Source organism: Thalia democratica, chromosome 8, assembly GCF_965202585.1.
Source record: "Thalia democratica chromosome 8, ktThaDemo2.hap1.1, whole genome shotgun sequence".
In the NCBI taxonomy this organism is placed as follows: Eukaryota; Metazoa; Chordata; class Thaliacea; order Salpida; family Salpidae; genus Thalia; species Thalia democratica.
In genome coordinates, this window is record NC_139172.1 from 26,791,320 (window position 1) to 26,935,498 (window position 144,179).

Below are 144,179 nucleotides of genomic sequence, written 5' to 3' on the forward strand. Positions count from 1 at the left end.
ATTCCTTAATAATACACGGTTATTTTTATCCTTTTTCGAAAAAAAATATTACGTTACATGTATAAAGCAGAACATAGACTTGACATTGACAATATTAGTTTTACATAGATAGTAACACAAGTTAGCATGTCATCTTTATTTTTATACTGTGCTGAGCAAGGTAAAAAAACGTATGGTATTTTGTTTATTTAGTAGTATAAGTTTATGAAAAACATACATTTTTCAAATTGTCCATTTTTAGTTGAACTTTTTTTTTATCTTCTAATACTTTATTTGTTTGTTTTCCAGTAAATTGAAAATTTTTGAAACAACTATGAGATTTATATACATATCTATAAAATCTTGTATACGAATCTTGTTACTCAATGAATATTTTTTTTAGTATAAGTAAAACAGAAGAATATTTAACATTCAAATATACCATATGAACTATATAATTATACTTACAAAGTGTAAGTAAGGCTCTTAAAAAACGAATGATTGAGTAAAAACAAGAATTTTTTCTTTAAATTCAAGCTAACAAAAAAAAAACAAAATATAACCTTTATTTTAGTATTATTATTTTTATTGTAGTTCATAATAAGTTTTATCTTAAATATAGAAGCAGTCATTATATATCACTTTCATTGTTTTTGCTTATTAAACTAATCTTAGCACACTTGCCAATGTTGCTTATTTGATAGTCAATTGTTTATGCAAACTTTAGTCATTTTTCACTAAGTTGTAAAACATAAAAAATTACAATTAAAGATTTTATTTTGTTTTTTAGTGAAATTAATTCACCTTATTTAAATTTTATTCATTTTTCTTTTTTGGTAAACTCATCGGAGACTAGTTTTTTGCTTTAACAAAAAAAAGTTTTCACATTTAGATATACCTTAAAGGGTGTTGCGTTATGGGATAACTTAAAATTTCGAAGTATTCTTTAAAGTGTGTAAAGCACACTGGGAAGTAGTCTTCCCAGTGTGCTCACTAGTTTGCATAGGATTTGATTTTCTGTGCACAAAGAATCTAGTAAGGTAAAATATAACTTATTAAATGACGTTTGTTACGTATTTTTTTTAGAAAAAGGTAAATCCACATAAGTTAAAGCTTATAATAGGTTTTTTTTTTATATTGACGTTCAAGACATAAAAAATATTTTTTTTTAATAAAAACTAAATTTTTTATAGTCTTTGTACTCTAGTGTGCACATAATTTGTTTTCAATTTGTTTACTGTACAGCTCTTTGAAAGTTGAAGTCCACTGCTTTAAACAGTGTTTTAATATTTAACAATCATCATCTCGATAGTTATAGCTACCTAATAACAGCTTTATAAAACGTTATTTTTTTAATTTTAATAAAAATAAATCAGTTTGAAGGCTGCAACAAGGCGTTTTCGAGGCTGGAGAACCTGAAAATACACATGCGCTCTCACACGGGGGAAAGACCCTACCACTGCCAGTTTCCCGGATGCAACAAGGCGTTCAGCAATTCTTCCGACCGTGCCAAGCATCAGCGCACCCATCTAGACACCGTTTGTTTGAAATTTGTTCCGTATTAGAAAAGTATTTCGTGACAAATTTTTTTTACAGAAAAAAAAACGAGTCTTAAGCGCAGAATTATAAATAAGTTGTTTTCAAAATATTTGTGTGTATATTAAAAGTGATAAGTTAGTAGATGTAGAACCTTTAAAAAAAATCAGTACAAAAATATTTAATTAAATTTTTAACTTTATTTGCTTAAAGAATTTTCTTTAGTTTAAAAATAAAAGTACTTATTTAACTAACATTCTACTTTTTAATAGTTTTATTTGAAAGTATACAAGTTAATTAACTGTTTTTGATTTTTAACTTTGATACAATGTCTTCGTTATTTTGCTCTAAAAAGTGATTTTTTGATTTTTGATAGTAAACTTATCAATTAAAAAAGTTTTACTTGTTAAAGTCTTGAAAGCAATGTACCTTATTTATCGTGTAAAAAATATTTATGATTGAAAAAATTGAACAAAATGGAAAACATTTGCTTGACGTCTAACACTATGCATAGTCTATGGAGAATATCAAAAACAATATTTGAGGCTTAACACGTTTGCCATAATTACTTTAATTGTAAAAGCCATGTATCAATAAACAAATATAGGTCAGAAAGTTTGTAAGTCATGTAAGCTATAAAAAGTACTACATTGTATTACATGAAAAAAAGTTATTTTTCGTAGTAGCACATATACTTTATGATTTTTTAATTTTTGGCAATTGAATACAAAAAAATATATGCCATAGTTTACAACTATGAAATTCGTTTTCTTTAGCTTTAGGTATTTTTAGTAATAATCAGTACTATAGCTCTAAAAGATTGCTTTAAATACAACAAAGTTTAAGTACAGTGAACAAGTACGAATCTTTACAGAAGCCGTACGCATGCCAGTATCCGGGGTGCACAAAACGCTACACAGACCCCTCATCTTTGAGAAAACACGTTAAAAGCGGTCACCATGGAAAGAGTCTGCACACCAGAAAGAAGGTACTAATATATACGTTTATTTTTTAGTACATACTGAATTTTTATACTTGAGGTCCTTGCTAGTTTTAACGTAGGTGTTTTGTGATTTTAAAGTTTAAAAAGCAGATGGAATCATTTATTTTTTTAAATGCTGTTTGACAGTTTCGTATTAAAATGTATATAAACTGTAAGTTACTTTTTTTATAAGCTCGTTCTTTTGAAAACATAAGATTTGATACAACTCGGTGCTGTTAAGCTGTTTAGATGGAAATACTATTATAATTTAATATGCGTTTGAATTATAAGATTTTTGTTTTTTAATTCACTGGTTAATGAACTTATTTTTAGTGACTTTAAATGTTACAAATTTATTTTACATGAAAAAACTAGATTATTTTCCTTTGGCAAAGTTAATTATGTCGTTTAATCGATAATACTAGTAACCATAACACATAGATTTAACGATGAGATAAAACAATTTTCTAACATAAAACTATTGTATGATTATCAAAATATAGCTTTGCTCAAGTTGAAGTTATATCTAAGTGGAAATCGTAACGTTTAAACACTAAATTGTAAAGTTTTAGTAAAATAAAATAAAACTGAACTTGTTTAAAAACACTTATTTTTAAACAAAACTTTAGTTAACTATTAAAGATGTTCATGCTGTGTATACATTAACTTAAGAGCAATTATAAATAGTGTTTAACTATATGAATACTTTCAATTGATATTTATTAAGTCATACTGCTAGACTAAACTGTAATAGAACTAGTTTATTTATTTTTTATAACTTGTTAAAACTCAAAATTATTGTAAGTTTAAAAAAAAGTTTCTATGAATACTGTTTATTCAAATACACATTTACGATAATTGATTTTTTCTTGATATACAAATTTTATATAAGCTCTTTTAAATAAACGTAAAAATTTTTTCAAGTTTAAGGTTATTTGAAAATAACAAAAGTTTAAATGTTTAAGAAGAGTTTTTTCGAGGAAAGAAAATAACATTTAAAAAACAAATTAAGATTAAGCATATATACTATATTTTAAAAAGTAAATTTAATGAGACGTTTTTTTATATTACAATTTAATATCTAATAGTTTTTATGAATTATTTTTATCATTTAAATAACTGCTTCTGTCATCATATTTATAAAATAAAAACAAATACTAAACGCACTACTTAATATATTTTAATTTTATAAGTTGATTCGCGTATAAAAAAATATTATCTTCTAACTAATAGACAATTTATTTACTTAGATGATTTAAGTTTAAATTTACGTTTGTTGTTTTTGAATTGGTATAAATTTTTCAATAGCTGATATTTGTTGCTATATTGTTTAAATTTTGGCTAATAAAACACTTAAATTTGGCAGACACGTCACTATTTTGATGTATTATGTTGAATTTGAAAAGAACAGCGCTTTATTAATTTAAATTGCAGGAAAATACGTTGTATTAGACGAAATATTGGACTTTTTTTCTATAATCGATATGTATTAGATTAATGTAACCGTTGTTAGACAATATAAGACTGTTATAAACGGTTTTGAATCTAGATAAGTTTATTAATTTATGCCAATAAACAAAATAATATAATAAAAACTGTTATTTATCTTACTAATTGTTAAAAACATGACTATTATAAAAATTGTTTATCTAAACGCCAAAGTAATAATGCTTCAAAATTTTTTCTTGCGATAGTCTACTAATTTGGAAAACTAATAAATTGAGTCTAACTAGCTATGAAATGACCTTTGTTTGTTAAAATCAGTAAAATATTATTTTATGAATAATTGTAAAAAAGTAAAAAACATTTGTAAACTTAAAGAGCTAGCATTGTTATTGTTTATAACTTTTGTTTCTCAAAAAAAAATTAAAAAGTTATATCCGTCATAGTCAACGTTATCATTACCTTTAGCTTTTCATGAAACAACTAAATCAATTAAAAAACTATGAAAAAAGCTTGTCTACGCCTGTAAAGACATTTTATTTTGCATCTTTTTGACTTTATGCGATTAAACTTATAAACAGATAATTTAATAAGTTAATTTTAATACAACAAGTATAATTTATTTTTCATTTTTTTAAGATATAAAAAAGTAAATATTTGTCGTTTTAAATGGATATAAGAAATAACTAAGAACTTCAAAAAGTATTATGTTTAATTCATACAAAAAAGCATTAGTACTTTATTGGTTCATAATTAAAAGTTTAAGCTATAAAATATGAAGCTTTTTAGAAAAACATACGAAGGTTGTTGAAAGTTTTGTATGCTTCTATATTTTGCACAACACAAAGGTATAAGCTTTAAAATTATTTAGATATTTAAGATATTTAAAGATTGTTTTAAATGACTCAAATAATGCTTTATGTAAAGTTAGCTAATGAAAACATACATTAAAGTCTTATGCTAGCAATTGTACTTTTTTTGTTATAACCAAACTAAATTGTAAGTACGTTTTATACGAAAACTATGAATCTTTGTCAACAATTAAAAATTACATTTTTCTAAAGTAAAAATCAGCGCTAAATAAAATTTTTACAGTACGACAATATTAGCACACATATACATAAACGTACTTTAAATTATTTAATTTATCTAGTTGAAGGGTAAAGACCATGCGTTGAAAGAAGGTTCCGTCATGAACACGACTCCTTTTGTCAACTGCTTGAAAATTCAGCAGATGACCGTGCAAAATCAGCAAACATTTGTCAGCAGCATCGAACCTCTTAAGAAATTTCAAACCACTAACAGGAGTTAGTTGTAACATTTAACCATTTTTTATTAAAAATAGCTTTTATGAACTTTATGATAAACTATTTTTTTAATAAAAAACCAATATTTTTTTAGCGTACAACTGCCAAATCGATGAGCCAATGATGACTTGCGTGAACTACTCAAGAAATTACAACTACGACAACATTCCCTACCAAGCCAACAATTCCCAACTCCACAATTCCCAAGTTGCGCTTCCAACGTACCAAACCAACACCTACGACAACAGCTACGCTTTCAACCCTCATTACTTTCCGCCTCTCACGAGCAACATGTCGGCTAGCAGGAGCTCGGTAAACCAGGAAAAGAACTTCAGGAGCAGTTCAACAAACATGACCGAACCTCAGAAGCCTCCGCCATCCAGTTTAGTTTCAACGCAAACCGTGCTGCCGCCATTGCATCATCAAAATATCCTCCCGCAGAACAACCAATCTAGTCATTCGATTACGTCCGTGTTCGCCCATCCGTATCCTCCGAACTCGATGTGCCAGTCGGTCCCTCATTTCGATCTGCCGCCTCAAGGGTTCAAAACGAAAGAAGGCCATTTTGTGCGGCCGAAACCCCCTTTGTCGGCGAGGAACGCAGCGGTAACGCCTGACATGAGAAACAGAAAATACTCCACGCCTAACAGTGAGATTTTGTTATAAACAACTAAAAAAAACTTGTGAAAAACAAGCAATTTTTTTTTTGAAAACAATCGATAAAGTTTTTTTATATATTTTAGTAAGTTAAAAAAATAATTTAGATGCTGCAATTAACCGAAATATAAGCAAAGAACAGTTCATCATGCATAACAACATTGATAGCAATCATACGAGAATTCATTCAGCTCATGATAATAGGTTTTTGTTTTACATTTATGCCATAGTGTGATAATAATTATCAGCTGTTAAACTAGCTACCTTAAGATAAACTTTTAATTTAGTGGCTAATTCGTTATCAATATTTTTTTACCGCTAGTTTTTTTTTTTTAGTTACGTGACATTTTAGTTATTTAAAAACTTTAATAAATATTTTTGATATATGCTAAGCATTTTAGTTTAATGTTAGCTGTTTAAATTTCAAACAACGAAAATTAGTGTCTTAACACTTAAAAAAACTATTATGATTTATTTATTTCTTAAATTACTTTTAGATTTTGAAAAATATTAACATAAACAAATTAAACAAAAGTGTATAAGTAATGCTATAGTTAATGTTAATGAAAAACATCAAGAAAAACATATAAACTTAAAATAACTTTGTACTTGAAAAATTTATAACTGATAAATAATAAGATTTTAGTTAAAAGTTTTCACAAAAAACTTAAAAGTAAACCTAAATTGTTTATTAAGTCTTATTTACTATACTTAAATCACTTTGATAAATGTTTACAACACAGTCGTCTTTATGTATATAATGCTATTTAAAAAAAATATTTTTTGATAAGTGTTGTTTAAACATTGTTATTGTGCTTATAAGATAAGTAGTTTAATATACTTTTACAAATATTTTACATACAACTTAAATTATGAAAAAGAAACAAATTTTCATTTTGTTAAAGTTATGTTTAACTTAATTATAGCTACTCTGTGAAGTAAGTTCAAGATCTAAGGTACTTATTTTTGCTCAATTAAATGTAATTTTAATTTTAAATTTTACTTAAACATAATTTGTACTTTTTTACAGTTTTTCAAAAAGCAGCACAGTAAACCCTATTTATTATGAACTGCAACCAAAGTATACTCAATCTAATCACATCTTTTCAGAGTATAATCACACTCAAAGTAACTTTCTTTTTTGATAAACTAACTCGCTTATACTAAACATATTTTTTAGATTTTTATCATAGAATGTAACAAAACTTACAATACTATGTTATATAATAATACAAATGTCAATATTTTTTTAGTTGAAACAAAACTCGGAACCAAAATTAAAAAAGAAACTAAACTAAAAAAAACTAAATTATGTTGTATAGTTTAACCAGGGTTTCCCACACTGGTCCAAATGGCCCTCTTGGGGGCTATAACAAAAATTTAGAGGGTCATGAGTAGTAAAGGGGCTACAAGGTGGTCATGAGGTAATAAATTGAAACGTACACTAAATATTCTGGAGTTGATGATGAAAGGCAAAAAAAGGTCTAAAGCGATTTTAAAGGTAAGTTTGATACTTATACTAGATGTTATGGAAAAAAAGATTAAAAAGTTTGGGGGTTACTAGCCGCAAAAAGGGGAGTCACAAGACCATAATTTAAAACTTTCACTAAATATTCTGGAGTTGATGATGATAAGCAAAAAAAAGGTCTTAGGCAGTTTTAATGGTAGTTTTTTGAGAAAACTTGTTGAAGGGGGCCATAGCTTTTTTAATTGCTTAAAAGGTGCCTTTTGAAAAACATTTTGGGAAACCCTGGTTTAAACAAAAATACTTTAAGTCAGTAACATTAAAACAAATTTGTTTAAACTTACACACTTGTAAATAAAAACCTTAATCATCATTTAAAACTTAGTTTACAAAAACTTTAAACAAGTAATGTTTTTTTACAACTAAAAAAACTACCTTAAACTAACAAACATTGTAACACAGATGCAGAAAACCGTATTAAAAGTAACTCTGTTAACTACGATTGTCAACCAAGAGCCAATAAGAAAGAGGCGTGTGGTCTGCTGCCGATGAGCGGTGTGGACACTAGATGTCCGAGCCAACACTCGCTTGTGTGCGCCGATGGACCACTGTAGAATTATTGTGAATGAATTTTTTTGACTCTCTCGCTTTATTTGGTTAATATGAGTTTTACGAAATTTGTTTGGTTAAGAAAACTCATGAACTTATAAAAAAACGATATATAAATTTCTGTACCAAGTTTTACAAAAAAAAAGTTTTAAAAGTACTTTATAATTTATTTATAGATGATTGATGTTTCACCTGTTAGGTTTATATTATTCTAAATCAGGGTTTCTTGTGGAAAACATCGCCCCTTTGGGCAATTTCGGCTGTTCAGGGGCAGTTTGTTAGTAAGAAGGCGGAAAGTGAATGAGTAACTAAACAGTAAAGGGGCGACATCTAATAAAAGGAGCGATATTTTTTTTTAAGTTCTGTCAAAGAGGAGTTTACGAAAATGAGTATAGGAAACTCTGATTTAAGTTGACTTAACTTACAGTTAATTTAGTGCTTTTTGGTAACTATAAACCAAATTATGTAACAAAAATGCTGAACATTTATCAGGTATATTCAAGAGTGTTCTAAATACAAGTATGTTAGAAAAGTCATTTATTTACGTTTCATCATAGTTGTTTGTGTTGTTTAAAATAAAAAAAATCTAGTAGATTGTTTTACTTGAAAATTTTCATTGCCACACTGTTACACTGTACTAGATACTTTTAAAGTAAAACTTTGAAATTTATAGCTTTATTTTGACTGTGACTAATGGCGCAAAGTTAATAGTAATGCAATTTTAACTTGATTGTTTAACATATTCTCTCTTGTACAAAGTTTGTATTTTTCACACGAATAATTAAGACACTAGTGAATTCAATTTTTTTTGCATAATTTCACAAATTTTTATTCCCGCAAATAAACAAAACTTTCAATACTTATTTAAATAGTTGTATGTTTTTGTACCACAGCGTTTTTGTTAAATAAAATTAAAAAACAATAGTAAAAAGTTTATAAACTTATGATTTTTTCTATTTTTTAAGAAGTGTATGTTCGTGTTTAACGTTTTAAAAATATAAAGCTTCAACAAAATCGTTAGTTTTTTTTGATTAACATATGAAATAATAAACATCCAAATAAGTTCACTAAAGTTAAACTTATATATAAAAATTGACCTACTCAATATAGTAAATTTAATCAAAATGTTATTTTATTACTGCTGTCATTTATGTTACTAAATTAAATTTCATTTATTTTGTGAACTATTAGCTATACTTTTTAGATTTCTAACTTTTATTTTATAACAGTTCATCTTCTAACGAGTATAAAATTTTTAATATAATCTAACAAAATATTAATTGGCTTTTGTGTATGCATTTTTAGTTTTAAGGGACAACAAAAGTTTGTTCCTAAAAACTTATTTATCTATTGTATAGTAATATTTAAAGACATTTAAAAACAGAAAGCAATAAGCAATTTACATTCTTTTTATACTTTAAAAGTCGTTTAAAAAAATTTTTTACACGGTTTATAACTGTTGTTCGATCATTATTTTAGTACTTTTCGGTATGCTGATATTTGTTATCTACTAAACAATTTTTGTGTATACAAATAATAATTAAAGTTGAAATTAGGGTAACAATAATAAAATATTTCCATTTTAAATTGATGTAAATTTGAAACAAAAAAAATGTTTTAGAATACTTTAAACAAATACGCTAAAATAAAAAATTTTAGGACAGTGATTTTTAAATTTGGGTTAAGTTTCCTTGTTTTAGGGGGTAAATTTTTTTATTACAACTTACATAAACTAATGTTTATTAATTGTCTTTTTATTATAGTAATTAACTGTAACTATTTTTAAGCTAAATTAACTCGTTAAATTTCAAGATTTTTTATAGCTCAAAGTTCAAAAAATCTAGTTTTTTTAACTCACAATTAAACAACATTTTGTGTATTATGGGTAAATTTGGTTATTACCTTCCAAAAAGAGGTAAATTAGGTAATCAACTTCCAAAAAGGAATAAAACATGAAAACAAGGTTAAAAACCGCTGGTTTAGGTGGTTTAAGTGTGGGAAAACTAGACTATAGATATTTTTGGTAAAAAATAAGTTTATGTGATTCTAAATTTAAAATTAAAAAAAAAAACGTTTAATTAAATAACTATTGTTTCATTAAGAATAAAAACAACAACAAATTGTTATGTTCTTAAAATTAAAAGTAAATGGCATCAAATGCTTTTATTTTTAATAACTGTAAATTTGTTCATTTATTTTATTTACTCAATTTTATAATTTTATAAACTGAATTTGACATTTAGTTGTACATTTAATTATATTCTAGATATTATATGTTTTGGTTTTAAAAAAACAAATAGAGAGATCTCAACTGCTGGAGGAGAAGTAATATATTTATTCTTTCAAAAATTTATTTTGCAAACTAAGTTTCGGTCAAAGACCTCGTCAGTGCTTAAATAAATCTAAAAAAAGATATGTGACAGTCATGGAAAATAGCATTTAAACAATTAAATTAAAATAAAAACAAATTATTACTGAAAATTTTTTACTTAAGAAACTAAACAAATCAAATTTTAATATTAAGACTGAGTTTTAGTAGAAGTTTAAACTTTTAGCTAAGTTTTAAAATCGATATAACAACAATAATAATAATAATCATCAAAGCTGTATGTAGCTTACTTTTTTTTTTAGATAATTTACAGACTAAACATTGCTTAAGCAAAAGTGTAGTTAATGAAATAAGCTTAAAATTTAATCGAAATTGGTGTAGCTTATTTTAATTGTGACGTAATTATTGAAAATTTGAACAATCTTGTGCTTTTAATCGTTATTAAAATTAAAATTCCCGCTCAAATGATTTATATGAAAGCTTACAGTTAAAACAAATTATTACCTTAAAACAAAACAAATTAAATTATGGTGCTAAGTTTGAATTTTTGGCAAAGTTTAATTCTAGTTAAATTTAAAAATCAAAGAACAACACAAATAAATAAGAATAAGGTTAATAATAATAAGTGGGCTTAAGTTAAGATGCATTTTAATCAAGCTAAATTTTATTGTGACTTGAATATTGTAAATTTAAGTAGTTTTGTGCTTGTAATAGTTACCAAAATTTGAAAATTTTGCTTGGATAATTTAGAAAAAAAAAAATTAACTTTAAGAAAATTATAGTTACAAAAATTAAAAAGCATGCATAAAACCTGTATTACGAGTAATTTAAGTTTTGAAGTAGAGTTTTCGGAAGTGCGGGCAGGAATAAAAGAGTTCGTACCGTTTGTTTAGATTATCCCTTCTGTCTGCTTTAGCGATCGCGACCTTTTCTAATATGCAAGTACTGCAAATGCTTTGTGGGTTTTTTGCTTTGCCAATGTGGTGGATAATTTCCCAATCAGTAATAATTTGTTTTTATTTTAATTTAATTGTTTAAATGCTATTTTCCATGACTGTCACATATCTTTTTTTTAGATTTATTTAAGCACTGACGAGGTCTTTGACCAAAACTTAGTTTGCAAAATAAATTTTTGAAAGAATAAATATGTTATATTCTAAATCATTAAAAAATAAAAAATATAAGGTTTAAACAAAAGTATAAACTGCTTTCTGTATTTTAAATAAAATTTACTATAAGCTAAAACTTAAAGAATATAAACTTATTTTACAAAGCACTAAAGTATGAAATTCTACTAAAAAAAATTATGTAGAATAAAGAAAAATAAATAATTAAACTTACTACAAACATTATTAAAGATAAAAAGAACCCTGTTCACCATCTAAAGTATAAACTAACTGGCATAACCATTTTTTGATAGAAAAGACAAATATACATTACAAGAAAAAAAACTTTACACAAATTAAAAAACAATGAAGATATTAAAATTGTAAAATTTGAATGTATCCAATGGATAATTAAACAATTTATATATAATGAACAAGATGTAGCATATAGTTCTAGACGTAACGATATTTAAAGAAACTAAAAAAGAATGAAAGATGCTAGGCACCCTTTTAAAAAATAGAGTTTCACACTTTAAGAAAAAATTAAACTAAATTTTAGAGCATTTATAGTCACCAAACCATAAAACGTATTTATTCAGCCGATAAATTAAACTTCATTTGTAAAGTTCATAAAGATAATTACCAATTGAGACAAACTTTTTCCGTGTAAAACACACCAACAAATAAACTTGCCAAGCTGCTTAATACAATGGTTGAACCGCATGTTTAAAAAATACATTGTACTGAAAACAATATTCCGAATATGAAAACAAATTTAGGAGACCATTGTAAAATCTCTGACGTAGTTTCGTTTTTCACGAATATAACTTTTAAGGTAACAATACAGATTGTTGTAAACAAGATACTTGACAGTAATATATTCAGAAAGTTTTACTAATATCACCCAAAACAACTACTGAAGATCTATTACAGCATTTGAAGAAGTTCTATACCTAAATTGATAAGATTTGCATGAAGAATTCTTTTACTCAAAGCTAACTAATTTTTTAGGGTCATCGGAAGACAGGTTTTTTAATACAGAAAAAAAAATCTTTTTTTTTGCTTCGTATACGATATTTATTACATCTTTAGAAATAATGTCATGTTTGAGAATTTTCATAGTGAGATCAAAAAAATTAATTAGTCAACTAATGCTGCATATAAACTAAAAGGAAACAGTCTTTTTATTGGTTTTTAGAGTAAACTTAGTGATAAAAAAGGTTTATAAAAAAGAAACGCTTATATATGCCGTTTTGAACTTTAGTTCCGTTGCACAATTATTAGACATCAAAGAGCATATGTTTTATTGTTTCTCAGTGGAGCTTAAATATTTCATTGAGTAATAACGCATACAAATAGTCAGTCTTAAAGTAAAGAGAAAAAATTGCATAATTCTATTTCAGCAAAATTTTTAAATAGTTCATTAAAAAAATTAAAATAGGAAAGGGTAAAGCTCTAAACAAAATAAAATCAATCAGATTTCAGAAACTCTAAGAAATTCACTAACATAGCAAAACTAGTTAAAAAAAATAAAGTAGAACTATTAATTGTAAAACATACGGAAGACTACAAGCTGATAAACTGATTTATTTAGCGAAAAACATCAGTTCATGAGTTGCAATCAAGCGTCGTCTAAAAGTTCAAACGATCAAAAGAAACAACAATCCTGATTAGATAACTATAGATTAACATCAAGAACGTAGAAACAACAAACTGGCATACTTGGGAGAAGGAGCTGTTTAAGACAATATAATGAGTTGTACCAAAAGTTAAATATTTTAAGCATATTTAAAATACATTGAAGCTCAAACTCTTTGGTCAAAGGCTCTAGTTCTAGTGTATAGAAAGAGTTTTAGGATATCAAGCTACACACCAACTGTTTACTTTATCTATTTTGTATATAAAACAAAAAGAACGAAGTTGTATAATTTAGTTTGTAATTAACAAATGAATGGGTTAGTAAACTAAAAACCTCTGTTACTGAAGAAATGATGATTTAAAAAATCATCCTTATTTGTGTAAAGTTGTACTATAAACAGTATATTTTTTAGTTAGTAACGTGTTTACATTCTATTAATTACAATAGCTTGCTGTTTTTATTTTTGATGCTATTTTACCTATATATTGCATTTTATTTTAAAGATTAGTGAATGTCAAACAAGTCAATGAAACTTAGTAAAACACAAAAGTTGGTTTCTATCATTTTAAAGTTGAAAATTAGTGCCTCCACCAGTGCTGTACTATTAATTTAGTTTTTAAATATTCCATAAAAATTCAACTATATCAAACAAGTATAGTTTAGTAAAAAAAAAATATTCTGTTTTTTCATGATTTAGCGCTTTGTACAACTTCTTAAATCAAAAAAACTTTATTAACTTTAAGTAAAGATGCTTTAAAATCGACGTTCTAGTTGAAATTGGTTTTTAAAGTCAAAAGATAACTACTAAGTACACAATTTTTGTGTTTTAAGTTAATCTATTATCCTGCAAAAAAAAATTGTAGCATATATGCTTTATTGTATTTGTAAGTTCTATAGATATTAAAAGAGAGAAACTATCAAAGCAAAAAAAAAATATTAAAAAAACTTACGTTTTTAAAGCTTTTTATTTCCACTTAAATTTAGTGTAGCAGTAGCTTAGCTACCAAAGAAATCTTCGTACTAAAACCTACGTCAGGCCGTTAGAGGCCGGAAAGCTACGGCTCATTGAACAAATCTGACTTGCCAAACAAAGGTGTGTGACTGTGACCCGTGACGTATCTTTTGTCTTTAAAACAACTTGTGTAAAAACAAGCAAGCTTATGAATTGGAGCGAGAACAATTAAATGTTTTCAAAAAAGTTTCAATTTCAATTAAAGTTTATTAAAACATAGTTTCACCTTTAATTTGCGTTTAAAAAACTTTTCTTTTAATATGATTGGTAGTAGTTTTTAGATACTGTTCAACTTCTACTTTTCTATCTCATCAGTACTTTTATGCTTTTATCGTGTGTAAAATAATTTGGGTATGCAACTTGATGACCGAGAGGTCTTTTTGCGTATCCAGGTCCTTGAACCAAAAAACTTCGAGCAATTTTTTGTTTTTGTTCAGTAAACCACAGTATGTTAAGAAAACTTTATTAATTATTAAACTTAAAATCTTTAAAAAAATCATGAGAAAAAAAAACTGAAATCGGTAAAATTATTTTATAAACTAAACTTTATCAAATAAATGTAGACTAGACTGTAAAGATTTAGTTTAAGCCAGTTGAACACAGTAGATTTTATTTTAGATTTTATAACTCTATTAAATTACCTGAACCTTAGAGTTAGGCAATTATTTGTTATATAAGCATACTCAGTTTTAAAATTAATAAGTTTTGAAGTAATGCTAGATTTCTACAACATGGCTTTTATATTAAGATAATAACTTTTTACAAAATTTCCAGTTTAGCTTAGAAAGATACGGGTCCAATTGTAATTTAAAGGGGTTTTCTCTAACATTTGCTGAATCAACAACTTTTAATTTTTCTTTATTTACTTATACCCTTATTCCTAACCCACCTTACCCAAATATATTAAAGATTTATCTAAAAAATTTTTTTAAATAAAAATGAAAATCTACAAAAATACCTTTTTTTTATTTTGCTGACTCTGCAAATGTTAGAGGAATTACCTTTTAATCACAAAAAGACTCGAAAGATACTTTTTTATTTTACAGCTAGTGTCACACTGGCAGTGTAGTTATACAATGTAAACTGTAATCGATAGCCTGACCCTAGCCTTCGTTTGATTAGGCTAGCTCCTACTTAACGTTTAACTTTTAGATGTTTTGAGTTTTTTGAAAAATCACTTTAAATTGATTTAAAAAGAAACTAAATTGTATTGTAGAGAATCTTAACTAGCAGTGTAAGACAGTTATTAAAAACTATTTGATATGCAACACAATTTAAAATATCTTATATCAAAGACCTATTAAAGTACTAATGTCAATATCTACAATTGTTTTAAATATTAAAAAAATAAACAATTTTTAATAAAACTCATCTAGTATTGTTCTCAACTGCTAGAACATTGAAAAAAAGTGATGAATGTACTTTTTAATTTTCGTATGAAATCAGTTCATAAAAATACCTAAAAAAAATGCCTTTAGTTTTTCATTGCAAATTTAGGTCATTATCTCCAGATTTGCATAAAGAATATGTTTTAGATTTCAAAGAAAAGAACGCTGATTATGTTGATATATAGTGCGAAGTGGTAAAACGCTTAGTGTTTGTTTTAGTTTTAAAACAAGCCTTAATTTATGTGATCCATATTTAGTTCAAATAAAAAATTACAATGATTTAAGGGTCATGTGATTTAATAGTTGTAAGTAAAATATAATAAACCTTCAAATTCCTTTTTCTGTAAAATTTTAGTATTTACAAAAGTGGTAAGCTGATCAAAATGAAAACTAATAGCAAATATACTTATCAAAAATATGTTTTTTATAGACATTTTTTCCAGCAAGCTTATTAAAGTAAAAATTATAGCATGAAAATATTGAAATGATAAAATTTATTAATAAACTCACTACATCAATCTTAAAGTTTTAATAAGATAACTTGATGTTGATTTTCTTAGAGAAGATGATAAACCTCATTCTTTCCTAATCCTAGCTGTTTCTTATTTATATTCTGACTCTACTACAATGGGTTACATGACAATTCAAATTTGGACAATTCAAGTTCCGTCAATTTGAATTTTTAAAAAATTATTTAAGAGACTATCTCTCAAAAAGTAATGAGCTTTTGGTAAAATCAAAAAAACGTTTGTAGGTCTATTAACAAGAAGTTAGCAGTATGAAAGTATAAGTATATAAGCGTATTACATAATTTTTTAAAGCAATTTTCTTGCAATCGTTTAAATTGTCAAAAATACATCCTACCACAAGTTTAGACTCTGAAGAAGCCATAAGTAAATTTTTAGATCTTAAAAATAAATATAAAGTACTTGAAAGTTTGCAAGAAAATTGCAAAAACCAAAATTCATTCGATAAGCCTACGCAAATCAGTTGTTTGAGTAGTTTTTTTTAAGTGTTTTTATAATTACTAAAAATCTTTAAATCGTCAAAAATACATCCTACCACAAGTTTAGACTCTGAAGAAGCCATAAGTAAATTTTTAGATCTTAAAAATAAATATAAAGTACTTGAAAGTTTGCAAGAAAATTGCAAAAACCAAAATTCATTCGATAAGCCTACGCAAATCAGTTGTTTGAGTAGTTTTTTTTTAAGTGTTTTTATAATTACTAAAAATCTTTAAATCGTCAAAAATACATCCTACCACAAGTTTAGACTCTGAAGAAGCCATAAGTAAATTTTTAGATCTTAAAAATAAATATAAAGTACTTGAAAATTTTCAAGAAAATTGCAAAAACCAAAATTCATTCGATTAGCCTACGCAAATCAGTTGTATGAGTTGTTTTTTTTTAAGTGTTTTTATAATTACTAAAAATTTTTAAATCGTCAAAAATACATCCTACCACAAGTTTAGACTCTGAAGAAGCCATAAGTAAATTTTTAGATCTTAAAAAAAAATATAAAGTACTTGAAAATTTGCAAGAAAATTGCAAAAACCAAAATTCATTCGATTAGCCTACGCAAATCAGTTGTATGAGTTGTTTTTTTTTTAAGTGTTTTTATAATTACTAAAAATCTTTAAATCGTCAAAAATACATCCTACCACAAGTTTAGACTCTGAAGAAGCCATAAGTAAATTTTTAGATTTTAAAAATAAATATAAAGTACTTGAAAATTTGCAAGAAAATTGCAAAAACCAAAATTCATTCGATTAGCCTACGCAAATCAGTTGTATGAGTTGTTTTTTTTTTAAGTGTTTTTATAATTACTAAAAATATTTAAATCGTCAAAAATACATCCTACCACAAGTTTAGACTCTGAAGAAGCCATAAGTAAATTTTTAGATCTTAAAAATAAATAAAAAGTACTTGAAAATTTGCAAGAAAATTGCAAAAACCAAAATTCATTCGATTAGCCTACGCAAATCAGTTGTATGAGTTGTTTTTTTTTAAGTGTTTTTATAATTACTAAAAATTTTTAAATCGTCAAAAATACATCCTACCACAAGTTTAGACTCTGAAGAAGCCATAAGTAAATTTTTAGATCTTAAAAAAAAATATAAAGTACTTGAAAATTTGCAAGAAAATTGCAAAAACCAAAATTCATTCGATTAGCCTACGCAAATCAGTTGTATGAGTTGTTTTTTTTTTAAGTGTTTTTATAATTACTAAAAATATTTAAATCGTCAAAAATACATCCTACCACAAGTTTAGACTCTGAAGAAGCCATAAGTAAATTTTTAGATTTTAAAAATAAATATAAAGTACTTGAAAATTTGCAAGAAAATTGCAAAAACCAAAATTCATTCGATTAGCCTACGCAAATCAGTTGTATGAGTTGTTTTTTTTTTAAGTGTTTTTATAATTACTAAAAATATTTAAATCGTCAAAAATACATCCTACCACAAGTTTAGACTCTGAAGAAGCCATAAGTAAATTTTTAGATCTTAAAAATAAATAAAAAGTACTTAAACGTTTGCAAGAAAATTGCTCTAAAAAATTATGTAATACGCTTATATACTTATACTTTCATACTGCTAACTTCTTGTTAATTGTAGGTCTTATAAATATCTACCGGCCCTTTTTAATTTTTTGCAAAATTTTAAATACTTCTTAGAATATAATAAAATTTGTAAAATAATTACATTTTCAGCTTATTTTAGTCGTAATTCAATAAACATTTGAAATTTTGCAAAAATAAAAAAAGACTTGTAGATATTAACAAGACATAAAACATATATTTTATTTTTTTAAAGTATAAATGTTGAAACAAATAAGTAGAAAAGTATATTTTAATTTAAATCTAGGTTATGGTTAACTTTAGGTGAGCACCAATATCAAACTGAAACTTATATATAAATAAATATATTCAATGTCTTATTTAACCATAGTTTTAGGCTAAAAAAACGATACTTTGTTTTAAACCAGCTATATAAATACAAAAAAAAGAACTAAATTAATATATTATTAACTAAAACATCTTATTAATTTTATTTTACTTTTTCATAACCAACATAAATTATTTATTGATATAGTTGCTTTATATTGTGAAATAAAAGCAATTAAATATTGAAATTTATTAGTTTATGATTTATAAGTTTAATTTTATTTATGTATTTATTAAAAATAAATTTTTTGTCTAAAATAATGATCAAATAATACATTAAATGTATTTTAATTTCAGCTTGATATTGGTGCACACCTAAAGTTAACCATAACCTAAATCTACAAATACAATAAACTTTTAGGTTGTAATTTATTATTTTCTTTTAACTGTGATATTGTAATGTGACAATTAGTATAAAATACTAAAATATATTTTTATTTTTTTTATTAAAACTTATCTCAAAACTTTATTTATTAACTTTCATTGGTATCAGTTGTTTTTTTTGCAATTAAATATTTATGCTTCTATTATAAATTCAAATTAAACATTTTTTGTTTAAATTGTCTAAAACATTGGTACTTTAGCAACCAGTAAACAAAATTTTAACTTTAAATACCTTTTTTTCTAAGTATTTTATGATTTGTCTGACATTTTGTTTAGTTTCTAATGTTAATTTTATTTTGTTGTTTTTGTTAAATCAAATTTTTGTTTTAAGACCGTTAATTAATGATATTTTTAGCTCCAGTTCAAAAGTACATACATGTTTTAATCCAACTGTTGGTGGTGCCATTTAGTATTGGGGTTGTAATGATGTTTTTTAAAACTTTTAAAGTTGAACTTTGCAAGAATTAAAATCCCAGCGGTCAACACATATTCAAAAATATGTTTATCATCCATGACATTAATACAGTCAGATTGAAACTTATGGTGATTACCTTCCTTGCTGGTACTTCTAGTTGGTTTGTTCAAATGGGCTGGTTAAAAATTTCTTGGCCAAGGGTTTTATTTTCTTGTTCAGAGTAATAAGTAAATTACTTTGTCAATGACGTAATTAATATGTTTGTTTTCTTTTATTTTATTAACTAAACATGTATTTCTATTCAAAAATAAACAATTTTTTTCATATTAAATCATAAAAGTTTTCGTAGTTACCTAGCATGATGTTGCACCAATATCAAGCTGAAATTATGTTATACTTTATATCTTTTTTAAACATAGTTTGGGGTTAGAAATCAATGTTTTATAAATACATAAATACAATTAAACTTACTTATTATAAACTAATATACTTGAAATATTAAATTGATTTTATTTTCAATATAAAGCAATACTTCATATTGATTACGATATTGTAAGATAAAACCGATTAAGTATTTAAGTTTTTCTTAGTTTTTAGTAAATAAACTTAATTCTTATTTTTCTATTTATGTTGCTTGTCTAAAGCAAAGTATCTTTTTAGAACAAGCATATTAGGCTTAAAGTGTTAATTTTTTTAGCCTAAAATTATGGTTAAAAAAGACATTGAATATGATATAATTCAGCTTCATATTTGTGCAACATCATGCTAGGTAATTACCAAAATTTAACTTTTTTAAATGTTGTTATTTTTCACTGCAAACTTTTCTAATAGATGCAGAATATATTTCCCTTACAATTTTTTCCTAATGCTCCATAAATTTTTAGTTAGACATAAAAATATTAATGGTAAACTTTTATAAGTTCTTGAAAAATACATAAGCTTTTAAAAATCATTTAGAAAGCCTATGATATCAATTTTCTTCTAATTTGGCCTTATTTTGCAAAGTTTCAATTGAATTGCTAGTTTTAGTTTACCTATTTCTAAAATTAAAAGTAATTCTTGAGAAATAAAGGGTTGAAGTTGGAGAGTATTATAAATAAGTTCATATGAATAAAAAACTACATTAATTAAATTAAATTATCTATGAATTCATTTTTTCAACAATTTATTTTACAAACTAAGTTTTGGTCAAAGACCTGGTCAGTGCTTAAATAAATAATCTAAAAAAATATGTAACAGTCATAGAAAATACTGTTAAATTCTCTATTAGTTTTAAGTAGTGGATTTAAAATTTTATTGATTTAGTTTCAAAAAAAAAAACAACATTTTAACAGCTTTTTTTCAAGTCTTAGTTATGAGTTTGAATATTTTTTTAAAATTATGTACAAAACACTTTTTCTAAATGTAGAAGTTCCTTCATTCAAAACTTTTTTTTTGAAGTTTTTTTGTTTTAAGAAAATTCAAGTTGACCATTTTTGGCATTTATAATATATTATAAAATACTTAGTAAAACTCAAGTTTTAACTTATATTAAGGCCATATACGGAGGTAAACAATTAAAAAAACAAGTTTTACATTTACATTGTTTAGTTACTTGTATTATTGTCTGAAGTTATTTTTTACTTATTAGCATAGTTTTTAAACCTTAGTTCACTCAAAACTCAAGTTTGCAGTTTGCTCAAATTAGTTTTAAATTTTAGAAAATTCTGAGTAAATTGTACTGCTTTAAAGCTTTTTAAATTCTTAGTTTATTCAAGCTAGTTTGAACATATTTTTTCTAAATTCAAGTTTGTTTCGATTTTTTTGAGGTTGTTATATAAATGAGTTGGAACAAATTCAGGCTAAATAAGGTTAGCTTGAAATTTTTTATGTATGAAAAAACTGCAGCAAGTTCAGAGTTTTTTTTTAAATTTAAGGCTGTTTTTTTTTAAACCTTATTAACTTTCTTATTAATGAAGTGCTTTATTATATTAAAGTTATAGCATTGTGATGTAGTTTGAAGTCTTTTGAATGTTTGAGTACTGTTTTTAAACCCTTTTGAAACTTTAAGTATTACTAAGTAGAATAAGATTATAAAGCATTAACAATGTGAATAAAAATTAGTTTAGTCACTAAAATTATTTTTGCTACAATATTTACTAATTGTATTTATAAGCTTAAAATCAGTTAACCTTACTGTATTTGCATACTTTAATAAATCTAGGATAGATATTACATAAATAAGCATACAATTAAAGTGCGTTTTTAACTTTTTTGTCTTGTACAGATAACGACTACACAAAAAGTCTAGATAAAAAAGTCTAGATAAAAAGTTAAATCACCTTTTACATAATTTAGTCTTATTTAAGTTTTAACTAAGCTACAAGTTGCTTTTTACAGATTTTTAGATCTCAATTTTTTTTTTAATATATAGCCAGTCAAAGTTGGAGACTACAGTAGGTTCCTTATGGGAAGCGCAAACTATCTCAAATTTTTGGAAATGTTCCTTGCAATATTCAGAAAATTCTGTTGGAACAAAATTAAAATAAAAATATTTAAACAAAATAACAAAAAACAAAACTGTTTTTACGTTTTTTTTTTTTAAATTTTTTTTTTTTTATTCTTTGGAACAAAACTTACTAAATATTGCAAGGAACATCTCTTGAAAGTTTGAGGTAGTTATCTCAAAAAACGTAGGAGAAGATACACTTTTTAGTGAAATAGCCTATTTTTGCAGTTTTAGTTAGCGCCTCCCATAAAGAACCTATTGTTGCCTCCCACTTTAACCAGCTATAACTAAAAAATTATTATGAGTTTTTAAATCTGTAAAAAGGATCTTGTAGCTTAGCAAAAACTATATAGATTAAGATCAAATTGTGGAAAAATGATAACCCACCTATGCACTTAAAATTACATATAACAAAAAAAGTTTACTACATTCTATCTCCTTATAAATTTTTTAGCTAGAAATTTTTATTTCTTGACGTATTCTGTAAAAAGTGGAAAGTGCTAAATATTTTGTGAGTACGAAAATTTATTAAGAAAATAAGTAAATAAAGTCTAAAAATAAAACTATAGTTTAAGGCCATAGGGGTCCAACACTTTTTTTTACAAAATTTAAATTTGGCTTTTATATGAAATCTTTAAATACAAACTACAAGCCAGTTTTTATAGAACTTAAAAATATCATTTAACTTTTGAAACATTTAATTTTTTGTAAAAAGTTTCCGATACAAATGTTTATATCACAAATTTTTTGGGGTCAATTTTATCAGAAATTAAAAAATTCACTAAAAATCTATCTCCTCCTTTATTTTTCAAGCAATCTTCTTCAAATTTTCAAGAAATGCTCCTTATACTAAAAGGAGAAACGTTTCTTTAGAAATTTAATAGTTCAAAAAGATAAAAATTAAATTACAAAAAAACACCAAAGTGTTTTTTTTTTCAAAAAAAAATATTAATTTTTTTTTCAAATTCCAAAGTAACGTTTTTTTGTTATTGTATAAAGATTAGACTGTGAAAGTTTAAAGAAGATTGCTTAAAAAATGTAGGAGGAGATAGATTCTAAAATAAAATAGTCTTTTTTTGCTGTTTTAGTTTCCCCTTCTAATAGTGAACCTGTTATGCGGCCCGACTTTGACTAGTCATATCTCAAAAATAATTTGAATGTTCAAAAACGATAAAAAGCATCTTTAAGCTTAGAAAAAACTTTATAGAATAAGATCAACTTGTAAAAAATATGGCTTACCTTCCCCCCCTATGGCCTTAAATAGTATTGAAAAAAAAAACTGAAAAATTTCACTGGAAAACTGTAATGACTTACAGTTATATAATTTTGTTCTTGTTGTATATTCAACTAGACTTTGTTTTTTAAAACTGAGTAAAACTTATTTAAATCATCAAGTTAAAGTACTACTGAAACTCCATTTAATTTTAAAAACAACTATACATTAAGTCTGTTTATGTTGATTTTGATAATAGAGAAAAATATTCAGTAATGTGGTTTATACTCAGATATTAATAACCTTTAGGACAACCATAACATAATAATTACTAGAATTTTTAGATTATTCACAAACTAAACTTTACTAAATCTTAATTCTAGCATTTGTCCTTATGCCATTTAGATTAGATTGTAGTTGTCTAGCAAGTACAGTTAAAGTTAAATTTTTACTTAAGCTTATAAAACATTAAGTAAAAAATCATTTACTTCTTAAAATTACAAAATAATTTTGATGAACTCTAATTTGTTTAGTTTTCAAACTTAGTTAAGTTCTGTAATAAATTAAATACTTTTTAAATTTAAATCCAAGTATGTTGCTTTACTAATAAAAATACATTAATTTAACTTATAATCTTTATATTATAACTCCAGCAACTTATTAAACAAACATAATTTTACTGATTGTATACATTGTATAAACTACTAAAAAAAGTCATAAAGCAAAATCTAACTTTTGTTTTGACATTTTAAATAGTTTTTTCTAAACAGAGTTTTACTGATAACATTCAATACAAAATGGTTGACAACAATGCAGCTGCCGATGACCTCCAAGTGGTCAAATCGGAAGACAGAAGCGACGACACAGACGAGGACGAAAACGACTTCATTGAGGAGAGCCCCTGCAAGAGGTACCAGAAAATCAACAAGGAGGTGTCACAGAGAAACGTGCCTGGAATCGACAGGGCCTTCCTGGCCATGGATTGCGAGGAAGGGGTGGAGGTGGTGTGGAACGAGGTTCAGTTTTCAGAGAGGAAAAGCTACAAGGCGCAGGAAGTGAAATTAAAGGATGTTTTTGACAAGCTGACAAACATAGACCACGCTAACATTGTCAAGTTTCACAAGTACTGGGTTGATCCGTCAAAAAAAGACACTCATAAAACAAGAGTTGTTTTCATAACAGAGTATATGAGCTCAGGGTCGGTGAAAAAGTTTTTGAACAAAACAAAAGAAGTGCAGAAGACAAAAAGAGCAAAGTCTTGGAAAAGGTGGTGCAGGCAAATTTTGAGAGCTCTCGGATACTTGCATGGTTTGGATCCTCCTATAGTTCATGGTAACTTGACCTGTGACACTATTTTTATACAACATAATGGACTGCTTAAAATAGGCTCAGTGGCGCCTGATGCCATCCGCAACCATGTTAAAACTTACAGAGAAATTCAAAAGAACCTGCATTACTTTGCTCCAGAAGTCACTAATAGTGATAACGCATCAATCCCACTTCAAACATCAAGTGACATATACTCTTTTGGCATATGCCTGCTTGAAATGGCAATGTCTAAGGAATACATGGCAAGTGGTGAAAACAAGAGAGTGAACAAAGAAGACATAACCAAGGCCATTGATGAGTTGGACGACCCTTTGCAACAGAACTTTATCAGAAAGTGCTTAAGTGAGAAGGCTTCTGATCGCCCAACAGCAAGGGAATTGGTTATGTTTCCTGTGCTTTTTGAAGTGCCTTCTTTAAAACTAATTGCAGCACATTGTTTCAACAAAAACATTGGCCCTCCAGAAGAGAATCAGCTAGAGTACTACAAGTCTAAAAACAGAAACAAAAGTGATGTGCTCATACAGATCAAGGACAAAGTAAAGAAAAGGGAAGATTTTCCTGCTTTTGATATTGACAAGTATTTGGAGGATGTCAAAGTGGGAATCTATCCCTTGACAGTCTTCAAGCTGCCTCCTCCGCCTAAACGAAGCACAACGGTGGAGTTAAAAAGCAAAACAAATTCAGAAGGTTCCCAAGCTCCTGTTCCAGGAGCCCAGAGGGACGAGAGCAAAGAGAACATTGAGGTGCGTAAAGTAGTGCAAGCCCAGTGCTGTTTTGTGAAGGAAGATGAAAATGAGGAAACCATGCAGATCATACTCCAACTGAGGTTCGAAGACAAGTGGAACAGGCAGCTGCGGTGCCAGTACAACGTCAAAGAAGATTCCCCACAGTCAATTGCTGAAGAACTGCTTGAACTAAACTTTATCAGGGCTGAGGACAAAGAAATCTTGGTGGCAATTGTCAGCAACGCATTGACCAAACCCGACGGTGTGCCATCCAGCTTCACAGTTGAGGACTACTATAAGGTCAACTTACCCAACCGTCAGGTTGCAAATGAAGGCGCCAACGGAGACTTTTGCAGGAAAACTGCTAACCCTCACCAGCAGTTGCAGGAGGAGGAAGCGAAGCAGCTAGGTGACTCCCCAGTTGCCAGCTGCGAGCTAAACTTTAACAACAGCAACTCCTCTTCTCACAACACCAGCTCGTCCAATACCGAGTCGCCTCTTGCGCCTCTGACCAATAAGAACCAAGAGCCGAGCTCGAGTGAAAGCCTTTCAAACTAAAAGTGCTTTCTGTTTTTTGACTGTGTTTTAATGGTCATTTACAAAGTTCTGCCATCAGTTTGATTATTTTGTGATAGCTAAATTAGTGAGAGTTTCTTGTAGTTTTATCAATGACTAAAGTATTTAAGAAATTAACAAGGTCTGATAACAGTTGTTTCTTATTTGTAAATATAATTCAAAATTTTTTCTTAAGTAGTTTTATTAATACTTTGACATAAATAGTTATAATAAATTTGCTTAACTTTATTAAAAAAGTGTAATTATTCTAAAGTAATAAAATCATCTTTTGGCTTGCTAGCCATGACTATACTCTACTGCTAAAAGTTTTAAATAGCGCAGTTTAAAATATATGTACAGCTGCACTAAAGTTTATAGCGCTATCATAGTTTAAAAACAAAAGTGCTACTGTATTTTATAATTAGTTTCACTTGTGTAGCTTAACTGACAAATTTGCATGTTTGTTTCAGTTTGCTAATTATAGTATAAAGGTCTTTTTGTAAATTTTCTTTTACCATTTAAACATAAATATATTAATTTAAAGATCGCTAGTGTTTATTTAGTTTATCTTGTTTAACTGTTTTCTTTTTAAATGCTTTTTTTCTCATACTACAAATAAAATTCCTAAACAAAATATTTTGTTTATAATTTATCAACAAACCATTTAGATAGTTTGCTGAAACAAGTTCAGTTAATGCTTATAAATTATTCTTTGTTAATACTAACAGTTTTAATTTGTTTGGTTACAAGTTTTTATTGATTTTTCCACCATCGCTGCTAATTGTGTAATTTTTAAGTTTTCACACTTGTTCAAAGTTGTGATTTTGAAAGTTTTTACAACTACTCAATGTCGTAATTATTATTTCGAGTTTTGATTTGAAAACAATCTTACAAAAGTTTGATTGATGCTCTCAATATTATTATTTTTTAAATTGATCTGTTCTATATTAAGAAGCATGTATATGCATTCTTTTTTTTTTACGATTCGCCTAAAATTTTTTATTTAATATTTGAAAATCCCACCACTTATCCAGTGTTAAAATTTGTGTGCAGTCGCACTGAGACTTGTTTTTCTCAACCCTCACTTAAAAGTATTAAAAACATAAATATTCGTAGTGCATAATACTTTAAAATGACAAGTAACCAGGAAACTGTTGGAGCGAGAAGACTCAACTCTAAAGGTAGTTTTTTGTAAAAGCTAAATGTTTGTATAAATTTCGGAATAAGTTTGAACCACAAAAATGTTACTTTATATTATATAGGAGAAAAGCTAAGCTGTCCTTATAGTACGTTAAAATTTTAGTACATTAACTAAGTAAAAAAAAGGCAATATAAATATGCATGTTTCAAACAATTGTATAAAAACTTTATTGATTAAAGTTCAATAAAAATCTCAGAAGACCTTGTGTTCAAAGTAGTATAAAAATTAAAAATAAATCTGGTCTGAAATAACCTTTCACATCCTTAATTTCTTCACATAAACTGTACACTGTTCTCAATAAAACCTGCACAGCTCCTCACACTTGTGTACAAAATTTAATTCTCCTTGCAGACAACCAACCGAACCAGGTGAGGTTCCAGGATGGCCAGGACGCGGCGAAGAGCAAGAAGAACTCCAAGGCCAACTGGTCGAAGATACTCAAGCCGTGGAAGTGGAAGCGCAAGAAGAGAAGCGAGAAGCTGGAAACGGCCGCCATCAGTCAGTACTGTTTTTTCATAAGTTTTCAAGTTGCAGCAGGTTTTGTTTTCTGCTACATGACATTAGAACAGTCCGTTGTGATAGTAACAGGGTTGCCAAAAAACCTGGAAAATTCTGGAATTTTTAACAGTTTTCACATGTTAAATAGTGAAATTTTGATTTTAAACAAAAAAATTATCGTATAGATAAAAGTTTTTTGTCGATATCAATTCTTTTTATTAAAACACTTATTAAAGTAGCATTACAGTATCTTTTCAATGTTTTAATACTATTTAACATAGTTTCTTACCTTAACTTAAAACTAAAAATAGACCCAAAAATGTGTACTTATAAAAACCTGGAGAAAATTTGAAAACCTTGAGAACATTTTCTAAAAACATTTATTAATCCTGTAGTAAATTTTTTATGTGCTTTTTAGATATCTGTAGCAAAGAAAACTTTGTTATTAAATATTCTTATTTGTAGTAAAGAGTTTGTATTAAACTATTTTAACTTAAGTTTAATAAACCCAAATGTACATTCTAAATTTGTAAAGTAATTAAAGTTAGTAAACTTTTACATTGTTGATTTTTGTGTTGCTAGTTTACTTCGGTAGCTAAATATCAGTAAAAATTCAATCAGACCTGGAAAGGAAAATCTCAGTACGTAGCACAAAAGAAGATTTAATAAAAAGAGGAGTCTTACCTGGCCCTAATGGCGCTTTTAATAGTAAGTCTTCTTTTAATTTTAATCATTTCCTACATTAATCAAAAAATTCATACATATTTTTTCAGTTAATAAGTTGTATTCATGAAATCTCATTAAAGATGATAGGTATAAGAAATCATCATATACATTGTGTTAAATAAAAACTAACAATTTAAAAAAGATTTAGCATCATTTAATGTCGAGTACTTAAGAAACAACGTTGACTATTTTATTTTTGCTGTTCAAATTATATTTATGGCCTAGTTAAAAACCAAATTTACTTTTGATTGTAAATAATTTTACTTGTTTCAAAATAAGTAAAACAAATTCGCGTTCAATTATCATCATGTCGTTGAATTTAAAAATTTTAGAATTTAAAAGCACATTTTGTTGTTTAATTTATAACTTTCAAATGCTTTCTCATGATTTACAGAAGTTAACCTGACAGTCTCAGAATAATATATTCGTTATCAATTAGAAATTACTAAGTTAAGTGTTGAACAATATATACTGTACATGTTTCTTTTAACAACACAATTGCTTTTATAGGCACTTTACTGATTAAGAATTTTTTATAGTTGCCATACGTTTATTTGGGCCAACATTATAATTTAAAGTTAATGCTAATAAACTTATTAAAATGTAATTTTTTTATAGTTGCCATACGTTTATTTGGGCCAACATTATAATTTAAAGTTAATGCTAATATAGATACAAATAGCCCCATTTTTAACTTACTTAAACAAACTTTGGTTCATATAGTCTAATTTTCAGCTTTGATGTTGACTTAATTTTTTTTTTGTATTTTTATTTTAAAATTAATCAAAACTTTTTGTACAACTATGTTTAACTTTTTTTAAATAAGAGTAGCTTCCGATTCTTTTAATTGTTTAAAATTTTATTACCAAAAGAATAACTTTGTATAAAACACAAGACAGCGTGGCAAAATTATAAATTATCTTTCTGCTGCATTACAAAGTATAAGAAAGTCATAAGATAATAAACAAGCAGAACTTCCTAACCGTTTTAAGTGATACTTTTACATTTTCTTGGTGCTGTTGTAAAAACTAAAGCGAATAAAAAGTATGTTTTGTGTTTTAGGGGAGTAAACGAACGATTTTTGCAAAAGTTTTCATTAATTTCCATTGAATGTCTTAAACAAAACCCGAATTTCACAGAATATAAACGTAGAATCGTAAACTGTTTGTAAAAAAGTTTGCGGTTAAATTGGTTAAATTAAAAAATGATAATTTTTAGTTTTATTTTTTTATCACTTAGTTAAATATGTTTTTCAATTTGTTTTTGAAAAAGATACTTCACATTTTCATGAATTTTTTCTTGCTTTTAATTAATTTTGTTTATTTACAAAGCATTAAAACTATAATTAAAAATGATATTTTTTCACCTGTTTTATAAATATTAATAAACGTTTTTCCAATGTTTTAAGTTCTCATTTAATTGTTTTTAATAAATGGAAAATTTATAACAATCTTGAATTCTTCTATAAATATTAAATTATTATTTACTCATTTCAGTTTAAATTATTTTTTAACTATGACAAAATTGAATGATTATAATAGTTAATCTAAAAAAACATGGTATCGGAATAAATAGAGGCATTTTTAAGTATCATAAAATAAATTAGTGCCATCATGTTTTGGAGCAAGCATTTTAAACTTTAACTATTTGCTTGTAAATAATTGCAGCTGAGAAACTAGCCTATTGGTTATTTATTTTCAAGAATTAAAATCAATACTTTCCATGGACATGGTTTTAAATATTCAAAAGAGTTAAATTGTAAGTTGTAAATAGATATTTCAATGTAAATTTATTAATTGATTTTAGCAGTTATCCATACATTTAAAAATAACAATTGCTTATGGTTTAGCAATCGTTCAGATTTTGCTTATATTTTGCAAATGAGTCTACTTGTTTTTTCAGTAAAAGTTTTTACTGCCTTTTTTTTGGTAAAGTGGCTTTATATATACGGTTAGTTTTATTTTGAATTATTTCATCCTGTAATTTACATACAGAAAATAACAGTTAGTTATTTACTAACAGTTTAAAAGTTAGGTTTAGCTATGATTGGTTTCTTTATTCATTTAAACCCGTTCAATTTTTATTTATTTCTGTGCCAGATTGATTAAAATAACTACGGTCGTTATTTTTGAGAGTTTTTCTTTAGACTCAACTTGATATTTTTTTTTAAAACAAGGAGATTAAAGAAGTTTACAAGAAATTTTTTGGATAAGAGTTGTTGTTTATGAAATGTTTTGCAATCAAAATTGTTTTATATGTTTATAGTATTTTAATTAGTCATAAGTTCAAAATAAATTGATGTATTAAAACTTACCTTTATATATTTAATCTCTTTTTCTCGTTGTTTGGTAAATTATCCATGATAGTCTGTCATCGTTGTTATAGTTTGTTTGGAATTTGATAATGAAATCAATAAGGTTGAATGATTTTTAATAACCAAGTTAACATGATTATGTAAACAGGTCCGTCAAAACAAAAGACAATAGGAGAATCGCCTACGAAGGAGAAAAGTGAAGGTTTCTGTTGGTTTTTTTTTACTGGTTCAAAGCTTTTTGTTTGATTCAGTATTTATAAATAATGTTTAAATTTTTAAAGGTTGTAAAATGTTAATTTAGTTACTTATACCATTGTTCCAGTCATAGAGTCGCTCAAGTAGTTTTTCATGAAAACGTTAAATAGTTAGTTAGTTATTAATGCATTAATTATTTTTATTCATTTATAAACTTTACACATTTAGTAAAACACAACTTAGAACAAGCATTTAAAAATCAATCAAAACATTAGTTAAAACTGATTAATTGTTGTATTTATAAATTCTTGAGGGACTTTGCAACCTCAACAATGCTGTAAGTTTGAAAATTCTAACACAACATAATATAACTTAAAAGTGTGTGTAAAGCAACTTTTAATACTTTAGAAGTTTTTGTGTTCTTTCAAGTATGAAAAAAGATCAAAACTTACACTGAATTTAAAGTTTACACGAGTCGTTGTTGAAACATTTTAACAAATGAAGCAGACGTTTTGATTTATATATTACGGAATAACTTTCATAAACATCGAACAGTGTTTCATTACAATTGTAAAAAAAAGCTTACTGTGTGATTAACAAGCAGCTAATAAAATTACTGCTACAAACACTTTATGTTTTACTGAAATTATTTGAAAAGGTCCATTTTGAGCTTGAAAATTTTTCAACATGAAATTTTCTTACAGACAAAGTCGAATCTAACAACAACTTCGCCCAGCCAGCCGCGCCAGTGCCCAAGAGCAGGAGGCAGAGTCAGGAAAACTCGCTCAAGCGCTCCAAGCCCGTTTTCCTGTGAGTTGAAATGCCAACAGGGTCGTTGTAAAGGCTAAAAAACCTGGAAATTAATAGTTAAGGCAAAAAAAAAACTTAAAAAGCATTGATTTTGAGAAGTTTTGAAAAAAAACCTAGAGTTTTGCAAAATTTTTCTTGTCAATGAAATTTGATTAGATATAATAAATCTATCACATACAATATTTTTTAAAATATTATTTAGAACTTTATTTATTATAAAACACATTTAAAGTAGCATTACAATATCTTTTCAATATTTTTATACTGTTTAAGACAGTTTTTTACCTTATATTTAATTTATAATAAAAAGGTACAAAATACTTGAACTTTCAAAACCTGAAAAAAATTCAAAAGACCTAGGAAAAAATTTTAGAAAACCTATGTATCAATTATTCAGATAAATTGTTTTTGTGTGACCTTTCGCGGTCAAAGCAGGCTAAAGTAACTTTAATGAATTAAAAATTAATGGGTTTGTCTCAGCCTTGTTTTCACTTTACTGTCGTAAACTTGCTTTTAAAAGTTGTAGTAGCTATTTTTTATTGCTCTAACAACAATTGACTTGTTTAGAAATTGACATAAGTTTTTATTTCACTATGTTTCTGGTATAATTATTTTTAAAGAAAATTTTAAATATTTTGCATAACCCCTTTATTTTTTGTGTCTCTTTTTTTCTAAACATTTTCCAATGTAAAAAATATGGTTTCAACGCCAAAATTTTTCAGCCACCAGAAGTTTTCCTCTGACGAGGTCACTCCGATGCCGCGCGACGTAACGATACGGGGGAATCACCCGAACAGACACTCCTACCAGATGGCAACCAACCAAGAGGGCGGCCACCAACCAATCGGGTAAAAGTTTTGTTGGATAAATTATGTTTGTAAAAGAGATAAAAATTTTATTTGACTAAAAAAGTTATATTTTTCTATACACATTTATTACAACTGTGAATAAAGTAACACAAAATTTAAGTACAACTTTTATTGTGAAACTGCCAAACTTTATCTTGTTAGTTTTTTAAATTGTAAAACAGCAATTATTTTATTTAAAAAACATTTTCCACCCAACAGTCTTCAATCGGTGCCACAGTCGGTGTCCAACACGGCCTACTCCATAATTTCTTCCAAACAATCCTCTTCCGCCCCCAGAAAGTCCAAGGTTACCATGGAAACGCAACCCATTCCCGCGGCGAGGTCTTCGTGCGACTTTTCCTCACACCACCACCAACAAAATTCACTGTTAATGGCATTTTTTATTAAAAATGTTTTTTTCCAGTAAATATAGAAATTGTTGCTTCAAGTTTACTCGAAAGAACATGAACAATCTTAAGTGTATACATGTTTGAATTATGTATGAATTTAGATACTTGCTATGATTTTTATTGCTAGTTATTTTTTGATAACTATAAGAAAGTTCTTGAAAAACTTTTATTCAGTTGATTAAAACTTAAATACCACTATCTGTATTTTGGTTTGGTTAAAAATAAAATGTATTCAATTAAAATACAAACCGTAAAAAATTCTGCACATTTCTGATTTGCGGTTATTTACTATTTGATTGTTTGTCCTTTTAGTTTACTTATAGTTGAAGTGGTCTGTTATGTTACAAATCGTGAAAAAAATGATTCATTCCAATGTTGCAGCGAAATATCGAGTGCATCCATGCAGAACTTGCGCATCGACCAATCAAAACAGCCGCCTCAGCCCGCCGCCAGAAAAAACCAACAAATGCAGGTTGGTGTTGCAAAAGTGTAAAAGTTTATTGAAAAAAAAACTTAATTACAAAAGTGTTAATTAGTTTGCAAGATTTTTTTAATTAAAATTTAGCTTTTGTTTTTAAAAAGCAAATTTATTAAAAAACTATCATTAAACTAATCCAATTGAATCTGTTAGCATGTTTTTATATCTTGTTTTACTTAAACTATGTACTTTTTAATAAAAAGTTTTAATTTTGTTAGGTTTGTTAGTAAATTTATTTTTGAAGCTGAAATTAATCGATAAATGAAACTTTCAATCAAGCTGGCTTGTCCAATCAAACAACTTTTAAGCAAATTACAAAGCTAACCGCATTTAAGCTTCGGAAATAGTTTTAAGCTCAGCTCTTAACCTTACATTTTTCACGAGTAGAAAATATTTGTGGAACTTTAAGTGTTGCCGAGGTGAAACGTTGAGAAATAGTGTTCTTACCTCGAGTGATGATCATAACTGTTTTTAATTGAAGTGCTTTAAGTTTTAAGGTCAAGTAGACTTAAAGTGTGGATTAAAGTTTTGTTTTTACTTTGTAACTTTCAATTATTTCTTTTGTTATACTGTCTGGTATTAGTATGTGGAGTTAAATACAGTAGACTACCGCTTAAGTACGTAAATTGAACCCGAACAAAAAGTGCATACTTAGCACGGGTAGTGCGTACTTTTTGACGACATAGTATAAAATGAAATTTAGTTGTTTGTTTTCTTTCTTACAACTAGCCACCAAATAATTCAGCCAAATAAACAAGTCTTTTTGTTTTAAATTTACATTTAATACATAATTCTAATCTGTAAAAATTTTTTAATAGATTTTAAAATGATTAAATTTTTCTATAAAATGTTTCTACATATAATTAATACATACATCTAATATAGAAAGTCAATGTCAGTCAGTAATATAAAAAAGAATATTAAGCCATATTTTCCATATTTTGTTTTGTTAATGGGAAAGTTGTTGTTGTTTCTTTTTATATGTTTATTTTGACTTTATAAAATTTGTAACTAGTTTTTGTGGTTAACTAGTTTTATATTATGTCACATAAAAAAAAAAAATGCACCACCAAAGCCAACATATGTCTCCCGTGATAGTATAAGGGAACTTCTCAGGATTTTCAATGCTGAAATGAGAATGGATTCTCGCAATTTGTGAAAGCAATTATTCAGGCTGTTTGTTTATTTAAATTTGATATAAATACATAAAAAGTTTATAAAAAATTTATAAAAAATTAAGAATTTTTTTTGTCTTTCTGGATAAGTGCGTACTTAAGGCGGGGTGCGTACCAAAAAAAGTGCGTACTTAAGCGGTAGTCTACTGTATATTAAGTTAAGCAAGTACCTTTTTGCGATTGTAATTTGCAAGCTTAAAATTAATTTCTTTACTTCCCTTGTTAAAATAATCTTTTTAATGAAAAAAAAAAACTTTAGATTACTGAGTATATCATTGAAAGTTAATATTTAACAATTGTTAAAAGTATTTGTGGTTTGACCGCATGGTTAAGATATTTAAAAAAGTTAATCAGATTAAAAACTAGAAAAAAACCATTTCGTTGAATATCATAATTTATTGAATTTTCTCTTTAAAACTAGTTTTGTTAATGTTTGTCATTAAGTTTTCTTTGAAGTTGAGAAAAGTTACTGTTCAATTGTTTTCAATAGGCTAATTAACTTTTTTTTTATGTTTTGTTGACTTATGATCAAAACCTATAGTTAAAAGAAAATAACAATACCTCTATTTTTACAGATCATTTTAAATATGTTAATGTAATTATCAACGCTTGCAGGCTAGTGTGGAATTATATAAAAACTCAGGAATGCTTAGTCAATTTTTCACTTTTAGTCCAATTTTTACTTTGCTCTCTTGAAAAACGTATAATGTTTATTAATAACGTGGGAATTTTATAGTCTTAAAACTAATTTATCATTTAAATTTTTACCTTACAGCTTTAATTAATAGTTTTCTTTATTTAATTTAATTTTTCAAAGTAAGATTATTGTTTAACTCAAATATTGTGGTCCTCAATTATGGACGTTGGTTCGAATTCTACTTTTGATACAATTAATAAGCTTAAGTATTAAATTTTCTTAATACTATTAACTCAAATGGTACAAGTTACTATATAATTAATAGAGATATTGTTATTAGTTTTTTATACTCTAAATATTTTTGTTTGAATAAACTTAAGACCTAGTATACTTTTTACAACTAGTTTTAATTCAGTATACTTTTTCAGTATTGGTTTTTCATCCGCTGTCAGGCGCTCTAAGACCTTTTCTTACCTCAACAAGTCAATATTTTTTTATAATAAACTCTTGAATACCGTTGTCATGTAACTCAAGCAGGACAAAATACTACCTTAAATGCAAATAATTATGTTTTGCAAACCATGTTTGTTGCCATCGTAAACTTCATTTAAACTACCATTTTAAAACTTTTTAATGTTACTTATGACTACCATGCAAATCTACTTAAGATTTTGTTTTCTTGTAAAAATCATAACTTTCATTGTCTTCACATGCAAACAGATGCGATTTTATGTAAGGCCGCCATACGTCCGATACCGCTTCAATCATAACAAGGTTTGTAACAAAATGTAGTTTTTCACGGTGGTGGCTTCTAACGCTTGATACTAACCTCTCAGCCTGCGTGCTTTTTGCTTGACGTGATTGCAATTTTTTGTACTGCTGTAAATTTTTTTACAAAATTATTGCCTTAATTTTCGTGTTTCCTGTTTTAATCATTTCCGTCAGTTGATTTAAAATGCCTACAGTTTTTATTAAAGGAAATTTCAGTTTAAAAATAGTTTTCATAGCATCCCAGTTCGCTAATTCTTATGAAATTATGAATTGCTTATTTTTAGCGTTTGCTGTTAGTGTTATTGAAATAAAGTGGAAAGCACCAACATCTTTAGTTATTCATAGATTTGAGAAATTTTTGATCTGCGCATTCAAAACGTATTTTTGTATGTAAAAGGGTGTTTTTCGGGTGCCGGCTTTTACATTTAGCGCTGCAATTTAGCATTGAACGTTTTACTTGAACTTGTTTTTGTTTTGCATTACAAATTTCGTGCAATATCATCTCGATGGCAGCTTAAGAACGTCAGTATGAATTATTGTGAACATAAAATATATTTTTAGCGTGTACTAATACTAATTGAATATTCGTATGCTTTTGTAAATAAACTAAGGAACCTGCGTTTTAAACAAGACATTGTTAGTCATGCTTTTTGTTCTAGCTCTTAAAACAGTCTTGTCATTATTGGTAACGTTCAAAAATGTTAGTCACGTTACAATAATAAATGTAAAGGAGCATGTACCTCTTTTAGTTAGTTATTTAAAAATTTTCCACATTTTTTTCAAAATTTTTTTTATTTTAAAATCTTACTTTTATTAGTGTGTTTAAACAACTAAACGATATATTTTGTTGCCATACCATAAACCTGTTTAAGTTAAAGTTTGTCTAGTGTTTTCAATTTGTTCGATTAAGTTTTACCTATACTTGAATAAATTCGTTTAACTATATTAAGTCCTTCACTAAAGGAGACCCGAATTTTTTTCATGAAAACTAACTTATTAAGCCATACGAGTTTGCAGTAAACAAATTATGTTTTGCATTAAATTAACTTAGGCTCTCTAAAAACTAATTGAACCGATGGTTTTCAATCTACGACTAATTGAGTTTTACCGCAAACTAGATAAGTCAGTAAAAAGTCCATAACACAAACTGGGTACGACAGTTCAATCGAGTTTGACTTACGGAAAGCCTCCGCTTAATTAAACCCCTTATGTGGTTGTTGCATGGATGAAAAACACTTTGCTGGCGTTTAATTAAAAAAGTTGTAAAATCAAGCCGATCGATAATTTTTGCAGATGCGACTCTGTTTCGGGTGAGTAGAAATAAAGCTTAGTAGAACAAGTTAAGTTTTATTTTGGCCTGGTGCACTAGGTTTTAAGTAGAACTTTAACTTCAGTTTTGTATCGCTGTCGGCTTATGTAACTTGAATTTATGTTGCTTTTTTGGTAGACTCTATACAAAATGTACAATTTACTGTTGCATATGATGTATCGTTTAAGTTTATATAAACGATATGACTCAGTTTATTATGTTAATTAACTGTTTTAATTATTAAGGTGTAGCAATTGTTGTAAACTAAAAACACATTGTAAAGTTCCATTAGTGTTAGAGCAGGGGTCGGCAGCCTTATGTAACTCGCGGGCCAATTTTTCTAGAAAAAGTTGCTCGCGGGCCGCACTTTTTAGAAAAAAACCTTTGAGGGCCGCATTTATCTAAAAAAAGTTCTAGTAATCAGCAGAAAATTTAAATATAAATCAAAAGTATGATAAATTAAGACGAAAGTGAAGTTAGCTTGGTAACGTTTTATAAGAACTTTTAAAAAATGATCAAACTTTAGACCCAATTATTTTCCTTATCTTAATAGCTAAATATAAACTTTTTTTATTTATTCTAGAGAACGGTTCTTTGTCTTTAATTAAAAAAATCCATTGGAGTGGGGTTTGACTTTTAGTGTGGGGCCCCTTAGAAAAAATGAGTTTTGTTATCAATTTTTACCAAGCTCGAATTAAAAAAAAATATATATAACTTTTTTTAATATTTATATTTTTTTGTCAATAAATCCCGTACAACATTTTTTTTTCCAACTGTTAATATTTTATACTATTTGGCCTTATTCCAGAATTCCTTATTCCGGAATAAGGCCAAATAAAACGAAATATTAGCAGTTGGAAAAAAGAAATCTGTGTGGCATTTTTCACATATAAATATAAATAAAAAAATTAAATTAATTTTTTTTTTTTAATTCAAGCTAAGTAAAAATTGATAATAAAACTCATATTTTGTACTACTTGGCCTTATTCCGGGATTAGGAATTCTATAATAAGACCAAATAGTACAAAATATTAACAGTCGGCATTTATTGACAAATACATATAAATATTAAAAAAAAAATATTTTTTTTTTGTAATTCAAGCTTGGTAAAAATTGATAACAAAACTCATTCTTTTCTAAGGGGTCCCACACTAAAAGTCAAACCCTAATCCTATGGATTTTTTTTAAATCAAAGACAAAGAACCGTTCTCTAGAATAAAAAAAAAATATTTAGCTATTAAGATAAGGAAAATAATTGGGTCTAAAGTTTGGACATTTTAAAAAAATTCTTGAAAAGCTTTACCAAGCTAACTTCACAATCGTTAAATTAAGCACAAATATAGAGCACCATGAAGAGTATTTATTGAATTAAGAGTCTAACTGTAAGTTTTTATTATAAAACCTTTATTTTTATTGTTTTTTAAATGTATATTTTTGGTTAAAAAGAAGCTTGCGCGCCGCAGATTTTGACTTTGAGGACCGCATTTGGCCCGCGGGCCGCAGTTTGCCGACCCCTGTGTTAAAGTAAGCTGATTAAAATGCTGAAACTTTTAAAAATGCATAAAAAATAAAATGTTTTGAAACTAAAATTGGAAATAATGTTTGATATAATTATACATATATGTTTAAATTTTAATTTTCACATACAGTTTTGTTTTTAACGGTAGAACTAAACAATACTTCATGTTATTGCAAGAATGTAATTAGTCATCAAATACTTGAAACTTGTCTACTAAGGCATATTGTAAAGTTTTTATGCAGTTCGTTGTTTCATCTTAGCATGTAAAAATAAAATTTTACAATGTAGACCAAATATACAAGTTTAAGTAGCAATAAGGTTGATTTTAATGTCGCAACAAGCTGAAAGAAAAAATCCATGTTAACTTAAAAACTTCCTTAAATCGCCTTTAATTTAAATTATTTTGTTCGCTCTTTCTTAAGAACAAATTCTCTGTGTTTATCCTCATATGAACTTTAATTGTCAAGCTATTACATTTAAATCTTAAAAAATCGTTTGTTCAAGTTACAGAGTTTGTACTGAGTAAATCGATCTGTTACATTACAGTTTTAGTTACAACAATTATTAGTTAATTTAAAAGACTCCTAAGACTTTTCACAAAAATTTTAATTCAAAACTTAAAAAATAATAATTTTACTACATCATACTATAATTATTTGTAAGCATAACTAAAACAAAGTTGTAGTGATGGTTTTTAAGTTATTATTTTTCTAAAAGCTTTAGAACTTATTATACGCAGGGTTCGTGCGCGTCAGGCTAAATCAGGCTAAGTCAGGCTAAATCAGTTTTTTTGAAAAAAGTTGAAAAACGTCAGGCTAAATCAGTTTTTTTATTTAAAAATTTGAGAATCTCAGTTTTTCTCAGTTTAAATGCTTAAAAATATTTTATTAAAAAAGTTAAGAAATCTTTTTAAGATCAAATTGAGATGTGTTTTTAATTCTAAATAAAGATATAGTTATTAAAGACAAAATCAGTCAGTATTTGTAAAAACAAATGCTTAAAACCTTAAAAAAATTTTAAGAACCTTCAAATTTTTGTTTTGAGTAGATTAAATACGTCATAATTATAAAAATTCTTAAAAAATACAGTTTAAATATTACAGTATAGTTCAACAACTTATCTGTTTGTTTGAATTTGTTTTTCATCAGCTTTGTTTTTAAGAGCTTAGTTGGTTGAACTGTTTTAATTTCTAGTTTAAAGGCTTTATACCAAAAACTTTTTAGATTTAAAATCTTAGCAGTTTATTCATATATTTTACTGTTTGTTTAAAGTTATTGGAGATATTCACAGCACTAAAACTTAGCTTTAAGGTATAAGTACTAAGTTTTGTGGGGGTACAAATTTTAGGTACAATTAATTTTTTTTTTACATAAACAACATTTTAAACGTTTTTTAAATTAAAGTGTAAGCTTTTTAAACCTGATACGACATCAATCACCTTTTTCACAAATTAGTCTTATTTTATTGAGTTGTAACTAAGCTATCAGTTGTTTTCTGCATATTTTTGGAGCTCAAAATATGTTTGAGATAAAGCTGGTTGAAGTCTGAGACTATAATAGTACTAATAAGGCCCCCCAATACCTAAAATGACTTCTAAAGGGGATTTTCCTTTTTTTGAAAAAATGTCAGGCTAAATTGGTCTCAGTCAGGCTAAATGAAAAAAATTTCGCGCACGAACCCTGTATACGTTTGATTTTATATTTTAATTAAGGTAAGTTTTATACCTCCAGTAATTTACAATGTTTAACATTGGTATTTTTAATAGCTTAAAGCAATTTATAAGTTGATTAAATTTTGCAGTGATGATGTCTTTTCTAAAGTTAATAAAAAATGTCAATATTATTATAACGCTTCAGATTTGTTTATTTTTAAAGATTAAACTAAATTTTGTTATGAACATGAATGTATTAACTTTTTCAAAAAAAAAGTTATTATGGTACACTTTTAAAGTTTTTAATAGTGTTTTGTAAAATAAAAGATTACTTGAATTTATTTGATGTATTTTATTGTCAAATTATTTTAAACACATTTAACTTATAATTTTTCTTAAAACATGTTCTAACATGAATGTTGTTTTTCTTAACTTTGCTATATTTTGAATTGATGATTTCACTGCAACAAGTTATCATTTATTTCTATTTTAAAGTGTATGACATCTGTAAAATAACAAAATTTACTAGAAGTTGTAGGTTGTTATTCCAAATCGGTAATGCCAAGTGGGTTATAGAATCACTTGCTTAAAATAAAAAAAAAATGCATGACACATGAAAAACCACTTTGGCGTTAGAAAGCATTAAGATGTTAAATATAAAACAAAACGTAATGACAAAACGCTACTTAGTTTACGGTAAATAAAAGTCCATTCAGTAACACATTATTACATGATTAATTTGCTTGTTTGTTTCTACTTTATCCTATTTTGTTGCTTATGGGAAACGACGTATGTACGTTTTTTAGTTTGTTTCTATTAAGAGGCTTGGTTTGAAAATTTAATGAAAATAGTTTGTAGTTAGATCAATAGATGAATTATGTTGTTATGCAGTTAATGTAACCTTGTTTGGGTTGTTCATTGAGTTGTAAATTGATTTATTTTATTTTATTAATACAAATTATTTGTTTTTGTTTTTTTCCCTAACATAATTTTTTTTTAACGAAATTTAAGAATTTTACTAGCTTAAAAATTTGCGTTATGCTTTTTTTATAGGTAATTTTTACTTAATACTTGCGTAACTTTAAAACTAGACTCAACTATTTTTTGGCTGGTAATTAAATACAAAGTTAGTTTATAAATTTTTTTTGTAAAGCTTAATATTTTCTGAAATAGACGAATACTTTTTAGATCACTGTTAAAAAATGTAAAAAATAGCCTTGATTTATCTATGTTGTTAATAAAAAAGTGAATTTTTAGGCAACGCAAATTATAATTTTTATTTTCAGAAGTCAATAACCCAAGTGCCTCCGAAACCGCCACCCCAGTCCAACAAGCCTAAAAACACAGGTAATTATTTTCAACTAAAGTTGTCAGTAGCAAAAAAAAAATACTCATACGAAACTCAAAACTGAGTTTGGAGATTGTTTAGTAACTGACTTAAACTGTTATAGCTTTTAAACTTAAGTTCATTTATACTTTCTTAGTTTAGTACACTTTTTGTCTTTAAACTGTATGATGTTGTTCAAGTGATTGAATACGTTCATTGGTTTGTCTCATCAAAATATGTTTTTACAAAGCAAAAAAAAAAAAAAAGTATATATGAGATATATTTTTCTAAGTATTTAAGTATAAAATGTTTCTACTTTATTCTAAAATTAATTGTTATTTCAAATACTAAGCTTTTCAAATTTTGTATCAGTAAGTATGGTGTTACTTAACTAGCATGTAAAATTATATAACTAGGTTGTAACTATCTTAAAGCAAAGTTTTTTTTTTATATTTCATTCCGTGTCAAGAAGGTTTTTAAACTTTATATTATGTATAGTGTCTATGATTAAAGCTATTTAAAACAAATGTTTTTACTACTTTTGTTTTCGTATAAAGTACCAGGTGATCACTTCTGTCGACATTGTTTATTAAAATTTTACTTAGGGAGAAATTTTAATTCAGTTGTTCTAACAAGTGTTTTTCTCTCCCAACTTTTAAATTATTTATTTGAAAGTTAACAAAATCTAAAATAAGCACTTCATAAATGTTTTATGATATACTATTAACTTTGCATAAACATAAAAGTGGTGGTGTAAAAACTTTGCTTTTTAAACAGATGCTTAAAAGACTTTGAAAATAACATTTATAAGCTTAAAATAGTTTTTAGATATTTGATCGTTTTGGTTATTAAGTTTAATTAAAGTTTTACTTTATTCCTAAAATGTTATACTTTAAATAAAATTTATAATTTTATTCCATCATTTCTAGACTTTTTATACTAATAAACTTCTAATCTCTGCATTTTTTTGCAGCTTTCTAATTTAAATAAGATTTTAAAATGTTTTAAGCTGAGTTATTTGTTTTTCAAGGCCAAGCTTTATTTTTATTTCTTAGCTAACAAATTTATCAATCAAAATCAGCTTTGAATTTAAATGCGTGAATCATCTTTTATTTAATAACTTATTTTAGAATCTTTGATTGAAAACCGGCTTGAGCGAGCCGTAAATGTTGTTAGAATGACAAATCAGAATTTATACATTTTTTTTATTTTTTTTTATAAAATATTTTTTTATTTTATAAAATTAATAAAATAAATGTTTAAATTTAATTTAAATTAAATAGTTTAAATAATAAAATATAATTTTATATTTTTTTATAAAATATTTTTTTTTTGCAGCGAGCACTCTGCCTGCCAACGTGCACAAAAGTGGAAATTCCCAGCAGATCATCGAGAGGAACACTCAGATACACCTTCCTCCGTTAGTTTGTTCGTTTCACTTAAAATAAGTTGAAGTTGCAAACGTTTGTCAGCTTCTTTACAATGCTTCAGTTTACTGTCAACCATAATAATTCTTTAGTTAGTCAGTTTGTTTGTTGTTGCGAAAACGTATTGGAGTTTTAAGTTAAGTTGCCATGCACTGTCAGTATTTAAAATTTTCGACAACGGATCTGTGCTTAAAATAAAATTGTTTATATTAAGAATACTCTTTGATTGGTACTTCTAACAACCAGCTATAACAGTTCTTTACAATAAACACTACGGTATAAGTTTATGAGTTGAAAAATTCTTATTAACTTTTTTTTAAATATTTATAAACCTCATGGATGTTTTTTTAAGAAAAGTTTACAATATCTTTCGAAAATTTGTAAAACAGTTTTGTGCTAAAACTGTATAAATATGTTTAGAAAAAATGTCCGTACTTAAGTTCCTATTTTCAAAATAATTTAAGCTAAAGCATTTTATGAAATATGCAAAAAATTGAGATCATCTTAATAGATAATATATAAATTCTCGATATATTATCTATTATGCATTTTATGAACTTGAACTCCTAAAATTTTTTTGACTTTAAGTATTATTCAATTAAGTTGTCTACTTTATAACATTACCGTCCATTAGTTATTTTGGTGACTATGCTTTATTCTCCCTGTTTTGATAATGCTGCTTTTTACTTACTTTTATAAAAGTTTTCATTTTAATTTACTTAAAAACGTAAAAAAAATAATAACGAGTAATTTCAGAATATTGATACACTACTATATATATGTTTAAGTAACAATGACTAAGTTTTTGACAAATAAATAACTACAAATTAATACAGATGTTATTTTATATTTTTATAAGACTGATTTAGTTCAAGTTTTGCTTATATTCCAAAGATGATATGTTTTTAAATTTAAAAATTTGCTGTCCAAGTTTTTAAAACTCCTCATAGTTTATAAAATTGTCTGTAATTGGAAAATATGCAGTAAAACAGATTCGTATTAAAATTTTAAATAAGTTTCTATTATAAAAAAAACACTAATGTGGTTTGTGCATTTTTAAACTTAATTTTATTTTTATGATAAAAATTTTTTTTTGTCCACTCTCCAAAAGAAAAGTAAATTTTTTTTTAAGTAATAATTTTCACAAATAGTGTATACATAAAGCAGTGGTAAACTTAAAAGAATAAACAAAACGCTTTTGTTTTAAATTTATTGTATATAAATAATTGCGCGACAACAACAACTTCTGTATTTTTGTCTGCCAGTTGAAATCCTGGTGTGTTTTTATTTTATTGCTGCCAAAATTAATCTCTTTTGGGCCTTAAACAAAGGTTTTCAAATGAAAATGTTTTTTGAAACTTGAACATTTGTTAATTTTTTGTGAAGCCTGGAATTTGTATGCTGTTAAGTAGTATGTTTCCAATAACTAGAAACTTTCTTTTACTTTAGCAAATTAAATTTTTTTTGAGTGTTTTTAATGTTTGTTAGAATATTCAAACCTATAATACATTGTGTGCGTTGTTGTTGATAATTTTTTATAACTATTCAACTTTGTTAGAAACTAATTAAGACAAAATATTTTGAATTTTCATTATTGAAATCGCATTTATTGTACCAAAGTGTAGCTAAAATCGATATAACCTTGCAGTCATGCTTTTAAATTAATCCCTACGCGTTTCTTTTGATGAATTTAATGCAATATAAGCTGTCTTTATTCTTTCAAAAGTACAATCGGGAAATGTAGAAAACATCTTCAATGCTGTGCAACTAATGCCGTCAGTTCAGTTCAGTTGGTATTTTGCAATGTGAAATGCCGTAAACAAAATGTAACATATACTTGAAACTGCTTATTTGACAAAAATGCATGAAAGGTTGATTGCAACACAACAACAATGCATTTGCTTCAAGCTCAATGTTTATCGAAGTCTTGTAAATGTTTCGTATTTAGCGATTGTATTCAACGTAATCAAATGACTCTTACAAGAACTCAAACACAATCAAAGTTTCTAAAGCTTTATTTTATCTCTTTTATTGTCATTTTTATGAATATACCAACCCAATGTGTGTTGCAATTCTAAAATTCAAATGTTTAAAAGGAACTATATGTGACATATAACTTGAAGTCGGAAGTTAATCCAATAATGTTATGTTTTGTTTAAAAACCAGTTTTATTTTCAAAGTTGTCATATTTTGGTTGTAAGAATTCAAGCTTAATACGGTAAAAGTGCGATTCAGTACGAATCAGTTGTCTACCTCTTTTTTTTTTGGAATATGTCGTTATAAGATTATAAATATACTCTTACAAGTTATTGTATTCCAAGTGTTTTGAGTCGGTCGCGTATTCTCAAATAATTTCCATAATAATAAAGATTTAAAAAGCCTATAGAGCACAAAACATTAATAATACGATCAAGTATAGCCTTAACTTTACTTCGATCAAAGACGTTAATACATATTGTTGATATACCTTAAAATGATTCACTGTTTGCATGAATTAGATTATTATTAGCATTTTATAGCATAAATACAGAAATATTTTTAATAGTAAATACTTTTTGTAAAAAGTTTTTTGTTTAAAAATAATTAGTTAATTTGAGTTTTGTTTAAACCAAACATTAGTAAAACTTTATTGCATACAGTACACTACCGCTTAAGTACGCAAATTGAACCCGACCAAAAAGTGCGTACTTTTTAAGGACATAGTATAATATGAAATTTAGTTGTTTGTTTTCTTTCTTACAACTAGCCACCAAATAATTAAGCCAAATAAACAAGTCTTTTTATTTTAAATAAAATTTAATACATAATTCTAATCTGCAAAACTTTTTATTAGATTTAAAAAAAAATCTATTTTGTCTATAAAAAGTTTCTACATAATTAATACATACTATTAATATAGAAAGTCAATGTCAGTCAATGGTATAAAAAAGAATATTAAGCCATATTTTGTCTTGTTAGAAGTAAAATACCAAACTACATTGTGTTTACCAAACATTTTGAAAACATCAATGTTTGTACATTTTAATTAAGTTATGACTTAAATATGTAGTATTTGTAGGTTTTTTTAGCTTTGTCATCTAGATTTATTAATTTAATAGCATTACAGCTCAAATATCATTATACTTTTGACTTTTCTGCAACCACTACATAAGTATTTAGTTTATTAATATTTAGCAACAGGACTGTCACAATTGGCCACTTAGACTACTCAGGATTACTCACCTTAGTTTAAAATTTGTGAAAGTCTTAGGCTTACCCAGCAGGTTGACCATTCTACCTTTCTTGATAAGTGCGTACTTAAGGCGTGATGCGTACCAAAAAAAGTGCGTACTTAAGCGGTAGTCTACTGTAATTATATTTCGTTTAACTGAATAATTCTCTGAATAAAACTTGTTTTTTAAGCTATAAAACAGTTTTTAATTGTTTTCTTTGATAAAAACAACTGTTAAAAATTGTTTTACTTTAAAACTGAGTGAAACAAGAATTAAAAAATGTTGAAACCACGAACATAAATGTTTCGTAACAAAAACGATTCTATGGATAGAAGTCCTGATTTGCCTTATGTAACAAACTTGCCATTTTTAATTTGAACAGACGTAGAAATTTACATATAATGCGGTTAAGACGATTGTTTTCATTAGTTTTTAGATTTAATTAGATAAAGCATGAGTTACGTGATATTTTATTACATAAATTGAAATAGAAATAAATATTACGAATCAGTGTGTATACTTATATAACAAGCAAAATCAAAAGCTCCTTTTAAGTGCCTTCCTTTAAGATTAGTTTGATAAAGATTCATCTAAAACTTTAATATATATGTATGGGAGTTTTCAAAGAACCTGAATACCCCCGAATTTGACTTTTTAGGAAAAAAAACCTGTAAAACTTAGATTTTGAAAATTAAAAAAAAGAAAGCCTAAAATTTTTAACAAAATCTCTATAAACCTTGAACTTTAAACTGTTTTTACCTGTTAATCAATGAAGTTTTGATACGATTTGAAAAATATATTATTTACAATAAACATTTTTTGTATCATTTAGAATTAATTGTCTTATTACAAAACACATCTAAAGTACCATAACAATATCTTTTCAATTTTTTATACTAATCGAGACAGATTTTTACCTTATGTTTAATTTTATGATAAAAATTAACAAATAAACTTATATTTTTGAAAACATGTAAGAAATTTCTCAAAAACCTTTGGCATCCCTGATAGAATTTAATGTTGTTATTCTGTTATTTTAAACTAATAATGCAATATATAATTATAAGAATAAAATTTGATAAACTATATTTATTCTAAACTAAAACATTAAATTTTCACAAGTTTCCTATAAACTTTTCAATGTATAATATTAAATTTATACACCTTGATAATTTTAATATTCTTTTACTAAAGTTTCAAGTTTTATTTAATTTTGATAAAACTATGCCATAAAATTATTACTCAAAACTTAAATAAAAATATGTTTACATTTTGTTGAAAGTTGTTGAAGTTTAATTAAAATTTTCTAATCAAGCTTGTACATGATACAAATTGAAAAACATTTATAACGGTTTTATGGTGTTATAAGTATAAACAACAAATTTTTTTTTTCCTTATTTACAAAAACAAACAAAAGTTTCAAGAATAAGCTTTTAATTAATTCTTTTAATCAATTAAGTTGTTTTTGACAACAAAACCACAATTTTTTTTTTTTAAATCGACCACTGAACCCCTAAGTTGAGTTTCCCAAGCAATATTCCAAAAACACATTAACCAATCAGCTCAAATTAACTGCAATTTTGAACTTGAATTTCGGTGAAGCGGGCTGAAAGGTCGCTAATTGTTTCAACTTTTAAAAACATTTCTCACCACACACGAGTTTGTTTTAGCTGCCTAGCGACGCGACCCGCTCCGTTGCTAAGCGACGGGTGGCTCATGGGACGCCGCCGTGCATTATTGATGACCCGAGGTGAAAAAAGTCGCAACTGATAAACAAAAAAAAAAGAGAAAGTGCAGAAATTGAAAAATAAAAAAACTAATGCTGAGTAATCTTGCGCGTGATAGCACGAGACTTTATATTTTTTTTATTATTATGACGTCACATTGCAACTGCTGCTGCAGGTACATCATCGAAAAGTTCGGAGGAGGAGGAGGAGCCAAGAACTTGGGCGGGGAAGTTTCGCGAGTGGACGGCGGCGGAGATCGCCATGACAACCGGGACGAGTCGCCCCCCAGCGACGACGGGTCGCTGACCCCCGTGAAATACCGAAGTTCGAGCGAGGAGGAGCCCGACTACGACTCGAGCGACGAAGAAGGTTTGTTGTTAAATGTTTGTTTGTTTAAAAAAAAATGATTTAAAAAAGAAGGTTATATTAATGAGTAAACTACCTTTTTAAAAGTTAAAACCTTACAATTAGGATGTTTTTCGATGGTTTTAATAAGTTATACATTGTCTAAAAAAAGATTTAGTAGAAAATGTAAAGAGCATCTTTTTCGTAAATTGTCAATTACAGTTTTAATGTGAGAGTATTTGTAAGTGTGCTTTGAAAAAATGTTACATATTTTTAACATAAGTTGTAATTTAAAATTGTTGTAATAATAACAAGTTTTTGAAGGCTAATGTTATTTAATATTAAACTAATTTTATTAATTTTTGTTTTTTGTTAGAAATAAAAAGCAGACTTTTGTTTTTATAATCTGGCAAAAATAGTGTTCAGACTAAAAATCTTCAAAAAAAATCAATTCAAATCTTCTCAATTAAGTTTTCTCATGTTTAATGATTAGATGTTCAAAATAATTGATTTTTACATCAAAACTACTATAAATAGTTGAACAAAGTTCAAAAGGCTTTTTCTGATTTTTGCTGCTTTTATATTTCTTTTTTGCAGCTAACTTTCTAGGCTTTCATTTTGCAATCACCTCTAGATATGTGTTTTGTTTTTTAAATTTAAAAAAAGTTTTATTGAGCATAACTTATAAAAGATTAAACGTTTTCAACAATATCTACTTTAACTAACTTTACTTTATAATAGTTTGACTACTTAAAACAAAAATAACTATTTACTTAACCGATTTTAGAAAGTTGAAATTAATTTTGAAGTAAAGCTTCCCGTGGCATTTGAATTCGACCTTTTAAGAAAATTTATTTTACCAAAAAAACACTATACAAGCTTGTTTTTAATAAAAAACTCGAATCTAAAACTAAAATATTATTCAAATCTATTTTTAGTTAAATTGGTGGCAAACTTTAAAAGTTTCGTTGTAAAGTTTACATCGTTTAAAAAATTACTTTTTGCAATGGACATAAATAACCATACATTTCCGACATTTGAGTTAGAAGCTGTTTCGTTTATTTTTGGCGAATTGATCTATGTGCAAGTTTTTTGTGTGTCGAAAAAATTTCCCGACATTTGTATTCCGTCAAAACAAACTATACACATGTTTTTTCGAAAGCGTTACAAATAATAGTTTTTTTTTGTAAACTAAAGGACTTTATACAGGTTTTATTTTTATGGTTATTTATGACTCTGCTTAAAAAAGGTTAAAATATATATTTAGCATATAATTAAATTCTGAGCTAGCTTTTTAAAACCTAAACTACCAACATTTCTTTTTTATTTTGAATGTAAATATATATATATAATTTATTGAAATGACGATTTTAAAAAATGCTGGAATATATGTTTCATAAAGACAAAAAAGATTATTGTCTCTAATCTTCAGCCAGTTCAAATTTAAAATAAAAAGCACTTTGGTAAACAAAGATGCAAAAGTTTACAAAAAAACAAAAACAATATGACGTAAGAATTGAACATTGTACATTACAAATATTCAGTACAAAAATCGATATACCATCTAATTAATCAAACAACTAAAATTAACGAAAACAACAGTTAGTTGACTTTAAAATACTTTAAAATTTGCATCTTTGTTTACCAAAGTGCTTTTTATTTTAAATTTGAACTGGCTGAAGATTAGAGACAATCTTTTTTGTCTTTATGAAACATATGTTCCAGCATTTTTTAAAATCGTCATTTCAATAAGTTATTTTAAAGCCCTTCAAGTGGGCTCAGTAGAAGGTGTTCAAGTTTGAATATTAACCTTATTTTATATATATATATTGTTAGTTGTTATTTTCTTACCACTTGGTTCCCAGCACTCAATATATTTTGCGTCAGTGAAATTTAATTAAGTTTCACCAGATAACGATTTTCCACTTTCTCCCTTTTAAACTGTTTTAATTCACCATCGAGTCTGTGCGGAAAAAATGAATAAAGTTAAGTGCTAGAATCACGTTTACATCATTGATTAGAATCTCTGAAAATTTTACGATCAATATGCTGTTGACTGTCGATATTGATAAGCAGATAAAAAATTAATCGTTAAAAGGAACTCTCAGTTTTTTTTTATTTTAGAATATATGACTGTTATAAAAAATTCCCAATTCTTCTACATGCAAGTGTGTTATTTTTATGAAATTCAAAGTCATGGTCTCGGACTTAAAAAATTTTTTTTTAAAACTACATGTATAAAAATTTAATTTTTTAAACACTCTACTTATAACATTTTAAAGTCGTAATTTTTTTATATCCTGTCAAACTTTCTTGTTCAACTCTTTTAATTTTTTTTGAAAATAATCCTCAGCTAAATGAAAATAAAACAAACTTCGAACGTATTTGATTTGGTTTCGAACAAACAAATCTTCAGAGAAACAGTGAAAAGTTTATTGCAACACAAGAATTCATATAAAATTTACGAGTAATATGATCTAGTTTTTATTTCAAAAATTTGATTAAGTTAGCTAGATAGAACTATAAATATGCTGAACTGTTGTACAAGTTTATGATTTTATTAACTGTAGGAATGTTATTTACTCTGTAATTTTTCTACTGTAGTGCAAATCAATTTTTTTTCTTAAAAAGATTTGGTTATTCAAACCGAATGTTAAGGATTGTAAAACAGTGTTTTATTTTTATGAATAATAAGCTCTATCTTTTTAATGTTGATCACTGTAAACCAAATTTAAGTATTATATTATATTTATTTATATATAGTTTATATATTTAATTACGAAATTAACAGTGTTTAATAAACACTAAATAATATAAATAATTTACAGTTTTAAAAACATGCACAGAGCTTTTTATATACATTTAAAGTGTTTTAGTAAAAATTTCGATTTAAAGTTAGTTGACTGCAAATACAGTCGCAATAATAAGTTTTAGAATACTGCAGTGACACTAATACATATTGTTTATTCGTATCAAAATATAATTTAGCTTTTAGTTGTAAATGATATGTATGTTTGAGAATTTTTTTTAACAAGGTGCAATTAAGGTAGTTTTTGTTTTGAATAACAGTTTAAAAGCTTCCAAGAAATTCCTAAATAACGTATGATAAAAGTACTGGATGATTTTTCTGATATTCTTTTGAAAAAGTATCTATATAAAGAGTATTATTATTTTAAGTTACCTATGTGACTCCTTTATAGAGCTGATGAAAAAAAAATTGAATCAGCATTTGTACTCACACTAATGCACACTTCAGCGTTATGTAAATTTTGCAACCTTTTCAAATAAAATTCGCATTTCTTTGAAAACTTTTCCAAAAACTCATCAAGTTTCCCTAATTTGATTACAAACTGATGAAATTCAATAAACTCATTTGGAAAAAGCCACCAAACATTGGAAATCTCGATCGAACACCGCGACGAACTGTTGCGCCAATCACAGCCCTCCAATTTCACATTGTTCGCAAATCGAGTTAGGCGTATTGATTTGTGTCAGCGACTAGGATGTCACCAAGATGCGCAGCAGCGAAAAAACGCCATCAATTATTCACTACGTTTTCTCTGTGTGCGCGAAAACTGCTACATTTTCTTACCTGCGCTGCCGAGATTCGAGAGAGTGTGAATACGAGAGAATTCGAATGCGAGAGACGCGAGAGAACGGTCTTCTTCGGTTTACCTTTCATCCTTTAAAAGTTTTCGCAGCCGGGCGCCGTTCATTCGTGTTAGAAGTCGATTTGTGTTGAGCAGAGTGAAAGCAAAATGGCAATCTTCAAGCGCTTCGGCAGGCGCTGCGCCAGAGTCGTTCAGCATATTTTACCCAGTAAAGGTTTTTTTTTTTGAAAATGCACTTTAACTAAAGTTTGGATGAAAGTTGTTTTTACAAAAAAAAAACATACACAATTAATATTTTTAATATTAATTTAAAGTTTGTCATGTTACTTAATTACTAATACTAGTAAATTTTTGTGAGGATATTTTAATTTGTTGTCAAGTTTACGCAGTTGTTACGAGTTTTGATTTCTTTTAAAAGTTTCTTTATAAAATGTACTAACATTGTTATTCTTTTAGTACTATCCTTGATAAGTAAATAATTAGTAGTACATTAAAATTTAAAATTAATAGCTTTGTAAAACAAGTATTGGGGTATTATTTATGCTGTTTGTTATTTTTAGTGCGTTATTTAAAAACTTATAACTTGAACTACTTGATTATAAAGGAAATTTGAGGTTGTTTATAAATGTTTTAGTTAACTTTGATGGCTAGTATATACAAAATAGATATACAAACGGGAAAGTGAGTTTTGCTGACAACATGTTTTTCTTTTTGTACAGTTGCGTGGTGGCATTGAATCTAAATTAATCAAAAAAAAAACAACAATTGTTTGATTTATGCTAATAGTAAAACATTGTAAAAAAAAAATCAGTTTAGCCACAATTAGTATTCAAAATTGAAAAGTTCAACTAATTTTTCAGACGTCCCTCCCACCGGAGGTTTGGCGGCCAGGGTGGCGCGAAGAGACACGCTCGCCATGAGATTGGCCAATCAGAAGCCGGCAGTCGAAAGCGGCGACCAATCGGCAGACTCGAACGAGACGACCGGCAAGTCTCAGGCGGAGAAGTCGGCCATCAAAAGCAACCTGACCAGGTTTGAAGATTTTTTTGTTGCAACTCCGCTCATAACAGGTTTTCCCAAATTTTTTTTATAAAGCCCCATAAAAAAAACGCTATGGCCCCTCCGACAAGATTTCTCAAAAATCTACCCTTACACGCGCCTTCAACTCCAGAACATCTAGTGTAAGTTTCAAATTATGACCTCGTGGGTCCCCTTGCTTAGAAGTATGCAAATGAGCCTCTGTGTTACGTCACACAGCCGTGTTTTCGGTGATTACAAAACTAAATCTCGTGCTTTCTCGGCTGACTATTAATTATTTATGCACATTGAGATAGTAGCGTAAGCAAATTTTCTTTTCTTTTTCGTTAGTTTTTCTAATGATTTATATTGCATATCTAATCTATAATGTTAGCCAACTAAAAGTTGTTATCTTTTATGCTTAAATTTTTTGTTAGGATTACATATGTTAGATTACTTTTAAACGTTTTCTAAACTGTTGTTGAAAAAAAAACTTTGTGAATCTTATTTTATTTTATCTCAATTGTAAATTAGGGCACGTTTGATGTAAGTTTCATAAGTTTAAAAAAATATGGTTGCTAGATTTAATTGAAAAAAATGTTGTAACTAAATTATTAAGCATATTTAGCCTTTTCACTTAAAAATACTTAAAAAATTATATATTTTAATTCTTTTTAACTGAAAAAAATGAATGTTGTAAACAAGTTGTTTTATTACAGACGTTTGAGTCAGAGACCCAGTAAATCAGAGTTGGAACAAAGGAATATTTTGCCTCAAGAAATTACATCTGAAGACAGGCACAAAGAAAGAGAAAAAGTTTGTTTAGTTTTGATATAAATTTTCAATTGCATACAAGTTGGTTCTTTGAAGTAGTTTTATAACTTACAATTACTTCTAACCTTAAATGATATTTAAAATTTGTGGGTATATAATGTGCACATTATATAAAAGATGATTTAATTTATAGTAGGTTTTGCAAAACATTTCAAATAAGTTATTAAGAAAACTCGGTCAATTTGACAATAAGTCCCCAAGCAAGTTAATAACTAAATTGTTACACAAACAAGTATTATGAAAAATATATATATAGTACTTACACAAATGCGAGTAAAACTAACTTTCTCTATGAACAAATTTATGGGGTAAAAATTTAATAAAGAAACTTTTTAAATCTTAAGCAGTTAGGCCAGATTGTAATTCCTAACTAAATAGATCAAGGACACTCAATCAAGAATGCTTAACATTTTTCTTACTGCTGGATGAATAAATAATTACGTTGACCTTTCAGTAGAAAAAAAATGTATACTTTGAATTGAAGGCACTTTATGTTGTAATAGCAATTTAACATTTGTTAACAGTAAAAAAATGCAGCATAATATCCACATTATCAAACTTACAGGTCAAGTGTCAGTTGCGCTAAATAGTTCAAAAAAAAAGTTAACTATGCATTCAGTAGCAAGAATTATGTTTGTTTTTTGAATTGAATAGGCCTTAACCTCAATAATAACAACTAATTATGCCTTAACAGCAACAACTAATACAATACCTTGTATACTCATTTGAATTGAATAATTAGTTAAACAAACCTAAACACTAATTAATTAATAATAAGCACAATTAAATTATGTCAAACGTTCTGAAGCAAGAAATATACTTTGAGTTGAAGGCACTTTGTGTATTGTATCAGCAGTTCAGTTTTTTAACAGTTTCTTTTTAATTCACCGCTTTACACATGTTCATCTAAATTAACAAATGAAACTTCTCAGGTGAAGCGTCAGCTGTCGCGCAAGCTGTCGATGCGGCCGACGGTGAAGGAGCTGGTGGAGAGGAAGGTGCTGCTGAACTGGCACGAGTACGTGGAAGTGTACGAGGTGCAGAACTACGACAGGAGGGGAGACAAGCCGTGGACCAGGCTCACACCGCAGGACAAGGTGAAGAATTGATTTGTAGTTTTTAAATGGGGTGATGTGTAAAGTTTTGTTTTTTGGTAAACTTGATTTGATAGAAAGTTTGAAAATTATTTCAATTTAGTTGTTTTGTGAATCTGTTTTTTTATTAAAACTCTCGTGAATTCTGAGATTTTTTTTTGAATTCCTCTGATTAAAAAATATTTTTTTTAAGTTTTCTGGTGTAAAGTTTGATTTGATAGAATTTTTGTAAGAGTGTTATTAAAGTTCAAACTTGATTTTTGCTGTGTATCTGGTGATAGAATTGTTTCAATAGTTGAAAGTTACAAATTTTTATTCAATTTTGCAATTAGTCGTGTGATAGCTTGCAGATATTTTTTTTAACGCGATTAATACCTAATCATCAAGTTGTGTTTTTTTTCAAATTTTATTTAACAAGCAAAGCATCGAAGTGATATTTTGTATAAACTTTATCTTGACTTTCAGGCGTACATCCGGAAGGAACTGAACGAGTTCAAGAAGAACGAGATGCAGGTGCACGAGGAGAGCAAGCACTACACCAGGTACCACAAGCCCTAACGACCCTGGCAACCCGTCTCCATGGCAACCTTGTTCCAAAGCGACCTTGTCGCCTCTGTGGCAACGCCCGCCAAGCAACCAAGCACTTCCCTGAGATCGCAGCGACCCGAAATGGGAAGTTTGGATTTTTCAGAAGATCAGAAAATAAAAGTTGAATTCTGAGATCCACACAAAAGTGTTTTTTATTTAAAAAATGCAAATTTGACCAGCTCGAACGAATTTTTAAGAGTTGCTTGGAAACTTGTTTTCTGACTTTACGTGACTTATTTTTATAAGTTTGTTTTTTTATCATTCTAAGAGTACACAAATGAGTACTAGGCACAAAGTTTTATCCTTATCGCTTTATTTTTTTTAATGTAAGTGGTACTCGAAATATGGAATTATCAATTTGTTTAAGCTGTACAACGTTGAATTTAACAACAAAACGTCAAAACATTTTTAGTCTGTTTTGTTCATTTCAAAGGATTACTAAAATAAATTTTTAGCTGCCTTGACTTAACAATGGAACGTTTAACTTTTATTTCATAAATGATGTCTTTCGCCTTTAGTCGTTTTTCTACGCCATGTCTTTATTCTTATTCCAAAACTTTTTGTCATTGCAATATAATTATATTGTTTTTTCCTAGATTTCATAAATTCAATTGTGATCTAATTGTTTAATTTCTGTTTGATTCGTTTAATTTGTAGTAGGAACAAGCTAAAGCTAACACAAGCTATTTTATAAATAAAATACATTTTTTTTTGTTTTCTCTATGTTAATGAACGTCTATTTTTATTTTATATTTTTTTCTCAATTATCATTATTTATAATATTTGAGCTTCCTAACTTGGTATCTTTTTCAATCATTGCTTAATGATGGTTTGTTTGAAAATTATACATATCCTAAGTTTCTTATATTCAAAATGTTCAAATGTTTTTAAACATTCCTAACACATCAAACTTTAACATTGTTTGACTATGGATTTAGAAATTAACTTTTTCAAAAGTTTAAAAAGCGTAACAATTTTTTGAACCTTATTTTGTTTTACCACTATTTAGTTTGCTAGTTTTTATAAAGTTAACTAAATATTTTTAATAAACAAAAAATTAAAACTTTTCATGATTTTGTATGGATTTTTGATATGTTGTAAAGTTAACCTTTTTTTTAATTTCTCAACAACAATTTTGTTTCAACTTAGTTTAATGTTGTTTATAATAAATTTAAAGTAAATCTATTGAAATTAAAACTTGTAAAAGTTTTCACTAACTGCACAAAGGGTTTAAATTAAGATATTTAGATTCAAATTCGAAGAAAATTAAAGAGCTATAATTTACAGTAATTTAAATAGCCGCTTAAGTTTTAGTTATCAGTTGTTTAAAAAAAAAAGATAATTTTATTCAAGTAACAAAAAATTATCTTACATTTTCATCCAAATAAAACTCGTTTAGTATGTATGGAAATGGTGTTTAATTTTTATCATAGAAAACGAAACTAAAAAAAAAAACTGTAAAGAAAAGTTGAAAACCATAAAATCTAAACTTAACAATAAATCATAAAAAAAACTATTTGAAAATACAAGTAAACGTAATACCTCTTCTGTAACAAATAGTAACAGGTCTTGTTTGCTAAAAATTATTTTGCCAACAAAATTTCTTAAAAAATCTCTATACGTGCCACCGAAACTACTAAAATTGGGTAGGTGTCATTAATGCACGAGGGGCCACTTTTGCACAGGTTGAAACTTGTTTTTTTTTTTATTATTCTTTTTTTACTATCACTGTTACCTCTAACCATTGGTCGGTATTTTTTATTTTTCTTGTATTTACTATTTTTTTACTATCGCTGTTACCCTTTACCCTCGATCGGTTATTTTTTTAATTCTCGTGCAAAAAAGACCCTTTGTGCATACTTGCAGGGTTACCACACAATCAGGGAAACTCAAGGAATTTTCAAACTATAGAAAATCTCAGGGAATTTTAATTTTTTTATTTAAACTCAAGGCAGTTTTAGTTCTTTCCAAACATTTAAGGGAAGTTTAAGATTTAAAAAAAAAAGTCAGAGATAATTTTTTATAGATCTAGAATAAAATTTAGTTAAACCAGTTAATATTTTGTTCAAAAGAATTAATTTGTTTATTTGTAAGAACTTATTTAGAAATTTTTTAGGCTTGCGGCTAATTCTTCAATATTCTTAGAATTAACATTGTAGTTTTTTTTTAAGTTTAAAATTTATGTTTATCATGATTGAAGTTAAACAAAACCAATTAGTTTAGATATATAAAAGTTGAGGTTAACTATGCATTGAAAAGTTCTAATAAACTTTTTAGTTACTTATGTAGTTTTATAAAACTATGTTGTACTATAAGTCCTTATTTTTTAAATAAAGTTTTTTGTTTATAACTACTTGTAAAAGTGTTGAAACGGGGCTTTAGCTTAAATATGAAATTAATATCAACTAATATGGGAGAGATGACCATAAGGTCCAGAACAATGATCAAAGATCATCTATATGCAAACAGTCAAAAACCAAGCACAGTGTAACTAAATTCTGCCTTGTTAAAACTTGTAAAATCTTCTAGGGCCCAATATTTGGCATATCTTGAGCAACAACGCTTTGTTAAAGATGTTCCAAATAAAGGTAATGCTTTGAGCAAGTTAAGAGAACAAAAAAGTAAACTAACAAAGCAACTCAAATGTTTGAATAAAGACTATGAAAAATATACTAAAGATGCCAACAAACAATCTGATTTCGAAACAATGAAAAATTATTAGAAAGGGGAAGAGCTGCTAAGGATAACGCTGATAAAGTTGAAAATGAAAACTACTAATTCAAAAATTAATTACCTAAAAAAAGTAAATATTAAGATGTTTTTATTAGACAGTAATTTTTTTATTAGGTTACTTGAAATTATTTTTGAACATCTTAAACCCATTAAAAATAAACTTTTTACTTATAGATTATTTTGTATTAGTTGTTAGGTATTAAGTTGTACTTTGGTATGAGGTATTTCTTTAGTTTGTTTTTTAAACTTTTTTTTGCAGGTATATTGTAATGTTAAGTTTTTAAATTTTGGTTACTGAATTCAGAACAGTTGAAAGGAAAGATATAGATTGAAGTTATTATACATGCATTTAAGTGGGTACTTAATGTGGAAGTAATTGTTTTAGAATAGTTAAGGTTTGTCAAATTAAACATAAAAAAAATAAATTATTTTATGTTTTGTATAGAGTTAACTAACAAGTTTACTTAAAATTGTGCACAAATTTTGTTTTTAAATCTCAATTGATTTAACCTTTTAACATTGAATTTTTGAAAAAAGTTTTTTTTTTTTTCATAAGTTTAGTAAGCATATAGTGCAGAAGCATACACATACAACCTTTCTTTTATTATCGGAGAAAAAAAAGAGCGTAACGTATTAGTAATTTGCACTAGAAGCTAAAATAAAAAGAAAATAATTTGAAAAAATCTCAGGGAAACTCATGGAAGTTTAAGGTAACTCAGGGAAGATTTTTTGACTCAAAGAGTGGCAACCCTGTATTTGACCCTTCGTGCAAAAGTGTTTTCGTGCATATTTGACTCGTCCCCATAAAAGTTATACCAAAAAAGCTGAAACACTCGCTAAACGTTAATGTGAAATTTAGTTCGGACTTAAATTAAGAAGACACTTAAAAGTATTTCTTATAAAGTATTAATTAGCTTGTTTTGCACGTGCTACTTTAAAGCAAAAAAAAAAAAAATGTTGCGGGTCAAAATCAGTTTTTCGACCCCTGACCCAGCACAATGTCGAAGTAAAAGTTGTCGAAACTAACAACACCTTCACGTTTTAATTTTTCCCTGTTAAATTAAAAACTAAATGGAAGCTGCAAGATTTACTGGATGGTACCATTTACATTATCTTAAGCATTTTTTACGTTTTTCAGCATACTTTTGTACTATTCAGAGCTTTAAAACAGTATACATTTATTTATACACAATGAAAATGAAATGTTATTTACATGTTTATACATTAAAAAAAATATTACTACATATTTATACTAAAACAGATAAACAGCTTTATTTTTTTAATAAAAATGAATAGTTTAATAGTTATGTAAAGAGTACAACTCACTTTAAGAAACAGCGAATTAATGCTTACTATAAACGAGTTGATTATAATTAACAAAACAAATGAAAGCGTTTAATTTCAAAAAACAAACAAAATTAATACAAAACTCAATACTAAGAAGCTTATCAAAAAACAAATAAATTTTTATTAACTTATTTACATAAAAGTATTGCAGTTTTATTTAATTATCCAGGGTTGCCACTTTACCTGGGAACGTGGAAAAACTTGGAATTTTAACAATTTTCACATGTTCAGTAGTAAAATTTCGATTTGACTCAAAAAATATATCATATAGATTAAAAAATTTTGTGATCATCAAAATTTTTTTATTAAAAAACATATTTAAAGTAGCTTTACATTATTTTTAAATGTTTTTATGCTATTTAACACAGTTGCTTACCTTAGACTTAACTTTAAACTAAAAATAGACCCAAAAATGTCTACTTTTAAAAACCTGGAAGAAATTTGGAAAACCTGGAAAAAATTTGGAAAAATTAAGTGGCAACCCTGATTATCAAACAAAATCATACGCAGACAACTAATACAGTTGAAAAAGTCTTGTTTACATAAATTAACTTAACAATCAATGAAGTAAGTTTTCACAATTAGATAAAAAAAGAAGCAACAAAAAATACATCTAAACGTGGACTATGAATTAATAATAAAAAATATGCCTTAGTATATCAGTATTGTTTGGGTATTCATATATTGAAGAATCTAGCATTAATTTTTTAGGATCATTGGTATAAGTATTGTAAGTGCTCACTTTCTCTAAACAGGAGCGACAGCACTTAAAATTTTCAGAAATTTAAAGACCAAAAACAGTTCTATATTTGAAAGGTCATGTAACAAAAGATAAAATTTTTGAATTTCTACACTTCGAGAATTAGAAAACTGATGGCAAGTATGCAATGACTTGAAAACCTTGCTTGTAAATTGATAAATATTATTTTATCAGTTTTAACAATACACATGTCTTTGTATTTCTATGTAATTTTAAAAACAAACAATATCTTGATACATAGCAACAGGTGTAAAATGATTCTCAGTTGCATGACTGTATAACTAACCTCCTAATACAAAACATCGTATTCGACAGTTATTAAAACAATTTCTACATATGGTACAGTATCTGAGGTTTAAAATTGAAAGTATAGTTAATGTTGTTTCGAGTTAAGTGTAATATTGAATTTTGTTGTTTTTACACAAATTTTTTTAATATTATCAGTCACTAAACTGTTCATAATTTATTATATTATAACTAAATTGTTTGTTATAAAATCACATTGGTATTAATTTTAACACAAAAGGCTGTACACACTGTTAATCAAAAAATAAATAAATATATTGAAGATCAGCTTTAAAAAAATTGAATCAGCCGCGGTTTTTCCAATTTTTAAATGTTTTTTTTTCTGTAATAGAATGTTTTTTGCTATTTTCAGCAAAACTGTTTTTACTATCGTACATAACAAGACTACAAAACTACAACCACAGACAATTCGCTTAAGTGTAACCACGAACGAATGTTTCAATATGGCATTAATGAATACAGTTTTATAATTCAAGTAGTTTTTTACTACTATGTATGTTGGCGAATTCTAGTTATAATTTTTTCCAGATTTCATCAAACTTTTGATGGTCATGCGCTTCTATCTGTAATTTAGTTCAAAATTTGTGTATTGTGAGAGGTTAACGTGGCAAGTTAACTATCAATATTAATTAATTTTACTTTATTTTAGCAACTTGAATTATCAAATTAATTTTAAACAGGAAGTGTAAGTATGTATATTTTTTTAATCAAAATAAAACCTTTATATTAAAATGGATAACCAAATAAGGCAGCCAACAATCTATGATGATTTACAAGACGTAGTCTTTGTCTTCAAAATCTCAAACTACCCAAGCTTGTCAGAAAAACTGAAGACGGTTGAGATACCAGAAGTTTTTACACCGTTGAATAAATTTTTCAAACATCAGTTGATAGTTTGTATAAATTTTATAGTTAAGTTCAATTAAGTTGATTTAAATTTTTAACAAGCAGGGCTAAACAAGAGATTATGAACTGAAGGTTTTTTATAAAAAATAAAACTAAGTATGTTAAGTTAAGGAATAAATATAAAATGCTTTTTTTTTTAAAGTTTAAAAATTACTAAACACTACATATTTTGATTCACAAATACGATTCGAATATTGTTAACACCGAATAAAATAGAACTGGAACCTTGTTATATACAATTTATAAAAAAATAGTATTTCTACATGCAAGATTGTATATACCGATCTTATCATTTAAACTATTTAAAGTGCATTACTGTAAACACATTAAGAGTTATTAAAAAAGTTATCATAGAATAAACTACTACAGAATAGGGGCCGGCAGCCTTATATGAGTCACGGGCCAATTTCGTAAAAAAACATTATCGCCGCTGACTATAACAAAAACTATTAAAAGGGCTTATGTTATTTTGAAATAAGTTTAGCAATTAATTAAAAAAACCTATTTAAAAATGGAACTATAATAAAGTATGCGATAAAAAAGCATTTGTAGTTACTAACTTTTGAATTAAGAGTAAAACTTTAAAATTTTCTGTTGTAAAGTATACTTTATCTGAAATTTTAACTGTCGTTCGCATACTTTTGCTTTGCGGGTCGCATTATGCCGACCCTTTTTGTAGAATGACGGTTATTTTTTTTCAAACCAGTAAAAGTTATGCACAGTAACCTGCCTATTAGGTACGCACTTTGAACACAACGCAAAGTGTGTACCTAGAAAATTTTGGTGTTTAATTATTTACTTTGCATAATACAAATTAGAAACATGTTGAGTATAATTAAACAAAATTAAATTATACTTATATTTGACTAGATTTTATTTTTGTTCTGTGTTTCATTTTCTTTTACCTTTAGAATTTACATAGTACTTATAACTAATTACTAATTTAAAAAAATAATCATGGATCTACTAAATTTTGTTTATTCAAAACATATAGTTTACGGTTATTAATCTTACTCATGGTTACTTATTACTTAGTTTTTTTTTTTTACTTTTACTTATTGTCTCGGTAGAAAAAACAACAGAAAAGAAAAAAATGGTGTGGTGTTCATAGTAGACCTTAGTTTCTTTAGTCAAAATTGGCAGTTGTGGAACTAAGAAAAAGTGCTTTACAATTGTATTAAAATTTTAAGATAACTTTTTACTTATTTTTCTTATATGTATCTATCATGGTTGTCACAATTTCAGGTTACTTAGGCTAAATGTTCATTGCACTGTTAATTATTTATTTTATGTAAGTTTTGTATGGGTTTTTAAGTATTTTTATTCCTATTTTTAAATTATAGAGTATGCAAAGTTAAATTAAGCTGTTCGTTATTTCTTTTGAAAATAAACTGTAACTTGTTTGTTTTAAGTATTTGATTCGGTATACAATTTATGAGTTCATAACTTGTTTTCTGGTTCCTTTAGTTTAATTTATTAAAATACAGTTCAGTATATTTTATATCAAAACATAACAGTTTTATATTACTATTTTAACTTTTTTTTAAGTAAAATGAAATTAAAATTTGAACCAACGTTTTTCAGCCAAAAAGTGCGTACCATACCGGCAAGGCGTACCTAGTTGGCAAGTTACTATACTTCCTTTTAAACATGCTAGTTAAGCTTTTTAATGCTATAATTTTCTGCAAATTATATTAAAAGGTTCCAGCACAGAATAGTTTTATACTTATAACTACCTTTTAGAAAAGTATAAATCTAACGTTTTAGTGTTATAAGAGAACAAAAATTTAGATACAACGCTTTTAAATGTCAGAAGAGTTTAATTTTTTTTATGTTTTTAAAATACTATAATTAAATGTCATACAACATAACTAGTATTTTTCAAATAAAACATTTTGTTAAACCATATATAAAGATATTTTTGTTCATTCTTTTTTACAAAAGTTTTCTATTTTAAGTAACTTGATAAAAATATAATGAATTGAAAATTTTAAACAGTAAAATTTATATTAAAAGAAATTATTTTTGATTTTGAGGATATATAAATTAAAATATATTTTTTAATACAAAAAACTTATTTTCTTAAAAACTAAGCATTTAGAAATATAATAACTTTTTGCATAATAGTGTAGGTATTAGACTTCTACAACAAGCTATTTTTGTAAAACTTAAGCTTTAGTCGTCGAAACTTTTTTAGTCTTTTTTTGCTATGCTCCTTTAGATTTTTGGTTTTGTATTACATACAAATATTATTATATTTTTCTGGATCTTTTCAATTTTACATGGTAAGATTTTGTATTAAATGTTGATTACAAACTGTGTATGTTGAAAAACACAAGTTAATGTCATTCTTAACTAATTGTTTGAATGTTAGTAAACTAACAATTGTATTGGAACATAAGTGACCAGTAATTATACAACAAGATATACAAGACACACAACTTCAGTAAAATTAAATATATTTCTAGCTGAATTCTGCAAACCGTTATAATCTAAATAGATTTTAAATTATTAAAACTTGTCGTAATGTTTTCGATTAAAATAAATTAGATGCTATTTTTATTTTTTCAAGAAAACCTGTTTCATGTAAGCAAAAAGATTTTGACTATACTGTTTCTTTATTTTCGTAATAGTATATAAGGATTGTTTCCATTTTATTTTGTTTAGTTTTACTGTAGATCAATTATAACGTCAGTAAACTTCTTGATTACTTTATGATTATTTGATTACTTGGTTACTATATAAGTTTGTAAAATGTTGTTACTTGTTAGTTTTGTAGTCTACTGATGAGAATTACTCGAAATATATTTAGTTTCACTGAAATTGTGTCTTGTATATCTTATTGTATAAATGTATAAATGACTTTTTAAATTTAATAAGTATACAAAAAAAAAATTATTGAATGAAGCAAAACATAGTGCTACTATAATTTTGTCTGTAAAGATTTTTAGTTTTTACTCTTAAAAGTTCTAAGGTTCTGAGTATATTCAAAACTAAAAAAATAAATAATAATTCAGTCAAAAAGTATAAGTAGATAGATTCTTAATTTTCAAAAAATTAAAAAACACAGATAACTAATTTTACTTTGTTTATATTTGAATAATATTATTGAGTGTTAGTTTATCTCAAACTAAAAAGTGGATTTTATAAATGTAACATTTTTTTTATTAAATAATTTTATAATAAATCGTTTTACGAATAAATTGTACAATATAAAATTAAATCTAATAACTTTCATTTTGAAAATAGTATTGTTTTATCTTCTTAGCTATTATCTTTCATAAATTACCAAATTATTCTTTATTGATAACAAAGCAACAACAAAGTTTTTAGATTTTTAAGCTACAAAATATATTTATAATGTGCAATGTAAAAACACATGGGAAAAAAAAAACTTTTAACTATTTTTTAATTTTTGTACTTAGAACAATAGACATTGTGTGGATAAGTTTATATAAATGATTTTAACATTTTTTTCTAAACAAAGATAACGTATATGGTAAAAAGTAGTTTTTCAACATAAAACGAAAGTTAGTACGATTATTTTTGTAATAAATGAATACAAATAGCAATACAGCACATAAACATTAAACTAAAAAAAAGTTTAAAAGTATACACGTAACAAAAGAAGCTTATTTTAACGAAATTTTACATACAAGCTTTATAAATTTTCACTACTTTTAGAAAAAGCAATAAAAAAAAATTCAATTGTACTTTTTAAAATTTTTGTGTAGTATTTCAAATTTTGTTAAAATAAGCGTTATAGTAATTGAAACAAAGTTTTAAAATAAGAAATGGATCGTTTTTTTACCTATACTCAGTTTGATTGTTTAACTATTCTTATGATGTAAGAAATGATTCATGTTGAAATGATTCATCTAGTTACGATTTATCAGAATATTTATAATATTTGGAGATAATCACTGTTGAAAACTTTTGAGTTAGTAAAAAAAAAAACTGTTTGCTTTAAAATAGTTGTAAATAGTATACATGGCTCGGTTATGATATATTTTCAAGTTAAAACTAAATTATATCAGTATATAATCTGTTTAACACTTAAAGTGTAGAAATATACAAAGAAACAGTTAAGTTACATATTTACGAACACTTTTAAGATATAGATTGAAGTATTATAATAAAGATGATACTAATAACAAGTACATACTATTAACAACTTATAAATTAAAAGGTACACTTTTGCAAAGTAAAAATAAATAAATTAAAGTTGTCACTAGCTAAAATATTTAAATTAAACGTTAGAACAAACTTTATTAGCAACAATTACATGTTTAAGTATTTTTATGCAAACACTTATACAAAGCAAAACACTTTATATTGTTTATTAAAGGACAAAAAAAAAATTAAAAATATTTGGTCCTAGGACCTGTTGCACGAAAAACCTTTCGGTTATCTAGTCGCACACCACTTTTTAACGCCTTGTCTAGGACAAATGTATATAACAAAAACTTGATTATTTAAAAAAATAATAAAAAACTAACAGATTAGTAAACACTGGTGGTTGTCCTCTTTTTAATTTGGCTTCAAATAAGACTCGAAAACGACCATGAATTAAATAGTATTCTATTTTGATTTTAATTTCCTGTTCCGAAAATTAAAAAAAAAAAAATCTAACTTTAAAAGCAGTAAAAAACAATGAAAATCACATGTAACAACTTTGTATTAACTTAAGTACTAAACTATTTAAGTTTAAAACTTACGTCGTTACAAGCGATGTTGTTTGTTCGGAAGTTTGAAATTTTCTTATGAAACTGTCTACAGTGTTTTAGTTTGATTTCATAGTTACCAAATAACTGGATATAAATCTCTTTAATTTTAATTACATTGATGGAGTTGATTAACAGTGGAATCATTTTTTTGTCATAACAGTTTAAGTCTGACGTACGCAACAATTCAACCTTTTTAGTTATTGGTAGTTTTACTTTAAAATATATTTTATAATTATATTAAAGTTAGTGTTTTATACTTAATTTTAGCTTATTACAACGAATTTTTTAAATAGTATTTTACGTATGGTTCATGCTTACCTGCATCAGCAACAAAATCTTTTGTTGTACTAATATAATTTGTCAAAATTTAAAAAAAAACAATATCAAATTATTTTCTGCAAAAAAGTTGTTGGATATGTTTTTTAATCATAAGAATACCTTATAGACCAAAACAAAACTTATGTAACATAAAGTTATCTCAATGAAAAGAAATATTTTTTGCAAAAACTCTAAACTCCAATTAAAACAAACTTTGATATTTGAAGTTAACAAAGTTCTTATCATCGTCTTTAGATTATTTTTATTCAAACTACTTGAATAACTCAATTTTTTTAATTGAGTTACAAAGTTCCTTATAAATAATACGTCGGTTGTGATTTGTGTGTCTTCGGTCTCGATAAAAAACTCATGACTCCTTAAAACTAACTTCAATTCATTTATTATGTTCTGATCAGCAATTTCATTAAAATCTTTTCTGATAGATTTTGCATAAAAGGCTGTAATATTTTTGTTGTTTTTCTTTATTTAGTCATTTATTTTTTAAACTTGAACAATATAATTACTACGTTTATTATTTTAATAAATAAAATAATTAATGTACGTTTTATGATTACTAAGTTTACTGTCAACTGTTATACTTAAACACATAAAAAAAACAATAAAATGTTTTATATGTTTTGTAAGATATTGTTGTATATATAACTAATTTATAATTGAAGACTTTTACAACTGAGTAATTAAAATTAAAAGTTAATCAAGTAAAAATAAGTATTAAGTATTCAAACAACTTCATTAACTAAAACCATTTTAATCAAACACCAAGTTCTATATACTATTAACTTATGATAAATTTAGTTATAAACATTTTAAAGTTTTTTATTAAGTTTAATGAACTTTCAAAATAGTTTACTAACATGAACTAGTAGCTTTGTGATAACTGATAATACATTCTGCTGACTTTTCAATAAATTTTGTTTTCTTTCTTATCAATTCATCATCATCTAAAAGTTATTAGTGAATCTAAGTTTTCAATTAAAGTTAAACAAATTAACATATATTATTCTTCGTAAATTGAAAAACTTTTGAGTAAATAATTACACGACATAAAATTATAAAGTTTAACGAATCCATATTGATTGTGTAATAAAATCAACATTTAATTTTATAATTTTAAAGTGTGTGATTAAATATAGAATTTTTAGTAAAGATAAAAACATTTTCTAAGACTTTTCAAAACAATATTCTTTATTTTTTAAAACAACATTGTTTATTCGAAAGAGTTAATTTCTTTTCAATGCGTATATATCGGCGTTTGTCTTTCGAATGTACGTAAGTTATATATTGTTCTGCTGGTTTAGCGTTTACGATCAGTGAAGTTCGAATGATCAACGCATTATCAAGCCTATGAAGTATAAACTACATCGAAGAAAATACACATTATCCAGTGACGAACAGTCTATACATTGTAAAGCGACCAGAAAACTTAGTTTCCGTCTAAGAAATAACGCCGTGAGAACCCTTTTTGTAAGGATTATATCATCAAGACTGTTAGTAACATTGCATGCTTTTATTTTTAAAAATTACGTTTTTATTAATTTATACAGCTTATTTCTTGGAGCTCAATAATTATTACTCTATAATAAACTACTTGACATTAATTCAAAGTGTGTTCTGCTCATAAATAAGGATTAAGTTACTTTAAGTAAGACCAATGTTTTTAAGTTTAGTACTGTGAGCTACGAGAAAATAAGACACGTAGTTTAGCTAAGTACTTGGAGACCACATATTTAAGACCACAAACAAAACTAGTATTATAAATACATCTATGTGGTTACAATAATACAAAATTAAAAAAAATAGTTAAAACTAACCAAACACTACAACGTTCAATAAAGAAACTGTGAACATTCGAACCGTAGAAAGTTCATCTCCTCCAATTGGATAGCCAGTTATTTCATCAAGTTCAGGAAATATTCGTTTCAAAAAGTCGCAGAAGTTACTGAAATCTAGTTTCAACCAACCATGTCGGCTTGTTAAATATTCCTATTTAAATATACTTTATTCTATGTCATAGAGAGATTTTTGTCTTAAATACTATAACAAAGTTAAATATTAGTTTCAAACTGTTTTAAAAACTGTCTGTTTTCAATAATACAAATTATAGAATATATTATTAATATATTATTGCATAATTCTGTATAATAGCTTGGAAACAAATTACTATATTTTAAAATAACTTATTCGAAAAACCTAGTATTAAAGTCTACTTAAAAAATATATAATTAAAAATTTTAAAACACTTTAAAAAATATATTTCCGATAGTCAAAGAACAATCTTTTTTTTTAAATTTTGTATGTTTTGTTTAAAGCTAAAAAACAAACAATACAACTGTTGCTGTAAAACAAAACTATTATTTTCGGACAATTGATACATTACTACAAAATACTAATGGAATTTTTTTTTATTAAACTGTTAAATTAAGTTAAATATGTTATTATGACAAACTTTATCAAGTTTTTTTTATATACCGACTACAATTTTATTTTGAAAAAAAATCACCAAAAATACACGAAACAAGTTAGATGAATAATAAGAATAAAAATACCCTTATCAATTTTCTACTGAAAACTTTGTTGTCTTTTAGTTAGACATTTGAAGTTTTTTTTTTACTTTGTTTTAAAATTACCTCTACATTTATTTTTCTTAATTATTGTGTCAAGTATAATTAAGTTTTTAATAAAGGTATAGCTTCAGATAAACATGAAATAAAAATTATTTACAAAAAATTAAGGTAATCAAGTTTTTAATGAAAGCTTTAGTAAAATATAACTGTTGTTTAACATACTTCCTAAATTTAAATGCAGTTTATTACCAACTTATTTTGTATATCAACTCTAAAAAAAATCTTTGGTCAAACTTTAGGGTGGATCAAAAGCTAAAAAGTATTTATCTTTTTGAGTATGTGTTTTATACTTAAAAAAATCAGTTTACTTCAGGAACTTTAGTTCTTATGTCTTTTTAGTTATTATGTTAACTTTCAGGTTCGTTAAGTCTTTCTACTATTAGTTGTTCACAATCAATTTTAAGGTATTTTAGTGCAAAATAAGTCAAAAATAATTAAATACTATCACTTTTTAGATATATTGTATAAAACATTTTTTTGTGGAAAGTTTAGTTTTATTTAGTAAAAAAAAAATTGTTTTAGGTGTAAAGTTTAAATACTATTCAGTTGTTTAGATTTTAGAAAAGTATTAGTTTATTGAACGAGAAAATAGACGCTCAAAATAATTAGTTCTAGCACACCACGGATACCTTTTAAGCTCTTGTCCAGGAAAACATTTTTTTCCGCAACTTTCATGTTATAAAGGCTTATTTTAAGTAGTAATATCTAACAGTTTTAAAAATGTAAGTAACACAACTTATAAATATTTATTACAATTTCTAATGATGTATAAAGAATATAACAATTTTTACCAAAAATATAATATAAATCTACAAACCATAAAAATGTCAGTTTAATTAGTTAGTCATAAAGATCTTAGTCAAAATAATTTATAATGTAAATACCTAAAATATTATTGCATGACAATTTAAATTTCGACAATTCAAGTTCCAAAAAAACGTTTTAAAGAACCTTGGCTTAAAAATTATTGCATATTTGAAAAAATTAAAGATATGTATGGAAGTATTTCATTTTGTTTCAAAAGTAACTTTATAATTAACTGTTTTTTTTAAATCTATTTTATTTTTTTTTATCAAGTTTAGTTACGTTTGTAAATTATGATTTAGTTTTAGTTTAAAATGATATAAAAATCTATTTACTTAATTTTAGATGAAAATTTTTATCTGATTATCAAAAAAAATAAAATTTCTACCTACACTCTTTCTGAAATGTAAATGTAGTTTGTTACCAGCTTATTTTGTATTAAATCATCGAACAGAATTTTTATGGTCAAACTTTACCGTGAATCAAAAGCTAAAGTGTTTTTATTCTTTATGTATTTTTTATAACTCTTTTTTTTCTAGAATCTTAAAAATTTTTTTTACTATGGTAATTTCAAGATAGTTAAAAAATAAAATGTTTGTATATAAGTATTTAGGTTTAATAGGGCAAAATAAAGTTAAAAGTCATTGACTTTTTTTTTTAATTTTAAAGATATAAAATAAGATTTTTTATAAAAAAATTAATAATATTCAGAGATAAAACAAACTAATTTTAGTGTAAAAATTAAAATTAAGCTGTTTAGAATTAAGAAAAATAAATGATTAAAGAGCAGCTTTCGTATTATCAAGACTTCAAATTGAGCTCAGTTAGAGTTTTGTTGTTAATATGTAACAGTTTTAAAAAGTTAGCTGTAAAACTTTTTATCTTTTTATTCATTACAATATTTAAGAAACGTATTTGGTATAAGTAAATTTAAAATGAACCAAAAATATTAAAATAAATAAATCATAACTATGTCAGTCGCACGTCTTAAAATTTTTTTATTAAAAAAATGTTTCACTTTAAACATCTAAAACTAACCTGTATACTTTGATGAACGAAATAGAACAAGCTTGGTCCAACTAAGGCTGAGCTTGAATATCCATGAACTCCAATGACGAGGTCCTGGATTTCATTAGGATCAATTCTAAAATTAGACAGATCATTTTGATCAATGACAACCGATCCTTGCATAGTCTTGGTGTAAGCAAGTTCCATGATTTTACACATGACATTTGTGTCTTCAATGGCTCCTGCATTGTGTGCACAATCCTGAAGCCTTCTAAGTAGCTCATCGAAAAGACTTGCCGTGGACTTAACTATTTTCCAAATTTCATCAAGACCATTTAAGTTAACAAGTATAGCAAAAAGTCGTAGAAAAAGTGGACAGTAGATAAATTGCTGAACTCTCGGAGACTTTTCTTGAAGTTTTGAAACTATTTGATCAACATCACCTTTTTGGATATAAAAAGACATCAGTGTTTTCATATTACATTCAGACAAATCATCAACATACAAAACGAAATCTGGACGTATCAGTTGGTTGAAGTTCAAAACAGAATGAGGTCTTGAAGTTAATAAAAGCCTTACACCAGGTAAAAGTTTTCGGGATAGTATTAAAAACATCAGTTCTGAAGGTAGATACTTTTTATGTATATCTATGCTTGAAGAATGTTCTATGCAACTTATCTCGAATCTTGCCTGGTCTAGTCCTTCCAAAATAAGAGTAACTTTGTGTTGGTTGGACAATATCCAGGTAAGTGCTTCATCTGTTTGATTTTCATTATTGAAACCGTTTGTAAAATAAGACATTCCTAAATTAAACAAGAAATACTTAAGATCAACCGGCTGTCGGGGATCAACAATCATAAGAGGAACAAATAAAGCGTATCGATTGCAATTAAATGTGGAAAGAACACAACGTTTGCTTAAAGTGGTTTTTCCTGCACCAGCTGGACCAATGAGCAAAATATATGGGTTTGGGCTGGTTTTTAGTTGTTCACTGTAGTCTGTCTCACTAGATCCGGAATTACTTGGCTCGATGGATTGTTGATTTTGATTTTGTCCAGACCTATTATTTTTCTTTATTATGTTTTATTTCACAATGTTTATGATTTTAGTATGCTTTTATATATTTTTAGACAAAAATCAAAAATTATTAGTTTTGTGTAAATTACCAAATTTATATTTATGTAAATTTTATTACTGAAAAAAATTAATGCTAAATGATAACTTTCTCTAAGAGTTACAAAGTAAACTTTTATTCAGAACAAAAACTCGGAATAAACTAGAGATAGCTATAATTAAAATAAAGGAAGAAGAATAATACGGGTTTTAATAATAAATTAAAATAAACTTTTATTTTATAATTTATACACACTTTTGCAAAAACTACATCAACTGAAATAATTTTAACAATTTTATTTGTTTGAGCTAAGGAGCACTCTGTCACAAAGTTAAAGACAAAATGTATTAACTAATGTAATACTTATAAAACTTTAAATATAAGTAAATAAAGTTTTTAAAATAAATTTCAACGAAGGTTTTTTATTTATATAAACAACTTAACTAAATTTTTCAAAACACTATTTAACTTAAGATACTAAAAACAAATTATAAACCCAACTACGTCATCAAATTCAACTTCAGGAGCAGCTTTGTAAGCTTCTCTTTGTTCTTCAAGCACACGATACCTTCCATCAACAAATGCTGTATTTCTTCTAAAGTGATTAATACTCACTTTCAACACAGGATGGACCACTGGGACGTTTTGGTTCATCGCTTTAGTGTCTTTTATTCCCATTGGATCAGCAAGAATATTACATTTCTTCTGAAGTACATCTTTGACCTTAAGGATTAGGCATTGTTCTGTTTTTGATTTATTTTACTTAAAAGTACTATTTATCTGTTTTTACGGTAAGTTTTTAAAGCTGTAAATTATTAGCTTTAGTATTTTTTAGTTGTAAGCAGAAAAAAGTTTTATAAACAAGGTTTAATAAAAACTAGTTATAATTTCAAAATTCTAAGACTAGAATGTTTTATTTTTTAAAACTTTTATATTTAGACCAAAAATTACAGTATAATTTTAAACATTGCTTTATTAGATAATTTTTTAGCACTTAGTTGTAAATAAATTAACTTTTACTTTAAAAATATTTAAATTTTAGCAAAAATTGATTAATCGTCTTAAAAATAATTAAAAGAATTAAGTTTTATTTTTACCATAAAGTCCATCTTTTTCGTTGTGGGTTGAAAAATCAGTAGGACCTGTAACAAATTTTTTTTATTAGTATTGTAGAACCAATGTTTTTGTTTTTTCGTGTTAAATCTAATGTTTCTCCTGTTTCTTTGGAATTATCAAATTTTAGATAAATAATATTAATTTATTTTAAAACTGTTAAACTAAAATAATTTTGAATTATCATTTAAGTAACTCACCTAAAACTTTTATGCTTTAACTTACTTTTTTTACTTGAAGGAACGTTTAGAATTGTAATTTTATGTCTTTTATTTTCAAATAAACGAACGTAATAACTTACCAGGTTTTACAACATCAGCAATTTCTTTTAAATTGTTTTCTTCCAATGATTTCAGAAGAGTTTTACTCCATCCAGATAACAAACGACCACATGCTCCATTATGAAGAATCAATTCTACCATCTTGTAAAAACTCCCTTCATTCTGAAGGCACTCAATTTCTACCTTCAATAAAAAAAAGTTTAAAATTTTTTTTTTTCTGAAAAATTTATTTTTTAGAAAAAATTTAAAAGTCCTCTCATATCAAAGATCTCTTGTCTCGCCCTGCTGGTAAAATATAAATCAACTTAATGATTTCGAACTATAAAATTTATATAAACTTGCAACTGGTGTTTGAAAAACTCCTTCAACGGTGTAAAAACTTCTGGTATCTCTATAGTCTTCAGTTTTTCTGACAAGCTGGGATCTTCTGATATTTTGAAAATGAAAACCTCATCGTGTCTTTCATCAGAAATTATTGATCTGGTTTGGCTTATTTGGTTTCCCATTACAACTTTAAGGTTTTAATTTTATAAAAAAACTCAAATTTACACTTCCTGTTGAAAATTTTTTTTTATAGTTTAAGTTACTTTTAGCTGAATAGCAATGCTTATTACAACACAAATCTAACACTACATGAAACAAAATTGCTAAATTGAAGTAAAGTTAGTAAACGTTCCGCGTAGCTTCTCATATTGCACAAGTTTTATACTAAATGTCATATAGCACCGCATGACCGCCCAGAATTTCTGATAAAATTAATATTTTTTTTATCAAAACTCATTATGCAGTCAAAATAGTTAGATACCACTTGATCTATAAAACTGTATTCAGAAAAGCCTCAGCTGGTTCAGTATTATATTTCAATCTGATCTTTAATGTAATTATTTATCTTTTTAGTTAACTGTATGTACAGCTTCTTATGTTAAAACTAATACCAATGTAATTTTGAAACGAATAGTTTTGCTAATTTACAAAAGTTTAGTTATAAAGTAATAAATTAGCAATAGTTTGGTAACTGAGTTTATTAAAAATTTGTGCAAAATCAACAAAAGTCAATATAAAACTTAATTCGGAACAACATAAACTATATTTTCAACTTAAAACATCAGTTACTGTACCATATGTGGAAATTGTTTTAAAAACTGTCAAACACGATGTTTTGTATTAACAGATTAGTTATACAGTCATGCAACTGAGAAACATTTTAAACCTGTATTTTACCTGTTGCTATGTATTTAGATGTTGTTTAATTTTAAATTCACATACAAATACAAAGACCTGTGTACTATTAAAACTGATAAAATAATACTTAGCTAGCAAGTTTTTCAAATCATTCCAAACTTGCCGAAGTGGTTTTGATACTCGAGTTTTAGCGCTTCGATATTTTTATCACTTCCAAAGTTTGAGTTTCACGAAGATATGCAGTTTAATTACCTTTCAAATATTTACTGCTTGTTGTCTACAAATTAAAAAAAAACAACGCGCAGTCGCTCCTTTGTATAAGATACTGTTTCCAAAAGAGAATAAACTTTTTTATATCATACAAAAAACTAATCAAAAAATTTGGAGCAATGTACTCGGCGTGAGCTGTTAAATTTTTTCGTCAATATTTACAATTAGAAAACCATTAGATAAATAAAAAAGTTTAAAATGCATAAAGTAGTCATGCTAAATATTTTTTATTGAATGCTTTATAGTATTACTGATAGCTTTATAATTATAAAGATATTAAAATAGTTCATTGGAGAACGTATATGAAAACTTTGCAAACAATTTTTTTTAAAGATATCTTTTCAATTATGCAAAAACAGAGTTGCACAAATGACCTTTTATAACTTTTACTTTCTCAGCAATAAAACAACAAAACTTATAACTAATAATTAGAAGTCAGAACTTTAAAACAGTTATATTAACGATGTTTCAGTAAAGAAAAGTGTTAAGTAGTTTATTTTAAAATCATTTTTACATTTCAATGTATAAAAAGTTAAATTAATTCCAAAAATATTTTTCACAAGATAAATAATTACCTATAGCTTGAAAACTAGTGTAAAAATAAAACAGAGCTTTTAGCTATTTAGATACGGATGGTGTAACATAAAGCTTGATATGTTAATATCAGAAACACAATAAAAAACGCTTGACTAACTATTAGTGTAAAGGTATTTAAGCACACATAATTATATAATTACATATTTAAAAGCGTCATTTAACTTTATTTTAACGTTATGTTGGACATTGATATGCGGTACAACACAGTTGATTTATTTTCATTTGGTTGGTTGTGTCAAAAATACTTTATATGAATACTTGTTTTTTATTTTATTTAAAAAACTGTTTATTCACTTTGATATTACTTTCTCACAGTTTTAAACGGGAACGAGTCAAAACTGCAGGAGGTTACTAAACTACACGAGGACTACACAAAGACAAAATTGCACGAAAATACTTTTGCACGAAGAAAAAAAATGCACAAGGGGATAAAATTACAAAAGGGGAAAAAATTGCACCAAGGAACAATTTTACACGAGTTACAACTTTCGGAGGGTCATTTTTGCACGAAAGTAAAATAAAACACAAAAAAAATTATAAAAAAACAGAAAAAACTAGTTAAAAGTTAATTAAAAAAATTATATTAGTTATTAAATAATATATTACAAGCAAACTAAATTAGACAAAAAAATTAATAAAGAAATTACAAAAAAAAAATCAGCCCGTGCAAAATTGTCTGCTCGTGCAATTTTATCCCCTCGTACTAAATTGTCTTCATGCAAAAGTATCTTCTTGCAGTTTTGTGCCCTCGTGCAATTTTGTACGTTCGTGCAAATTTGACAGCGATCCGTTTTAAACAAGTAATAATACCTAAAGTAATTTAAAATTAAGTCAGGTAAAAAGTAGTACAATAAGCTTTAAAAAATTAATAGAAGTTTAACTGTTCCATTCTTAACTTTGCTACTACAATTTTAACATTTATCATTCTACTAATGAGTAAATTAATTATTAACAGTACAGCTATTGAGCCGTTAATATAAAACATTTTAAAAACTAATATTTTTGATTAAGTAAAGATAACTTTTATTTTAAGTGTAAACTAGCTATTAGTTGAGTCTTAAAATCAGTTAACTATTATTTCTTTTGAAAAAATAAAAAACATACAATTATATAATTATTACCTACCAAGTAATGAAAAGATAAAACATAAATTTTAAATAATTTTAACTAAATATTGTTCTTTATCACATAAAAAACAATAACATCGGCGAAAGTCTGCAAAGCAGAAACTTGGACTTTCGTTTGCCGTGCGACAAGCTCAAGTTTAACAAAAAGGTTGATCACGTCAATTCTATTTAGCATAAATTTAATAAAATTAAATGTAATATAGAGCAGCTTCTATATCACATGGAAGCTATTCTATAAAACTTGATACGATGTTATGAATTTTAACGCTAAAAAAGCCTTTTATTTTTTAAACATTTTTCAGTATTTGCGTTTATTAAATTAACTAAAAACGTGATGAAATATTTATTTTTAATTTTTTAGTAAATTAAGTTTATTGAAGTTCTCAATCTTAAAATTTAATAAAGGCATGTAAAAAATTCATAAAGTTAAGCAAGGGTGTTGATTCATAAACAATTTTTAAATATATGAAAACGTATAAAACTTTTCTTTTATAAAAAAGTTTAATAAAATTAAATCAGGTAGGTATAACATAAATAATTACGTTGTCTGTCATATACTGATCTATAAAGACTTTAAGTTAATTTTAATTCTAAATAAGCTATTAACATTCTTGTTCGTTTGCAAAATTTAAGTGTGACAAAACGGTTCTTTATTATATAAATTATAGAATGAACTTATAAGTAATTTTTATACTTTATAACCTGTGCTTCTAAGGTTTGTTAATAAAATATAATACTAAAAAAAAAATTACTTAAAATAGAAATTTTATAAAACAAATAGAAGGCAGACTACCTTCAATCCGTTCATTAAGAAATTTAAATTAAGCAAACTAAATTTAATAACAAAAACAAAATGCTCTTTTTTACCAAAAGTCTTAAAAATGACTGAATGCTTTTTTTTTTTAACTACAATAATAATTTACTTACAAGCTTTATTCATAGACGTAAGTTAAATGAATTGATAATTATTTTCAAAATCAAATTTCTATACAATGCAATATTCTGTCTATTTGTTTAAAACTTATTTCTGCAATAATTTTTATTCATAGTTTCGGATAATCTACTAATTTTTATATAAGTATCTTTTTAAATCTAATACTATTATATACAAAGCAGTTTTTGAATATTATTCTTTCTGCTAACTTTTACATCGGCTAAACCAGATTTCATTACTACAAATAACTACAAGAACAAAACATTTTTATTGTTATGTACTATGTTTACACTACAAGCTAAAAAATGCATAAACTTAGTTAGTTGTCTTTTACTTAAGCAGTTTCTATTTAAAACTTATTAAAACTATATAATGCCACTATTTCTCACAGAAATAAAAGTTGTGTTACTTAGAAAAATAACAAAAACCGAGAAACCTCAAACTGCATTTATAAAAATATGAACGAAAAAGTTTCTTAATGCTTGATTTATTTCAGGATTAAATTTTATTCAAGCATGTCAAGAAAAAAACTTCATACTTTAGTTTCATCAGTGCATAAAGTTGAAACAATTTTCGCAACAAAACTTAACCTTCAATACCAATAATATTTTGAAATTAATAAATGTGTCTTTTTTAGGAGAATGAAAAAAAAAATTTAATGGTTTAATATTGATCCAAATAAAGTAAATTGAGTTACAAGCTTAAACAGTGATCTTAAATAGAAAAACTCTACTTACATTAATAATTAAAAAAAAATATGCTAGCTCCTTAGAATATAAAAACCCAAACAGTATTTAAATAAAACGGTTTAAAGATTCATTACTACTAATCAATCTTTCACGTTTAAATTGATATGATTCAAACAAGTTTAAATTTTCCAAAAATTTTAGACTTACTACTATGATTACTAACTTTTTAAGTTGTATAGTTTTTAATCTGATACTGATTTTTTAAAATAAAGCGTTGTAGGTCTACATTGCAATAACATATACGTATAGCATTTTGTTGTTTATTTTGTTACCGGTTTATTTGAACAATAAAACGTTTGATGACCTTGTTGAGTCATTATGACGTAATGAAAATCTAAAAGTGCGATAGGAGAGTTTTAGACACATTAAAGATTCATTTTAATATATTTTTTAACTTAAATACAATTTGAATATAAAATAGTAACATAAACTTGTCCTATACAACTTGTAAAACTTTGTTGTTTCTAGTAAAAAGTGCTGGAATGTATACACTGATGTTAAAGTTTAAATTCATTTCTGTAAAGTAAACAAATTATGGAGTTATTAGAAGAAATGTTATACAGTGTTTAAAAGTAAGTTTTATTTGATATATTAACTGGCGTTCGGCATATTTTTCTTTTCAGGCCGAAATATGCCGAACTGTGTTGTAGAATAATAGTTAGTTTTCTTTAAACCAGTAAAAAACAAATACTTACTACCAGGGGCGTAGCGTGGGGAGGGACACTGGCGCATACGTAGCCTCCCAAAAAAAAGAAAAATACGTGCAAAAACTTTTAACCTGTAAAATATAAGTTAAACAGTTATAACGTGATTAAACTAACATAAAATTAGCAATAAAATAACCAAGCTTTCACAAAAGTAAAGTTGGTACGGATGGACTTAAAGTACGCTTTTTATTTTGAGATATATAAAAGATTGTAAGTTGAAGCACCAATTAATAATTATAAAAATTCTAATTTATTATTAATTAAGTAAAAAGAAACAAACTAAATTCAATATATATAAAAGTACAAATGTAGTAAAAACTTAGCCATGAAGCTTAGATTTTTTATACAACAAATTTTAAATAAAAATCCAAAATTATGTTTTTCCTAATTGTAAGTATAAAAATTTTAGTTTTTGAAAAGTACACTATTCTTTATTACTTAACGAAGCCTTGTATTTGTTAACTGTTATACAGTTAAGCAGTTTATTTGTTAGACCTAAATTCATTTGAACAAAAAAAAATTACAATAAATATACATTTGGTTATGTGTAAGATCATTTACTACATCGATGTTTAATCAACAGAATTATACAATTTGTTGATTTTTAAATACAAGAAGAAACTTAATCTTTATGATTTATGCAAATGCTAGTTCTAAAGTTTTTCAAATTTTAATTTGAACTAAAGTGTGTTTGAACTAAAAGTGTTTGAACTAAAATATCACTAGCAGCAACAAGAAATATTAATCTTGTCGTACTTTGAAAGTCTAAGGTTATTTTTTAGAATGTTATAACCCTAATATCAATATTAAAGCGTTTTCACAAATCTCAAAACACGTTTGATTAATTTAGACCTACAGTTTTAAAAACTATAAGATGAAGACTTTGACAGTCCTTGTTTAAAAATTTAAAAGATAGTAAAATCCGTCCAATTTAAATCTCAGGCAATATATTTTTATGTATTTTTTTGAAGCTAAAAACTACTACGCTTAAGTGCATATTAAACCTACTCTAACTAAACGATAAAATAATTTTTCAAGAATTTGTAGAATTATTGTTAACAGAAAGTTCTACTAAAGTAAATAGTTTATAAGCTTAAGTTGTCTAAATAACTTATCTTTGACTTTTATGTAGTTGTGCAAAATTTAAATTAAAGCAAATGAATACAAAGTTGTTGTTGTTTCAAACCTATATGTATATATGAAATACGTGAAAAATTAAAGGCTTTGTATTACTTTATTCCTACCGCAAAAAAAAAGATTGATCATTTAATAAAATACGGTAAAAAATGTATGATAAATTCGTTTAGCAGTAAACTAAATGTGCTAAAAACTTGGCTTTCTACCAACAGATTTTAAAAATAATTTTTTTTTTTTGCTTTTTTCAGTTGCGGGCCCACTATGAAACTTTACAGTAAAGTACCGAATTATCAATGAAACTTTCATAACTTTTATTTATAGGTAAGCTCAAGTTACAAACCAAAATGCTTTTTAAGATTTTAGTGTGATAAAAAAACATTTAACTTTTCTCCTTTAAACTAGTTAAACATTAAACAGTTATAAAGTGATTGAAGTAAAAATTAGTAATATAATCGCTACAAAAGTGAAGTTTTACGGGTGGAATTAAAGTACGCTTTTTATTTTGAGATATATAAAAATATTAAGTTGAAGCGAAAGTCAAGAGTGATTAATATTAAAGTAAAAGCAAAAAAAAAGTTAAATCTATATAAAAGCATATATGTATTAATAATTTTCATTTTATCAACGAAGCTTAGATTTTGACATAAATATACATTTGTATAATATTTTATATAATAAAGTTTGAAAAAGAATTCAAATTATATGTCATTCCTAATTGTAAGTATAAGAAGTTTTGCTTATCAAAAGTAAACCATTCTTTGTTAGTTAACGACCCTTGTTAATTACTTAACTGATATAGAAATATGCAGTTTATTATTCTGACGTAAAACATATACTACAAAACAAAAATTTATAATAAATATATTTCCGATTACGTGTAAGATCATTTACTGCATCGATGTTTAATCAATTTTGCATTTAATTGATCTTTAAATACAAGCAGAAACTTGATCTTTATGCTTAATGCAAATGCTAGTTCTAAAAATTTTCAAGTTTAAACCTGAATCAAAAAGTGAAATCATCATTTTAACAACGAGATATTAAAATTTTAGTCTTGATGTATTTTAAAAGTCTAAGGTCGTTTTTTACAATATTGTAACTCTAATTACAATATTTTAATTATTTCACTAATTTAACAAAGCGTTTGATTAATTTAGACCTATAGTTTTTAAATCTATAAAACAAAGACTTTAATTTTAAAAGTGTTTTCTATTTGAATAAAAACTATTAAAACCCGTGCAGTTAAAATCTTCTGCAATATATATTTTATGAGTATTATTTTTGAAGCTAAGAACTACTACGCAAAAGTACATATTAAACCTACTCTAAATGAACGATAATTTTTTTTTTTTAATTTGTAGAATTATTGTTATTAGGAAGTGTTACTAAAGTTATAATGTATGTAACAAAAGTAAATAATATGTTAGGTTAAGTTGCCAAAGTAGCATATTTTTGACTTTTATTTAATTGTGAAAAATCTAACTGAAACCAAGTAAGTTTAAAAGTTGTTGTTATAAACAATACACCTATACACATATGAAATACGTGAAAATGTAATTAAAATTTAAATGCAAAAAAAGAGTAAATAAACTATAGATTTAGTTATTCCCGTTTCTTTCAGTTAAAAGTTTCGTCTCTAAGTTAATAATTTTACATTGTTTGTTAAGTTAGATCTTAGAATCGTCATACATAACATAAGTTATGATAATAAAATAAGATAACTTAAAAAACTTTTAATTTATTGGTATGTTTTAAAAAAGTTTGTAATCAAACATAAAATTAGTTTTCGATTTAAAACTTTACTAAATAATGATTTTGATGAAAGTACATGAATTTGATGTTTTTATATTCAACAAAGATGCTACACAAATTATTTTTGCTTTTTATGTAATAAAAAAAACTTAATTCATTGATTGTTAAAAACAGATAATTAAAAAAAGTATAAAATGTTTTATAAACTGATTTTAAATCTCGAAAAATTATTCTTTACTTGCTTTTTCAACTGTTTTAGTTGTGTGCATATACAGTAGTTTGATATTAAAAAAGAAAACTGCAATACACTTTTGTGAATAAGTTAAGAAATATAGGAATTGCGTTTATATAAGCTTATAAATAAAGAGTTTTCTGACAATTTCAGTTCGCTTTTTTTAATTAAACGCTTTTAACTTCGTTGTCAATACAGTCAGTTTGTTTTTATTGAATAATTTTTAAGTTGTTGTTTCAAATAACACACCTATATACGTATGAGACATGTGTAAAGTTAAAGGCGTTTTTTTTTTCTTTATTGTTACTGAAAACGACCACTAAAGCATGTTGATACTTAATACATTATACAAATGCTAGTTCTAAAATTTTTCAAATTTAATTCTGAATTGAATTGTGAAAATATAATTTGCAGCAATGAGAAATATTAGCCTGGTCGTACTTTTAAACGTCCAAAGTCATTATTTAGAACGTTATAACTCTATTTACAATGTTAACTCTATTTATTTTTGATTTTTATGTAGTTTTGAAAGATCTAAGTTAAAGCAAGTGAATACAAAGTCGTTGTTTTTAACAATACACCTATATACATATGAAACACGTGAAAAACTAAAGGCGTTGTACTTATTTAATCCTACCGCAAAAAAATTACTATTCATTACACTGACCAAAATACGTTAAAAAATGTATAATATATACTTAAAACAGTATATATAAATGCGCTAGAAACTTGGCTTTCTACGTATTAATTTTGAAAAAAATTAATAAAATTTTCATATTTTCAGTTGCGGGCCCACTGTGAAACTTTGCTGTAAACTACTAAACTATAATAAATGAAATGTTTATAGTTTTCATTAATAGTAAGCTAAATTACAAACCAAATTACTTAATAAGTTTTTATTGTGACAAAACACTATCTAACGAAATTAAACCTATCCCCTTAAATTAGTAAAACATTAAACAGTTATAACGTGATTAAACTAACATAAAATCAGTGATAAAATAACTAAGCTTTTACAAAAGTAAAGTTGGTACGGGTGGAATTAAAGTATGCTTTTTATTTTGAGGAAAACAAAATAGTATGTTAAAGCGACAGTTAAGAATGATTAATGTTATAATTATTTATTATTAAAGTAAAAACAAACAAACTCAATCTATTTAAAAGTATAAATGTAGTAAAAATTTGGCCATGTAGCTTAGATTTTTTATACAACAAATTTTGAAAAACTATCGAAATTGTATGTTTTTCCTAATAGTAAGTATAACAAGTTTTGCTTTTTAAAAGTATAACATTCTTTGTTATTCAATGAAACTTTGTATTTGTTAAGTGTTATAAGCTATAAATTTTGTTTGCTCGACCTAAAACCTACTATACCATAAAAAACAAAAATTTACTATGAGTATATATCCGGTTATGTGTAAGATCATTTGCTGCATCGATGTTTAATCAACAGAATTATACAATTTATTGATTTTTAAATACAAGAAGAAACTTAATCTTTATGATTAGTGCAAAGGCTAGTTCTAAAATTTTTCAAATAATAATTTGAATTAAAGTGTGAAAATATCAATAGCAGCAACGAAAAGTCGTAATTTTTTTGTCCTTTTTGAAGTCTAATGTCATTTTTTAGAATGTCATAACACTATTTTCAATATTAAAGCGTTTTCACAAACTTCGAAAATAAATTTTTTATTCAATTAGACCTATATTTTTAAAAACTGTAAGATGAAGACTTTGACATTCCTTGTTCAAGAATTTAAAAGATTGTAAAATCCGTCCAATTTAAATCTCCGGATATATACTTTTATGAGTTTTTTTTGAAGCTAAAAACTACTAAGCTTAAGTACATATTAAACCTACTCTAACTAAACGATAAAATAATTCTTATTTAAGCATTCGTAGAATTATTGTTAATAGAAAGTTCTATTAAAGTATAGCATGTTGGGTTAAGTTGCCTAAGTAACTTAGTTTTGACTTTTATGTAATTGTGAAAAATATAAACAAAAAAAAAATGCTGTTTCAAACAATACACCTTTATACACATACATATGAAATATGTAAAAAGTTAGAGGCGTTGTAATTTTTATTCCAACCGCAAAAATATTATTCATTACACTCATCAAAATACAGTAAAAAACGTATAATATTAACTTTAAGCAATAAACTAAATGTGCTAGAAACTTGGCTTTCTACCAACAAATTTTGAAAAAGAACTATTTTTTTTTTTCTTTTTCAAGTTGTGGGCCCACTATGAAACTTTACTGTAAAGTACTGAACTATAAATAGAATTTTAACATTATTATTTACAGGTAAGCTCAAACTACAAACCAAATTTCATTTTAAGTTTTTGTTGGGATAAAAAAACATTTAACGGAATAAAACCTTTCCCCCTTAAATTAGTAAAACATTAAACAGCTATAACGTGATTAAACTAACATAAAATCAGTAATAAAACAACTAAGCTTTTACACAATTAAAGTTTTACGGGTTGAATTAAAGTACGGTTTATATATTAAGGTAAATAAAAATAGTAAGTTGAAGCGCTAACTGAGAATGATATACATTAAAGTAAAATAAACAAACTAGTTTAAATCTATATAAATTCTATACTGTAGTAAAAGTTTTCATTTTGGCCATTAAGCTTAGATTTTGACACAACTACACCTTTGCCTAAATTTCTTATACAACAAGTTTTGAAAAACAATTCAGATTATACGTTTTATACGTTTTGCTTTTTCAATAGTATTCCACTCTTTTTTATTTAACGAAATTTTATATTTGTTAAGTGATACATATCTTTGCAGTTTATTTGCTCGGCGTAAAACATATTATACTATAAAACAAAAAATTATAATGAATACAACTCCGATTATGTGTAAGTTCATTTATTGCATCGATGCTTAATCAATTTTAGATTTTATTGATTTTCAAATACAAACAGGGACTTAATCTTTATGCTTAATGCAAATGTAAGATCTGAAATTTTTCAAACTTAAATTTGAATTAAAGTAAAAAAAAATCATTTGCAGCAACGGGAAATATTAAGCTTTTCGTACTTTAAAATCTAAGGTCAATTTTTAGAATGCTATAACTCTACTTACAATATAAAAGTGTTTCCATAAATGTCACAAAACGCTTGATTAATTTAGACTTATAAATTTAAATCATATAAGAAAAAGACTTTAATTTTTTTTATTTTTAATAACAACTATTAAAATCCTTTCAGTTAAAATATTCTAGCTATATATTTTTTTATGAGTTATATTCTTCAAGCTAAGAACTATTTGGCTTAAGTACATATTAAACTTACTCTAACTAAACGATAAACAATGTTTTCTAAGCATTCGTAGACTTATTGTTGACAGAAAGTACTACTGAAGCATAGAAAGTTAGGTTAAGTTGCCTAAGTAACTTGTTTTTGACTTTTATGTAGGTATAAAAAGTTGAAAATCAAAGTTGCTCTTTCAAACAACCCACCTACATACATATAAAACACGTGAAAAATTTAAGCTGTGGATTTTTTTATTCCTACCGCAATCAAAAGATTACTTTTCAGCGACCAAAATACGCCGAATAACGTATAATAAATGCCTTAAGCGGTATATGAAACTAAAAATATTTAAAAAGTATATATATATGTCTAGTGCAAATTCACTTTAGGTAGATCTGTAGGTATTTGTGAGCTCAAATAAAATGAGGCTAACTTTAACTATAATACTGATTTTGATGGTTTTGGGAATTGCATTTGCACAGGAAAATAGTAAGTTAATACAGAATAACTTTTTATTTGAATTCTTTTTGGTGTTATTTAATAATATCAGAAAATAACTCTTTTTTTTAATTGTCAATCAGAAACACTTTTCTGTCACAAAACTTATGACTCGTTGAAAGATTAAATATTTTTTAACAAAAAGTTAGACAATTTAAAAACGTTCAAAGTTCTTTTTAAACTGTTTTACAAACAATAAACATATAAGTGCAACTTTAGTCTTAAAAAACTTTGTGACTAATTAAACATAACATTTAGAAAGTAAGAAAAAAATAGACTATTGCAAAAAGAAAAGAAATGGCAAGTTTTTTTACGACTGCAAGAAAGAATTTGAAAAGAAACCTTTATTATTAAGTAAGTACTATTCTATTTGTAACACAAGTATTATGTACAATTTATAATAAAAGAACAAACGAAACGATTTGATTTTATCAACAGTTTTTGTACAAGTAGTAATTTATTTTAAGATAAGCTATAAATAAACAAAACACACGTAGATATAAACCACCTTTCATAGTTTAAATAAAGTAAACAGATTTTTTTTCAAGTATTACATACTAACTTAGTTATTAAAATACTAAAAAAAACACTCTTTTGAAACAGAGGTCTGTATTTCTATGCAACGCTGGTGTAGTTTGAAACGTTCTAAGTTCTCTTTTTTCAGAAGTTTACCTAAAGACAAAGAAAGCTTAAAATTAAAACTATTGAGTAAACTACAATAAAGGAAATGGAAACGAAAAACAAAATGATTGTAATAAACAGTAAAACCTTTCCAAACATATACTTATTAGTTTTATACTAAAAAACATACTTTCTTTTAGTAACTTTCAGCATCTGATACTTTTGTTATTCGAAATCGTTAACAACTATTTTGGTTGGTTTTAAAAAATAAACTTCACTAAATCAAATGTTTGTTTAAACCAGTAAAAACCTTATGTGACTTTCGTTTAACGCAATATAAAAGCTTTTTACATCTTTTTTTATTTTCATCACTTACTATTATTAAATTGTTATAAAACTTTTACTCTATTATGTAGAAAAATTAATACTCATATATATTGTTCTAATCTTTTGATGCATATTGACTACAAGCTTATAATAGACTTTTAAACGCTAACCTGTTAGTTAGCAGTTTTGTTACATTTCTTTGAATAGTTATAATTGTTATGTTTTTACGTCAAAATTTAAGTTTTATTACTGAAACAAAGATTTTTATTTTCTGTTTCTCTAAATCTTTTAGCTTTTTGCTTCTAAACAGAATAAAATTACTAACTGTAACATTTTAAAATTATTAACTAATTATTATTATTAACTTGTAGTTCAGTCTATTTTTATTATTCTAACAATTTCATTTTGATACATTTTAAAGTCAAAAAACGAAACCTTTCTTCTAATTGTTATTATAATTATTTTAAAAGTTTTAAAGTTAATGTTTTATTACTATATTAATTTTAGATAATTATCTGTAGAAAAAAAAAGAATTAGAAGCAAGTTGCACTAAAATTTTTTCCGTGTAATTAGAATTTAAATGCAAAAATAAAAGCAAATAAAACATAGATCTAGTTGTTCCCGTTTCTTTTAGTTAAAATATTCGTCTCTAATTTAACAATCTTACAATACTTTCTTAACTTAAATTTGATAATCGGCAAACATAATGATAAGCTTGTTAGAAAAAAAAAATATATATTTTTTTTCTTTAAACTATTGGTATGTATTAAAAAATATTAAATAAATATTTTAAAAAGTTTTATGGATTATTTAAAACTATATTAACTTAAATTTTAAATAAAACTTAAATATTTAACCAACAAAATGCCAAAGTAGTTTGTTTTCGCTTTTTATGTAATTATGAAAACTTATTCATTAACTTTTCTAAAGCATTAAAAAAATTTATTCTTAAATATGTTTTAAAAATCGACATAAAGTTTTTTTGAGACACAGTTAGTTTTTATAATAATGTTTAATGATAATTTTTATTTGTTATAAATAAATTTATAATATTTACAAAAAAATAGAATTAAACAAAATAAAATTTTGGTTAATAAAAATAATTAGATATAAGTCAATAAAGAATATTTTCAATTTAAATTATCGACAGTGCGTAGTTCGAAAATATTTGAGAATCACCAGCTTAGATACTAAAAAGGTAAACGCGTTTGTATTTTATTATTTTTGATTATGTAAAAAAGACATGAGAACTACTTAAATTCTGACCGAATACGGATAAGGAGTTATACAACTTCTAATATTAATACGATATTTACACTTAATGACTAAATCATAACTTTAAAAATATGATTTTTACTTTAAGTTTTAGTTGTTTTGTAAAACTTAAAATTTACTAGATTTGCTTTATTTACACTTTGTTTTAAAATTAAATCCTCACTTTAAAAGTATAAATTTAAAACTAAACCGCTACAACACGAAAGTTTTTAAACAAAAAATGAATAAAACTTTTTTATATAAGTATGGCGTAAAAGTTTATTTATTTATAATAGTAGTATTGACACATAAAAGTAAACTGAACTAAAATAACGATTTAAATCATATTTAAAAATTTGTTTTACTCAAATACTTTAAAACTTAAAGATATTAGATAAATTAATATTACTTTGATATAGTACATTAAACGTTGAAAGTTTTTAAAAAGCACAGAGATTTAAACATTTATAGACAAAAATTTTTCGTTGGAAAGTATTAGAATACGGTTTGAATAAAATTAAAGTATCTATTTTCTAAACACTTTCTAAATTTACGAAGTAGTTATTTTTTTTATACGAACTTTTTATAAGAATAAAAGCTTTATATAGATGATAAAGTCTAGTAGATATGTATTAAAATAAAACTTTTAAAATAGTTGATTTTTTGATGGGTTATAACTTGTATAAATACCCTACTCTAAAAGTAATCATAAAGTAATTAGTATTTAAGGTGTTATTATAACGATGCTAATAAAAGTCACACTTCAATCAAACCAATAAAGTATAAATGGATCTGTTTTTTATGTTTTATGTTATTCATCAAAACTTAAAAGTAAGAAGCTATAAATCAAATGGGCAAGTTTATTGTTTACTAATTAGATATTACCTTAAATGTGTTTACATTTTAAATGTGTATGTTTACACAAAAACTATTAATTAATAATTAAACGCTGTAAACAAACAAATAAGTATGCTTCAAGTTCAATATTTTTGCCGATACATAGTTAATTAAAGTCAACTTGGTTATAAAAACAGTAAGAAAGCTTACGTGTGCTTTAAAGCTACCATGTACACTTATGAGTAGATTACTGTTTTATGATATCATAGATTTAATATGTTTCTTTTTTTTAAAGATACAGATATATTAGCTCTAAAGTTTTAAATTTGTTAGAGATTAAAATAAAAACAAGTTTTAAAGAGTTAAAAAAAATTGATTTTTTAATGACCAATTAATTTTATGGAAATGATATGTTAAACTTGGAATTATTAAAACCTTTAAATATTCTTTGAGAAATATTTAAGTTGTTGTTGATTTAACGGCGAAGTTTTATTACAAAGTTTTTCAATGTGCTTTTTTTTATAATCTTGTACGATTAAACTTAAAATAAAATTATTTTTAAATATAAACTAAGCTATAATTTTTCATCATTACAAGCATTTATCAATACTTGTAGTTAATTTAAACTTTCTTAATCTGAAAAAATAACGATACTTGAGTGAAATGCAACATGTTGCTTTGCAGATTTTTGAAACACAACTTAGACATCAGCCATGTGGAAGTTACTTTTCACATTTGTCGTTTGTATTGAGTTGTCCTACGGCCAACAGCACCAAGGCCCTCTGCCCGGCATAGACACTCTGGACTTCATCAAAAGCTTAGAAAAAATGTTCTACAAGCCTCGCGAGACGGATCAAACCAGGGGATTTCCCTTGGAAGTCGAGGCGTTTCCCGAAGTTGAAACGGAAGCGGGGACTTTTGTGGGGCAGACCAACGAAAACAGCCACGCTTTTTTCGCGATTCCGTTCGCCGAACCTCCCGTCGGTAAATTGAGGTTTGAATTTTTTTAAAAACTATATACAGTATATAAATATATATATATATATATATACATGAGTATGTTTTAGAAACAATAAGTAATAGTAAGTTGTTCAAAACAAGTCGTACAATTATTTCTTAGCTTGTGGTTTTTGCACTAATATACGCTAAAACAAAACTCAATTTTAAGTAATAATGTTTTTTTGTTTGTGTAATTTGTTTACTACTGTAATGTACTTTTGAGTCTTTATTTATTATTGAAATAGCTAAGGACTGTAGCAATAAGCTACATGAAACAATTAAACTAGTTTTTGAAATTTTGCACTTTGAAATAAACTAAACTAATACATATCAATAAAATTTTCATATACAAATATATATGAGTAAATATCTACGAATCAATTTTTAAAATGATTCGTATCTTCAAGCAATTTTTAATAAGTTATTCTATAAACTGTATTTGTGTTTTGGTATGTTACAGTTTTATTATTACTTAATTTCTGTTGAAAAAAATCTGAAAAATTTTAATTAGATATTTAACATAAAAAAGTATTACTGACTTTATTTTGCATTTATAATTTGAAACATGTTTTTTACTAACAACAACATTTGTTTTAATTACAAAATTCACGTAAAAGTCAACTGAATTCAGGTTCCAGCCGCCCGTAGAGAAAGCGAAAGTTGATAACATGAACGTTTCAGTTCCAAGATTTCTTGTGTGTCTTCAGAAGTGCGGCATGAACGGAAACCCAAATGATTGCGGAAATGACGTAATTTATATTAATTAATTAAATTCATTCGTTATTTCAAGTTTTTTATTCGTTTTTTTCCGATTTACTAATAAAAACAGTAGTTATGAGAGTATAAAAGCAAAAAACATTCTTCATAAGTGGTACTTTTGTTGGACAAATTTTACTCATGTTTACTTGTATTTCAGGCATCTGAGGACTGCTTGATTTTGAACGTTTTCGTTCCGAAGCACGTCGACTTTGAGAACGCGAAAGACGCCAAAATTCCGGTCATGGTCTGGATCCACGGCGGAGGGTTCCAAATAGGATCCGGAATGCTGGACACTTTCGACTCGAGATTGTTTGTAGAGTACACGGACACCATAGTCGTTACCATCAACTACAGACTTTGTTAGAATAATTTTTATTACCATGGTCACTAGTCGACCAGACTTGTTAAAATGCTAAGAGTTACTATGGTAATTCAGCAATGAAGCGTATAAACTTTGGTTTGTTAGTAATTTAACGCTCGATTAAACAAAGCAGTGCTTTTTAAATGTTCGCTTGAGACTGATTGAATTAAGGTAGAACAAACCTTTAATTAATAATTAGGAGAGAAAAAAAAACTTCTCAATTAACCAATTACAAAAGGTTTAAACTATATGATACATTTGAGTAAGATAAAGTTTCTTTTTAGTGTCATCTAGTTCTGAAACATGAAAATAGTTAAATTTAATTCAAACTTTAAAAGCTGCATTACTGCTTGACTTATTTTTAAAACAAGTTAGGAGAAACTTTAAATTTCATCAAGCAACAAAGAATGTTTGCTCATCAAAATATTTACCCGCTAGCTTTATATTACTTTCAGGAACATGTGTTTTTTTTTACTTTATTACTTTACATACAGGTATTCTATTACTATTGTGTGAAATTGAACAAATAATTAAATGTCTTACTACAATTTTTTCTTAGCGGCTCTCGGGTTTTTGGCTTTCGAAGAAAACGGGGAGAGCTTTGTTGGGAATCAGGGTCTCAAAGACCAGCAGATGGCGCTGAAGTGGGTCAACAGAAACATTGAAAACTTCGGTGGCGACCCGGACAAAGTCAGTGCGCCTTGGTAGTCGTTTAAAAATCAGTATTTAGTTTTATTTTTGTTTCATTGATGCACAAGGGTAAAAAAGGAAGAATATGTAAAATGATTTGTTTATAAAGTATCAAGAACTTTAAATCAATTTTCAAGAAAACAACATATTACATATTATAAAAGTCTTCTATTGGTGTTAAGTTAAGAAAAAGCTATATAGTTTACGGTTATCTGTACAAAATGATTATCTGTATAGAATAACTTAATATTTTAAACCACATTAAACACAGACTTTAGTTTTGTTGTAAAATATCTTGAGGTAAAATATTGCTATAAAAATAGATACAACTAAAGATGTCAATACTGTTTATAATTTTTTTTTATAGGTTAAATGAGGATTACTTTAATGGTTTTACTCGATAAAATATGACGAAACAACAGAATTAAAATGAATTTCTAATATACATAGGGTTTTTTGTTTAATGTAATTAATATCGTTTCAAATTCAAAAGTGTGAAATAACTATCAAAAGTTTACGTATAAAAAAAAAGTATTAGTTGTAAAATATTCAAAAATAGCTAATTTACAATAAAGTCTAGATTACTGAAATGAACAGTCTTATTTTTCTTAAAAATACTATTGATACCTTATGTCTAGAAGTGGCAATTTTATACATTCATTTTTAAAGTTATTTACCTATAGCTTTCAAAAGAAACTTGATACAGACTAAACCCGATAAAACGGATTTATAAACCAACGTTTGTCTTAAAACACTAAGTTGAGCTTTGTTTTTTAAAATAATCATCTTCAAAGTTGAAAAAAGAATGCAGACTGAACCAAAAACACAACTGAGCGCAGTTTCCAAAATACACTTTTCTTCTAACCCATTTAATTGTTTTCTCACAGGTGACGGTGTTCGGCCAGAGCGCGGGAGGCCAGTCGGTGCTGATGCACGTGCTGGCGGAGGAGAGCGGCAGGTACTACAGGAGGGCCATCTCGCAGAGCCCGCCCGGGGTGTTCCAGTACGAGACGGTGGAGGAGTCGATGGAGAACGCGAAGTTCTTGATTGACGTCATCAGGAAGAACGAGGGGAACGCGGAGTGCGCGGAGGAGACCTCGGGGATGGACTGCTTGATGTCGGTTTTTGTTTGTAGTTGGTGCTTTTGAGTTGAAAATTGAAGTTTATAGCTAATTCTAAACGCATAATTTTGTAAAATAAATCTGATTATTGGTTAATCACAAGCGAAAAAAATCCTTAAAACCTCGAAAACAAATTATCAACTGTATAACAGCACTAAAGCTTCGAGTTTCTACATGAACAAGTTATAACCAAAATTTTTGACAAACGCTAAAAAAAAACCCCCGCAACAGGAACTCGGATCCGTTGGTCATCCAAGCGGCCGGTCTGGACGCGCAGGTGGAAGCCTTCCGCAAGAGGGACTTGTGGGGCGTGGTGGAACCGTTTCGGCCGGTGATCGACGGCGTCCACTTGGTGAACCAACCACTGAAGCTTTTCATGGACGGGAGGTGGAACGCGGACAAGGAATTCATGGTGGGAACGACCAAGGACGAACTGGCCTGGGCGGTCGTCGGCTTCAGGAACTTTCCCCTGAGGTGGAACTTGTTTGAGGTTGGTGTTTGAATAAAAGTACAAACGCTTCATTGAACAATTTGAAAGTTGTTTAATTGTTAATTGTTGAACAATTTTGTTTGATGTTATTGGTAAATTTTATAAAATCAGAAAAATAGACAGTTTTACTTTTTAGTTAATTTACAGTGTAAAAGTGAGTAAGAAGATTTTTGTATTTTTCATTTAGTTTTATACGCAATTATCAATAAAAATTGAAGCTTAAGATTTTTCAAAATATTTCACCTCAAATCATTTCAACTTAAAAAAGTAAGAAAATTGAAAATTAATTTTTTTACTTAATTCAGAGCTACTAATTGAAATTTATTAACGAGTTATAAAGAAAAAAAATCATTTAAATATTTGAACGATCATTAATTTTTAATATTTTTTAGGCTCTCAACGTTCTGGCGTTAGGAGAGGAGACGGCAAAGAAGGTGATGGAGTATTACGGAAAGATGGGAGATCGCAGTGATGAAAACTACAACTGGGCGAGAATATTCACCGATGAAATAAACGAGATGTTCTTCTCTTGTCCCGACAGACTCATTGCCAGGTAAAAAATTGAAGGGATGAGCAAAGATTTCAAAAACACAGTTTCTTATTTGTTGCTTTTATAAGTTTGTTATAGGTTTTTTTCAATGAAATTAACCAATCAAAGTTGGTTGTTACCAAAATTAATAATTCGTCTTGAACTAGGTTGTTTTATTTCAGTTTTTCTATTGAAGCTATTTTAGTGATCAGTAAGATAATTTCGCGATGTACATATCATGCCGTGATCAAAAAAGCAACAATTCATTTAAACACAAACGTACAGGTTGGCGTACGGGGATCAGACGAGCAACCAGGTGTACTCGTACCTGTACGACCACGGCGACAAGAACCAGAAGTGCGAGGGAAGGGACCCGGATGAGGTTTTCTACCCGTGCGGATACGCCACCCACGCCTCCGAGCTCAACTTCGAGTTCCGCACCGGACCCAGCAAGGGGTTTGTTTTTTTGAAAATGTGTTGAAAATAGTTGGGACGTGTTAAGTTGTAGAGAGTTTGTTGAAAGCTAAAAGATGCAGTGTAAGGATTTGAGTTAAAAAAAAACGTACAACAAGGGGTGGGTATTTGTTTCAAATAAGTATAAAAAGTTTACATGGGTGAGATTTTTTTGATTTTTGCAGATTACATGGGAGAGATTTGAAAAATATCCTCAGATAGTATTTTTTTTTAATGACAGGTTTGATAGATATCCATTGAAGTTTCAGATAAGCACAATTTAAAAAATATTTTATTTAAGAAAACAGAAGCTGTGCAAAATAAAGAAAAAAAAAACATAACAAATTATTACTGTTTATAAACTATATTTCGTATTATCAGATACCACTTTTAAAACATCATTTAAACAAACTAAGCAACCATGGTACTGGTAAAACAAACTTACATGTTTTATTTGCAAACAAAACATTCACAACAAACAAAACTATTGCGTACAAGCAAGAAGTTGTTCCTAATATATAAATTTTTCAAATTTGATTTTCAGTTTAACTTTCAACGAGGACGATTGGGAGGTGAGCAACATGCTGGACCAATACTTTGCAAGTTTCGCCCACTCGGGATTCCCCTCAAGCGAAGACTACGCGGAATGGCCGACATTCTTAACCAAGGTTGCGTGATAATAATAATGCATGAAAAAATTCGAATGCAACGAAAAGTCGCGGTTAAATGGAACTTTTTTAGGCTTTTCAAATTTAAACAAATTAAAACGTCTTGAGACTGTTTCACATTGCCTTATTGCTTTACTACTTGGTCTAAAGTTAACTTGGTAAAGTTGGTCTGTTTTGAAGCATTAAATATAATTTTTTAACTATTTAATTGTATTAAATTGATGATTTAGTTTAAAATTTTAGTTCTTTTACTGCCCACACTTATCTTAAAACACAAACAGTGAAAGAGTACATTTTATTTTACAAGAATCTTAATTTTAAATCAGGTTGAATTTTACAAGAATCTCAATTTTAAACCAGGTCGGAGACGAAAACTACACCAACATGAGGATTGCCGCTCGCAACAACACGCTTTTGAACAAGTACTTGGTGGACAGGTGCGACTTTTGGGACTCGCTCAACTTTTACGTGGACCTCTCCGATCAAGATGACAGTGGTGACAGTAATGACGTTGATGCTGGTGAAAACAGTGGTCACGCTGTAAAAGTGTCGCTGGCTGCGTTTGTTGTGTCATTTTTCGCCAGCTTTCTTTAAAGAAGTTTGATATTTGAGCAAGCATGATTTTATATGAAAGTTCCATGAACACCACCGTATTAAACTGTGATTACAAGATGATTTATCAAACATTCTTAAAACTGAATTTTTTTGATTTAAAGAGCAAACTTCAAAATTTACATAGTTTTTTATATGTTTTACTTATTTTAGAACATACCTTTTTTTTTACTCTTACGCAGATCGAAAATATGATTTATATATCATCATGACATATCATTTTTACTTTTATATTGTTACTAAGTTTATACTAAACTCGGTATCTTTTTAAAACAAATAAATAGTTTTGTCAATGTTTACATTTTAATCAAATAAACGTTATTTAGTGTAATAAAGTTAATACAAACATAAATAATCAAAACAAACTCTGCTTTTCGTAAAAACAAATATTGCTTGTATAGCACCAGAGTTGTACTAATTACTCAAAATACCTTTATAAATAACTTTTATAACTTAATTAAACTAGTTTAAAAAGTTCTATGATTTTATCAAAGTAAAAGAAGACTAAAACAATCATCTTCTAACTTTGCTTTAAACCTGATTACTTTTCTTAACTTTATTCTTGCTATAACATATTTAACAAAATATATTTATCCTTAAAGTCTTTTAAGATTTCGTAACTTATGAAAATAACGATAAAGTTTTTTGTTGTTTTTTCACGCATTTTTTGGCAAAAATTTGTTTACTTTCGAAATATAACTTGAAAGAATTAAGTTATTTTTAAAACAGAATGTTGTTAGATCTTTAACATGATGTTTCCTTTAGATATTTAACTATGTTTAAACTTTATAAAGTTCTAATTCTTATACTTCAAAAAAAAAACTAACTATGCCATTTCAACTATTTGACCATGGCATTACTGCTCAAATACGACCAAATAAATTACTTACTTAGTAAATGGAACAAGTTATTTTGTTAGCAAAGTAAAAGACAACTTTCAGTGTTATATCTTAAGCTTAGATACATCTAGTTTAGTAGAATGCCTTTGATTTTAATACAGTTTAATTTTCCAGTCTAATTTACCTGGTTAATTAACCTTATTGTTGGGATAGTTTTCAATAATGGGCTAGATATAAAGAATATTTTGCGAGGCGGAGTTGCTTTTTTTCACGTTCCGTTAAATATTTTAAAGTTGTAAGTAGTTTTATAATGTTTAAAAGTAGAACATTTTTGCAACGATAAATTAATAATTACTACTACTAGGTACAGAAAATCAAGCTAAAATCACACTTCAAAACTTTATTCGTAAAAAAAATCATTCTATTACTTTTGTAAAAACTACTTTCAAGCTATAAAACACGTCGCGAGCCAGAAATTTCTGGTTAGCTGGTCAGATCCGGCTTGTACGCTGCCCTCGACCTTATGTTGATGAGTTAAATGCTTATTAGTTCTTAATTTTCATACTATTAACGAAACAAGTTTAATTGATAAAGATAGATATGCACCATTGATACTTTAAAATACTGAAACAAAAACAATAAAAGCTTATACGACACTTTGTCACTCATATCAGATAGCTGTATTAGGTCATTGAATCAGCACTAACTTTTGTCTGTCTAATAAATCAAGTTAAAATAAGTTTATATAAAAGTTTGAATTGTGTAGTGCTAGACAAATTTTGAAACTAATTACAATTCAAACAAATGTTTTAGAAAATAGCATTAAAAATCAGTAATTATAATTTAAATAATTTTTTTTACATTTATTTACAATTTTATATATATTAAGAAATTTAGCTACATTCTCGAACCATAATAAATTATTTTATTACAAAACTTAATTCAAAAATATCATAGTAAAAATTATGTCATACATATTAATTTAAGAACTTTAAAATTAATAGAAAAAGATAAATGTCACTAAATAGTTTGTTATAAACATTAAAAAACTTATCCATATAAAAAAATTAGTTTAATTTTTATTTGACTTGCAAAATAACTATTTAAATTTTTTTTATATATTAACATTAGTATAAAGCTAACAGAAATATGGATAGATTACTTTAAATTAATGATGACCAAATATTTAAAAATATTCATAGACCAGCTTCAAAAGAGTTAATTTTTTATAATTTGTTCAACTTAGTCAGTTGAGTGTTATATAATATATTGTTTATTGAAGGATAAAAAAAGCGCTCAAAAAGTTTGGTCGAAGGACCTGGTGTACAAAGGAACCTTTCTGTTATCGAGTCGTACACCACATGTTTATAAAACTTCTCACGAGCTATTACACATAGTTTTTTTATCATTTAAATATTTAAATCTTTAGTAATAAACACTCGTAATAATCAATTATAAATCAACAAAACCAAACAGTTAGTAAAAATGGTAATTTTGTATTCGAAAGAAGTGAGTCCTCAGCGAATGAAAAAAGCTATTCGTAAGTATAAGAGGATGAAAAAGTTTGTTGAAAAATGTGACGATAACATTCAGAAGATCTGTGATGATGCGTCTGAAGGCAATAACGTAACAAAAGTCTTTCCAACTGTGAGAAAACAATTTGTAGAAAATTCAGAGATTAAAAGTAGCTCCAAGGGAGTATGTTTCACTGAGAAAAAGTTGTCCATTAAAGATTCTCTAAAATCTAAACTAGATCAAAAACTTATGTCCTCCGATTACTTGATCAAAAGTGATACAAATGTCAAATCAGCAGCAAAGCCTGTAAAGAGGCCCGTGAAAAGTTCGAAACATGGGAAAGTATTGGTGGATCACGAAGAACGAATCCTACAGTCACTTAAACCTAAGTTGCAGCGAAAATTATTGTTGGAAAAAGAAAAGCGTAAAAGAAAGCAGAATGAGAAACCAACCAAATATAACGATAAAACTTTTGATTGGCACTCGTTTATACTTCAGTTTTTTAAGAAAGAAAAAAGGCAATTCGAGCAGAAAGCTATTGCAAGTAACAAAATTCCGAAAACAACAGGCTTACAAGATGAAAATATTAGTTCGAAAATAACCGAACTTGCTCCAGGAACACCTCTTGCTGATAATGTTGATGTAAAAGGAAGTACAAGTATTGTAAATAAAGACTCAGAAAATACTAAAATCTTAAATGGGATCAATCATATATACTTGGAAATTTTTTTCCGTGATATTCTAAACACTGTTTCCGAAAAATTACTGCCTACCAAAGATGGTAAAATGCCTAATACTGATAAGAAAACTGGTTTGCATGATGTAAATAACTCCATCACAATGATTAAAAAATCTGTGAATACCGCATTTACTATAAAAGAAAGTCGGTCCATCAAAGACGCCTGCCCTTTGCAAAATGACAACAAACAGGTCGACCCGAAAACCAGAAATAAATCTGTTTCCAAAGTTATAGATCAGCTGTATTCGAAATACGTGTCTACAGATAAAACCATTTTTGCAGTACATAGCGAAGTCCGCAGCATAAGCACGAACCTCGTCACAATTTTGTGCAAAGTGTGGTCGAGAGCACTTGAAATCATCAATTTAAATTCGACAGAAGAAGAAATGGTAAAAGATTCGTGGGAAATCACCAGACTACTGCTAACTTACTGCAGTTCCATGCATGAAATTTACAGCAAAATATCCAGATTTTGGAGTCGTAAAACTGTTGATTTCGATGTTGTGTTTTACAACGGGCTGGCAGAAAACTGCTTAAAAGCCAATGAAGATTTAGCAGTGGCGATTCACGATCCGGCCTTTGGAGAGGAACTCTGCAAAGTAGTAGATGCTAATTCAAAAGTAATGGGAGAATTTATGAAGTTTATTACGGGGCTCAAGAAACTCGGAAAAACACTAACGAAAAAGAACATGAAAAAATCAATCAACTGATTTTCTCATCAAAGTGAATGACTTTCCTTCTTATGATACATTTTTTATATTATTTTTATAATTTTTCATGTAGTTTTGTTTTAAAAGTTATTGGTTGTGTGTATTAGTGCTATAAAATTTTATATCGCTGATTTGTATATAATAAAGATTTATAAGTTGAATAATGTTTTTTGTGTGTAAAAAAAGGCTTAATATAATTTACATTATTCTTCGGTTTATCAATCAACCCCGTGGTTATAACATTTCTTTATAATGTTAGATCTTAGTAGTAACACTAAAGTCTAAATTCATACTAAACTGTTTTCGTACGATACTCTATCCAAAAGTGGTTCTAAAAATTTTTGATTCTAGCATTTATTCAATAACCACTAATCAAATAAAATATAAATAGTATAAGCTTTTAAATTAGCAAAAAAAATCAGTAACTGGAATCCAAAGAAAGTTTATTACCCTTTTTTTATAATGTTAGATCATAGCAGGAAAAATTAGAGACTAGATTCATATTAAATTATTTTCTTACTAGACTTAATTCAAATTATCATAGTAAAGATTACGTAATACATAGTATTTTAATTACTTTACAATATGTGGAAAAAGCTAAAATTGATTATGTTATATAAGTTAAACCTAAATAATTTAACTGTAATGAAAATCTATAAATTATATTATAATACAACATATAGCTTTGTAACTAAAACTTTTTTATTAACGGGTTGCTTTTTTTTTTTTATTTCAAAAGTGAAACTGTTTTATGAAGTTACCTAGCACTAATCATTAAGAGTAATATAAAGAGGAGAAATATAAAAAGATAACGTTCAATTAATAATAACCAGCTAGTGAAAAATCTTCATACTCTTCATACTCTTCATAAGAGTAATCATTTAATGTATTTTTTAACTCAGTAAGTTAAATGCTTTAAATAAATAATTACAAATAGGTATTAGAAATAGTCATTTATAATTCAAAAGAAAAATAAATCTTCTGAAAAAGAAAAAAAGCTAGATACACAATAATAAAGTTAAAATAATTCATTTAAACCATCTGTTTGAACTAGAGTTTGTATTTTATCTATTTATTTCCTAACATTCTTTATACATGTCTATCAGGAATTGTATGATAACTGCGCAATAATATCTTTTAAATGTTTTACATTTATTATTTGTTAAATACATTGTTATGTATCTCAATAATAGTATTTAAAGACTCCATACAAAAGCCAAGATATCATTAACATTGTATTATAAATTTTAGACTTAGGGTACCTCCGTCTAGTTTAAAAATTATTAAGCTTGACACACTCGGAATACTCATTATACTCAACAATTTTCGAAAAAATTAAAACATATAAATGACTCAAATCAGTCTGAATTTTTGATAAAAAACTCAAAATAGTTTTAAAATATTTTATAAACTCCGGCTGACTCAGAATAGTTTTTTAACACCGGATGGTTTTGAGGCTTAAGATCAGATATATTTTTGATATTAAAAGAGACTAATTGATACATTTAATTGTTTTGTAATCAATTATGCTGAAGGGGTAGGTTTTTATTTACTTTAAAAAATTTTAAACTAAAGTGCTTGAAGAAACCCAGGATGACTCCAGGATAGTTTAAGGCCATTCAGGATAGATTTGACTTGGCAACCGTGTTCAAACATTATTAATAATTACTATCTGTGTTTGACTTATACGACTGTTATACTAAAAGTATTTTTGCTTCAAAGAGTATCAACCCTGGTGTTTGCACAAGTAAATTTAAATGCAACGTATTTCAATGTCCTTTTAAGTATTTTGTTGCTACTAGAATATTTTTTATTTACTAGAACCTGTACTTTTATCTAACTTTATTTTTTCAACTAAGCCAGAAAAAAACATAAAATAACACAACAATAAATTTGTTAATAATTACAGAATTAAACAATTACAGAAAGATATTTTTTTACTGTAAAACCGACCAAAAACTAGTGTATTTTAAATGCGGTTATTCAAATACTTTAGAAAAATTTAGAATATTAATTAAGTCAAAACTAAGCACAATTTTTCTTCTTCTAGGTATTGATCTAATTTAAAAAGAAAAAATCTGACCAGATTAAAAGTAGATAATGGCGTTTAGTTGTTTAAATAAATAAGACGAGCGTAAACTTAGCTTGAGAGCGTTTTTTAGGAATTTTATAAAAATGTCCAAACTTAAGACCTAATTATGTTCTTATGTTAATAGCTAATTAATTTTTTTTTTACTTTAAAGAACGGTCCTTTGTCTTAAATTAATAAAGAAAATCCATTGAATTGGGGTTTAACTTTTTGAATGGGGTCCCTTTAAAAATTGTGTTTTTTACTAGTTTGTTATTTATACAATCTTTTCATAAAAAAATATTTTTTTTACTTTTTTTTTTCTTTTAAAACTTATTAAAATTAGTTTAATGATGCTATAAACTTTTTTTCAATTTTTTTTTATACCATTAGCCTGAATAAACTTTTCAGAAAAATTCCAATTTTACACGATTTTCGTTTTTTAGATATACAACCTTTTATGCAAAAATAAAATATTTCTTTAGTATTTTTATTTTTAACAAACTTGTATAGTTATGTTTTATTATGTTGCGATATTTTCTTCCCAGTTTATTATTGCATTTAAAATATATGACCCATACATTTTTAACTAAATTCTTATCACTTGAGCAAGAAATCCCTCAAATTGCGCTGCATAGTATAAGTATTTATTACATACAACACATAGTGGTACAAAACTTCATAACGCTAATAATACAATCAACAACTTATAAAACAAAGTCATTTGACAAATTGTAGTTAGAAAAAAATGCAGCAAAATTATTTGCAATTGCTTCAGAAAGAAAGTCAGACAGTTTAGTTGACGCTTTTAAGCTCTTATTCAGCTTATTCAACTTTAATCGTGTCGTTAGGTGCGGTTGGTTTCGGGTAAACTTGTTCAGTATTAAACTCGAAAGATACGGTAGTTCCAGCTTTGATCTTTCCATGTTTATTTCTGTTACACTTTTTATTCTCATGTAAATTTTCTGTCTTATCTTTATCAGAAATACTAGTAGACATTATGGAATGAACTTCTTGACCTTTCACTAAGCTTTCTTTCAGTTTCAGTTCTTTAACACCAACCTTTGCTAAAGATGCGTTTGTAGCAAGTTTATGTTTCACATCACCTTTTAGATTATTGCCTTCAGATGCTCCATCATAAACCTTCTGTATTCCATCATCACATTTTTTAAAGAACCGTTGACGGTGCATATTGCGTTTTATCAGCTTATGAGGACGAATTGGTTTTGAAGATAAAATTACCATTTTAACACCTGTTTTATATTATTTGTTTGGTGAACACAAGTTGTAAAAATTTAAGTCTAATGCTATTGCAGCTTGGTAACCTATGACATTTTAAGTTAGTAGAAGGTCACTATTTATAGATGAAAAAAATAGTTTTACGTTTCTACCATTAGTCTAAAATACAAATGATAGTTCAAGAGTACTTAAATATATGATTGATATAGCAACTAGTTTAATTTTTATGAGAAATTGAACTTTGAATTTGTTTCAATTATAAATTTATCGTTTATTTTTAGCTAATTTAGATTTTGAATTTTTTTAATTAATTGTATACTAATATTAAAATATAAGTGTACGAATATATAGGTAGTATTAGAAATATAATCATTTAAAATTACTTCATGCGTTATAAGCTTTGTTATAACTTTTTTATATCTACTTTAATAAGATTACTTTACTTTTAAATCGAAATAATTTTTAAAACTATCTTGAACTATTAATTAAATAATCATAAATAATTAGAAAACATTTATCAAATTTGAAAAATTAGATGTTTAAAGATATACTTGGTTTTTAAATTTTACTTAGTGTGTTTTTGAGATTAATCATTATTTTTAAAATTTGCTGAATAATGATATTTTTGTATAGAATTTAAGCATTTTATTACACTAAATTTAGTCTAATTTTAGGTACAATTAAGTAGTTGATCATATATTGTGTAGTTCAATTATAGTCAAAATATTTCGGTTAACACTTATTGCTTTAACAGTTTCATCATACCATTTGTTTATTTAAATGGTTCTCTGATACTAACTGCTTGAAACAAAAGTAATGTAAAAATATAGTTATTAAATTTTTATTACAATTTTAATCAGAGAGCAGCAAATAATAACCTCCCAAATTTAAAACTAATTTTCAAGGAATTTTGTGATAATGGCGCTTCAACGACTGTTGAACTAGTTTTACCTATTAATAAACTGTAGGAAACTAGACAATAATAACTATTTAAAACTAAGACAATTTGAAGTCCTAAATATTTTTTTTGATTCAAATTGTTCTTACTTGATAAAACTGAATCTGTTTAATTTTATTAGTTTTGTATACTGTTTTAAATTAAGTCTTACTTTTAAAGTTATAAATTGATTCAGTTATAGTTTATACAAATATGATCTAGCAAGTATTTCGGCGTCTTATATATAACTAAAGGTGTTTATGATAAGCAAAACAAAGTATGTAGACGTTAAGAAAGCTTTATTTAGAAACATCTAATTTTTTTAATTTATGAAAGGTTTTCTTAAACGATCGGGTATTTTAGTCAACATAGAAACACTGGTATGATGTTTTAGAATCAAATACAAAAATTTAGTTTCCTTATTAAAAAAAAAAAGCATCTACAGTCTATAACTGATATGTATTTTTTATGATACGCTGTGAAATATATTTCAAAATATAGACAAATTTTGTAAAGTTTGCAAAAGTGAACGCCTTAAAAAAAGACCGGGCAATGTATAAGAAAATAAGTAGAAACGTATAAAAATATTCAAAAATAAACTTTTTTAAGTTTTATAAGTACAGCAAAGGTATTTAAAGCGCATTAAGTGTAAAATATCATACTTTGAGAAAACTTGTCAAAATAATTAAAATAACATTTTAAGTATTATCATTTACAAAAACAATTAAGAAAATACTAAAAATATATCTATGAGATAAACTGTTCAAATTTATATTTAAAATTTTATGTAGCAAAAAATTATTTAAACCGTGGTATTTCTATTTAAAGTTTGTAAATAAAGTTGCTTTTATTTACTGGGTTTTTTATAATAAGGTTTTAATTTCTTTTAATACTACTTGTTTGTAGATATATAGTAACAATTTAATAAGTGTTTATTATACCGAACATTTTTTGATAATCATACTATTCGATTGGTTAAACTAAGTTAAAAATAAGAAGTAATATAAATTTATTTCTTGCTTGTTGAATTGTTGATTTTATACGAAACGAAAATAACTGTACATGTTATTAAAAAATAGATAATGCGAAAACTATAAACTTTATTTGATTGTTTTTAATAACTATAATTTTCTTTTTTGTTTAAACTTTTTCTGGTACTTACTGCTCAAAACTCATGTAGTAAAAATAAAGTTAGAACTTCTAATTAAACTCTAAAAAGAAGAAAACAACCAATTCATAGTTACATAGATAGTTTACCTGTTGTTTTCCAAACAAAACTCTGTTTAAGCTGTTGAAGACTTAAGCGAAGCAGCTTAAAATTAAAAGCAATTACTTTTATTAGAAAGTGCTAAAATGTTGTTTACGCAAAACTAAGAACTAATTTTTAAGAAATTATAAAAACTTATATTAAAAATTATTAAATTGATTTTTAGCCTTTAAACTAACTAGTTTTTTTTAAACTAATTAATAGTTCCAAATAGCTTTGTTTTTGTTTTTTTCGGAGTAAGTTTTTCAACTTATAATTTTTTACAATTGTTTTTGTAAAACTCTTTTTAAATCTGTTTTTTTATTTTCTGCGTTCAGATTTACTGATGGAATATTATGTACATAAACTAAAAATTATAACTAAAATTAAAGATTTTTTTGTTTATAATATTTTTTCAAATCAAGTTATTATAAGTAAAACTTATGTAAGAATTTAAATTAAAATTCTATCGTATATTTTTATTTATATTCATAAAAAAAAAATTAAAAGGACCATTAACATTTCAAAAGTTTAAATATTTAAGTATATATTTTTTCATAAAAACTAAAATTACATTAGTCTGATCAGCCATAATTTTTATTTTTTATGTTCGGAAAATTTCATTGTCTATTAATTTTATTGTCGGAAAAAATGACTAAGTCCTATTAAAAATAGTATAGTTCAAACCAAAGTTAAATAACTAATCGTTATATAGCATAGTTTAAAGAACAATGTCTAATCAGAACAATACACTGTGTAAATCAAAAACTTATAAGTGAGCTGCAAAAATTTAATCATTTTAATTTGATAAATGTTTCAAAGGTACATTTTCTTAAATTTTTGTAATTAACTTAGTTAAACCTTCTTAGTACTTTAAGTATAACAAAACTTTATAATAAAAAAAGTGACATAAGAGGTTATATCAAACCACCTCACTAATTATTTTTTTGTTTATCTATAGTTGAAAATTTTACAAAATTTCAACAGAACTTGATATAATATAAAATTTAAAACTTTAAAACAAATTCAATTTTTAGTTTTGTATTTTAATTATTGTAATTTAATAAACAATTAGCTAGTAGCTGGTTCTTGAAATAAATTATTCCTTGATCTTTTATAAAAGTTATCTTATACTTTTGTAGAAAACTGAAAAAATACTTTGTGACCACCAAATTACCTTTAATATACTAAGCTTCAAAAATTTAAAGCTTTCTGTTTTGCAACTTTTGTTAATTAAGTTCTATAAATCAATAAATAACAACAGGTGTTAAAAATGGTAAATTTGTCGTCAAAACCAATTCGTCCTCAAAAACTGAAAAAAGCTGTTAAGCACTGTCCATGTTTTCTTGATGTTAGCACTCAGAAGGTCTGTGATGAAGCATCCGAAGGAAATAATATAGTACAAGTCTTGCCAACTTTTGGAAATAAAGCTAAAGAAAATTCAGAGTTTAAAAGTGGCTTCAAAAAAGTATGTATCAATGAGGATGAGTTGTTCATCAAAGAGTCTTTAAAATCTGATAAAAATAAAAAAAATGTGTTCAATGACAACTTGCTTAAAAGTGATACGAAGGTTAAATCGGCAGTAAAATCTGAAAAGTTTGTGAAGAATAAAAATAAAGCATTTAATAATAAAAATAGATTTAGAAACACTAACAAGTCGCAAATTAAAGCCAAACAAGCTGATTCGAAAGAGCTAGTAACTACTAATAAGGACATGTGCGCTAATAAAAAACTAGCAACAAAACATAGCTTGAAACTAGAAGGTGATGTGAAACTTAAATCTGTTCCAAACGCAGCTTTAGAAAAGGTTGATGCTTCAGAACTGAAAGAAAGCTTGGTGAATCAAGAAACTAATCCACTACAGTCTACTAGAAATTCTGACATAAGTAAGTATGAAAGTTTATCGAAAACAAAAAAGCGTAAAGGAAAGAAAAATAAAAGAAAGAAAACTTCAAGTACAAAATCTACCAGTTTAAGTGCTGAAAAAGCAGACCCGAAGCAAACAAGACTCAACGATACAACTAAGGCTGCTCCAAACGCATTTTTATCAAAGGTTGATGTTTCAGAACTGAAACATAAAGAAATCTTGGTGGAAGGTAAAGAATCTCCTTTCTCGAAGTTTACTGGTAATTCTGGTAATAAAAAGTTTGATAATTTACCTGAGAAAAAAAAGCGTAAAAAAAGGAAACCTAGAAAAAAACAAACATTAAGTACAAAACTTTCCGGTTTCAATGCTGAAAATGTTGACCTGAAACAAACAGGACCCAATTATACGATTAAAGCTGCTCCAAAAACTGATCTTGGACCAGTAAAAGCTTCAAATAATGTTGAGATTACAAAATTAAAACCGCACAAAGGACCGATGGATCAAATTAAGTCTATAAGATCTGAGTTAAAGAGTAAGATAATGTTGAAAGGAGAAAAGCGTCAAAGAAAACCGATAAAGAAAAAAATAAAAAGTTTAGATAAACCGAAGCTTATGAACCCAAGTGAGAATTCTATAAAGACATTTTCCAAAAAGATACTTAATGGAATCAATCATATATACCTGGAATTGTTTTTCCGTGATGTCCTAAAAACTATTTCTAAAAACTTACTTTCTACCCAGAGTGGTGAAAAGACTTCTGGTAATAACACTAGATCGAAAAATGAGGTTTGTGTTATAGATAGCTCTGTCATAAGAAACAAACTGGTTCTTAACAACAGCAGCCCTGACATTGAAAATCCTGATGTAAGAAGCACAAGCACTAAAAATGAAAACAGTACTTTTAAAGACAAAAGTCCTATGAAGAATGAAAACAACGAAGCGAGCTCTAAAACCAGTATCCAGTCTAACTACAAAGTTGTGAAAAAGCTCTTTTCCAAGTACGTTTCAGATTCTTTCCAAGTTCATGAAGAAGTCCGTAATATCACCACGAATTTTGTCAGAATCTTATGCAGAGTTTGGTGGAGAGCTGAAATTAAAGTTAATGCCTCCACTTCAAGTAATGCAGCAGAAATCCTCGAAGAAGCGCAGCGGGTCACCGAGTTGCTTTCAATTTACTGCAGCATCATGCATGAAAGCTACAGCAAAGTATCACGGTTCTGGAGTCGCAGAACTGTTAATTTCGACATTGAGTTGTACAGCGGGATGGCTCAACACTGCTTAAAATCAAACGATACTCTAAGAGCAGCTTTTGAAGAACCGGCTTTCAAAAAGGAGTTAGCCGAAGTTGCAAATGCCAACTCTAAAGTAATCGGAGAGTTCATGAGTTTTATTTCTTATCTTTCTTCAAAAAACACCGAAAAACACACTGCTGTAAAAAGAGCCTGAGAAAATCTAGTTGTTCATAACGAAGTTACTGACTTTCCTTCTGAGACTAGTGCAAAAATATCTTCCGTATTTATATCGCTCTATGTGTTGAGCATTTTTTCTTTTTTAACTTGCTGATTATTTGTGCTTTATAAGTTGATGAATTTTGTTGTAAGAAATAAATATTTATAAATTGACATATGTACTCTCTGTATATTTTAAAATTTTTTATATTACATTAGTTCTATTTGTATATGTTTTTTAATCTAGTAGCGCGTTACAGTAAATTTTAATACGTTTTATACCACCTACTAAATGGTTATCGTCGCGCAATTATCTAACAAATGCTGGTAGACATGTATAAAGGACGTTAGAAATTTGATAGAGAAAATACATATCCTCGAGTATACAGGTGGTTGTAATTAATTGTTTTAAATTAAATATTTTGTTATACTTATAACAGTCTTTAAAAACTTACTAAAAATATATATGACTAATACAGTTGTTTGCAAACAGAACTGGCAAACTACATTTGAAATTTAAAAGATAATAACATAAGCTATAAAGTTAAATGGGAAATATTAAACAGAATGAAATCAAAATCGAATACCAATTTTGGATGCAGGCTTTACAACTTTAAAAAATCCTAATTGACAATCAGACAAGAACATAACACTAAACAAGAAAAGTAAAATACAAAATATATGCATTCATTACCAAAAATACTTTAATAGCAAAATTAAAGCCAACTAAATAATATATCAAACTGAAATTAAGCCGCGAACACGACCAGTTTAAAACATTTTTCTAATACAACCTTTCCAAACTTTTCAAAATACATAAATCCTTAAACCAGTAACAAAACTAAAAACAGCTTATTTTTCAAACTTAACCTTCTGCACGAAAACTTTCATTATTACTACGTCATAATACTTAGAAAAGTTTCAAACTTTAAATTTCTGTTAATATTTTTTAATAAACTTTAGCTTCACTAAGAAATATATGGATGCTATATCTTATACACGAAACGGTCTTCTAAATCTATTTGTTTATTATATAATCTATTAAACATTTATATATATATATACTTATATGAGAATTTTGATATTAAAAATAATATAGTGAAAGATTATGTTTGTTTTCGAGTAAAATCGTTTTCTGCTTAAAGTGCTTAAATTTTATATTTTTAAAGTTTTTTAAAATTGTTCGGGGCAAAAAGCTATACCAAAATTAGGTAAGTAAGGAGTTAAAGTTCTTATACATAAAAAAATTACTTGTTTACAGCTTAGGTATTTCGGACAAATGCTTTCGCCAGAACAAAGTTGAAAGTTTCACTGGTAATTTCGAGAGTGCTATAATGGATAAATCAGGCGAAGGATTTATCAAACTGGACTATACTTCGAACGTGCAAAGAAAGAATGAAGAAAAACCGTTTTACATCGACATTAAAAAGGGATAGAATGAATATTTTGAAAATCGTCTTTGCACTTTGATAAAGGTAGAACAACTTTAACTTAAAACTAGCAAAAATAAAACGCATTTAATAGCAGCCTAGTTTTGTGTGGTATTAACTTTTGGTTTCTTGTTTACCTTATTTTTCTAAAAGATTTAGAAAGTGTGTTATTTTAAGTAAATTTTAAGCATTAGCAATAAATTAATCAATCATTAAAACTTATCAATAAAATAGTATGTTAAAGACTTAGTTTGTAGTGATTAATTTTTATGTAAATTGAATAAATAATAAAACAGTTTTGCTCAAATTGTGTTTAAATTGATAATGCAAAGAAAGTTTCTTGTTTTAGTTGTATAAAACAGCCCTATAGTTTATCCTGTTATAGTTTAAGCTATTTTTTTTTTGCACTTTCAATGTTAATAACATAGAAAGATGTCAGAATGAGTTAACAACCATTAGTTTCTAATATTTTTATTTAGTATTTTTCAATTTGAAACAAGTTAACCAAGTTTATTAACAGTTTTTTAGCTAACCACTCCAACTATAGTTGTTCTCTTCAAAAAGTAATAAAAATATTTCAAATTAAGATATAAAACAGAAGTGAATTAAAACAGGTTCACCTTAAAAGTCTATGGGAGTTAAATAACTGCCCGCATGAAGCCACACGTTCAAAGTTTTGTAAAAATGAACACACTAAAGTAAAAGAAACTTGCTCAGGTTCATAAAAGTTTATTTTTACACAATAAACATTTTTGAGGTTTGACATTTAGATTTTTTTTTGTGCATATTTTGAATTGTGTTTGATGCCTAGTTAAAGTTATAGACACAAAAAAGTATATTTGAAATAACTTAAGATTTTTAGATGCCATATATTTAATACATATAAAATCTTTCAACCATAAAAATGTTAGATAAGTTTTTTTCTTAAACACAATTCCATTTGATATTTACTTTTATAAGCTATTTAAAAAATGTGTATTAACATTTCTAATGCTTTCAGAATGATAATTTGAGCCACTAAAAATAACTGATGATGTTATTGAAATTTTTATCTAAAAATACGTAAAGATTTGTTTAAGTTTTTAGTTAATGTATAAGTATGTTGGTTTTCTTTTTGTAAATTTTATAACAACAGTTTTATGCTTAGTCAGACATACGCTTTGTGCAACTTCGTTGTTTATTCATTTTTTTTTACTCTTTTTCAAACCTATATTACAAAAGATTTCATAAATTTTATAATTTTAAAATACATTAAAAGACGTTGAGATAAATTTAAATTTCCGATTAACAACGGTACATGCAGTTTTTGTCATGTTTAAGCATTTAAAATTCGCGTATTGATAATGCATCCTATTTAAATAGTTTTACTTAAGCACCTACAATGATTGTTTAACTTTATTTTAATTTTTTGGCTGAATATCACACATTTAGTTAAATTTTAATAGTTTTTAAATACAACTAGTATTAATTTTTGAAAACTTGTCATTGTTACAACATGAACAGTAATTGTTAATGTTATATTTCGTTTGTTTTAAGTACAACTTAGTTTATTGCCAATTTTTTATACAAAAGAGAGAATGCTATCTTAATATTAACTGTTTTTTATTCAGTTTTTGCCGCTGTAAAGCAGCTATAACTAATTTATTGTAACATATTTTATGGATAACGTTTTATACGTTTTAAATTTATAACTATAAGATAATTTCAAGTGAGCGTTTTTAGTAAACAAAGCAAACTAAGTTTTCTACCGAATTTAACAAAGTTAAGTTTTAAAATCAAAAATAAAAAGTTGTAATTAAGCCTAGCCATACAGGTGCTGTTTTAAGAATTTAAAAAACTTTTTTAAGAATAGAAACAAGTCTACATTAGTAATATAAGTAAGTCTTAAGGATGTTAGATAACATATCTAATCTAAAAACTAATAAAATTTTACAAATTGTTTTAAACATTAAAACAAATGTGTATACAAAGCAAAATTCAAAAATTTTAAGTTAAAAATTTTGAAAATAAAACTTAAAACAGCTTATATAAACGTAAGTTGTATACAAAAAATACCTGAAGGAACGAAATAAGTTTTGTTTATTAAATTTTAAGGAACTAATTTTGTCAAAGTTACTTTCTTTAACAACAAAACTAATTTTTCATAAGTCTTAAATAAAAAGAAATTTTAATTATATACTTCAATTTATTTTATTTCGTGTTCACCTAATATTCTTTAAATAAAATCTTTATAACCCTGAAGTGAAGGAAGCATTAATTGTAAAATGTAGTGTGTTTGTATAAAAATATTCTAAAAAAGCAAGTAAAAAATATTTACTAAAAATAAAAGGCTTTTGGCCAAAATTTTGAACTAACGCTTCTGTTGATTTTTTGAGTTCAATATTTAAGAAGCTTTAGCAAAATAAAAATCTAGTTTATACCTAGCTGTACTTTAAAAACATTAAAATTTCATCTTAATTTAAAATAAAAGTTTGTTAACACTTTTTGCACTAACTTTTTATACTAACTTTGAAGCCATATGTAAGTTATATTCATATTAAAATTTCTAAACAACGAAAAAATTTACCCGTATAAATCCTCGTTTAACTTTGTTAATTATAAGTTGGTTTTGGATTAAAAAAAAAACTTTAAGATTATTTTAGATTTTAAATTAAAGATGTAGATGTAAACTACTAAAAGATTCTTTGATTTTTATCACTATTAACTACATTAACTTGCTGCAGAATGAAACATTTTTTAAACTTCTCATTTATGGTATTTACAAAATTTACAATGCAATCTTATAATGATTTAATATACAAAAAAGTTGCTTATCTGTAAATATAAAAAAAAGTGCTGCTCATATGTCTAGGTATAATTTTGTTGTTTTCTTGTACTATTTTTTATTAAACTATAAAATAGCTATTTTACTTCTAAAGAGGCACTAAGATATTTAAAAAAGTTCAGCTTACTATACTTTTACGCTGAAATTTACTCTGCATGTAAAAATTGACAACAATAGTACAAGCTTTATCAAAATGATAATTTCAATAACTTCTAATACTACTTTGGTTTTAATTAAGAAAAAAAAATCCGATCAACATATCTGTTTTATTTTAATATTTTACTTTTTGATACTTGCAAGCTTTTGTGTTGATATTTTTTTAATATAATAAAAATATTCGTACTAACTAAATTTACTTATAGATTAGACGACATTTCAGTCTGTTTAACATCGATTTAAAGCAAAAGTTTGAAGCTACATTTAGTTACTCACCTGCTGTATAACTACGCATTTTTACCTAGCGTAATTATGCAGCAGAGCAATTAAACTGTTCACGAAATAGTCGCAAATATATATATGTTTCAGTTCATAAAAATATTTATTCATTTTACGTATAAATTATACTTAGTTATATTACTAATAACATGTAGTACAAAAAATATCTGAGGGAATCCCCCAAAAGTAGGAGGAAACCCGAGATGAACTACTGCAAGATTGATACGGCGTTTGGTTTGCTTAAGAAGCTGAAGAGGAAGGGAAGGAAGAGACTGAGAACGGCGGTGAAGTCGCAGTCAACTTTTTACGATTTGCACTGATTTCTGCCTCTTTTTTACTTTTTTATTGTGTTTTTTAGGTAATAAATTCATTCGTACCACTCCACTTCCTTTTTCCTGTTGCTGTACTTTTTGAGTGTTGCTTTTGAAATAATTCGGACTGAGTCATGGTAAACTTCATTTAATAGTTGGTTAGGCATTACCTTGAGTTTTAGATATAAATTTACTCGGTTTGATGTAGTTCACTCATGTTTAAACGCCCGTATTTAACCTAAGGTGAGTAAAATTGGTCAAAAATTTGCTGAAAAATATTTTACAGTACTTTTTATAAAAAACTAGTAATAGCATTGGTTATCAACATTTTGCTCAAAAAGTAAATAGAATAGGTTAACTGGTTAAGCACAAGTGACAAACACATTAAGAAAAAAAAATTAAACAAAATTTACTTTAATTCAAGTCCACTTGAAATTTTATTAGTACTAGTTATGTATTAAAGTAAATTGTTTGCTATAAAATATTTTGGCTAACACTGTGAGCTACGTAAAGATAAAACCAGTTTTAACTTCAGCTCTCTTTTAAACTGAACTAAAGATTTCAAAAATTTTTCTGTAATTTTTTTAAATAGTCATACGTATTAGTTAAATAAAATTAAATAAAGCGTAATTTCTTAGTTCCTTTTAATTTCTTAAGAATATATATCAAAGTACTAACTAAGAAATAGGGATTAAACAAGCTATAAAAGTAATACTTAGAATACAGTGTAATCAATAAGTTGTTGTTTCGAACAGTTTATTATAAGAGAATTTTTTCATTAAAAAATATTATAAAAGAAACATTTTCAGGATTTATATACACTTAAAGCCATTGTTGCAAAGCGTGTTTCTAGCAGAGTTGCAGAATAAACTGTTGGCTCATAATATACAAAGTAAGTAGTTTTATTGATTATAAAATTAAGCAAAAAGGAAAAATGCTAAACCTCTTTTATATTTCCATCAAGAAAAAAAACATCTTTTAATGCAGTATATAATTCATTTAGTTGGTAGAAAATTTTCTATCAAAAAATTTTTTTTTTAAGATATATGTTATTATAAAAACTCAACTGATTATTTTCTTTGGTTTGCAAAACACTTTATAAACAAAAGACATATTTATATATATTTTAAGCCTTGTAACATTTCTAAAATTTGTAAAGATATTGTATCAACTCAAAGATAACTTTTCAAGTGTATTTTGCAAATTAAATAAAGGTTTTGAATTAAATAAAGCTTTAAATATTTTCTTACATATCAAAACTGAAAAATCTATTTACACCATAACCAGAAAGTGTTATAAAATTTGAGTATCAGTAACTACTAACTAATGTAGTTTAAAGAAAATATTCAAACAAAACTAAAATGTATTGTATCAAAATAAGTTTGTATAAACCTGTTTTGTATGACAATATCATAAACGTATGATAGATATAGTTCATACATTATATCAAAAATGTTTCTGTGCTGCCACTAGGTAACACTATCAAAACAACTACTTAACATACATCAGTATAAAATGTGTGTATTTGACGTAAATTCATAGTGTAATGTAACGGTCCTTTTAAAGTTCTTTCAGTTTAAGCACAACCTCTTTTTTAGAAGTAACAGTGATTGTCAATGTCATTTCCAAAGGCTCTTCCTAAAAATAAAATTATTAAACTTAAAGGTTTATAAAATCATGATAAAACTCTTTTTCATGCAATTATTATTATCGATAGATTTTAAAATTTCTTTAGTTTAAAAAACATTTTAAACAGAAGTAAACTTGTTAAAGTTGAATATTTTTAACCGGTTTTTAAAAAATTTTAATTTTGTTTTCTAAATTTTTTTTACATTTGGTATAACTGATTTGCTGTATTAAGTTTTTTTTTTAAGCTTCCAACCTTAAAATAACTGTGATGTTAAAGTAAAAGTAAATTCAATTGAGAAAACTTAGTTTTATAAACTACCTTTATTAAATTAGACGAGTTTAAACTTATAATAAAGAGCAGTAATTTCTTTTATATAATTTAAATTTATAGCATTAATAATCAATTAAAATAAATCTCTTTCTGATTTTTAAGAGAAGTACAGTAACTTAAAACTTTTTCCATATTTTAAATTAAAAAGAAAATAGTGAAGAAAAAAGTATATAGAAAATGTGATTTTTTTTGTATCAACTTTACGCGTAAAAGTTTCACATTTTTCTTTAACTTTAACTTTTCTCTAATTTTCAACTTTATCTCTAATTTTCTTTCAAAATCAAATAAACTTTAGATATTTATTGAAAATATTAAATGAACCCTGTTAAGCTTTTAACTGGGAATAAAACAAGGATAAAAAACGTGATTTAAAATTTTTAATCTACTTTAAAAAATTTGATTATTCTAAATACAACTCGTACCAATTAATGTTGTTCAGTATTTTCATTCAAACTAATTAATTTTAACTTTTAAGCTTATTTAGATATAGAAACTAATAAAACTATTAGTCCTTAAAAAATTAAAAAATCAAACTGATGGAGTGAGGTGGCTTTTATATCTTTAGTAAAAGTTAAAAACTCGACCTTTAGTATCAGATAATCGAAAACAAAAAATATATAATTTGACCGGATTGAGACCACAATGTAAACTGAACACGTAAAAAAACTTAAAAACTTGTCTGCAAAACAAACAAGCTAAAACTTACAAAAAAATCAAGATAATATAAAACAAAACGGTGAAATCAAACTGACAGGGGTGAGATCGCATGTGAGGATCTTGTACTTCATCAGCATGTGGCACATGACCAGCTTCATCTCCATCAACGCGAACCTCATCCCGATGCAGTTCCTCGGTCCTCCTCCGAACGGCTGGAACGCTCCTCCCACGTCCACCTTCGAAAAAAGCCATTTTCGTCAAAAAAAAATTGTTATTGTTTTCATCATTTTTAAGTTAACTAAAAAAATATTAGTCGTTCTTTTTTCTTATTGTAACATTTATTTAGAATATAATCGGATTAAAATTTAGAAAAGGGTCCTTTGAAAATGTATCTTGGAGACTTTTGTCAAAAAACAAGTAGAAACTTTAACATTATCTTCATTATTTTAAAGGTGATTACAAAAATTTTCGTCAAAAAAAATACATTGTCATTATTTTCATAATTTTTAAAGTTAATTATTTTCTAAAATGACTAAAAGAAAATATTATTCGATTGTTTTTTTTTATTGTAACATTTATTTAGACTAAAATCGGATTAAAATTTAGAAAAGGGTCTTTTAAAAAGTGTATCTTGGACATTTTCGTCAATAAACAAGTACAGGCTTTAGCATTCTCTTCATTATTTTTAAACGTTATCACAAAGCTTTTAAGTTGAAATGCACGTTCTTTTTTCTTGTTTGTCTTATCAAATAGAAAATTTTGAGTAGGAAATGTACCTAACTCGCATTAGCTAGGTTTTTAGCAGTTGAAAACAAAACCAACACTACTGTTTTTAAAACAAATACTCCAAAAATTAAATTTTTTACTACTAAAACCTTATGAAAATTTTAATCAACTCAAAACTTTTATCTTAATTAAAATATACATTCTTATATCTTAATTTAAATTTTATTTTGATTATCTATTTTTTCTAATCCCTTAAAAACATTGTACCTTGGACATGTCCTCAAACCTCTCGGGTCGGAACTCGTCGGGAGAATCCCAGTATTCCTCGGCGCGGGAAAGCCCCCCGGCCGGGATGTGGATCCACGTGCCCTTGGGAATCTTCATCCCCTTGATTGTGACGTCATTTTCTGCGAAGCGAGAGTTTCTGAAAGAGAAAAAAAATTTTATAAAATAAATATGTTATTCAAAATAGACTTGGTTGATCTTAGGCTCATAATGATAATAAAAGCTAGAATTATATCATTAATTCTAAATTCCATCAAGTTTGTAATAAAATCAATCTTGCTCTTATAAGAAAAGGTTGATTTGAAGTATTTTAACCATAAAACATGTAGTTATAAAAATTGTTTTAATTTTAAATAAAAAATAAAATAAATATGATAATAAATACAAAACATACTACGCAATAGTTCTAAGGTTACAAAGATATAGTTTAAGTATATCACAGGTAAAAACTAATAAATACTCTATAATATTGGTTATAGACTTTTTCATCAAAAATTGAACTGTCTTTAACTTACAGAGGAACAACTGGAAAGCATCTCAAAGATTCATTTATACATTGCATCAAGTAAGGAATATCATTAATCGTTTCGTAGGTTATTTTCCCCTGAAAAACAGTAAAAAGTTTAGCTAAAGTTAGCATAAGCTATTTAAAAGAAGAATTTTTGTTTTCTGAAAAACAAACGTATAAAATTAGAAAAACTATTCGTTTTTTTTATAGAAAGATATACTTTACTGACTAATATTTGTAGTCAAAAAACTTGTTATAAAAGCGTAAACTATTTTTACAACTATTAAGTCAAATTTTTGACAAACTTATTGTCTTTTTTAAACATTTACTTACTGAAATCTGATATTTTATACCAAAAAGGTTACTACAAAAGCAAATTTTAGTTGCCACTTTTCAACTAAACACTACTGACGTCGTGTCGGTCGACGGCCTCAAATATTTCCTCCCTCAACTTGTCTTGGACGTGCTGGTTGTTGGCCAGGTTGTAGGCGAGGAAGGTCAGTGATTGGGCGGTTGTCTCGTAGCCGGCAGTTATCATTATCAGCGCGTTTCCCGTCACCTCCTTCTTCGTCATACCTTGAAGTAAAAGTTAATATAAGAACTTAAATCCTAACTGTTTTTCAGCTTTGAAATTTTGATATTTTTGTAAAGTTCGTGTTAAAGAGCAAAGTAGTTGAATTTTTAATTGTATTTAATTTGTTGTTTCAAACCTGGAAAGCTTTTTAATTTTCGAAGTCAGTTGATTAACTATATTTTATCTATATTTATAGCTTTTTAGTTTGTATTGCTCTTTATTCAAAAAAAAACTGTATAGTGTATTTTTTAAATCAATTTAAAAATCATTGTCTTATCTAATTTTGAAAAAGTTATAATTTTTGAATATAAATTAATACCTCTTGACGCAGTAGCAACTTCAGAGTCGGGAATTTGAACTTCCAGCATTTGCTGCATCAAATCAACTCTCTTGAAAAAAATTAATATTACATTTATAAGATAAAAAGATAACTTTTAGCTTTCGCTTGTAAAATCTATATTACAAGTTTGCATTTTTTATATCAACATAAAAATTTTACTTTGTACTTATGATGAAGTGTTTAAACTTTTTTTAAAGTTAATTTTCAAAAAGAAACACCTTTTCATCCTTGTTCCTTGTTTTTTGCACGGCGTCCGTCAAAGCCACCATGTGTTTGCGAAACTCGCGGGAAAATATGGAGTAGTCGAACCAGGCAAACACCGGCTCCAAAAAGCTGAACACGGCTGTTTTCAAAAGGGTGCTTGTTAAAATAGAACGTTTTGTGTTTCATCACGATTTGTATTTTAAATTGCTCTCGAAACAACCTAAAAAAGTAGATTTCTTTTAAATTGTTTAATTTTCATTCTAAGTTTTCATAAGTTTTTTAGTTTTGGCACGAAAAAAAAAACTAAAGTAAATAGCGTTAATTTAAATCATTGCTTTAAAATATAGCTTCCGATTTAATTAAACTAATATATACTATATAATAACATTGTATAAAAATTTGGCTGTTGCATATAATGTATTCTGAATTTTGTGCGAAATTCTCATGCTTCTAGTTTTAATGAAACAAGCGTAATATACACTAATTAAAAAAAAAGAAAAGTAAAGTAGTTTCAATTACGGTTATGCTTCAAAAGCAAATCAAAATTCGGTTGTTAAAATACATTAAAAAAGTTTATTTGCTATCAAAACACAGTCTGCAGTGTAACAAAAAAATGTATTTATATTTATTTACTTAAAAAAGCAATGACTGGATCCTTGAACGACTCGGGGCTGATGGCTTCATTGAGCAACTTCAAAGTTTTCGGCTCCTCTTCTCCATCCTATTGAAAAATAAACAACTTAGTAATTTAAGGTAAACTATTCGCAAAAACAAAAAGTTTTTCTAAAATCTTTTGTAAAACTCTAATGTATTTCGGGTGAGAAAGTTGAGAATTTAGTTTTAATTAGTCAACTTCTCTAACATAGATCGGAAAAAGATAATTTTTTTCACTTTTTAATTGTTAACACACCTGAACGTGGAAATTTGAGCTGAAAGCTGCAGACGATATCACGTCAAGTGCGTACCTCCCGAAATCCCTGTGTTAATTTTTCTTGTTCAAGTAAAACTGACAACTTTAATCTTTTAAGGCTGTATTTACATTAAGTAAAATATTAGTTTGGAAAAAGTTGTATTTCTCATAATAAGTTTTAAAAAGTTAAAAATAATGTAAGTATAACATATTCTAAAGTTTTTTAACTCTTTTTATGTTAAGTATTTTAAGCGGAGTTATTTTTCTCTGCTTATTTTTAGTATATTTACAATGCAAACTTAAAAATTTAAAAGCAGAATGTTGCGTTTTGCAAACTAAAACTTTTAAGTGAATAACAAATAAAAAATGAAATTAACATTTTTAAACCTTTACCAACAACTGATTTAGTTTAATATGCAAAAAATAAGATTATAAAAACAGTTTTGAATAACAAATGTAATAATAAAACGTTTAAACTTAAACTTACGTTCTCGCGTAAAACATTCCGTCTTTCTTTTCAACAATGTTTTGCATTTTTTTCATGAAAATTTCCGTGCAGTTTTCAGCTATGTATAGCATTTGCTTCAACTTGGAACTTGAAAATGCTGGGCTTAATGTTTTTCTGAAGAAATAGAATCAATAAAAATTTATCCGTGTTTCAATTCTACTTGAGTTGTTTTCTAAAAGTTTTTTTTCACATAGTCGATGTGTTATTTTTCAAAAATTTAAGCTGAAAAAGTAAAGCAAATTGTTTTGCTAGTTTATTGATAGTTTAAAAGTTACTAAAATGTTAATATAAGCAAAAACATTAGTTAAAAATTAAAACAATTAATTGACCTAATTCTCTTCCACTGGTTTCCGCTAGACATGAACAGGGAGTCATTCATTTCGCCGTTTATTTTCTGCAACCATTTCTAGCGAAAAGTAAAACGGTTTGTTTTCAAACTGACAAATTTTCAAATATTAAAAGCTCACCTCCCGGTCCGGGAAGTTGTGGAACTCTTTCACGAACAACTCTTTAATTATTTCCGTGTCCCAAATCGTTATGATAGGAGTTAAGAATTGGTATCGTCTATAAAAGTTAAATTAAAATCTGTTTAAAAAATTAAAGTTATACAAATTTGGAGCGGAAGTTAATACTTGACTAAAAATTTAAACTGTTTTTACAACTTTTATTTTTCAATAGAAGGTTATAGATAGTATACAGTTTTAAATTTACGTGACAGTTTAAAAACGTATTTGTATAATAAACTTAAACCAATTTTGATAACTTAAAGATATTAAATAGTTCTATTGAAAATTAAAATATACGTAAAATATGATTAAAAAATGTTTTTAATATGATACGATAATTATTGATGAGATTTTTAACTACTTTTAGTCCACTAATAGAAAATGTGAAAGATAGAAAGCATTGTAACTTATTCTTATGAATCTTATCAGAAGCTTTAGTCTTTTAAATAACCAACTATATTTCCAAAAATACTATGTTAGAATACTGTAAGCCAACTTAAGGTTTATTCTATGGGTCATTCATTTAAAAAAATCATTCAGAGACATTACAAGTCAGCTTAAAGTTGTTATCATCTAATTTTAATGTTGTTAGTCGCTTCAAATTTTTTTGTAAAGTTAATATTAGTAAATATTGTCTAAACGGCATTTCTAAAATATTCCTTAAATTATATTATTTTCTTTGTCTATGTCTGACGTTTTGCTTCAAAATATAGTTTATCAGTTCAAACTAATGGTTTTTACTACTATTTATCATTCTTCAAATATATTAGTGACATATACTTTTTAAAAAAGCTATAAACAACTTGCACCTATTTTTGCGGTGTCAAGTATTTATCTTGTAAATAGCTTTTTTTAACCAAGACTCAATCATTAACTTCGTTTTGCTTTTCAAAACACAAAAAGATATCAATTTAAACAAAATTTCAACCCGTAGATGTCGCCGTACTTCTTTCGCATGTTGAAGTCGTCCCTCAGTAGCTGAAAAATCAACAGCGTTAATATCTAAAGCAGGAACCTTTTTGTTAACAAAACCAACTCTCACCATTTCATCCGGGTCTTTCGCCATTTGCATCACGTACTTGAGCCCCAAAAATCCTGGGTCGTCGTGGGGAATACCCAGCCTTTTCAGCACCCCCAACCTTCTTTTCAAGTAGATCCTGCGAAAATATTAAAAACGATATTTATTTCTATAAGTTGTTTACCAAATAGAGAAAAACTAAGTTGGTGCTTTTTTAAACTCTTGCTAAAAATTTGAATTTATTCTTTTTTAAGTAGCTTTTTTTTGACGGATAAGTCTAAATTAAACTTAAATAAAATTTTTTATCCGTTAGTAAAATATTTTAATGTTATTGTTATGTAGTAATGTTAGTATGGAGATTATTATAAAGTTTTAACAACAATCCTTTGGTTTTTTTTTATAATAAGATCTTTTAATTACTTTTATTCATAAATTTCCTAAAAATAATTTTCAAAATGATTGATTTGAGCTTTTAAACAGTTTTTCAATTAATCAAAGGGCAACTTGATTACTTGCGACAATTTAAATTTAAAAGAATTCTCTGTTTTTTGGCAAGCCTAAAAGTAAATAACCAAAGCAAATACAAACCATAATAGAAAGGTGACCGTCGCCAGAAGAATCCAAGTTTCTTTGTAAGAAGTAAATATGCTGTACCAGCTCATTTTTTATTTTAAACTAAAAAAAAAATATATTATACATATTGTTAAATAATTGCACAAAAATTTAAGATGTTGACTTAGTTTTCAAACCAAGTTAGTAGAGTTTTTAATGTTTTATACCTTGTGAAAAAATACATTCTAGTTTTATATTTAAAACTAAATTTGATGCAATCGAGCATTTACTTTCAAAACAATTTAAAAATATAGCCTAAGTTTAAAAGCATTTTTATTTTTGAAAATAATCTTATCGTTAACAATATAAACTGCTGCTGTTGTATTATACTATAAAAATAGTTCAAACAAGACGAAAAGGCTTAAATTTTAATTAAAACTAAGCTCAGAACTTAGTTCAAGATCAAGTTATCAAATAAGACAGCAAGTGTTTAAAAAACAAAAAAAAGTTATTTACCGCAAAACGATTAGAAAATTCTGCTAACTATAATAACTATCTTTGTGATTGACAACCATACGTTTATTCTACCAGTTTTAAACCTTTTAGGTGTGATAGTAGCCAAAAATTTTCTGTAACTCTATACTTTTTTTCTCTTTTTAAAGGATTTTTCTGTAACTTATTTTTAGTGAATAATAATATAAGTCGCTATATACTTTTAATTCGTTATTTTATATAAATATTAGTATTATTCGTTATTGAAATCTTTAAAATAGCTATTTTTTAAAGATTTTTTTCATATTTGCAATTCAATTATACTAAACTTTAATTATGAAATGTTGACTTTTTTTAAGTTTTAATTAGTTAACAATTCATTAAAACAATTTTAATAAACTCTTTATTTCTGTAACTATCTTTAAAAAAAAATTAAAAAAAGTAATGAAATTTTTGAGAAAATAAAACTTATAACTTTGAGGTATTACACATAAAGTTCTTTAAAAGTATTTGTTTTATCAAGTTTGAAGGTGCTCTGTAAACTTGTTTTATTTAAATTCTTAACCCTAAATTAGTCAAAGACCAACAAGTTCAAAGATTACTAAAGTATGCATATTGTATTAATTAGACCAAGTAAGTAGCAATTTTTCTTCTATTTCACTTATATAAAGCAAAAAATCAAAAAAAATGCTAACAAAAAAAAAAACTTTACTTCTATAAAATTTTCACTTTTCTAAAATATATTTTCTATAACGAGAAAAAATAAACAAAAGTTACGTACCTTTTCAAAAAAAAAATTAAGGAATCTAAAACTTAAACATACTTCAAAAATAATTTATAAAGATTTTTTTTACTAGTTTATATATTCTAAGTTATTTTATACTGCCAACTACTTTGTTGCAAGCTAATAAGATATAACAGTTTATACCTAAGTTTAATTTTATGTAATAAAAACTTACAAACTCTTTGCATTTAAGTACAAAAGTTTTACCCAAACTAAATATTTTAACTTAAACTTTTTAAAGTTTATTTTTGGTATAAAACCATAAACAAAGTTCAACTTTATATCAAAAGATCAAAAGAGTATTTTTATTTTTTGTTAAAAAGTTGTGTATGTTGTTTTTATTGGAACGGGTCAGAAAAGCACGGGTGAGACTTTAGCACAGAGTGAAACTTTAGCACGGAGTGACACTTTAGCACAGAGTGTCACTTTAGCACGGCGTCACTTTAGCACGGAGTGACACTTTAGCACGGAGTGTCATTTTAGCATAGAATTTATTTTGCATTTTTTTTTCTTTGCTTGAATCACATTAGGTACTGTATTGTTTAAAAAGTCTAAAAACGAACTATGCAACATGTAAACTAAAATTTAACAAGCTTTAAATGAGTTACAAGTTTAAGCTTTACCTAAAACTAAGACAAATTTAAATTAAAAAACTTTATTAACTTGTTTTACTACTTAATTTTAGATAAATATATTTTGATACTTTTACTTTAAAGTTTAGACATAAAACTATTTTAATAAAGCAAGTAATTAATACGAGCTGTAAAATTAAAAAAAAAATTTTTTATGCTTTAACTATTTCTAATAAGACTAAACTTTAAACGTAAGGTTTAAATAAAAAGTGAGAAATATAAAGATTATAAACTTTCTTATTTCATTTTAAGCCCAAAGTAATAACTTTATTTATAATTATTTTTAAGACGATAATTTAAAAAGTGTTAAAACTAATTTTCACAATTGTTTGTTTGTCAAGTTAATTATTTTAGATAATTAAACATTACTTAAATAAACATTTTACAAGATTTAAAATTTTTACGTGCAAAAATGTCACTCCGTGCTAAAGTGACGCCGTGCTAAAGTGTCACTCCGTGCTAAAGTGACACTCTGTGCTAAAGTGACGCCCTGCTAAACTGTCACTCCGTGCTAAAGTGTAACCCAGTGCTAAAGTGACGCCGTGCTAAAGTGACACTCCGTGCTTAAGTGTCACTCTGTGCTAAATTGACGCCGTGCTAAAGTGTCACTCCGTGCTAAAGTGTCACCCCGTGCTAAAGTGACGCTGTGCTTTTCTGACACCTACCCGTTTTTATATCTACTATTGAAACAAATAAATAAAAGTAACGTACTTAAAAACTACTAGTAAAAAATACTTATCAGACTATATAAAAAATTTCTAAGATAAGCGAATAAAAAAAACAAATTTTTATTTAAAACTTTTTGTTATGTACTTTCTAAACGAAATATTTAGTCTGTTCGAAGCTACCTCTCGACAAGCAAACGAAAAAAAAGTAGCTGCTCAAGGAAAAACAAAATTGCCGTTGAGCAATCGAAGCTGAGCACTGAATTTTTCTCTCTTTATGTGTTTGCACTGCAAGCATGTGACACTGCGTTCACTTTTCAGCGCGGTCAACCTACGTCATCACTGAGAATTGACGATAAGGAAATAACGATGTTTGTTTCGAAATGGAAGCATATGTTTGCATTCTAAAATGCAGTGATGTGTTTAAATTTTTTGGATTTTACAAAAAAAAAGCTCTTTTTTCCTGTAACTAGCTTATTTTTCATAAAAAAGCTTACTATGAAATCATTACACGCTAAAAAATTAGTTAAATGTAAGTTTTATGTAGCTAAAACTATTCTGAGAGCAAATGAAACTGTCTGAAACAAATTGTAAACTTTGCTCTGAATAATAACCTGTTTTTTATTATAATGTTTTTAAAAATTTTTAAATGTCTCCGGACAAAAAAGACGAATAAAAGATACTTTAAATAAAATAGTTTTTGTGAACCACACAACAGTATTAATAATTAAAGTAAATTTTTCTATGACCAACTTACAGAAATGGTTTAATTTTACTTATCCATATACAAAATTATTTTAGTTAGTTTTTTTTTTCTAAAAGGTTTTTTTTTTTTTTGAAATTAAAATTAAGTTGTATAAATATGAAATATCTTTAACAAACCAAATCTTTTTTCGGTTTTAAGCTTAATTATAATCGTGCTTAATGCTTTCGTATTTTTGTTTTTTATCATTTTAAACTGTTTTAAACGTTAAAATTCGTTTTATTTGATCAGTTTCCACTTTAATACTATTTACAATTTTAAACACCATATTCGTCATAAAAATGCCTACACAGTACTGTAGTAATAAAAAAAAAGTAAGACGTTTTCTTTAAAAAAAATTAACAATTTAGTAAATAACAATATATAAATTAACGTAAAAAGCTATGAATTCAGAATTACTGTACTGCATTGAAAATTAGATTGCTGAAAAATATGTAAAACTACTATCTATTAATTTATTAAAACTGTTTTGAAACTTTTCATTAACACTCAAAAGCTAAAAAATATTTTAGATATTTAATTTTTTTTTATGTTTACAAAGCAACCAGTCAAAAGAATTTGTTCGTTGACCTTATTTGGGATAAAAATCAATTTAATTCCAATGATGTAATCACAATCCTACATAAAAGCGTTTGAATTCAAAGTGAACTTTCATCAACATCTTGTTTTTTGATATGATTAAATTTTAAATTCATAAAGTTTAAAGAGACAAATGTTTGAAACATTTGCTTGAATTATCTAAAACTAAAATAGCTTTTTTTCTAACCTTATACTTTAAAAATTGTTAAACAAGGTTAATTTTGACTTTTATGTTTATAATCGAAAATGATTTAAAGAAAAATAATAAACATTTAACAAAAGCCAGACAATAAGCCATAACCAAGAACTAGTCACGCAAAATGGTAAAAATAAAGATTACGAGCTTGTGACAAACCTGTGAAAAATACAAAAAAAATGGACACAATATGTCGCAACCAAACAGAAATTCTGTTTGGCAGTAATTTTTTAGCCAATTTTTTTCAAAGTAGAATTAAACTTTCTGAAGTCTAGATACTGTAAAACTGTTTATTTTTGAATTTTATCCAACAAGAGTAGACACATGTTAATCAAGGCGTTTAAATCTATATAATTTTCAAGAGCTAGATTAAAAAAACTAAAAACATGGGAGCTGTGCTTTACTTATTTAAAATTTAAGGTTCTTTCGTGTTTCTAAACTTTTTTGACATATTTCTTTTATCGTTCAATATAATATAACAATTTATAGCTAAATTCGTAATTATAGTTCTTTTAGGTATTGTATAAATGTTAAGAAACAATACAACTTTTAAGTAGTTTTTGAAAAAACAAGGACAGTTATAAAACAATGTCAGAAAAATAGCTGTTATTTTTAGTTAATTATTTATGAAACCGAAAACACTACTTAGTTATTTCCAACAAAGGAATAGAAAAACATACTTGATGCTTGAAATGTACTTCTTAAGTTCATTTATTTTTCTTAGTTTTGCGACACATGTTGTGCAGCAAAATAAAGCTTTGTAAGACGTAAAACTTTACATCAAATAAAAGAAAATTTAATAATTAAAAAATATATTCTTGTAATTTTATCTCAGGCTGTTAGCTTAGTAAAGTTGCTTTTGTAATTAAGTAAAGATTGTTAAGTGTTGTAAATGTCATTAAGAAGTCAAAAATTATGATAAAATAATTAACTTTGTCATATTTTAACTTGATCAAAATGAAACATGCAAAGCAAATTTTCTACTCTACAACTAAGTATTATAATTTTTAAAAGTTTGTGCCCTGTTATTGTCGAATGTTAATGAAAATATCAAATATTTCAACAACAAACAAAACCATACTAGTTAAAATTAGCTGCTGTATTAATGAAATAAAGTAACATAACTATTATTTTTGTTAACTTATTTAAAAAGTTTAAATCAGAACTATTAACTTTTTTTTGTCATTAAGTATACGTCTTTTTATTATATTTTAACTGCTATCGGTAAGCTAGAAATGAGAGATCCATATACGATGGTAAAGTTTAAAAAAGTCACAGTCTTTCTAAAACTTTCCAAGCAAGTAAATACACACACAATATACATGTCACAGTTTATATAAATATATATATATATATGTACACGTACCTAACTTTTTTTTTTGTATGGAAAATGATGATAACTAAAACAAAATTTTTTAGCGAAAGTTAAAACCCGTCCATACCAATAATCAGCCGATTGAGATACCAAAATATCACTTTTAAAATTATAAGTATATTCTTTAATATTATTTTCAACTAAAGTTTTTAACATATTTAATTTGTTTATGTAATTTAATTTTGTTTTTTCTTCGTTAAAAAACTGTCGATAATACTTGACTTTAGTTCGAACAGTTATAAACTTACCTTTGTTAACTTTTCAGCCCTTTTTATCAATAATTTTAAACTCAACAGAGATAAAAAAGGTAACAATTGTGCAAACTTAAAAAACATACATAAACTATTTATTTCACTATATAAATAAGGTTCTGCATAACTTCTATACACAATAAAAGTATAATTCATTACAAGAACTTCCCTTAGAAGAATACAGTCTTTTGTGAACCAAACCTCCATGACAAAGGTTAAGTAGCTAAACAAAAAAAACTACAATTTGCCTTACGCAACAAAAGTTTAGCATTATTTTTTTTCTCTCAACATATACTTGCATTAGATTCAAATGTTAACATTGCATCATACAGCAGCTCATTCATCATGCTACGTCAGCATTGAGAATTGACGAAAATGTAGAAAACGTTTATTTCGAAATACAAGCTTTTGTTCGCTAAGATATTGTGCTGCTGTTTTTTATGACTAGTATTTCCTAATAAAAAGGCCTTCAATCGTTGTGTTTTATAAGAGAAGCTTATTGTAAACATTTTTGAAGCGAATTTAAGTTTTAGTTTAATAAAAATAACGCTTTTAAAAAGCTGGTAGTAATTTAAGCAAAATATACTGCAAACATACTTAATGTTTTATTATACTTCTTTACAAGACATATGTATTAAGTTATTTTAAGTACAATGAAGTTTAAATAGTAAAAAACCAACTAAAAATTTTTATTTGATTTAAAATATCGTCATTAAAGTTAATTATATTTAATTATAAAATATCTTTTAAGCATTTTAAACGCACCTTATTCGTAGTTTGTGTTCGTGTTTTTAAGCTAACTTGTAGTTAAACGGATGTAACAAAAACTTGTTTTATTACTTTAATATCTACACTCACAGAAAAACTTGTTATAAGTAAAAACAATTGTGACAAAGTTACTTTTTTTAAAACTAATCGTTAAAATTTTTCTTAGTTTTCCTATTTATAAACATTGCTTTTTTTGTGCTAAGTTTTGCTTTACTTGATTTTTTTTTGTGCCAAATGTTATCAATAATATAATTAAGTACAATTTATACGTAAAATGAACAAATGTTTCTTTAAACTGAAGAAATTTGTATATATGCAACTATTTCGTGAACAGTTTAGTTGCTCTGCTGCATAGTTACGCTGGGTAAAGTTGCGTAGTTATACAGCAGGTGAGTAGTTAAATGTAGCTTCAAACTTTTACTTCAAATCGATCTTAAACAGACTGAAATGTCGTCTAATCTATAAGTAAATTTAGTAAGTACAGTTACTTTTATTATATTAAAAAAATATCAACACAAAAGCTTGCAAGTATCAAAGAGTAAAATATTAAAATAAAACAAATACGTTGATCGGAATTTTTTTCTTAATTAAAACCAAAGTAGTATTAGAAGTTATTGAAATTATCTTTTTGATAAAGTCAGTACTATTGTTGCCAATTTTTACATGCAGAATAAATTTTAACGTGAAAATATGATAAGCTGGACTTTTTTAAATATCTTAGTGTCTCTTTAGAATTTATATAACTTCTTTTCTAGTTTAATAAAAAGTAGTACAAGAAAACAATAAAATTATACTTAGACATGTGAGCAGCACACTTTTTATATTTACAGGTAAGCAACTTTTTTGTATATTAAATCATTATAAGATTGCATTGTAAATTTTGTAAAAACCATAAATGAGAAGTTTAAAAAATGTTTCATTCTGCTGCACGTTAATGTTGTTGTTGATGATAAAAACAAAAGAATCTTTTTAAGTACTTTTTTTGAACTTTATATTTATCTTCATCTTTATTTTAACTTTTAAACTTATAAAAAATCTAAAGTTAATTTAGAATTAACAAAGTTGAAAGAGGACTTATACGGGTAAAGTTTTTTGTTGTTTAGAAATTGTAATATGAACATAACTTTCATATAGCTTCAAAGTTAGTATAAAAAAAGCAAAAAAAAAAACAAAGACTTTATATAAACAGAAACTAGTCAACTTCGGAAACGAAAAATGAGTATAGTTTTACAGACCTAATATTTTTTACCAAAGCAGTTTTTAGGATTTACTAAAGTACATTTTTTAGTTTTTATCTTATATATCATTTCAAAAACTGATTCAACTAAAAACGTACTTGAAATTATAAGGTTTTAATTTCACTTTTTTGATGATTTTTGGATAAGTTATTTGATCTTTAGGTTTTTGATAAGAAATTAAAAAAGTATTAACAATTTTTTTTTAATCTGTAGTTTATGTTTTTTTTATTTCAAACAATCTGTTTCTATCAAATTTAGATGAAATTTTAATGTTTTTAAAGTACAGCTTAGTATAAAGTACATTTTTATTTTGCCAATTATTTTTACAGTTAAAAATTACAAACGTAGAAAAACATTATTCATAAAAAGTGTTACAATAAATTAATTATAGCTGCTCTACAGTGATTAAAACAAATAAAAAACAGTTAGTATTAGGTTAGCATTCTCTCTTTTGTATAACAAATAGACAATAAACTAAGTTGTACTGAAAATAAACAAAAGGTAACATTAACAATTACTCTTCATGTTGTAACAATGCTAAGTTTTCAAAAATTAACACTAGTTGTATTAAAAATTATTAAAAATTGTACTAAATGTATGAAAATTAGCTTACAATCATTGTAGGTGCTTAAGTAAAACCTTTCATATAGGATGCAATATAAATACGTGATTTTTTTAATGCTTAAATATGACAAAAACTGTATGGACCGTTGTTAATCGGAAATTTAAATTTATCTCAATGTCTTCTTAGTGTACTTTTAGTTTAAAAAATTTATGAAATCTTTTGTAATAAAGTTTGAAACAGAGTAAAATAATGCATAAACAACGAAGCTGTATAAAGCATACCTCTGACTAAACATAAAGGTTTTGTTACAAAATTTACAAAAAAAAGCAACATACTTATACGTTAACTAAACATTTAGACAAATCTCTGCGTATTTTTAGGTTAAAACATCTAAATAACAACATCATTTGTTATTAACGGCTCGAATTATCATTTTAGAAGCATTAGAAACTTTAATACACATTTTCAAATAGCTTTTTAAAATAAATATTAAACGGAATTGTATTTAAGAAAAACCATTTTCTTAATAGTTTTATGGTTAAAAAGTTTTACAAGTTATGAAATTTATAGAATCTAAAAGTCTAAAACTATTTCAAAAACGTGCTTATGCTTCTTACATCAGGATTTTAATGTTAGGGCTGCTGTTGTTAAGAACCAGTTTACTTTTTTGGATAGAGCTATCTATAACAAAGACCTCATTTTTCGAGCTAGTGTTATTACCAGAAGGTTGTTCACTACTCTGGTAGGAAGTAAGTTTTTAGCAATTGTTTTTAGGATATCACGGAAAAACAATTTCAAGTATATATGATTGATTCCATTAAGTATCTTTTTGGAAAATCTCTTTATAGTATTTTCATTTGGGTTTATAAGCTTCGGTTTATCTAAATTTTTTAATTTTTTTCTTAATCAGTTTTCTTCTTTCAACAAAATCTTACGCTTCAACTCAGATTTTATAGACTGAATTTGATCCATCAGTCCTTTGTGCGGTTTTAATTTTGTAATCTCAACATTATTTGAAGCTTTTACTGGTCCAGGATCAGTTTTTGGAGCAGCTTTAATCGTATAATTGGGTCCTGTTTGTTTCAGGTCAAGATTTTCAGCATTGAAACCGGAAAGTTTTGCACTTGAAGTTAGTTTTTTTTTAGGTTTCCTTTTTTTACGATTTTTTCTCAGGTAAATTATCAAACTTTTTGTTACCAGAATTACCAGTAAACTTCAAGAAAGGAGTTTTTTTACCTTCCACCAAGATTTCATTATGTTTCAGTTGTGAAACATCAACCTCTGATAAAAATGCGTTTGGAGCAGCCTTAATTGTATCATTGAGTCTTGTTTGCATCGGGTTTGCTTTTTCAGCACTAAAAGCGGAAAATTTTGTACTTAAAATTTGTTTTCTCATATTTTTCTTTCCTTTACACTTTTTTGTTCTCAGTAAACTTTCATACTTACTTCTGTAGATTTGTAGAAGACTTTATTGGATTAGTTTCTCGATTCACCAAGCTTTCTTTCAGTTTCTGTTCTAAAGCATCAACCTTTTCTAAAGCTGCGTTTGGAACAGATTTAAATTTCACACTACCTTTCAGTTTTCAGCTATGTTTTGTTGCTAGATTTTTAATTGCGCATGTGTCCTTATTATTAGTGACTGACTCTTTCGATTCAGCTTGTTTGGTTTTAGTTTGCGACTTATCAGTGTTTATAAATCTATTTTTCTTATTAAATGCTTTATTTTTATTCTTCATAGACTTTTCAGGTTTTACTGCCGATTTAACCTTCGTACCACTTATAAGCAAATTATCATTGAACACATTTTTTTTATTTTTATCAGATTTTAAAAAGTCTTTGGTAAACAACTCATCCTCAGTGATACATACATTTTCTTTTGGTTGATTTCCCAAAGTTGGCAAGACCTGTACTATATTATTGCCTTTGGATTCTTCATCACAGACCTTCTGAGTGCTAACATCAAGAAAACACGGACAGTGCTTAACAGCTTTTATCAGTTTTTGAGGACAAATTGATTTTGACGACAAAATTACCATTTATGACACCTGTTGTTTTTTATTGATTTATAGAATTTAGTTAACAAAAGTTGCAAAACAGAAAATTTTAAATTTTTAAAGTATAGTATATTAAAGGTAGTTGGTGGTCACAAAGTAATTTTTCAGTTGTCTACAAAAATATAAGGTAATATTTATAATAGTTTAAGGAATAATTTAATCTATGAACCAGCTACTAAATAAGTGTCTATAAAATTAGAATACTTAAAATACAAAACTAAAGATTGACTTTGTTTTAAAGTTTTAAATGTTTTATTGTATTAAGTTCTGTTGAACTTTTGTAAAACTTTCAAAAAATAAAGTAATGAGGTGATTAACGATACGATGACTTTATATGTCATTAACTTTTTATAAAGCTTTTGTTATATTTAAGTTAGTTAGAAGGTTTAGCGTCAATATCAAGTTAATTACAAAAATTTAAGAAAATGTACATATCAAACATTTATCAGATTAAAATAATAAAAATTTTGCAGCTCACTTATAACTTTATGATTTACACAGTGTACTGATCAGATTAGACATTGTTCGTTAAACTATGCTATATAACGATTAGTATTTTAACATTGTTTTATACTATACTATATTTAATAGTATTTAGTCATTTTTTAAAATAAAATTAAACAATTGTAGATTTATCGAATTTCCTGATTCGAGTTGCAAAGTGTCCTATAATAATGCTTATTGTCTCAATCACTGTCTTTAAAATTAAAGTGAATTTTTTTTTGATAGGTTTGTATGAATAATTTAGATTATAGAAATATATAGTTATGAACAGTATAAAATTTAAGAAAGTAAAAATTCAAGTAACACATTATTATAAGGTAGTGGGCAACGTACAGGTCAGATCTAGCCCACCAAGGAAGTTTGAATCGCGACTTGGTTTTAGTTCGATAAATTGTAAAAAACGGACTAACTCAGATTTTTTTAACCTATATTATAGAATGTTACCTTGACTAGGTTTTTATTACGCAGTAGTTAGCAAATATTTTATAAAATGTTTTGTTTAATTTTGCTTTAAAATTCAGTTTTTAAACTTTTTTCAAAATCACGCTGCCCGCGGAAATCTGTTCGGCAAAAGACATTTCTCATTTATCTAGCAAGCCGAGTAGAAAATATATAAATTTATGTTTGATAATTTTTTTTTTTTTAATTATTTGATTACACATGATTTTGATCATGTAGCCATATTAAAGATTAATAAACACTGTAAGTGTTGTTTAAAGTATATAAAGTTGTATACATAACAAATACAAAAATTACTGTTTTATTATTTAACTTACATTAGATTTTATTAAATGATCAAGTACTTAAAACAACATATTGAAGAACTTAAAAAACTAATACGACAATAAAATTTTCAGAATATAAAAAAAAAAGTATGGTTGATTATATTAGCGTAGTTTTTGTTTTTATAAAAAAATAAATATTAAAATGTTCCGATTTTTGAAACACTAATATTCCTTTTTTTTTTTTTTAAATAGAAAATAAACAATAGAATTTTAATTTAAATCTTAACATAAATTTTCATTTTTATAACTTTTTTTTTTTAAATTTATGAACAAAAAAAAAATTAATTTTACTTAAAAATTTAATTTATTTACATAAAATTTCATCAGTAAATCTTAATGCAAAAAAAATAACAAATTTAAAAAAGAGTCTTACAAAAACAATTGTAAAACATTATAAGTTGAAAAACTTACTCCTAAAAAACAAAAACAAAGCTAGTTGGATTTACTAATTTGTTCAAAAAAAAAAACTAGTTAGTTTGAAGGCTAAAAATCAATATAATGTTCTCTAATGTAATTTTTCATGATAATTCAAAATTAGTTTTTAGTTTTGCGTAAACAACAATTAAGCACTTTCTTATAAAATTAATTACTTTTAATTTTAAACTGCTTCGCTTAAACATGTAAATTCCAGGTAAACTCTCTTTGATTTAGTTGTTAATTGTTTCCTTTTTTTACAGTTCAATTAGAAGTTCTAACTTTTTTTTACTACTTGGGTTTTTAGCAGTTAGTATCAGAAAAAATTTTGACAAAAAAGAAATGATAACTATTAAAAACAATCAAATAGAGTTTATAGTATTCGGATTATCTATTTTTGAATTATATTTACAGTTATTTGTGTTTTGTATAAAATCAACAAGTCAACAAGTAAGCAATAAGTTTATATTATATTTATTTTATTATTAATCATAGATATACTATTGTAAAGAAGTTTAAATTTTAAATAAAAGCTTTTGTATTGCTTAGGTTGTTTAACTAATCGAATAGTATAAATATCCAAAAACTTTAATTAAAAAGAAAATATTAAACTATTACTGTATTTCTACAAATAAGTAGAATTTAAACCTTTTTTGCTGTCTCCTCTCCTAACGCCAGAACGTTGAGAGCCTACAAAACATTAAAAATTAATGATCTTTCAAATTTTTAAATGATTTTTTTGTTTTCTTTATAAATCGTTAATAAGTTGAATAAAATAGCTTTGAATAAAGAAAAACTATTTAAAAACTTTTTTTTTTAAGTAAAAAATATTTGAGGTAAAATATTTTGAAAAACCTAAAGCTTCAATTTTCATTGATAATCGCGTATAAAACTAGGTGAAAATTACAAAACCCTTTGTACTCACTTTTACACTGTAAATTCTAAAAAATAAAACGGTAAAATAAAATTGGCTAAAAACTTGTGGCCAAATAGAATTTCTATTAAGTTGTGACATATTGTGTTAATCATATATTTTTTGACTATTTCACAGATTTGTCACAAGCTCGTAATTTTTATTTTTACCATTTTGCATGACTAATTCTTGCTTATGGCTCATTGTTTGGCTTTTTTTAAATGTTTATTATTTTGTATTTTAGTCATTTACGATTATAAATATATAAGTCAAAAATTAAACTTATTAAACAACTTTTTAAAGTAAAAGGTTATAAAAAAAGTTATTTTAAACTTAGATAATTTAAGTAAATAATTCAATCTTTTGTCTCTTTAAACATTATAGTTTAAAATTTTATCACGTTAAAAAAAAGTTTAATTAAAGTTTACTTTGAATCCTAACGCTTTTATGTAGAATTGTGATTACACCATTGGAACAATAAATTGTTTTTTATCCTAAATAAGGTCATCGAACAAATACTTTTTTAACGTTGTTTACTTTTGGACTGTTTGATTTGTAAGTAGAAAAAGAAGTTAAATATTAAAAGCATTGTTTAGCTTTTGAGTTTTAAAAAAAGTTTCAAAACATTTTTTTTAAATTAATAGATGAAAGTTTTTCATTTTTTACAGCAATCTAATTTTCAATGCAGTTCAGTAATTTAGAATTCATAGCTTTTTACGTTAACTTATATATTATCATATACTAAATTGTTAATTTTTTTTTTAAGATAACGTATTACATTTTTTTTTATTACTGCAGTACTGTTTAAGCATTTTTATGACGAAATGGTGTTTAAAATTGTAAATAGTATTAAAATGGAAACTGATTAAATAAAACTAATTTTAACCACTATTTAAAACAGTTTATAATGATAAAAAACAAAAAAATGAAAGTATAAGATCGATTATAATTTTGCTTAAAACAGAAAAAAGGTTTGGTTTGAAAAAGAAAATACATTTCATATTTAAACGACTTATTTTTTTCATTCAGAACAGTTAGTAATATTTTTAGAAAAAAAAACTAACTAATATAGCTTTATATGTGGATAAGTAAAATTAAACCATTTCTGTAAGTTAATCATGGAAAAATTTACTTTAATTATTAATATTCTTGTGAAATTATTTAGAAAGTATTTAGTACTCGTCTTTTTTGTCCGGAGGCGTTTGAAATTTTTCAAAAACATTAACATACAAAACAGGTTATTAATCAGAGCAAAGTTTACAATTTGTATCATTCAGTTTCATTAGCTCTCAGGTTAGTTTTAGGTACGTTTAAACTTACATTTAAGTAAACTTTTAGCGTGTGATGTTTTCATAGTAAGCTTTTTTATGAAAAATAAGCTAGTTATAGGTTAAAAGAGCTTTTTTATTATAAAAAGCAAAAAATTTAAACACATCACTGCATTTTAGAATGCAAACATAAGCTTCCATTTCGAAAAAAATATCGTTATTTCCTTATCGTCAATTCTCAATGATGACGTAGGTTGACCGTGCTGAAAAGTGAATGCAATGTCACATGCTTGCAGTGCTAACACATAAAGAGAGAAAAATTCAATGCTCAGCTTCGATTGCTCAACGGCAATTTTGTTTTTCCTTGAGAAGCCACTTTTCTTTTGTTTGCTTGTCGAGAGGTAGCTTCCTACAGACTAAATATTTTGTTGTGGAAGTACATAACACAAAGTTTTAAATAAAAATTTGTTTTTCTTAGTTTTAGATAAAATAGCTTAGAATATATAAACTAATAAAAAGTTTTTTTATAAACTAGTTTTAAAGTATGTTTAAGTTTTAAATTGCTTAAGTTTGTTATCTTTATTTTTGAAAATGTACTATACTTTTGTTTATTTTTTCTTGTTGTAGAAAATATATTTTAGAAAGTAAAACTTTAAGTTTTTATAGAAGTAAAGTTATTTTTTGATAGCATTTTTATTTTATTTTTGGTTTATATAAAATAAAAGAGAAAAGAATTGCAACTTTCTTAGTCTAATTAATACGATAGATACACTTAAGTAATCTTTGAATTTGTTTGTTTTTGACTAATTTTGATGTAAAAGTTTATAAAAACAAGTTTGCAGAGCACATTCAAACTTGATAACACAAACACTTTTAAAAACTCTATGTTTAATGCCTCAAAGTTATAAGTTTTATTTTCTCAGAAATTTTCTTTCTCGTTTTTTTTAAGAAAATTTAATAGTAAAACGTCAATGTTACAGAAATAAAGAGCTTATTAAAATTGTTTTAATGAAGTGTTTACTAATTAAAACCTAAAAAAAACGTTTATATTTAGTAATTAAAACTTAATATAACTGAATTGCAAATATGAAGTAAAATTTTAAAAAATAACTTTTTTAAAGATTTCAATAACAACTTATATTTACATTATTGTGAAATAACAAATTAAAAGTATATACTAACTTTTATATTCTATTATTATTTTCATTGGCTAAAAATAAGTCACAGAAAGATCTTTTAAAAAAGTGAAAAACGTTTTGTAGTTATAATTATATTTGAAAACTGTTGCAGCTAAAAGGTTTTAAACTGGTAAAATGAACGTATGATTGTCAAAAACAAAGATAGGTTATGATAGTTAGCAGATTTTTTTAATCGTTTTGCGGTAAATAACTTTTCCTTGTTGTTTAAACACTTGCTGCTGTCTTATTTGATAACTTGATATTGAACTAAGTTTTCAACATGTTTTAGTTAAAATTTAAGCCTTGTTGTCTTGTTTGAACTAGTTTTATAGTATAATACAACAACAGCTTTTTATATTGTTAACGATATTATTATTTTCAAAAAATATTTTTTTTTTTGCGATATTTTTAAATAGTTTTGAAAGTAAATGCTCGATTGCATCAAATTTAGTTCTAAATATAAAACTAGATTATACTTTTTCACAAAGTATAAGAGATTAAAAATTTTACTAACTTTGTTTAAAAATCAAGTCAAAATCTTAAATTTTTGTGCGATATTTTAACAATATGTATAAAGTATATAAACTTTTTTTAGCTTAAAATAAAAAATGAGCTGGTGCAGCATATTTACTTCTTACAAAGAAACTTGGATTCTTCTGGCGACAGTCACCTTTCTATTATGGTTTGTATTTGCTTTGGTTGTTTACTTTTAGGCTTGCCAAAACACAGAGAAATCTATTCAATTAAAACTGTCGCAAGTAATCGAGTTGAGCTTTGATAAATTAAAAAACTGTTTAAAAACTCAAATCAATCACTTTAAAAGGTCTTTTTAAGAAATTTATGAATCAAAGTAATTGAAAGAAAATATCTTAACATAAAAGAAAATATCAAAAAGGATTGTTGTTATCACTTTATAGTAATTCATTTACTAATGTTACTACATAAAAACAACATAAAAAAGTTTTACTAACAGATAAACAAAATATTAAAAAAGTTTAGATTAGACTTATCCGTCAAAATAAAGTAGCTACTTTAAAAAGAATAAATGCAAATTCTTAGCAAGAGTTTTGAAAAGAATTAATTTAGTTATTCTTTGCTTGGTAAACAAAAAATTTACGCAAATGAAAACTCTGCAGGATCTACTTCAAAAGAAGGCTGGGGGTGCTGAAGAGGCTGGGTATTCCCCACGACGACCCGGGGTTTTTGGGGCTCAAGTACGTGATGCAGTTGGCGAAAGACCCGGATGAAATGGTGAGAGTTGGTTTTGTTAACAAAAAGGTTCCTGCTTTATATATTAACTCTGTTGATATTTCAGCTACTGAGGGACGACTTCAACATGCGGAAGAAGTACGGCGACATCTATGGGTCGGAATTTTGTTTAAGTTTTTAAATTATTTGTCGTCAAAGAGCAAAACGAAGTTTAAGACTAAGTTTTGGTTAAAAAAGCTTTTTACAGGATAAATAGTTGACACCGCAAAAATAGGTGTATGTTGCGTATAGCTTGTTTAAAAGGAATATGTTGCTAAAGTGTTTAAAAATGATAATTAGTAGCAAAAACCTTCATTTTTAAATGATAAACTATATTTTCAAGCAAAACGTCAGACATAGACAAAGAAATAAAAAATTTAGGAAATAATTTAGAAATGCCGTTTAACAAACTTTACTAATACTAACTTAAGGATAAATTTTGAAGCGGGTAACAATATTAGAATTAGATGGTAAAAACTCAAAGCTGACTTGTAATGTCTCTGAGTAATTTTCTTTATTTTTCTTGTTCTAAGATCATTTTAAGTTATTTTTTTCTTGTTTCTCAGTTGTTTTAAGTTACTTTTTATTTACCCATATAATCAACCTTAAGCAGGCTTACAGTATTGTAACATAATATTTTTGAAAATAAAGTTCGTTATTTAAAAGACTACAGCTTCTGATGAGATTTCATAAGAATAAATTACAATACTTTCTGCCTTTCACATTTTCTATTAGTCGACTGAAAGTAGTGAAAATTGTCATCAATAACTGTCGAAACCATTTACAAATATTTTTTTATCACATTTTACTTACATTCAAATTTTCAATAGAACTATTTAATATATTTAAGTTACTAAAACTAGTTTAAGTTTTTATTCAAATATATTTTTAAACTATCATGTAAATTTTAAAAGTGTATATAATCTTTAACCTTCTTTTGAAAAATAAAAGTTGTGAAGATAGTTTAAAATTTTAGTTAAGTGTTAATTTCTGCTCCGATTTTGTACAACTTTATTTTTTTAAATAGAGTTTTATTGAACTTTTATAGGCGATACCAATTCCTAAGTCCCATCATAACGATTTGGGACACGGAAATCTTGAAAGAGTTGTTCGTGAAAGAGTTCCACAACTTCCCGGACCGGCAGGTGAGCTTTTAATACTTGAAAATTTGCCGGTTTGAAAAATAATTGGTTTTAATTTTCATCAGAAATGGATGCTGAAGATAAACGGCGAAATGAATGACTCCCTGGTCAATGCCAGCGGAAACCAGTGGAAGAGAATCAGGTTTGTTTTATTTATTAACTAATACTTTTGCTTATGTAAACATTTTAGTAGCAATTAAACTATCAGTTATTCAAAATTCAAATTTTACTCAACTTTTTCACCTAAAAGTTCTGACAAGTAACCCATTAACTGTGTGAAAAAAAAAACTTTTTGAAAACAACTCATGTAGAATTGAGATACGGTTAAATTTTTATTAATTGTTTTTATCCAGAAAAACATTAAGCCCAGCCTTTTCAAGTTCCAAGTTGAAGCAAATGCTATACATAGCTGAGAACTGCACGGAAATTTTCATGAAAAAAATGCAAAATATTGTAGAAAACAAAGACGGAATTTTTCACGCGAGAACGTAAGTTTGAGTTTAAACGTTTTATTATTACATTTGTTATTCAAAACTGTTTTTATAATCTTATTTTTTACATATTAATCTAAAGTTTCTAACTTAATGAAAGTTTTAAAAATTTTAACTTATTATTTTAGTAGTTATTTAGTTAGAAGTTTTAATTTGCAGAATTCCACGTTCTTCTTTTCAAGTTTTAAGTTTATTTTATGTTAATTTTTGCATTTTAAATGTACAAAAGACATACAGAGCGAAATAAGTCAGCTTAGAATACATAATAATTTATTACTTTTGAGAAAAAACAATTACTCAGTTTCACCGCAGAGCGGATTTTAAAATTGTAAATCTGTAGTAAAATAATAATGGTAAAAATGACAAATAATTTAAAAATGGTTTGAGTTAAGTTTTTTTACTAAAACAATAAATAAATTAAGAATTATATTGATGCTAAATAACCTTTAATTTAAAAATTATTAAATTATTGTCCTAAACAAATACAATTAAACCATGGTACACAGTTGGGTATTGATATCTAATGGATTTAAAAAGACAAAACCTTTACAGAATTAAAAATTATGGAGTAGTAGATTAATATTATTAAGCACGTAGTTCTTATAATAAATTAATAATGTAATGTTTTTATTGTAAATAAAGACTTAAATGTTCTTTTGGTTGAACCGATGTAAATTTTGTGGTCATTTACGGATGTGAGCTCGATATATGACGTTATTTAGGCAACACTTGTTTTCAACGGGGCAGTTTGGTTTCGATCTAAAATTGCAAAGTTTATCGTTTTTATCTAATTTTTTTCATGAGTTTTTGTTGTGTGAATTTATAAAGGCCATAACATTTGGTGTGCAGCAGTATGAAATTTTATACAATTTCTGTTAACTATTTTGTGGTAGATGCTGTCTTTGTTAAAATGTTTATCTACTAAATCCAGGAAAAGTCTGCCAATTTTGGTCTCTACAGATTTACAAAAGGTGGGGTTGTAATAAATGCAATTTCTTTTTCTAATTTTGTTAATGTTTGTACTAATTGTTTGTATGTTAAATTATATTTAAAATGACTTTCGTTTAATGCATTTTGGTATAAGCCTTTGATGTTATTAAAAACTCCTTCATTTTTAGATAGTTTGCATAATCTTTTTTTAATCATTTTTGGTATATTGTTACGTGTATTTTTAGGATGGTTGGAATTGTTGTTGATGTAGCTAGTTTTGGAATTAGGTTTTCGGTAGGGACTGTAGGTGTTTAGGGATAGGTCCAGGGAAACGTCAAGAAATTCTGTGCTAGTGTTGCCAATGTCAATTGTAATTTCAAAGCCTATTGAAGACAGTGCTTTCATAAATTTTTTAGTGTTTACTCCCTGGTTTTATTTTAAACATTATTACATTATTAATTTATTATAAGAACTATGTCCTTAATAATATTAATCTACTACTCCATAATTTTTAACTCTGTAAAGGTTTTGTCTTTTTAAATCCATTAGATATCAATACCCCACTGTATACCATGGTTTAATTGTATTTGTTTATGGACTATAATTTGATAATTTTTGAAATAAAGGTTATTTAGCATTAATATAATTCTTAATTTATTTATAACTTTTTTTGTAAATTAACTTAAGTCAAACCAATTTTTAATTATTTGTAATTTTTACCATTATTATTTTACTACAGATTCCGCTCTGCGGTCAAACTTAGTAATTTTTTTTCTCAAAAGTAAAAAATTATCAATTATCAACCTCCTATTAGTGTATAGAGGTACTGTATTACTCCTATTACTGTGTCCTATTTTTGTTCTGAACTCTATAGTTAAAGCTTAGAATACTTAACATAAAAAGAGTTAAAAAAAACTTTAGACTGTTTTATACTTTAATCATTTCAACTTTATTAAACTTAGCATGAGAAACATAACTTATTCATAACTGATGTTTTAATTAATTTAAACACAACCTTAAAAGATTAAAGTTGTCAGTTTTACTTGAACAAGAAAAATTAACACAGGGATTTCGGGAGGTACGCACTTGACGTGATATCGTCTGCAGCTTTCAGCTCAAACTTCCACGTGCAGGTGTGTTAACAATTATAAAGTGAACAAAATTATATTTTTCTGATCTATGTTAAAAAAGTTGACTAAACAAAAACCTTTTCTCAACTTTCTCACCCAAAATATACCAGAATTTTGCAAAAGTTATTTAGGAAAACCTTTTGTTTTTGCGAATAACTCTACCTTAAATAATTAAGTTGTATATTTTTAACAGGAAGGAGAAGAGGAGCCGAAAACTGTGAAGTTGCTCAATGAAGCCATCAGTCCCGAGTCGTTCAAGGACCCAGTCATTGCTATTTTAAGTAAATAAATATATATACATTTTTTTGTTACAGTACAGACTGTGTTTTGACAGCATTAAAAATTTTTGATGTAATTTAACAGTAGAATTTGGATTTGCTTTTGAAGCATAACCGCATTAATTGAAGCTACTCTAACTATATATATTTTTTGAGCTAGTGTATAGTGTATTCTATACTTGTTTCATTAAAACTAGAAGCATGACGATTTCGCACAAAAGACAGAATACATCATATGCAACAGCCAAATTTTCTAAAATTGTTATTATATGGTTTATATTAGTTTAATTAAATTGGTAACTATATTTTAAAGCAATGAATTTAATTGATGCTTTTTTTATTTTAGTTATTTTTTCGTGTCAAAACTTAAAAAAAATATGAAAACTTAGAATAAAAATTAAACAGTTTAAAAGAAAACTACTTTCTAGATTATTTCGAGAGCAGTTTAAAATACAAATCGTGAACGAAGCACAAAACGTTTTATTTTAACAAGCACCTTTTTGAAAACAGCGGTGTTCAGCTTTTTGGAGCCGGTATTCGCCTGGTTCGACTACTCCATATTTTCCCGCGAGTTTCGCAAACACATGGTGGCTTTGACGAACGCCGTGCAGAAAACAAGAAACAAGGATGAAAAGGTGTTTCTTTTTGAATATTAGTAAAATTAACTTTAAAAAAAGTATAAAGACTGCATCTCAAGTACAAAGTAAAATTTGTATATTGATATTAAAAATACAATCTTGTAATATAAATGTTAGAAGTGAATGCTAAAATTTATCTTTTTTTTTTTGTCTTATGAAAATATTATATTAGTTTTTTAAAGAGAGTTGATTTGATGCAACAAATGCTGGAAGTTCAAATTCCCGACTCTGAAGTTGCTACTGCGACACGAGGTATTAGTTTATATTCCAAAATTATAGCTTTTTAAAGAATTAGATAAGAAAATTATTTTTGAATTGATTTAAAAAAAAACACTATACAGTATTTTTAATTAAGTGCAATACAAACTAAAAACCTAGTAAATCAACTGACTTTAAAAATTAAAAACTTTCCAGAAATAAAGCAATACATTAAATACAATTAAAAATTCAACTACTTTGCTCTTTAACACGAACTTTACAAAAATGTCAAAACTTTAAAGCTGAAAAACAGTTAGGTTGTAAGTTATTCAAATCAATTTTTACTTCAAGGTATGACGAAGAAAGAGGTGACGGGAAACGCGCTGATAATGATATCTGCCGGCTACGAGACGACCGCCCAATCACTGACCTTCCTCGCCTACAACCTGGCCAACAACCAGCACGTCCAAGACAAGTTGAGGGAGGAAATATTTGAGGCCGTCGACCGACACGACGTCAGTTGTGTTTAGTTGAAAAATAATGACTAAAATTCGCTTTTGTAGTAACCTTTTTGATATGAAATATCAGATTTCAGTGAGTTGAGTGCTTTAAAAAGACAATTAGTTTGTCAAAAATTTGTTTTGATAGTTGTAAAAATAGTTTACGCTTTTATAACAAATTTGTGACTAAAAGTATAAGTCTTCTGGAAAGGACATGTTTTTTATCAAAACAACTACTAATTTGCCTAATTTAATACGTTTGTTTTAAGAAAACGAACCTTTCTAGTTTTAAATAATTCATGCTAACTTTAGCTCAATTTTTTACTATTTTTCAGGGTAAAATAACCTACGAAACGATTAATGATATTCCTTACCTG

At 26.3% G+C, this 144,179-nt stretch overlaps 6 protein-coding genes across 7 annotated transcripts in view; 4 read left to right on the top strand and 2 right to left on the bottom strand.

Moving 5' to 3' along the window:
- The first annotated feature begins 23,672 nt into the window (after positions 1-23,672).
- LOC145842699 (nuclear receptor-binding protein-like) lies at positions 23,673-26,614 on the top strand. The gene has a single exon (XM_082950175.1). The coding sequence runs from the start codon at positions 23,693-23,695 to the stop codon at positions 25,505-25,507; it is 1,815 nt and encodes a 604-aa protein (XP_082806301.1). The 5' UTR covers positions 23,673-23,692; the 3' UTR covers positions 25,508-26,614.
- A 5-nt stretch (positions 26,615-26,619) lies between these two features.
- LOC145842700 (uncharacterized) lies at positions 26,620-56,007 on the top strand. 2 transcript variants are annotated; one of them, XM_082950176.1, is made up of 16 exons: positions 26,620-26,685; positions 27,057-27,203; positions 27,825-27,911; positions 30,392-30,445; positions 31,143-31,248; positions 31,971-32,096; positions 32,316-32,483; positions 32,888-32,978; positions 35,517-35,570; positions 41,333-41,393; positions 42,712-42,793; positions 47,915-48,108; positions 52,556-52,727; positions 53,432-53,528; positions 54,479-54,643; positions 55,106-56,007. In XM_082950176.1, exons 1-16 carry the CDS (start codon positions 26,637-26,639, stop codon positions 55,196-55,198), a joined length of 1,746 nt encoding a protein of 581 aa, XP_082806302.1. In that variant the 5' UTR covers positions 26,620-26,636; the 3' UTR covers positions 55,199-56,007. The 2 variants fall into 2 exon arrangements, with proteins under 2 accessions (XP_082806302.1, XP_082806303.1); XM_082950177.1 differs by lacking the exon at positions 35,517-35,570.
- Positions 56,008-65,067: 9,060 nt separating this feature from the next.
- On the bottom strand, positions 65,068-73,796 carry LOC145843085 (uncharacterized). The gene is made up of 10 exons (XM_082950549.1): positions 73,629-73,796; positions 73,311-73,473; positions 72,994-73,038; positions 72,393-72,639; positions 70,813-71,842; positions 68,158-68,329; positions 67,201-67,287; positions 66,539-66,783; positions 65,780-66,196; positions 65,068-65,203 (listed from the first exon to the last, which is right to left on the bottom strand). The coding sequence occupies exons 1-9, from the start codon at positions 73,794-73,796 to the stop codon at positions 65,978-65,980; spliced, it is 2,376 nt and encodes a 791-aa protein (XP_082806675.1). The 3' UTR covers positions 65,068-65,203; positions 65,780-65,977.
- A 15,702-nt stretch (positions 73,797-89,498) lies between these two features.
- Positions 89,499-95,449, top strand: LOC145843086 (para-nitrobenzyl esterase-like). The gene is made up of 10 exons (XM_082950550.1): positions 89,499-89,779; positions 90,416-90,533; positions 90,701-90,902; positions 91,464-91,594; positions 92,482-92,711; positions 92,947-93,205; positions 93,598-93,758; positions 94,020-94,190; positions 94,732-94,855; positions 95,216-95,449. Exons 1-10 carry the CDS (start codon positions 89,499-89,501, stop codon positions 95,447-95,449), a joined length of 1,911 nt encoding a protein of 636 aa, XP_082806676.1.
- Positions 95,450-113,828: 18,379 nt separating this feature from the next.
- LOC145841968 (cytochrome P450 3A21-like) lies at positions 113,829-121,948 on the bottom strand. The gene is made up of 15 exons (XM_082949286.1): positions 121,860-121,948; positions 121,296-121,410; positions 121,182-121,231; positions 120,215-120,311; positions 120,077-120,153; positions 119,727-119,861; positions 119,240-119,306; positions 118,963-119,050; positions 118,344-118,468; positions 118,105-118,174; positions 117,624-117,787; positions 117,219-117,307; positions 116,686-116,842; positions 115,788-115,928; positions 113,829-114,713 (listed from the first exon to the last, which is right to left on the bottom strand). Exons 1-15 carry the CDS (start codon positions 121,931-121,933, stop codon positions 114,636-114,638), a joined length of 1,527 nt encoding a protein of 508 aa, XP_082805412.1. The 5' UTR covers positions 121,934-121,948; the 3' UTR covers positions 113,829-114,635.
- Positions 121,949-137,840: 15,892 nt separating this feature from the next.
- LOC145842106 (cytochrome P450 3A21-like) overlaps positions 137,841-144,179 on the top strand; it is a 9,496-nt gene continuing 3,157 nt past the window's right edge. The window contains exons 1-12 of the mRNA XM_082949491.1: positions 137,841-137,929; positions 138,384-138,498; positions 138,563-138,612; positions 139,544-139,640; positions 139,703-139,779; positions 139,991-140,125; positions 142,125-142,191; positions 142,382-142,469; positions 142,977-143,101; positions 143,287-143,356; positions 143,654-143,817; positions 144,138-144,179. The exon at positions 144,138-144,179 is cut by the window's right edge and continues 47 nt beyond it. Coding sequence (XP_082805617.1) covers positions 137,856-137,929; positions 138,384-138,498; positions 138,563-138,612; positions 139,544-139,640; positions 139,703-139,779; positions 139,991-140,125; positions 142,125-142,191; positions 142,382-142,469; positions 142,977-143,101; positions 143,287-143,356; positions 143,654-143,817; positions 144,138-144,179 — 1,104 coding nt within the window. The 5' untranslated portion in view covers positions 137,841-137,855. The remainder of the gene's footprint in view (positions 137,930-138,383; positions 138,499-138,562; positions 138,613-139,543; positions 139,641-139,702; positions 139,780-139,990; positions 140,126-142,124; positions 142,192-142,381; positions 142,470-142,976; positions 143,102-143,286; positions 143,357-143,653; positions 143,818-144,137) is intronic.

Coding starts and splice junctions, on each gene's coding strand:
- LOC145842699 (XM_082950175.1), top strand. CDS start 23,693: ATGGTTGACAACAATGCAGCTGCCGATGACCTCCAAGTGGTCAAATCG.
- LOC145842700 (XM_082950176.1), top strand. CDS start 26,637: ATGACAAGTAACCAGGAAACTGTTGGAGCGAGAAGACTCAACTCTAAA. Junction 27,204..27,824: donor GCTGGAAACGGCCGCCATCA/GTCAGTACTGTT, acceptor AAATTCAATCAG/ACCTGGAAAGGAAAATCTCA. Junction 52,728..53,431: donor ATCAAAAGCAACCTGACCAG/GTTTGAAGATTT, acceptor GTTTTATTACAG/ACGTTTGAGTCAGAGACCCA.
- LOC145843085 (XM_082950549.1), bottom strand. CDS start 73,796: ATGGGAAACCAAATAAGCCAAACCAGATCAATAATTTCTGATGAAAGA. Junction 71,843..72,392: donor GAATTTGATGACGTAGTTGG/GTTTATAATTTG, acceptor GAAAAATAATAG/GTCTGGACAAAATCAAAATC. Junction 68,330..70,812: donor TCGTTCATCAAAGTATACAG/GTTAGTTTTAGA, acceptor ATATTTAAATAG/GAATATTTAACAAGCCGACA.
- LOC145843086 (XM_082950550.1), top strand. CDS start 89,499: ATGTGGAAGTTACTTTTCACATTTGTCGTTTGTATTGAGTTGTCCTAC. Junction 93,759..94,019: donor CCCGACAGACTCATTGCCAG/GTAAAAAATTGA, acceptor ACAAACGTACAG/GTTGGCGTACGGGGATCAGA. Junction 94,191..94,731: donor CGCACCGGACCCAGCAAGGG/GTTTGTTTTTTT, acceptor TTTGATTTTCAG/TTTAACTTTCAACGAGGACG.
- LOC145841968 (XM_082949286.1), bottom strand. CDS start 121,933: ATGAGCTGGTACAGCATATTTACTTCTTACAAAGAAACTTGGATTCTT. Junction 117,788..118,104: donor AGTTGCTACTGCGTCAAGAG/GTATTAATTTAT, acceptor TTTTACTTCAAG/GTATGACGAAGAAGGAGGTG. Junction 115,929..116,685: donor GGTTTGAGGACATGTCCAAG/GTACAATGTTTT, acceptor CTTTTTTCGAAG/GTGGACGTGGGAGGAGCGTT.